The sequence below is a fragment of the Electrona antarctica genome (genome assembly GCF_951216825.1).
Source record: "Electrona antarctica genome assembly, chromosome: 20".
NCBI classification, from domain to species: domain Eukaryota; kingdom Metazoa; phylum Chordata; class Actinopteri; order Myctophiformes; family Myctophidae; genus Electrona; species Electrona antarctica.
The window spans coordinates 14204543-14319371 of NC_136801.1; the positions used below are offsets into that span (position 1 = coordinate 14204543).

Here is a 114829-nt window from a genome sequence, read left to right on the forward strand (position 1 = left end):
AAAGTCAATAGCTATTCACTATTGACCAAGTGAAGTAACAATGAGATGACATTCCATTTTTTCTCATGAAAGTGCTTGGCTACAGTAGCCTTGCATGGATTAAGACTATCATAGATGAATTTGATCAAGTCTGACTTTTAATTTCATATTTCAGAATCGATATAGTCTTGATCCAAGTCTATATGGCTACCGGAATCTACTGTACTTTAACAAAATTGTTATATAATTGAATCTACTCTCCAAAATGTACTCCATGCAGAGAAATAACTAGTATCAAAATGTTTTAAAAGCATAAAATGACAAAAAAATATAATAATCCAGTTGTTTTAAGGAAAATAATCTATTAAATATTGAGAGGAAACCAACAAGGGACAACAAGCAGATTTGAGACTGAACAAACATCATCAAGAATACATCATCATAAATCATAGCCTTGGATCAAGACTATCATATATGTATTTTATCAAGTCTTGTAAGCCATACTGCCTCGATAACATACATCTATGATAGTCTTGATGATCATCCAAGGATACATAACCATTACACATGGGTGCCTGAATTCTTATCAATCAGAATTCATAGACTATAGAGGCTATACATTTTATCGAGTCTGACTTTTTTTTTTTAAAGGCAGAGAAGATTACAAAAATGCATCTATGATAGTCTTAAAGGCTACATAAATCATTGAGTGCCTGAATTCGTATTAATAATCAGAATTGACTTTTTTTGACCACAGCAGCAGCGCATGGATGAGGGAGGACTGTAGTCAGTGTCATCACCAACACTAAGGCGCACGGCGACACAGCAGCAACTTTAGCGCGTTGTTGTGTATCACCTCACCGGTGTATGATCACACACTAGACACTATGAAGGTCTAACGAAAACAGGATTTCCACTAGACATGAATCATGTTCACCAAACTAGATTCCTAAAAGTATTCGGTACCGCCGGCCGGCGGCCGGACGGGCCCTCTCTCTGGAGTGTGTGAAAGCAGTTGAATGTAGACTATTTAAAACTAGACACACCCTCTATGTAAACCAACTATGAGATCAACGATCTAAACACCAACAGTCGGCTGGAACAAGACATTTAATCCACCACAACTGCAGTGAAGAATTGAAGATTAAATCGGTGTGTTATCTTTCTTGATCTATGGGAGAAGAAAGAGGACAACAATGTCCCAGTGTCTTCTTTATATCCAACATTTCCTGTCTCTCTCAACATTCCCCCCTTGCCTTCCCTTTTCCAGTTTTACGACAAAGGGTTCATTCCGAGATCAAGAGGGGTTGTATATTTATTATCTTATCTTTACCTGGACATAGTTGTTCTCGCAGTAGTCCGCTACTCTGGTGAGGTTCTGATAACTCTCCACAAGCGCTTGTTTCCCGGCAGGAATCTCTTCCTCTAGCAGCATTTGTAGCTCTGCCATCTTTACATGTCTCTCTCTTTCCCTTTGATTGGAAGTGGAACCACCAGCTCTGCTCTCGCCTCTCACACACAGAGGCTGGCTCTCTGACTGCTATTGTGGGATCCCTCCCTGCTCTCCTCGCTTCTGCGTAAACCTCCTGCTATCACCACCTCCCCCAGTGGAAGAAGAAAAAACACAAACAAAACGCTGGGATCGAGAGCAAAGGATGCCGGGATATGTAGTTTAATACTGCTATATGTCGTTGAAAAGATACAACAAGCCAGGTAGTTATTATTTAAAGGTTTCATGACATTAATTTTCATTTATTTTTACTTTTCGTTTTTCTTTTAGTTTTTAGGACCTCAATTACACCCAACAAACCTGAACTTTGAACATTCTGTGAATTGTCTGTCATTCTGTGCAGGTCTATGCCACACAAATGTGGAACGCCCTACCAACTGTCATTAGTTTCGTTTATTTCATTAAGACATGTGAATCCCTTGACTCCTTCAAAACCGCTGTCAAAGGGCACCCGGACGACTACAATTCGAAACTGGCCCCTGTAAAATATGAATCCCCACCCACCCCTTTTCCCCTCACTGTATGTTTTCCCCCTTTTTTACCTCCTTTATGATGATTTCCTGTTTTTGGCTATATATAGTGTATATTTGTACGTCTCTAAATGTTATTGAAAACGGTGGACCCTCTTATAAACAAGTGTAATGCTTTATGGTTTCGTCCACTCACAGTTAACAGTTTTTGTATTGAGTTGTGCTTGAAATGTAGCCTACTGTAATTCTGCAAACTGTAATAAATACTTCAATCAATTAAATCAATCAAGTCTTGGATTTTCTGTCTGTGAAGCCTTTTGAGCTGCAATGAAAACAGGCAAAACAGTGAAAACAGTGACATCTGCTTCATCTGGATTCAGATGTTACGGGGGCCAGTTTCGAATTGCAGCCGTCCGTAGGTGCCCTTTGAGAGCGGTTTTGAAGGAGTCTTAAGGACTAGGGCGTTCCACATTTTGATGGCATAGGAGCGAAATTAATTTAGTCCCTTGTTTGTGCCGAATCTGGGTTGCACATGGTTTGTTGAACTCCCACTGGTGTTGTGGGTGTGGACTCTTGGGGACCAGACCCATTGCAAGATGCTGTACTCTGTCGTCAATCCTAAACCATTCCAGCCTGTAGTAGTCTGACCAGTTTATTTTGGGAAGTCGAGCCTTTTTTTAAGGGCCTTTGAGGTGCTGTGGTACCAATGGTGCATGCATAGTCGAAGAAACCTTGTACGAGGGCTCCTGTTAGGGTCTTCAAGGTGTTTTTGTCGACAAGTGAGGAGATCCTGTATAGGAATCTTGTTCTTTGGTTGACTTTTTTGATTAGCCTACGTTGATGGGCATTTTATCACCGGGAAGATTTGCCTCCATGGAACCTTTAAGTAATTTCATATTTCTGTGTGATAATATTGTCACAAACTCTAACCAAGAAGCCATCTGCCTTGCTGAGATTACTATTATTTTGATCCAAAAAGAATGGATTCAGTTTTTTCCCAGGTGTAAATATAGTTTGTTATCTGCGAGCCAGGTGCAGATATTACCTAGTTCAGAGCTGAACTAGGTAATTATGTTTTTTATTTTGGTCATTGTGTACAAGCATACATCATGTGGTCTAGACTAGTGCATTAGATTACATTTAGATTACTTTCCAGCAAATGTGGAGTTTACCAGAAACATGACATGTTATGTTTGCTCCTGTTCATGTGCTCATTTCTTACAGGTGCATTTCCCAAGTTCTCAATAGTGACCAAAGTTACATCTTTTCCAAAATAAATGAGAAAAACAAAAGACAAACATCTGGGCAGCTCTTAAGGAGAAGGGGGGAAGGAGACGCCTTCACATACTTACAGTACACTTATTTGAAAACAAATACAGGGTCAACATTCAGCAAGATACAAATAAAAGAAAGGAAAGGAGAATAAAATAATAAAAATAAAAATAGTGAGAAGCATAGAATGGGCGATAGAAACACAATACTTTGACTTGTTTTTTCTTATTCAGCAAAAGCCTGATCAGACAGGTTTGATACATTCAGTCCATTTAGTCCAAATCCAGAAGATCTTTTCTTCCTGAGTTCTTGAGTGAGTATGTCAGTTTTTCCATTTTGAATATATCATGAGTTATCTTGGTCGTATCCGTTCTTCAACTGTAGGTGGTTGTGGTTGCAGCCACTTTCTCGTGATAGCCTTCTTGCTATAGCCACCAGGAGGGTCAGAATATTTTTTTTATCATTACTATCCAATAAGTCATATGGGAGGTTTGAGGGCCTTTTCAACCTGCATTGTTCCTGTCCGAGACCAGCAGTGCAGAGTCATCTGCGAACAGGAACAATTTGCAGTCACAAGCTGATCGTTTACTATCGTTTACATACAGTATATTAGGAACAGTAAAGTCCCTAGTATGCTTCCTTGTGGAACACCACAGCTCCCTGGGAGGGGGGGCAGTGTTCCGTTCACCTCCACCATCTGTTCTCTCCCCTCCAGGAAGGATTGCATCCAGCTTACTGATGTGCTATCAAAAGCAATTGTTTTGATAGCTCTGTGTGTGGGTGGCTGGCTGGCTGGCTGGCTGGCTGGGTGGGTGCGTCTGAGCACGAAAACAGCACGGTTGTTTTTCACCACCTGTGCGCAACCTAACACACACACAAACACACACGCACATATTAACTGTATATATGGTGATTTCGGGTGTGCCAGTACAGTACAGTGGAGGGTACAGTAGAGGGACCCCCATGCGGTAACTCTGTCATTTCTCAACCGCTTCGGACGCGGGGTGGCTCGCCGGAATCGGGCCGGCACCCTGGGTGCGTTCCTGTGGGTCAGTAGTACAGTGACAGTACAGTACAGTAGAGGGTACAGTAGAGGGACCCCCACATGGTAACTCTGTCATTTCTCAACCGTTTCGGACGCAGAGTGGCTCGCCGGGATCGGGCCCAAAAAATGTCACAAATGTGATGAGGTCAGCATATTTTTGTGTGCAAGTGTCTATGGCCATATATAGCCCAAGGAGTGAACATTTTACCTTGGTTGTTAATGGTATGGTCACATCAGAGCCTTAAATATACACAGAGTTACGCAAACTGCGTTCACTTCATGGGGCCAGTCCAATATGGCGGCTTTCCTAGATAGACTTCTATTGAGAATGGGGACAACCAAGTCCTGGACCGGAAGTAGGCAGAAATGCATTGGACTCAGGCAACAGCCCAGCTTTAATGATCTTAATTTTAGATTTTAGATTGTTTTGTAGTAATAGTACAAGTGTACAACATAAACATTAAAGAGACTTTAGTTGTTACAATACTTTAAAACAGTTGTCATGTTGCACACATGCTTAAAATAGCTCGTCTCAGTTCAGGCTGCATGTACAGCGCTCGAGCGCTCGGTTTCCGCCCCCTCAACATCACAACTCTTCTATTAGATGGCTCTGGGTCACATATACTGACAGCCGGTAAGTGGATTCATGAATGTATGTAGACTATAGACAATATTTTAGGCCAATAAAAAAACTATATTCCAAATGTCCCACTTTAGACAAAAGAAGCCTGTTGGCTGCCAGACTAATAGTAGGCCTACATTTCTCCAAGTTACGAAAATGTCACAGGGACTACATTTCCCACAGAGCACCATTACTTCCACTTCCAGGTGGTGGTGCATTGTGGACCTTGTAGGCCCAGTGTGGGTCACACAGATTATAAAACTACAATTCCCCCAGCCGTAGCCTACAGACGTACTGTTTGTCATTATATTGTGCTGTTCATGGCGTCCGTCCGAGAGCAAAACAGAGGACTCTTCTCTTTCTGATCAGATCAGATAGGCCCACCGGCCCAGCCGATCCATGGTGAGTCTGCGTATTTTCAATGTATTGATTTTTAGCACGGAGATATAGCACACGGCTAGCTTCGTATTCATGATCAAACATTAATTATTGAGTGATCTGTGTCGCACACTAGACTAGTGTTGTTAACCGATCCTCAAGTGGTGATTTCCTCATAGGGTGAAAACATAACAAACAAAACACAACGTCATAGCATTTATTATAACGTGTAATACAATAACCTTATAACATCACATTTCCCCTTATTTACTGATGTTGACAAGCATGCACTATGTCATTGTTTGTATTACATGCAGCCCACCCATGTCGGTTTAGCGTTTTACTTTAGGCTCATTGTAATATTGTATTTAATCCACAGGTCAACGTCCACGGCCCTCTAAATTAATATTCTGGCCTGTGGCATAATGGAGGTCGTCAGCATGGAGGATGGTGAGAACCGTTTGACACAGCAGAGGTTTGAAGCGGCTGTCAAAGTCATCAAAAGTTTACCCCCAGACGGTGAGTTGTCTGCAGCCATTAATCCAGCTTCCACCAGTCAATGAACTGTAGTGGACAATGAGGCTTGGTTTATGGAGGTGGGTTAAGGGTTGTATAGCTATAGCCTCACACCACCTTATTTAACTCATTGGACCATAATGGAAACTAGCATTATTGTATAACTGTACCTCTGTACTTTTTTTGCAAACTGTTAATTAAGTATTCAATCAATCAGTCAAAAACAGCTTGTGGGAAACAAGGGGAAAGCTGAGCAGCTTGTGTGATTAAGGCTTAACCCACATACCGCACAAGCAGTATAGCTGTTGGGTTGCAGTTAATATGATGAGAATTAAGGAATATATAATAACCTGTTCACAATACTACAATTTACAACTCCTATACTTCACTGCTAATGGCAACTGAAAGGCCAATGACAGTAATTTCTAATTAAAGAAATGCATGATGCAAAAAATAATAAAATGGTCTTGTTTGCCATTTAACCTTCTCCCCTACAGGTTCTTTTCAACCTTCCAATGACATGATGCTCAAATTCTACAGCTACTACAAGCAAGCCACATTAGGTCCGTGTAATATACCACGGCCTGGGTTCTGGGACGCTGTGGGCAAAGCTAAATGGTAAGAATACTAACCGATTGACAAGTCTATCATTGTTGTCCTCATGTCAACTTGCTTCACCAGAGGCGGGTGATTCTGACCATTGATTCTGATTCTGTCATGGCTGTTGGTGGAGCAGAGATTAGCTGCTAGTCTGGCTGGATTTTTTAGGAACATTTGTTCAAATAAAAAACCAAAATGCTTATATAAAAATATTCATTATACCAGTGATAGACACAGACATAATACCAGACATGTTGCAATGGGTCGATTCACAGTGCCTAAGCCAAGAACTGATGCAATGAAGAATACAGTCATGGGGCAATGACTTTCTAGGAACTCTCTACCAGTATGCATCACAGAAATTAAGGGTAAAGGCACTTTAAGAAAAGACTGAAGGATTTTCTTATATATATGGCGAAATTGTAATTCTGTTTATGTCAATATACCAGTTCATGTAATCTAGAGTGAATGCACTAACCGTAGTTATGCTTTAATGTATTTGTTTTTTTGTTTTCTTTCTTTTCTTTTGTGATATCTGTAATGTTGTAATGTTTTTTTTGTATGTATATTATTCTGTGAGGACCCCAGGAAGAATAGCTGTTGCCAGGTGCAACAGCTAATGGGGATCCTAAATAAACTAAACTAAACTAAAAACCAGTGACGTAGAGTCTGTGGGGGCCGGGGGGCCATTGGACCAGGGATCTCGGCCCCCATGAGGAATTGGACCTGAATATATATATATATATATATACATATATTCGCCTCGGTTCGTCCCGTTTTTACCGCACCAGGTGGGAGGGTCTGGGGGTGCGGCCATTCGGGCCCCCATGACGATTATAAAAACATTTCGTCTCTGATTCTGACGTGTTTCACCGCCTTACCGGTTTGTCAGCAGACATTGTTTCAATATTTTGTTTGTTTAGTCTTTCTTTCGACAATACTATATAGTCTTCTCTCAGTTTTGCCCTGCCGCTTAGTTCCCCGGCCCCTGCAAGTTTGGGGCCCAGTGTGATGCAGCACTTAATGTCCAGCAGCACAGCAGCACTGATAACAAAATCTTACCCCCAATGTGTCCCTACCAAAGAGGGTTGATTTAAGGCCATCCCAGTTCGAGTCACTAGAGGCAAAATGGTACACAAATCCTACAAATGGTCTGTCTGACGGCAAATGTTGCGAAAGTCCTATGTTTACTGATGCCTGTGAGAGTGTGTTGCTGGGAGTCTGGGACAGGGAAAGGTTGACAATAAAGTTGATGTTCTCCTGATGTGTCTCTCTGAAGAAAAGCCATTTTAGCATGAAAATCTTGGGAAGTTCAGTGATCATGGGGCTAAAGAATGCTTCAGAAGCTGTGTTCACTGTCATTCTTCCATTGGAAATAATAGACACCGACCTGTTTTTGGTCACGTCCTACTTCATGCAGCTACGGGAAGATGGCATGTATTCTTTTTTTTTCTTGGCCTATACCTATACAATCTGATCACCCTTGTACCTGGTCAGTGGTCATGTGACCTGACTAACCAATACATGACATCTGGATTTGCCATTTTAAATCCTCAAGTTATGATAAGTGTTCTCTGGACTTCACATGGCTGAGATATTGACAAGGAATGTCACCTATTACCCACTTGACTGGGTGCTTTTTGAGTGGTGTAAACCACTCCTACGACTGGCTTTGTTAGTTTACGTGTCTGTCTGTCTGTGCATGCAAAATGAGCATGGTTGCTAGTTGCTACGGTCACCCAGTTCACCCGGGTGTGATTTCATTACGTCAGACATTACGTCAGACCACAGCTGATCAGGCTATATAAGACCTTACACCACTCAGTTCACACGGGTGTGCTTTTTCTTGTATTTCTAGAATATTTAGGAAATAAGTGGCCTTTTGACAAACTTGTTTTAAGTTCAGTTAAACTGCCACAGCATTGTTGTTCAAACCAGTTTTGACTTTGTTATCATGCATTCAATCTCTGTGCAGGGATGCTTGGAATTCTCTTGGAGAGATGCCAAAGGAAGAAGCAATGGTGGCCTATGTAGATGAAATGAAGCTGGTAGGTAATCTTTGCCAGTCACTAGTTTACCTCATTAGTAACATCCTACACCAGTGGTTCTCAAAGTGAGGTCCCGGGACTGGGGTTCCACAGGGGCCTCCAGCCAAATGATGGGAACCAAATGGACTTTTTATGGGTCTGCAACTCTCAGGCCTCTTTTCCACCAAAATAACTTTGGTTCTAGAACTGGTTCCATTCTATATTCTTGGAACCATGGTAATTCCACAGAAACGGCGGCCATCTTTTTGTTTCAGTTCCGAACCAACTTTTAGGGTTCTGAACTTCTGAACCAATTCATTTTCAGTGGAAACACTGAACTGGCTCAATATTAGGCGGGAAAAAAATAACCGAACTGGTTCAACCTTGGTGGAAAGGGGCCAGAGTGTGTACGAATGGAATATTTGTACACTCAGAGTGGTCTTTGAAATAAAGAAGGTTATGAATCAGGGCTATAGAGCCATGCAATAACAATCTTCTCTTACGTCCGGGACCCCTGGCATATCTTTCCAAACAGGGATACATGGACTAATGTGTAACAATTTGGAGGTCAATATTGGGGGGGCCCTGACCCTCAAATTGGTCAGGGACCTTATTGTAAGTTTGAGAACCACTGCCCTACACAATTCATCATGTTGTTTACCTCTTCAGACTCCACCTTAGCCAGGGCCGTAGAACTTGCCCTCGCCTTTGACTTTGTACTGGGGCTAGTTTCGAATTGCAGCCAACCAATTGTTGGCTGCTCTCAAAGTGCTCTTTTCAGCTCAACAAAAAGAACTTTGATGTCTCCCCAGGACCCAAACTAGTGAAAATAACAGATCTACAAGCCCCTAACATGTCGCAATGTGACATGCTAGGAGCTTGTAGATCGGCTATTTTCACTATTTTATACCTTTTTTTTTTTTTTTTTTTTTTTTTTCCAATTCTTGGAATTTCTTTGAGAATGTTTAGAAAATTATTTGAAAATGTATAGGAAGCAAAACATAAATAAAGGGATACATATTTACTTGTGACCCATACAAATGTGTAGCCTGGTGGAACCACTCCCCCTGCTGGACAACATTTGCATTCTGCCATTAGGGAGAGCCTGGGAACTCTCGGGCAGAGACGATGTACTCCGGACCAATTCTGTCCGGAGCGATATGCGGCCGCTAGTGGCGGGATCAACGCGAGACTTTGACATATTGAAGCTGTGCCACAGCGCAATGTAAACACAACCTAACAAGACTACAACTCGAAATTATTATGGAGATATCTGTCCCGCTGCTTCCGGGTTCATCGTTTCTGCTTGAGAGAGCCCAGATGCAGGCAGGAGGAGGGAACTTGTGAACTCAATATTGACGCAATCTGGCAGAGTCAGGTTAACAAATGTGTCCGCGACCCACAAATGTGATTGATCCTCTCTGTGCTACTATATGTTGGGTATGTAGATCCTGGAGGGCATGCCTATCACGGAGGAGGTGGAGGGACTCCTGAGGATACTCGGCCCGTTTTACGAGCTCGTCGACGAGAAAAAAAAGATCACTCAGATATCAGACCTGAGTGCAGGTATAATTACATTACACATAAAGTTATATCTAATGCAAAATGTGCGCATTGTGTTTTGAAATGTCAAATCTAACCGTTTTCTTTTTAACTGCCCTATATGCTCAGCCCGTTTGACACAGTTTGCTAGGCAAATTGAAGGCAAGTACCTATAATGTGTAAAACTCTATTTGTTTGGTGCTGTAGTACAATTAGTATACTTTTGTCTGGTGTGGTAGTTTAGTGTATACTTTTGTATAGTGTTGCAGCAAACTGCTGTTTAGTAACTAGATTCAACTAGATTAATCATAATGTAGAGGTGGTGGAATATTGTCTGGTTCTCCTGCGTTTAATAGAGGGTATGCGCATGCATAAAGTGAATGGGACATAGAGTGGCAAAGTGACAGGCAAAGTGAGCTTAACATTGTTTAATGTTGTTTAATGCAATTAGAGAAGACTTCTCTGTTTGGATGACTGGGCTGTCATGTCCAGAAAGTAGTTTTTAGCCACTCAGTAGGCATTCCTGCATAACTTCCTGGTTTGATGATGATGTCACGCGCATACCCTCTATTATGTGTGAAACTGTTTAAATCAGGGGTTTTCAACAGGTGGTCCATGAAGGTATTGCATGTGGTCCCTGACCATGCATTTAGTACTGTAGCAAAGTTAAGATTTTGTATCTTCTTCCACGGAACAGTGCACTAAACGTTTGTGCACTTGTGTGCAGTTACTGGGAAGTCTGAGGTTAAGAAATTTCACAGAAAAGGGAGTTAGAATGTGATGCCAGCTTGCCTAACTGAGTCGTTATTATTAGCACATGTGCCCATATAATCATGTCATCATGTGCAGTCTGCTCTATCAGTACTGTATCCGTTAACCTGAGTTTAATCAGAGATTTATGATCATCATAATTATGAATTATGATTATCATAGAATAGAATATATATATATATATATATATATATATATATAAACATTATTTTACAATGTCATTTTCATGAGGATGTATAGTTTCTTGAATAGTTGGTCATCTTCTTGCAAGTCGCAACAAGTCCTGTTCTGTTGTTCAGGGATCGATACGATGATGACGGGAATGGCTACAAAGAGCATGGCAAAGAGCATCATCAGAACCATGGAGATGAACGGAACCCTGAAGACCAGGCCCAGCACGCTCCAACCACTGCTGGACGGCAGCGACGATGACGAGGAGGAGGAAGAGGAGGAGGAGGAGGAGGAGGAGGAAGATGAGGAAGATGATGATGAGGATGACGAGGAAGATGAAGAGGAAGTAGTGATAAAAGAGGTCAAAAAAGGTATAGTATTAATATAATAATAATAATTAGAAACAAATCGCTGCAAGCAGTGATAAGGCAGGACCAAGCAGGAAGGCAATAAGAATAATATGCACAAGAAACATGGAAGACTAAACTTGAGAAAAAGACCATGGAATTGTGACGGGGTCGGGTTTTTATAGTGGGGGGCAGGTACGGGTTCTTGAAGACTCATACACAGAGTTGGCGGTGCCCAGATTTGAACCCATGACCTTGTGTTGCAAAGGCAAGAGCTCTACCTACCGAGCTAACAAGCAAAATCATTCAGTGTTTTTGCAAGTTTTGCAAGTTGCGCAAGGATAACTAATGATAAGGTGGGTATAAAGATTTATGAATTGACTGCGTATAAACCAGACAATATACCAGATTCGGATGAGGAGCTCAATGAGTGAAAACCAATGAAATTAGTCTGAAACGGGGATTAAAGGTTAACTAAAAAAATATTATTAAACTTCAGAGAAAATAAACAGCTTTGAACATTCATTAAAAACAAACAAATGGGGCCCACTTTAAGTTGTTGACTTGAAAAGTCCCAGTTCAGTTCCTATTCAGTTCAGGGAAAGCAGTCTCTTTCTCCAATTTGGAGAACCAGATTACCACATTTGTGGGTGAAGGGTATTACACATATTACACATTTATTTAAAATCCTGCATTGCAAAACAGGGACTGATGGACAAGAATACTTACAACCAGCCCATCTGAAACTTAACTAATAACAGCAACAAAAAGGGAACACAACTGTTTGGGAGACAATGAGCTGCTGGCCACAAGTCCTCTTATATAGCATGCAACTAATCAAGAACAGCTGACACAGGGTGTGGCAGCCAGAACTCTCAGGTGATTGACAGGTGAGGCACTTTAGACCAACAGAGGTCAGCAAAGCCACAGGCACTACAACAGAACAAAGTAAAGACAAAATTTCACAAAACGGCAATTTTCATTGGCCCATAAAACCTTCATTCTTTCACTTAAAAAAACGTACTATACTTTCCCATGTCCGTATAGGTCCAAAGTTCATGTGTAGATGCTTTCGTGCATTTTGTTCAAAGATCCTGGGAGGAGATGTATTTTAATTGATTTTCATATAATTCAAAATGGCGGGTGATCTAGAGGTCGGAGGTCAAAAGTAAGAGCACCGTTCTTGTTCGGCATGAGGAGACGCATATGTGTGTCGAGGTTTCATTGCTGGCGGTCAAACGGTTCATGAGCTATGCGTGGTCAAAGTTTGCATTTTCAATATAGCGCCACCCTTTGGCCAATGGTTGTGGGCTTCGCATCCTCACCGTTTGGCATGGCCCTCTACCATATCTCCAAATTTCGCGAAAACCGACTGCACGGTTCAGCCAGAACTGCTATTTTTGGTGGAAGAAAAACAACTACAAATCCAATAAAGGACCAAGTCCTTTCAGGACTGCTTGGTCCTTTAATAACTAGAACTGCACTCTGGCGAGTGCCTACTTGCTTGTTGCACACAAGTAGGCCATAAATGGCCGCCTAGTGCGCAAGCAGAGCGTGCAAGTACTGGTGACGTATATGTCGATCAGTGTCGGGTGGATTAAAGGAAATGCATCTATGTATATGTAATTTGTAAATTGATTAGCGGTATACTGTGGTTACTTTGCGTATGCCCCGTTTGATGCATATGTATTGTAGTAGCATATGACGTCAGGGTATAACTGGTATAACTATCGCTCAATGATGACAATAAAGATCTGGATTAAAGGACCCAATGCCAGGGTGTACTTGGTTTTCGATGGTGACGTAATGATGATATGTTTTAGTGTCGGGAGGACTAAAGGTAATGCCCCTATGTATACATGTATGTAATCTGACACCACTGCCATATCAAGCACAAGTAGTCATTACGTCATACGCATGAGTGATGGCTTTCGATGGTGACGTATGTGCCTGGTGGATTAAAGGAAATGCCTCTATGTATATGAATTTGTAAATTGATTAGTGGTATACTGTGGTTACTTTGCGTATGCCCCGTTTGATGTGTATGTATCGTAGCAGCCTATGAGGTCAGGGTATAACTGGTATAACTAGCTCTCAATGATGACGTAATAAAGATGTGGATTAAAGGACCCAATGCCAGGGTGTAATTGGTTTTCGATGGTGACGTAAGGACGATATGTTTTAGTGTCGGGAGGATTAAAGGTAATGCCCCATGTATACATTTATGTAATCTGACACCACTGCCATATCAAGCACAAGTAGTCATTACTCATACGCATGAGTGATGGCTTTCGATGGTGACGTATACGTATGTCGATCAGTGTCAGGTGGATTAAAGGAAATGCCTCTATGTATATGTAATTTGTAAGTTGATTAGCGGTATACTGTGGTTACTTTGCGCCCCGTTTGATGTGTATGTATCGTGCCAGCATATGACGTCAGGGTATAACTGGTATAACTAGCTCTCAATGATGACGTAATAAAGATGTGGATTAAAGGACCCAATGCCAGGGTGTAATTGGTTTTCGATGGTGACGTAATGACGATATGTTTTAGTGTCGGGAGGATTAAAGGTAATGCCCCTATGTATACATGTATGTAATCTGACACCACTGCCATATCAAGCACAAGTAGTCATTACTCACAGCCTATTCGACCGTTATCATACCATCTTATGGGCCCAGTATGTCCCGTTATCATACCATCTTATGGGGCCAGTATGGCCATACTGGCATACTCACCATAGCCTGGTCAAGGTTTCCCCCTGGTGGACGTGTCATTTCCAACTATTGTCGGGGCATGGAAACTAGGGGCTACTAATATATACTATTTTCTGCCTATCGGGACGTAACTCGGACGGCGCTGAGTCGGGTCTGGTGGCCTTCGCAACGCTCGAAACGGCGACTCGCTCGGCTAGCGTCTTGCTCTGCGGTGCCTCACGTAGCTCAAGGCCACCAGACACGGCGCGCCTCCGCCAGGACATCAGTGATAATGACAATCGCTGATAATGACATACTGAAACAGTGAGTATGCCAGTATGGCCATACTGGGCCCATAAGATGGTATGATAACGGCCATACTGGCTCCATTCAATGGTATGATACCAGTCGAATGGGGTGCAGCTCATACGCATGAGTGACGGCTTTCGATGGTGACCTAAATGTCGATCAGTGTCGGGTAGATTAAAGGAAATTCCTCTATGTATAGTATTTGTAAGTTGATTAGCAGTATACCGTGGTTACTTTGCGCCCCGTTTGATGCGTATGTATCGTGCCAGCATATGACGTCAGGGTATAACTGGTATAACTAGCTCTCAATGATGACGTAATAAAGATGTGGATTAAAGGACCCAATGCCAGGGTGTAATTGGTTTTCGATGACGTAATGACGATATGTTTTAGTGTCGGGAGGATTAAAGGTAATGCCCCTATGTATACATGTATGTAATCTGGCACCACTGCCATATCAGGCACAAGTAGTCATTATGTCATACGCTGGCACGGCGCATACGCATCAAACATCGACCTGGACGAAAACTATTACTTGTGCGCTCTGCTTGCGCAAGTAATAAATAGAGAAGAGCTCTTCTCTGGCGTCAGTGCTCTGACTGCTCTCTGACTTTTTGATCACTACGTGTATATTAATCGCCTCAAAATGGCCGTTTTCTGAGCCTTGCAAAGTGTGTTCTTTTTTAGATGATTTAAACCCATTAAAACTGGGGAAAGCATCCGTGTCATTTTAGATTTTTGCGTTGGCTATTCAAAAGTAGCAGATATACAAGCCCAAAGTGGGTCATTTCATGCTATTTGTGAACATTTTAGAAGAAGAAAAAAGTGAGAACTACAGCTTTCCAAGGAATTGTAGAACTGGCCTCAGGTCTTATAATGAGTGAATTCAAGTCTGGAGGTGAAGTAGGTAGACGTCATAAAATATCAGCGGCTGAACAAAGGGATTTTCCTTTTTTTTTTACTCCAGAAAAAAAATTGTCGGCTCCGTTGCCAAAGAAGAAGGGCTCATCCACGAGATCCAAAGTGCCCCTGTCCAACGGGCAGTTGGCCCACATGACCAACGGCACGCACTCCAAGGCGGCGCTGAACGGCCATGACTACCAGGAGGACGCGAGGAGCGTCGACTCCACGGAGCCTCGACTCAACGGACACCACATTGGTAGGTAACAGGTTAGACCCTTTTGTACGGTCTATGGTTAGACCAGGGTTTCTCAAAGTGCGTGCCGTCAAATACTTATCACAGTTTAACCCACTTAGACCCTCTATACTTGACCTGAGTAGCTTTGTACTTGGTGCAATCATTTTCCATCTTCACCAAATCTCTTTGCCAAAATCTGCAGATCTACAAGATCAGATATTGTAGATCTGCTATTTTTGGCGAATAGGGATGCTGCGATTCAAGTGGTTAAATGTCAAGTATGGAGTTATTTTCAATCGGTCGTGATGAAAACTACTATTCTTTCAAGTTTTCCTCATGACACATACATGTATCTTAGGGGAGAAATAATTACATATTTTTACGTACCGTAATATGACACAAATGTAAGGTTCTATAAAGTAACAATGTAATTCAGGGGTGCCGTGAATGAAAACATTATTTACAGGGGTGATCTGAGACAATAAAGATTAAGAACCACACTCTATAAGTGGGGACTTTGACATTGAATTATTACATTGTCATCATCATATCCTGTAGTGCTCATGTATTACTCAATAAAGGGATCTTCATAGATGCACGCAAGTCGCACGCTGACACAAAGAAACAGCAATTTTGTGCCAAGGACCCCTAAATTGATATATATATTTGGCCGTGGGGTGACGGGGACCCTCCAGAAGAGAAGATTTGTGGGGAGTTCTTTCTCAATATTTTCAATAATCGCAGATGTACAAATATGTCAACTTGTAGATCTGCTATTTTTGAATAGCCAATGTATAAATGGATAATGTGGTTCAGTTCAGTTTTCAGCATTTTTGGACAAAAAAATACCAAAAAGGGGGCAGGGAAAAGAAGCATAATGCTTATCGAGCCCTACCCCTGGCTCAGTTTGCATAAATAAATTCAATTGTCATAGTTTAATTAATGTGTAATGTGTAAACGGCACACGTCAAGAATACGCAAATTAACATGGCGTTTTGCACACATTCATACAGCATACCCCAGCTCCCACAAATGGATAAAATGATTGTGATGCTGGGGCGATTGCTGATGCTGATGATTTTGGCTGGGGACCCTCTGGAGTAACCTGACTCCGCCAGATGGGGCAGCAGAGAGTACACTGGGTTCCCCCCTCCTGCTCCCATCTGGGAACTCTCAGGCAGACTTGATGCCCGGCCACAAAATGGCCTGGCCAATCAGCAGCAGCTTCTAGCAGCAGCTTCTAGCTTCTAGCTGCTGCTGACAAACTAAGTGTTGGATGGGACAACGGAAGGAAACTGAACATAAATGAGTTCAAGCCAGTGGTTCTCAAAGTGGGGCTCCAGAGGTAACAGATGGGAGCAGGAGGGGGGAACCCAGTGTACTCTCTGCTGCCCCATCTGGCGGAGTCAGGTTACCTCTGGAGCCCCACTTTGAGAACCACTGGCTTGAACTCATTTATGTTCAGTTTCCTTCCGTTGTCCCATCCAACACTTAGTTTGTTCATGGGGTCTGGGGACTCGGCCTGCGCTGGCTGCCTGCCCCTGGCTACATATCCCTGGGGACTCGGCCTGCGCTGGCTGCCTGCCCCTGGCTACATATCCCTGGACATGTGATCAGATAATCTGCTAAGCTTTATTCACCCAGAGCTGAGGCAACTCGCCGCTTTCACCAACACTAAGCTGGTCCAGTGTTGCGTTATTAATGGTGTAATACAAAAATCACACCCGTGTGAAGTGAGGGGCGCTAATATATTAAAGTCTAACCCATGTTGATTAGGTGATGTAATGGTGATATAAAACAAACGGTGCCAACACAAACATTAAATGCCATTAACAATAAAGAGACAACATGATGTAAACTTTCCCTTCATTGTCAATGGCGTTTTTAAAACCAACATTGAACTAAAACCAAACATTAAACCTGTATATAGGAAGGGCTAGCGCCCCTCAAAAATGAATTGTGTGTGTGTGTGTGTGTGTGTGTGTGTGTGTGTGTGTGTGTGTGTGTGTGTGTGTGTGTGTGTGTGTGTGTGTGTGTGTGTGTGTGTGTGTGTGTGTGTGTGTGTGTGTGTGTGTGTGTGTGTGTGTGTGTGTGTGTGTGTGTGTGTGTGTGGGGTGGGTCAAATATATATCATTTTGGGGGTCCTTGGCACGTAAAAGTTTGAGAACTACTGATTTACAAGGCATCTGTAGAATCGTCCTCAGGTCTTATTGGGTCAATCTGGTGTTGCTCTTCTATGTTCCCACCATATAGATTCTAATGGCGATGCATGTGGACCGCAGCACGTGACCAGTGACTCGGACAGTGAGGTGTACTGTGACTCCGTGGATCAGTTTGGTCAGGAAGAGGCAAGTCACAAACATTAACTGACATGACAGTGACACGCAAACAAAAGGGTTCCACCGCGCCTCCAGCCAAATTCAGGCTGGTCTGGTGCATCTCAGGAGCGGGACTGGTATACTGTAGAACAGCGGTTCCCAACCCTTTTTGGCCATGCACCCCCTGTTACCTCCTGGCATAAGCTATATAGAGACATAATTTCCTATACATCCACATATATGCACATATATGAACCTGCATATGGCATATATATGCAGCATAGGCTATATTCTGCATATACTTGCCATAATATCTTAATATATTTAAAATAAAACCATAGCACCACCATTAGCCTTTTCATGTCGCACACCCCCTAGAAGGCGCCCGCGCACCACAAGGGGTGCTCGCACCACAGTTTGGGAACCCCTGCTGTAGAAGAAGGAAGGCACTGGAGCAACTTTTAATTGCACTGTGCAACTGTGTCAAATAACGTGACAATGTTTCAGTGTCAATACATCTTCATCAGTTCTCTGAACTCGTTCAGTAGAGGGTATGCGCATGCATAAAGTGAGTGGCAAATCGAGTGGCAAAGTGAGTTTAATGTTGTTTAATGCAAATCAGAGGACTTTTCTGTTTGGGCTGTGAAGGCCAGAAAGTCGTTTTTTTTTTGCCACTCAGTAGGTGTTCCAGCAAAACTTCCGGGTATGATGATGATGTCACGTGCATGACCTCTATATTAGGCAGGGAAAAAAAGACCTGAACCAGTTCAACCCCAGTGGAAAAGGGCTAGAGAGTGTAAGAATGGAACCAAATGGACCCATAAAGGTTAATTTGGTTCCGGTCATGACTTGACGAAGATGTATTGACATCACATTATTTGCCTTCACGATGTAATTAAATAGGCTTTAATTGTCTGAGTTTGCTCCAGTGCCATCCTTCTTCCTCACATAACGCGGCTCTTGATATTATTTTGTGATGCACGTGGATATCACGAATCATAAGAGTAGTGCAGTTATGAGATAGAGTCTCAGGTCGGGAGTACAAAAACACTCAACATAAAGCTGCAGTGTGCATACAATGCGAAGGTTTCATTCATCTCAATCACATAAGAGCTGCTCCATAGGATTGAAATGCAGTGCATAAACACAATGAGCTTCAGTTGTCTCTTCTGGTACCATGTGGCATGATTTTCCAAACAGTTTCCACTAGCTGCCACTTGGGGTCGCAAGAGTACGTGAACTGTGAAAATCATCCACTGCACCATTAACCATGGCAGCTTGTGATGGACATTTTCATCAATATGTAATCTTTGACACAGACATGCAACATAATACTTTTAGCAAAAACACATTGCCCTAGACTTAAATGTATACTAATGGGCTACTGATGTGTCATAGGGTCTATTTCAATGTGCTACACATTTTAAAACAACGTGTCTGCATTAACTACTGAGCCACTTATAACCACCAAATGACGGGCATGCCCAGATTTTAATTGAATGCCGTGTCACAATAGTTTAATGCGAAGGCACCTAACTTTCATCAGAGGTGAGCTAACTTTTAGGTTGGAGGAGGTCCTACGCTGTGGATGTTCCTTGATTCAGTATTTAGATATTTGACATACATTTGATCAGACACGCCCCCTTCCCATACAAACCCATTAGAACTTCAAACTCCAAAACACCCGTCCTTGGTTGTGGTGACTGATATTGTCCTTCTAATATGCGAGGGGGCGTTCTTTTTTCCTTTCTCCATTTGTTCAAGTTACAATGGGTTTGTATAGGAAGGGGGCGTGTTTCATAAAAGCCTTGAGTAATCGTTAAAATGACTCCCTGTCGGGAGGAAACCTCATAACTTCAAAATGTTTTTTTTTTTCTTCAGGAAATGAAAAATATAAATTTTTCAGGAAATAAGGAAAACCTTATATTTTTAAAACAAAGCAATACAGCCTCATCAAAGTTGGTGTTATAACTTTATATATTGTCAATTACTTCCATGAGAGGGGGAGAGGTGGTGGAGCTTTAACAGACATTTTTAGGGTCTGATGGAGTTAAGAGGTTTTGTCCAAAGCACTTTTTACTACCTTCCATTGGTTCAATATTTTCGAAACAACACACAGACGTAAAGGGTGTTCAATAGCACTGATTTATGCCAAAAAAAAAGCAAAAACCTCAAAAATTGAGTTATGAGGTTTCCTCCTGACAGCAACGATATGAGCCTGTGTGTGCCCTCCCTCCCCAGAGCTCAGATCATCACCAGTCCATTGATGATGACCTGGATGAAGAGGAGAACCACGTGACGGAGGAGCCCCATGCACCACCCAGGGTCCCCGAAGGGGACTCCCCCAGTCCCCCAGAGGGCATCCAGTGTGGAGGAGAGGACGGAGGGGCCGGCGGGCTGATCTCCCAGAGGCAGAGTGCTCCCGACAGCTCCTTGGTCAGGAGAGGAAGGGGTGAGGCAGGCCACCTGTTGTTAATTACTGTAGCATCATAAAGTTATACTTTATTGACGACATTTCGAGCCAAGGCTCTTCCACCGGTTCAAACAGACATGTTAGCAACATGATTGTTTTTGTAATTTTTTTATATATTTTTTTAATAAACCCAAGTTTTTCAGAAAACTTTGGTCAGGATTTAGAAGGTGTTTATAGAATCGGCCTCTGTTCTAAATGGGATAAAAGTGAACAACATAATGTCTGTGGTGTGGTGAAGGTTCCAGATCTTCGGGCCCCGGTTCCGGAGCCCCGGGGGCCCACGTGCAAGGCAGCGGAGACGGAGACGGTGAGCACGGGGGAGGTTCGGGGGGCGTGCCAGGAGGGAATCTGAATGAGCAGATCGTGGTGGCACTGGGCAGGCTGCAGGAGGACATGCAGAGTGTCCTGGAGAGGCTGCACACGCTGGAGGCTCTCACCGCAAGCCAGGTCAGACAGTGGTACCTTCCTAGGTACCTAGCAGTGGTGGAAAAAGTACTTGCTTGTTTTGCTTAAGTAAAAGTATCAGTACTGCAATTTTAGAACTACTCTGTTACATGTAAAAGTCCGGTATTAAAAATAGATTTCAGTAAAAGTACAAAAGTATTGGTATCAAAATGTACTTAAAGTAGCGAAAGTACTCATTGTGCAGAAAAGCTCACGATGCGTCACATTGCGACGCATTGTGAGCTTGTAGATCAGCTATTTTCCACAAGCAAGCAACACACAAGCAACTCAGATCTGATGCTATAATGCTATCTGGCATCTAGAGTTGCAGTAAAGACATTGACAGCCCATTCATTGAAACCGAAAAGTCTGATTTGTATTAAACAACGTTAAACTCGCCAAGATTGCAGCTGTACGGAAAGCTTTTTGTCTGTTTGGATGAATGGGCCGTCGAGGGTTGGTATTGCAACTCTGGGTGCCAGGTCGCATTATAGCATCTGAGTTGCATGTCTTCCATCATAATTGTACAGGAAGAGTTTATTTGTCTTTGCTTTAGTGAATTACTTTGAATAGCATGCCTTATTGAATTAATTGTTGAATTCAACCAGTTTTGACTTATATCTTATTTAATTTCATACTTTTCTTTAGGCCAGATCAATGGCTCTATCTCCAACCTACTCTCCCCGTCCAGTAAATAAGAGCAGTAAGGTACAGTATGCAGATGTATGACACCATCTGGTTTATTATTTATTATTGGGGCAGGTTTACGGCTTCATGGACTGACACTGCCCTTTGTGTTTAACCAAACCAAACCCAGATGTGATAAAAGCGGCGCTATATAACCTTTCTTTTAATGAATAAAATGTAATTTTGTCCAATATGTGTGGTAGAGTATGTTAATAATAACGTTTATAATTGGCAAGGTTGTATTTTGTCTCCCTGCTCTTCTGTTGAGACATTTAGATTGTGTCAAACGTCATGTCTCACATAGATACAGGATCTGACATGAATTTTAACCCGAAGGTCCAGTTTAAATTTATCCCTTGAGCAAGCAGGCAGGCTCTATTAGCTCAGTGGTAATGGTTGTGCAGGAAACTGGGTTCAAATCCGGGGTAGAACAGTAAAGTTAGAGATGGGCATGTATTCTAAATACATACAATCAAAATACGTATTTTCTGTATTTTAAAATACAGAAAATACTAATATATTTCAAATACATGCCCATTAAGTTACATAGTGCAGCTTTAAATCAACCATGAGCAGGCACTGCACAGTGATTTAAATAATTTGACTTAATGCATCTACTGTAGATTGTTTTGTAGATTAAGGCATACATTGTCTTGTAATTTCCCCCACTATGATACTAATGCTACATTTAACTTTATTCTGTTACTTAGAAACCTGCCTGGTGGCCTTTCGATGTTTCTCCCAGCACTGTGGCCTTTGCTGTCATTTGGCCCTTTGTGGTGCAATGGCTACTCCGCCTGTTGCTTCAGAGGAGGAAAAGGTAATAATTAATTAATTACACATCCAAATAATAAGTCTCGGAAATATTCACGATTCCATAATTCACCATAGCCATCAGGCCATATTGCTGTACTACAACTCTAAATAAACGCATAACAATTAACAAGATATGAATTTCCTGTCAGGTGGAAACCTCCTATGTCTAAAACTGTTGAGGATTCAAATAAAAACAAAGCTGAACTACAACTCAAAACGCATCGCATTTTGAGCTTGTAGATCTGCAATTTTTGCTACGTTTGGGTGACACCGTAGTATGAAATAGGGCACAAATTTATGACAGCAACGATACATGAGGTACCGCATTTTTAGCATTGTATTAAATGTGTTCTTGCATCCTCTTTCTAGACAAATCAACTGAAGGACAGATGGCTCCTTGAACACCATGGCATAGAACCACCTCAAAGAAGAAATGTCTTTTTTCTGGTAGCTAACAGCTTTACCTTCTTATCCAATCTCCTCGTCCCAGGGTCCATTCGTACTCCACTGTTAAAGCCGAATGAAGTGCGTTCGGGATGGGTCCCTGAGTCGACCCAACTTAATTTCAGCTCTATAAAAGTCAATTCATACTCGCTCACAGTCCCGGCTAGCGCCGAAGTCACTTGTAAATATATTGGAGGTCCTTGACATGAATATGTTCGTGGGCTGGGAAATGAGCTTCGATACTTGTCTGACTGGACCTCGCTGGCCGGATGCGTCCTACAGGCAGCAGAAGTCCTTTACATGAAACTGTTTGTGCCGACAAATTTAACTCGAAGCTGGGCTGAATGAATGAGGAAATGCCGCTGGAATGCCGGAATTAGTTCGGGATGTCACAACTTTCAAATTTCGGTGGCACCGAGTCGCCAAATTTAGGACGGTACCCACCCTCCTGAACCTCTAAATGACGTCACTTTGTGGTCTGGATAGAGCCGAATCGATTTAAATTTGGCTTTAAAAGTGGAGTAAGAATCGACCCTAAGCCTAATGTATACAACTTCTAGCCGCAAGTGGCAGATTTTCAACTGAAAAACGACACATTTTCGGCAAGCTACAGGGTTGTATGACGTGCGGCAAACAGAAGTATAAATTAGGCTTTCATCCCCCACAACTCAATAACTAGCTTTTTGCACTATTAAAGATGGCACTAATGGAAGATGGCTCACAACAAGTCTGTGGAACTAGCTGTGGAATCAAAGACAAAATATGAATGTACTGCATTATAGCCTATACTAATACAGGCTTCTGAACATTATTATTCTACTGTATTAGCAGGTTCTAGTTAGAAAATTGCAAACATACTCATAGATTGATTTACTGAAGCTTCAAATGGTGTCATTTCTACTGCACAATACTGTAAAACAGGGCTAATTATCTATTAATTTGAAACACATTTGCTTGATGTGGTTATTATACATTTTTCTGCCACCTTTCACTTTCATTAGTTGCTTTTAGGCAATGCTGCTAAAATGTCATAACTGTAGTTTAGGTGGAATGAATGTAACAATGCATTGTTTGATCCTTTAAATTCCTTTAAGTTAATTTATTATTTATTGTTTTGTTTTTAGAAACTTTAGATTAAACATACTGCTTGTAAGGTTTTAACTGTATGAACAAAGGTTGATACATGTAGCAGGATTGAAGTTACTGCTAAATGTTTTGATTTAGATTGAACAAGGCCTTGTTTAGTAGTTTAATACAGTAACTGCCATATTGCATATCAATTTATTTAGGTTTTATTCAGGTTTTTGTGAATCAGTGGTAACCCAACGTCATCATTTTTATTGTTAAAAAAAGTGCCTCGTCATCATAAGGTACAGTCATGTGGGTCATTACTGTAGGCTCATGCACACTGCAGTTTAAAGCTGCACTATGTAACTTTTCTCTTCTACCCCGGATTTAAACCCAGTTCCCTGCTGACATGTTTACCATTGAGCTAATAGAGCCCTGCCTGCTTGCTCAGGGGATTTGTGTCAGATCCTGTGTCTAGGTGAGACATATGACCGTTGACACCTAAATGTTGCAATAGAAGAGCTGGGAGACAAAAATGCGACAATTGTATGAGTTACTGTATATTGTATAACAGTCTACCATACAGATTGGACAAAATATAATTGCATTCATAAAACAGTTACATAGTGAGGCTTTAACCTCATCCACACATAACCTGTTCAATATCGGACCAAATTACAATACAGATCATACTAACTAGTGAGCCATGAGATGAAACTTGTACTCCATAGTCATAATAACGGGCTGTATACAGTAGTTTTCTTTTACCAAGTGTAGCCTTGTACTCTACAGCCCAATTAAACAATAACACCTATCACTCTACATCACATTTTTCTCTGCATTTCAGATTTGTGTTGTATTTTATCAAATGTAAATGTTTAATGTATCAAATGTAAATGTTTAATGTAGCTACATAATTGTACATAAAGACATAAGTATATGGCAGACTTTTAAATGGATTTTGTGCGATGGATGAACAATGAACTAATGTATGACTTATACCATTATACGTTGTGTTAATATACTTAGAAGGCAGTGAGATCTTATACTTGTAGTGTAAACAAGTATAAGAAGTATTGTATACAATAGCTGTACAGTTGAGATAAATAAAGTGCAATATTTTAATTGCTTTCTCCTGTGTTGAGAATACAATGTATATCATATATATTAACATGTTTTAATTAAGAGTTTACCTTTCTACTAAAATGGACTAAGGCTTTTTTGGGGGGTGGAAACGTGGCGTACTCCGCATGTCAGTGATAATCTAAGCCTCAAATAAAGTTTTCATGAAGCCTTTTGAGTTGTCTGGAGATTAAATACTGCACCATGTACAGTACACACATGCACACATTAAATTATCCAGTGGTCGAAAGTAAGTACATTTACCTAAGTACTGTAGGTAAGTACAATTTTGAGGAATTTCTATTTCACTTGAGTATTTCCAATTTCCAACACTTTTACTTCTACTCCACTACATCTGATCCAAATATTGTACTTACTATGTTACTAGTTACTTTGTAGATTATGATAATTATTACAAAAAATACATTAACCAAATTTACATTTGTTCCAGACTTTTACTTTTTGTATTTTTATTGCAGTATTGATACTTTTACTAAAAGTAAAAATGTAATACTTTTTCCACCATTGAAATGATCACATTAAAGGAGAATTCCATGCTAGAAGGCTTTCTTTATTTCTTTATTTGTAGTTATGTCCCCACCAAAGGGGTCCAGGTGTTATTTTGTGCAAAACCTCCTTATTGGCTATTTCCCCTACCATAAGCCCTAAATTAATTGAATTGGGCAGGGCTATGGGGTGTTGTGCTAATTCGCTTATTTCCATCGCTCAAAATTGTTATTTTTTTTTATATAATTATCCTCTTCATAATGTAAATAATATCCCAAGCGGCACACTTTACTACTTATTTCGATGGAAATAAGCGAATTAGCATAGCACCCCATAGCTCCATTCAATTCCCATGCAATGCAATTCATTGAGGGCTTATGGTAGGGGAAATAGCCAATAAGGAGTTTTTGCACAAAAAAACACCTGGACCTCTTTGGTGGGGACGTAACAACTACAAATAAGGTAAGAAAGCATCCTAGCATGGAATTCTCCTTTAAGGCAATACTCTAATTGTTGCAAACACCAGCTTAGTCAAACTAAATGGAAGTAAATCCTAGGTCACATCTATAATGTAAATGCGTCGCAATAGCAGCCTTAACTGAACATTAATTTTATCTTAAAGCATGTAGTGTGAAGAACAGGATAAACATGACATCACAGCAATCTCCATCTATTCTAAACAATACTGTTGGAATACAAATCAAACAAAATACAAAGTAATGTTTTATGAATGGTATGTATTTAAGGCAAATGCTAATTCAACATGTATTTTTTGTAGACGTTAATCTCAGAACTTCAGAACAGTAGAAAACAAACACATGCACAGTCAGTCTGTATAATGCAGTTTGCCAGGTGCTGCACGATCGCTGCGATATTGTTAATCATTCATGCAATTTTCATATCATCCCATCCCCATTGTAAGAGCCATATGATGTCTATATTGTCTAGTAGTATTGTAGTACTCATTTGATGACGTCACCACAGGGCGTGGGCTAGACCCAGGTTGCTTGGGTATTTAATGGGCCCCAATCAAGCAGCAGGTGTTTCTGATTGGCAGAGGCACAATGTTTTTCAACTGTGCAACAGGAGCTGTGGTCTGTAATATTCTGGACGTTTGATTGTTTATTTAAGTATTTATTGTATGCTGAGGTGACAGATCAGCTAATAAATGTGAACACAACGAACAGTTTGGACTTCAGTTTATCAGCACACGTCTGAACACCTCTTTGCCGTCAGTATACCACACAGTGCCTTTAGTACAGGACTTTGGGCACTACACCCATCTTCAACCTCCCAAAATGTTCACGGGTCCTCCTCCACATCCACTCCACTGACTCCACTGACTGACTTATGCTGCTCACACACAGTTCCGGTGCACGTAAAAACAAAGTGTTATATCATAATACAACTGTAAGACTCTAGCTTTATTGCTGCATTTAAAATACAAAGTGTTTAAGAGTAAAATGCCATCTTTAAAAATCACAGACGCAGATCCTCAGGATTCTCAGGCTCGAAATGGCTGTAGTCCATGTTTGTTGTCAATATTTGCCAACTAATTGGTGGTGGATATTTTTGGTGAGCATTATTTATTAATAATAGTATTAACTGAAAATGTTTTCCCATAGTGATAAAATGTGTTTGTGTTCCACTATAGACTGAAGCGGGACATGGCGAGGTGTTGCGCTTCGTTTCTGGCATCAAAATATGACGTATCCGTTTCGTCCACTGGTTGGGGTATGAAGGGCATCGTCTGGTTCTGAAGGTTGTCCCAGTCGAAGCCCTCTAACAGAGGGTGGCACTTCAGTTCTGGTGGACAGAAAACAAAAACAGAAATTAAGAGTGGCAGCACAACATTGACGTTCATTTTGCTTTCTCGTCCCTTTTGTTCTCTATGAATTCACTGCGATATTATGTAGGAAAATAAATTTGGATTTTTACTCGAGACGTGACTCAAAATGTGGTCTGTTGACCCACAAAGGGGTCCAGACCCATTGCTAGGGAAACGGTAACCTGTCCCAGCCTGTGTGATTTCTGGTCTAGAGGGGCGGGTGCCGGCGAGTACAACACGGTGGATCCTATTGGTTCACTGATCTGAGCCGAAAACAGTGCTTTAAACGACAGCAATTTTTATCATTTGAATGACAAAGAATTATGTTTCACTACTAGTCTGTGTCGTGGAATTCTGGATCAATCAATAATCAATGAGGCAATATAGGAGTCGAGACAATATTGTCAGGTGGTGATGTAGTTTATGTTCATGATATAATGAGGAGAATTACAACACACTCAGGTAGTGGTACGGTAGTTCTGCCAAGAGTGCAAGGCAGAAATCATAGTTATACTGTTATACCAATTATCACAATGTATTATACAAGCAAGATCAGTGATGGCAAAATACAAAAGTCAACCATATTTCTTCCTCTTCTGTCTTCAATTAAACAACAGCACATACTTAGTGTTCGTTTTTAGAACTAAGACATGTTCGGTGCTGACAGATGAACAATACATTTAAATCCAAATAATTTACGAATGTGGTTCTCACCCTTGAGACCAGCCCGTTTGGTCATGTCCATTGTCAGCAGCATATCAATGGTATGCCTGCAATCATCCGATAGTGTCTCCTCTCCCTCAGGCCAGGGGATATCTAAAATGGTTTAAAGCGATGCAGGTTTAAGAAACACTCAAATCTTTGTCATTCTGCTCAGGAAAGGTTATTTTCCAGACAGGCCGAACAAAACCATAATAAACTACAACAAGAATAAACAACGTAACTTATATCTTTGGAATAAAAACACAAAACGAATACAAAAGCCTCACCTCTTTTGAGGATATTCTGAAAGACCAGCTGAGGAGTCTCGTCGTTGAATGGAGGCACACCAGTAAGGAACTCAAATAGACACACACCCAGAGCCCACCAGTCAACCATGAAATCTACATGAATAAAAGGGAAGGGTCACATTTCAGTCGACATCAATATTCACTCTATTTTATTCATTCCCATTAAGTGTGTGCATTAAAACTACTGCAGTGGCAGAAGCAGGAACCAAGTTAGAAGGATTTCACACCAGAAACATAGACCAGACACAAGGATTACATTTCTGGAACCATGGAAGATGATTAAAGATTCATTCAATTTAAATGCCTAAGAGTAAAATGTAATGCTAAATGATTGTATTTGTAGCTAAACTGTGCACTCCAGTAGTGACCAAATTTGACTGAGGGACTGCCATTGATTTTTTTTTAATTTTCGTTTTTTCATGTCTAAAAAATAACTGTCCGTTGATGGATTTTTTTTCTTCCTTATTTGTAACTGTAAACAAACTATATACTTAAATGTACTGTATAAAATACAAATATAATGTTACCACAGAGACCCAGGCTGCAAAGTGAAATGGCTCTACCAAGGTTGATATTTGAACTTTTCATTAAATAACCTTCTGAACGTGATAAATCAATTTAGAAAAAAATCCCAGGGTTACCACATACCACTGAATATAAGGACATCTACAATGTATCCTTTTGTTAGTTCAAGCCTTCTGACATTCATGGCCACTTTTATGACATGAATAAAAATAACTTCCTTTCTCTTTTTCCTCCAATCAGGCTCAGTAAAGTTGCACACCAAACCAATCAAAAGGGGGCAGAACTAGGCCTGTCACAATCATTTTTGCATAATCGTCAAAAATAAAAAAGCAGAAATAGCAGATCTACTACTAGATCAGCTATTTCGGCTCCCGGTATTTACTTATTTTGTCAGTAAATGTCAGTCATTTCTTTGTATATTTAAGTTACTTGTCATATCTTATCTTCCCTGTGCAATCTTTTATTACGAAACTTCATTTTGATTCATATCAAAGTTCCAATGTTCAATGCCAAAAACACAATAAAATCGTTAATCGCTCGGTAATAATCGCAATTATTTGCGTGACAATTAATCGCCAACTTAAATTTGTAATCGTGACAGCCCTTGGCAGAATAGCAGAAGCTGTGGGGAAGGGGACATTTGTAAAGCCAAGCAGCCAATATTCCTCTGGCATATTAGCAAGGCTGGTTGAACATGCATGTAGAAACTTACCACACCGACCATTCCCTGAAACTCAAAGAGAATGTCCGTCACAAAGGCTACAGTGTTCATTAATGGTCCAACACTACCCACTTAAAGCCCTATATACTTAGTTCAGTGGTTTTCAACCCTTTTCATAGCAAGATCCACTATTCATATGGCATTTGAGCCACGGACCACCATTTGATGAGATTTAGCCTCTCAGACCCAAAAACGTAGAGAGATAACAGGCAAATGTTGATCAAAATACATACATTCTTTAATTGTGTAGAGTTCTTGTAAATTAAGTAATGCAGATCTTTAACTAAATGTAACTCCCGAGAGTGTAAAATGAAACCAATTTGGTTTCACGTTATGCTCTCAAGAGTTAAAGATCTACTGTGTTTTAAGGGTCCATTTTGTTACCAACTCTCCATCATTTACCTGGGGACCACCTGGAACCCCCTGAAGGACCACTGGTTGACAACCACTGACTTAAAACCCAATATACTTAGTTGACCAGAGTTATTCAGGGCTCTATACTAGGCCCCCTCTTCTTTTCGCTATATTTATTTAAAAATTAAAACATTATTATTACTAAATGGTAAATGGTAAATGGTGCATTTATATAGCGCCTTTATCCAAGGCACTTTACAGAGATTGTGCATTACATTCACCCATTCACACACACATACATACACCGATGGCAGCGGAAACCATGCAAGGCACCAACTAGCACATCGGGAGCAATTAGGGGTTCAGTGTCTTGCTCAAGGACACTTCGACAGTAGCTCTGCGGGAGCCCGGGTTCGAACTGGCAACCTTACGGTTACCATCCAGGCACTCTACCCCTGAGCCACCGCCGCCCCTACTACAGTGCATGGTGTATTTTTGCATGGTGTTTGTTTTGTTTGAATACCGTGAGGTTTCCCTAAGAGAAGCTCCGGGGCCAAGTAGTCAGGGGTTCCAAGAATGGGTGCACCTTCCACAGGCAGGGCACCCCTTCTGACACTCTTTGGGGTCCTGAAGGGAGTATGGGAGGTCGTCATAGGCTGGGGAGTCTGAGGTAAGGACAAATATCAACCACAAATGTAAGAGAGGGTTAATAATAGTCAAGAACTACATGAAATGTACAGACTTGACACATATCTATCATGCCATGACCAAAAATAGATGCTTGTAAACTTTTAAACATTTAAACTAGTGTGTACAGTATCACTACAAGGTTGATTTTCACATTCTCCTGCAAACTGTTAAAGGTTTCCTGGAGGAAAAATAATAATGATTTGTAAGCCTATGACTTAAAGCAAAATCAAATCTCACAACTGAGATGTTCAAGTGCTAATGTGTGATTTGTGAACTCTCCCCACACACTAGCACGAGTCCTAAACAATTAATACAAAATGTATTATGATTGATGTTCCAGTAATATTGTTCCTGCTGTTCTACATACTGCCAACCTGGTGAATAAATCACAGACTACGGCCCTCATTTATCAATTGAGTGTAAAATCTGCCCCAAATTCGAGTGTAGGATTCGTAGTACACCCACGTCGGGTCGGCATTTACAAAGTGATCGCAGACAGCTGTTCCTTCCTAATTTCATTCCTAGCAGTGATAAATGTGACGGCTGAAATCAATCTGGCACGCCCTATGAAATCAAGCCTCGCCCTCGTTTTTGCGACATGAACAACTGCAATACGACCTGGAAACCATGGTTACAGGAAGAAAAAAAGTTTAACTTGCTTGCCTAAGTTTGCCTTGCTGCCCCTGCCCCCCTCCCATACACACACACAGACGCACGCACGCACACGCAACTTGTTGTATCTTAAATAAATAAACCTGCATGAATTAAATAAAGCTGTAGGACTACTGTCTGTTTCTCCTCTCGCTTCGCTTCCCTTGCTGCATGCCCGCCTCACCCCCCCGCACGCACGCACAAATTTGCAAGCAACTGTCACTGTGTTGTTAGTTGTAAACTTGTAGGCCTATATTCAATTATTAAAGTCTTTATTCATTTAATATACAACAAGATATATTAGTGAACGAAAACCTGAACCTGTGAACCATGAATTATATAACAAATAGGCGCGCACACACGCTGCTGTTTTGCAAGGTGCATCTCCTGTCCTGTCTGTCTCTCTCTATCACTGTGGTCCGTCCGTGACACCGTGACCAATTGACCATGCACGTTCGAGAGTCTATTTAAATTGCCTCGCTGTCAACTGTCAATTATATGAATATTGCAGCCCAAACCGTAGCCTCATGTGGCACTGGACAGTGGTGGTGATGGTGGGCTGCAGGCTGGCTTAGCCTATACTATCTCCGATGCGTTCCCACTTGCGCTGGCACGGCACATTTGGCATTCGAGCGACGCGTCAGGTTTATTAAACGAGGAGGAGATTGCACATACTGTAACTCCAGAAAGACATCGGCCTGCTGTAGATTAGGCTACAGTAGGCTACACATGTTGGGACTCTCCGCGCTGCAGCACTGCACAGTGCACTATACTCTAAACGTCCCGTCATGGAAATATTTCAGCACAGACAGCCCAAATCCTCGCATGTATGTGCTCATCATGCAAAACACTGTTTAAATGGCTTACGCAGACAACTTGCAACATTGTTTTTAAATGCGCGATTTTAATTGCTTGCTTGTAAAGTTGGAAATCTCCTACTAATTTCATATGACACAAAGACACATCGTTGATGTATTCCTTTACTTTTTTACATTTAGCCCATATACATACATACAGTTTTATATAAACATTTTAGGAGTGAATACATATGTTTCGATGCCTGTGACAGCCTCTCAGCTGGTCAAACAATGCTGCAGCTCCGCTGTTCTACGACAGAAAAACAGGTGAGGACAAAGCGTACGACAGCTCCCGACCAGACGTGAGTTTTGTCTTGGCACAAGATCATTTTCAATCTTTGGCGCAAATGGTAAATGCCGAAAATTGCGGTAATTTTGGCGTACACCCATATTTTGGCGTACGCACGGTTGATAAATGAGGGCCTGAGGCTTTAAACTTTGCTTTTATATGAAATATCCCAGACAATTAGGATTTTATGGAAGATGCTTCTGAACATATTGCTACTTTGACCACTTCAGATGCTCCGATCTTGAAATAATTACCAAACAAATATTGTCCCTGCGCAACATGCTTCCATAGACTGCTGGATGGTTTAGAATTCAAACTGAAATCAGTCATAGCGACTGAGAACTTCAATCCGTGCTTGTACCTAGGCCTGTCACAATTATGACATAATGGTCTAATCGCAATTATTTTGTTATAATAGTAACACGCCACAAAGTGAGGCATTTTTTGATTACTAGGCAAACCAAAATGTACTCTTTATTCATACGTGACATAATCGTGACAGCCCTGCTTCTTGTACCTGAAAGACACTGCTGCTGGTGGAGCAGGGTCTTCTTCTCTGGACTGGAGTTGTGGTGACCTCTGGTAGACTGTGGCTGGAACAAGCGGCCATGGACAGGTCCATGTGCTCCACAGAGGACAGGCTCATGTGGGAGGTGTTATAGGTGAGGTTGGAGCGGTTGATGGAGCTACAGTAGCTGCGGAACATCACCACGTTCTTCGGCTTGAGGAACGAGGGCGAGTCCATAACACCGCCGGGGGCGAGCTCTGGGACGTGGTCGCGGAAGGAACACTTGGGTTCGCCGTTGCCAAGTTTCGGCATTTCGACACTGGTGAAGGCGTTTGCTTGTGCCAGTGATTTTTTGGTGAGGGCCGCACACCTATTCTCCACTAGTTCCTCAAACGAAGTTGAGCCTTGTTTATCGGGACTATTGCTAAGCCTCCGCGAGCCCGGGCTGTCAGCGGTGACACACAGGTCGAGCACGGAACCATCGGACCCGTCGAGGCTCAAACTCCTGCACACGTCGCGGCCTTCACCAAACGGGAAACTTGAGTTTGCCGTTTCTTGTGCACTGTCGACAAAGACGTCTTCCGCCAGCTCTTCGAGATCACAAAAGAAGAGATTTTTGGCAATGGGACTGGAGTGCTTCAGTTTTGGTTTGTCGTGCAAACCATTTTCCCGATTAAAGTCATCAATGATGTCAACAGCAGAGAACATGCCTGTTATGCCAGTATGCCGCTTTGAATCATCCCCTGGGACTGGACAGGATCTCGTGTAGACTGCGTTGCATTTCTTGTTTTGGATCTCCAATGGCTCTGCACTCCTCTCCATGTCCGAGAAGGGCCTCTTAACACAAGAGGGCAGTGCAGTTTGACTCTCTTCTGTCATCGGTGGGGAAACGTCATCTTGGTTGATGGGAAAAGCCTTTCCTGTAGCAAGGGAGTCTGGATCGGACTTCTTAGACGGTTCCCCAGGAACCAAATCCAAATGTTCTCTAGTGGCCTTGGCAGGGAGCTCCATGTTCTCCAGTGAGGTCAGGGCATGGTTCCGTCCATTCGTGCTCGGCTCTGCTGTCACCGTCTCTCTCTTTGTGTCACAAAACATGGACTGCGTGCTCAATTTCCTCACACACGTGGTTTCTCCATTCTCTTTCTAAGGAAGAAAGCAAATAATAATCTGTCGCTATTAAAGAAAAAAACAAGTGACATTGTACTGTATAAAGACAAGTATTAAGTTCATAAAGTTAACTTAAGTATAATGCATTTGAAATTAAATAAAAATGTTACTTTTCACGATTCCAATTAAAAAACATTCAGGATTCCAATTCAAGATAGATCAGCTACTTTTGTGTGACATACTAGAATGGCGAAGTAGGGCATTCATTTACGAAAAAAGTTCAAATGGAGATAAGAGGTTTCTGCCCAACAGCAATGCAATGTGGCCCCCTGGAATGAGTTTAAATAGTAAAGTATAGTTAGTGGCTCTCTCCATCATCAAAGTTGCCCACCCCTGGTCTAGAATCAATTAAATTGATTCGTATGATTAACTGTTGCAGCTCATAATGACATCATGAACAAATGCAAAGGTGAACAGATACCTCGTCACACTCCCACAGTGGACTGATACCACCATCAGAGTCAGTAGCAGAGGCCATTGTGCTGGCTGCACTCAGTGTATCCACCCTTCTTCTGGACTTCTGCAGGATGGGGGCCAGATTCTTGGTGAAGGTGCGTGGGTTTAATGCTCTCTTGTTGGGTCCTGGAAGAGAAAAGAAAACAAGGCTAAAGTTAACACTTCCCTCTCACATGACAGAGCTTGTCTTGCACAGTTTGACCCATTCCCTCTCTCTTGATAAGCATTATTTTAGCAACAGACCAGGTCATATTTTGCTAGGTGGTTTAGCTAGCTGAACATTTGGGGTCTAGACTGGAGCTCAGATGGCAACAGTACTCAAAATTGTATTGTTATTTCATTATTGCTGTTTTATAGAGCATCGCAGTCCCGCCCCCTTTCAGAACGACAAGGCACCAGGAAATAATTCCCCATTCTTTTTTCCCATAGGCTTTTCAAAAAGGTTTTTTTTTGGGCCGAACAAATAATTAGAAAGAAAACTCAAAAACGTGTTGTTTATTGTCATGATTTGTCAACTCGGCTGTTGGCTTTGTCTGAGGGTTAAATCATAATGCCTTTAAATAAATATTTTTTGAAACGTCAATGGGGAAAAGAATTGTGGGAAATTATTTCCTGGTACCCTTGTCGTTCTGAAAGTGGGCGGGACTGCAACGCTCTATCACTGTTTTGTTCAAGAACTTGCTATACAAATAAAGTTGTATTGTTATTTGTTATTATTATTATTTTAGCTTGATGTGTAACATTAGGGGTGGGCGATGAAAGAAAAAAAATCATGATATTTTTTTTAAGCAGTATTACGATACACAATATTATCACAATATATTTTCTTACGTTTTTATGGTTATTATTCAAGTTATTTAACAGTACAACCACCTAAAGGTAACAGAAACTAAAAGAAAAAGTAGTAACAGACCATTTAGACCAAAATACATTTTGGCTAACTGCAAATCATAGAATGTGCATTCACTGTATCACAATATATACAATATCTCTGGCGGCATATCATGGAGACATTGTATCGTCTCGACGATATTTATCACCATATCGCCCACCCCTATGTAACATACCTAGTTTCCATGAGTACCCAACGGGGGAGTATGAGCACTCTTTTGTCCTCAGAATAGGTGAACAGTAAGTGTTTCTCCGTTGCTCTGCTTTGCCACAGGACATGGGACTGCATGCAGCCGATGCACTACAGTGGCGACTACCTTCAGGTGCAGGCGTGTTCTGTTTTGGATAAGCAAGGAGAGAGTTGACATACAATGTTTAACATTTTTACATATCGTTGCTGTCGGGCAAAATCTTATCTGCATATTCTAACCCCTTGTGTTTTTTGTAAATGAATGCCCTACTTGATCACACTTAACTACAGTCACACAAATTCGAAAGCATCAAAAGTAGCAGATCTGGCTCAGGCCGGCCTAGCGGTCCGGGCACCTAGGCAGCTAATTCGACTCCCGATCCCATCCCGACCACCTTTGCTGCTGAGAGTAACTCCCCATATCTCCTCCCCCATTTCCTGTCAGCTTACGTTGTCACTATCAAATAAAGGCAGAAAAGCCTCCCCCCCGCCCAATATATTTAAAAAAGTAGCAGATCCACAAGCTTGATAATTTGATATGTGGCGTGAAGCGATGCGTTTTTGAGCTTGTAGATCTGCTACTTTTGAATTTGAATCCTGAAAAGTAACAGTTTTGGACATACTGTAGGGTTTCCACCCGACAGAGACTATATACATATACATGCATTGCGCACGCGTCGCACATGCACACACACTTCCAAGTGCAACATAATATACATCACTCACTTTAAATCCCAGGGAGCTGATCAAGGACAGGACTTGACCTGGAGTACGGAAGTAATCTTGTTTAGGCTTTGCCAGTGAGGGTGTTGTCAAGATATCCGTCAGGTTCAGTTCTAACAACATAAACACAAAATCATTATATATTATTCATCTGGTAGGGTCCAGGACTAGTAAGGATGATATATTGAATTATGCCAAGTGATACATGATTTGTTTTCATACCTCTGTCAAGATTTACTTTGGAAAGGCCAAAGTCTGTTAGCTTGATGTGTCCAGTATTGGACACAAGCATGTTGTCTGGCTTCAAGTCCCTAAAGATTAAGGATTCCGAAAAATTACATGTTACACAGTCAGAGGCAAAAATAAACATCATTACGCATATTTTTATCAGACCTACCGGTGAATTATGCCATGACGGTGTAGATAGTCTAAAGCCAGTGAAATCTCCGAAATATATTTCACGGCCATATGCTGGTCAAAATATCCATAGATGTGAAGGAGCGATTTGACATCTCCACCAATGAGGTATTCCATTACCTGTGTGAGCAATGTGAAATATGAATAATGGGAGCATGGCGCATACTTGGTTAAGGATGGGACAGTAATTATCACGTATATCACAATATTATCGTGATTAAAAGACCACTCACAATAATCGTATTGTGTAATTTTAATATATCGTGATGCTGCAAAATTCAGTTCCACTGCCCTCTAAACTTGATCAAACACACCTGGACGTATTTGGTACGCTCTTATTTCACTCTACACAAATCGATTCACCAAAGATTGCCAAACAGATCTAGATTGTTTCTAGATCCCCCTGCATGGGGGTTTTATTCATTCCCTGTAATTCTATTTGGATTATAATTTAACTAAAATGTTAATATTACAGGTAATTACAGAGCCCCGATACCAATCTATGCTCAAATATTGCCCAATAAATATAAATTATAAATTCACTCTAAGAGTAGTCTGACTGAACTGGGTTTAATGCTGCAAAGGAGAAAATAAATTGTTCTTCAACTAAATGTCAATGTCACAAATTACCAGGATAATCTTGCTTTTAGTCTGAAGCAAGTAGTACAGATGTACCACAAAGGGGCTTTTACTCATCGCCAGTGCATCCCTCTCTGCCTTCAGTTGCTCGATCATGTTTTTGTTAACAATGTCGGCTTTTCTCATGACCTAGAACAAAGAAAGAAAAATAAGGCATTGGTGAAAGTTTCACAAATGTTTCAAAATTAGTACAAAGATTATTCAAAAATACCATATATACAAGCTCAAAATGTGTTGCATTTTTCAATATTTGTATTTAATAGGGCTTAAAGCGGCACTATTTAACTTTTTTAATAAATAAAATGCATATTTGTCCCATCTGGTTGACTCTACTAGATTTGCATTAACAATTAACAAAGTTAAATAGTGGATATAGATATAGAGGGTATGTGCATGGTGCATAAAGTGAGTGGCAAATCGAGTGGCAAAGTGAGTTTAACATTGTTAAATGCAATCAGATGGGACTTTTCTGTTTGGATGTATGTGTCAAGGGCCAAGGCCAGAAAGTTTTTTTTTACCACTCAGTAGGCGTTCCTGCATAACTTCTGGGTATGATGATGATGTCACACGCATACCCTCTCTATTTAACCAGGTAAAGTATTGTTAATATAATACCAGTAAGACGCCTGAGGGCGAGAAGGGCGTGCACGCGATCTGCCTGGGTGACAGCAGACTATGGGCGAGCGCTGGCGCTTTTGCATGGGGAGTCAGATCAACATATGGAATGAATTCTGTACTGGCCACATATGGACCATGTCTTGAGTGTACAGGATTTGATGAGGTCAGATCAACATTATGGAATGTCAGAACAGGACAGGTCCATATATGGAGATCTAAGGGTGACAGTGGGGGCAGTGTCTTGAGTGTAGTGTACAGGGTTTGATGAGGGCCCGGGTAGGGACGTTGAAATAACTTATACGCTTTATGTTCTGTGTGACCCCAGGAAGACTAGCTGTTATGTACCAGCTAATGGGGATCCTATTCTTAATAAACTCTATATAAAATTGGGGTGGCTGTATTTTTCTGTCTCCCCGAGACATTAGATTGTGTCAAAGGTCATGTCCCACCTAGACACAGGTTCTGACACAAATTTTTACCTGCTTACAGTCAAGATTCAAGTTATTCCTTGAGCAAGCAGGCAGGCTCAATGGTAAAAATGTCAGCACTTGCGCAGGAAACAAGGCTCAAATCCGGGGTAGAAGAGGTAAGTTACATAGTGCCCGCCTAAGCGCCGCTTTCCGGCTTTTTCAACCACACAAGCATTGGCTTGTGATTCATTGGCTTAGTTGTGATTCACCCCATAGCGATGATTTGATTGGCTGAGCAAAGTACATATTGAAGATAAAAGTGAGGGCAGAATAGTGAACACATAGATATATATAAAGTCTAGATGGCTTAAAGCGGAGTTTCTGACGTCGTTCACCCGGCAGCCATCTTACTTCGGGGCTACAGTACAGTATGTTCAATGGCAGCTCAAACAAAAACAGTCATAACTTTACAAACGGGTTGGTTTATTACAAACGTTGTCAACGTGGCTATGATTCAGCTTATCTGCTTGATTTTTTTTGTTTTATATATGAACGTCGTATAAAAGCATATAAGTATGCGGACGTCTCTGCCGTTTATAACAAACCTAACCGTTTGAAAATCGATAGACACAATGTTATGTGGCCCCGAGGTAAGATGGCCGCCACGTAGCAACGTCGCTCTCCATTGGCCAGAGCGCGGGTGAGCCATCTAGCTTTCTTATATATATCTATGAGTGAAGACACCAAAAGTGATTGGCCGGAATGATTTGTGATGATTACATTGGTTGAGCACGGAATGTGATTTATGATGATAAGAGCGCCCCTCACTTCACACGGATGTGATTCTTTTTACACAAATGTTCTCTTCTTGGGGTATCTGGCCCCTGCACAAACCCTTTTTCAGATGGTGGTCTGCATCATTTTGGGGGTACTTGGCAAGAAAAAGTTTGATAATTACTGATTTAGAGGACATTTTGTTAAATCGGCCGCAGGTTTGTTCCTCATGATTTTGCTTAGCTCCTTTCGGAACCCTACGTTAAAGTTTCTGAAAAAACCTTCTGACCCCCCCCGCAACGGCTCAGAAGCCGTTAAGTATTTTTAATGTTTGTACGACCGTTTTGGCAGCTCTGAAATTCTCTCTTGTTGACATCCCATTGTACCGCTTCCAGCATCTCGGTTGGCTAGCTGCGCCTCCCTACGCGCCTCGTAGGCGCAGCTAGCCAACCGAGATGTCAACAAGGAGGGACCGAAGAGAGAATTTCAGAGCTGCCAAAACGGTCATACAAACATTAAAAATACTTAACGGCTTCTGAGCCGTTCGCGGGGGGGGGGGGGGTCAGAAGGTTCGTTGTCTCCTATAGCGTTCATATGCTTCTTTTGGAATATGTCAGCGTGACACCCACACCGCAGCACAGGGGTAAATCAGGGTAAATCAGATTGCATCCCATGTCGGGACCCTACGGGTTAGGGGTCCAAAGGAGCTCAACCCGGGGGGTCCGGAGACGGGCTAGATTTTGCTGGGGTGTGGGACTTCCTGATAAGAACCCCACTTTGACAACAACCACTGTTTAACAGTAACACACACCACAACATTGGGGGCGAGCTATCCACGGCTTTGGGGCGACCGTTCGTTCTTCACTTTTCGAAATTCCGGGGCGACCGTTCGTTCTTCACTTTTCAAAATTCCGGGGCGACCCGTTCTTCACTTTTCGCGGGGGCGAGTTGGAAAAGGGCCTCAGTTCCCTCAGTCCTAATATACCCCCTGACTCACTCACCTTGGCTGCATATAATCGTGCGTTGCAGTTCTTCTTCTTCGCGAGGTAGACCTGTCCAAAGGCACCACGACTGATGGGCTTCAGAATGGCGAAGTCATCGATGGAGGGCGCCTTGGGGACGTTATACGTTCTACCGTTTTCTGGACCACCACCGTCTCCAACAGGAGGACCCTCCGTTGTGTTAGCGTCCATCATCATGATGATCGTTTCAAAAGGTTCAAGCCGTAATCAGGTTGTGTTTGTAACTTAAACTACCCGTTTAACTGAATTAAAAAAACATGTCGCTGAAAGGAGAGGAGCTGAGGAGGACAGGGTGAGGTTTGTTTGTTTTGAAATTTTGAATTCCGCTCCGCTCTGGGTCCTTTACCTACACGCGTCATCACGCACATAGGTAAAATAAATCGCCTGTGCAAAATTATTATTATTTTTTAACATAAAATCTATTCACCTAAAAAAACACACTAGACATGATCCACATGTTTTGGTTTTGTCCCATGAACGGGGATTGGTGTGTATATATGATTGATTACATATTTGATAAAGGCTTGGGGCTGTTCTAGATTTGTATATTTTATTTTCAATCGGGCAGCAAGGGAAACCTATTAGTGTTTACACGGGATTAAAAATAAAACCAGTGCATGAAATAATTATGTATGTCCAACATGTTTTTATGATTGGTATAGTTTGATCAATTAATCTACAATTATGTACATTATAATATTAAAATAGCTATCCAAAAATATTTTATGATGCAAGATCATGCAACTTTTGTTTTTTGTTTTTCTTATTGACAAAATATAAACATTACAAATCACAAAATAACAGTACAAACAGCAGTTACTAGAACAAAATATATAAAAATAAAAGAAAGAAAGAAAGAAAGAAAGAAAAAAAGAAAGAAAGGGCTCCGGGTTTATGATGCAACTTTGACCCGGTGGTAGTCATTCAAATGACGTAATTTTGTAGGCTAGTTGACCTTACTTCCAGGGAGTCCATTTGCATTCTGTCTGAAATAAGTTGTGTGACAACAAGAGGAAAATAAAACAAGGACGGAGCTCTGAGAGAGAGAGGACATTATTCTGAGGGTCTACTCCCACATAAACCAACCCTCAAAAGTTCATTTATCATATTTGTGGAATAATAATGTTTTCATTTTCAACCACGTTCCAACCACAGCAGGTAATAACAATGTGACGATGCTAATTAAACTGACTTGTTAATAGTGTTCATAACCTTACAGCTTCCTCGCGTTTTTGTTACAAATCTGAACTATTGTTTCGTTTTGTTGATAATAATGTCAAAACTATGTGCAACTATTATCAAATGGGTTGTATATTGTGTATTGTTTATTATTTGTAACGGAAGTTAGCGGCCAATGATACCCGCCGTCAGGGCTCAGGCCTCGTCACTGTAAATACAGTTGTTTAACGATGGCATCATTGTGCTATACCACAGCAATACATTCAATGTAAGTGAGAGGATTGTGTACGTATATCTAGTTGTACATGGTAACTTCAAGGGCGCATATCCAGTCATTATCATAGAGCTCAAGTTACATAACCTTATTGGAAGGACATACTGTTTGTCTGCATGTTAATGCAGAGCACAGAAACATTGTCATGACACTGTCATGTCTATGAGGCCCGCTCCTCCCCAATGCCTGGTTTTATTTTAATGGATACGTACAAAAAAATATTAACAGTGATGACACACACACACACAAAAAGAGAGATATTAGGCTGAAATGGTCCAAAACTGGAATGTGTTCTATTGTCAAGAACTTTATGAATCAAAATGCTATGCTCTATATCAGTTGTGATTAGTTGTAAGAACCTTTCGATGTCACTGACTTCAAATACTTTAATACAAAAATCAGCGCTTAGAAAACAAAATCATTGGAGTCTACAAAATAACCTTGAGTCTAAACAAATTCAGTGATTTCAACAATAAAACAATGAACCTAAAGATGGCGTGGTACATTTACAACACAAATGGAAGCGTGTAACCAATACATCCTTTTAGAGTTATGCATGCTGCAATGACGCCAAGACTTCCAGGAGCGAATGTCTTCGAAAGCATTGAAATACAATATATGGACAGACAATCTGTGTGGTTGGTTAGTTTCTTAAAGCTCAGATTTCAAATAGATGCAACTGTTTCAGACAGTCAGTGTTCCTGGAAAAACTACAAAAGATGGGAGATCAGTTTGTTATGTTTATCTAGTCTTTGACTAGTCTACTCTGAACATGAACAGTACTGTTTGGTCTGGAGTCACCTTTAAAGTGTTCAACACCTGTCCACAGGAGGCTTTTCTTAATAGAAACACTCATCTAAAACCCAATCAAACTACTACAAAATAAAATAACATCATTAAATTGATGAGCTGAGCTAAAGTAAACATAATCGTTCCAATTATCAGAAACTATCATGTAATCACAGTTGATTTGATTTCAATCATAGTTTGAGTCCTCTGTTAACCACATTACCATCTGTCTCTAGCTTTAGATCCATAGGAAAAGAGTTCCAACGTTTTGCCCCCTTCTTGCACATGAAGTTTGTATACAAATAATTCCACCCACATTTGTATACACATAAACCTGTGGTGTGACAAATATTGTTGAACTCATCTATCAACATTGTGTCCGTTTGCATTAATACTTCATATCTTTGTCCACCTGTGTGATGTTATGTTCCCAGATGACAGTGGCCCTCACCCAGCTCATCAATGCCCTCCATTCCTTGAAGAGTTCAGTCAACTCTGCGGCCTCTGCCTCAGTCCAGAGTCTGCAGAAGGACTTCACCGCTGAACACAATCCTCTGCTCAACGAGGTAGGGCGTGACAATTTGCTTTTTTCCCCCTTGCTAGTATTTATTTAATATATGATGAGCCAAAGATGAAGTCAACAAAGATGAATGAAGCTGGTTTATTTCTATAGCGCATTTCAACAACAAGGCAATTCAATGTGCTTTAAAGGTATATTCAGTGATTTCACTTGTTTTTTTTGTTTTGTTATGATAATCATCCCTACTATAGTGTGCTGACCATATAAGGAGTTCCTCCCTGTCCCCAGTTAACCCCTGGGGTCAAATAAACCTTAGGTTTCGTTTTTGGCTAGGTGGCCCAGCCTTCATCCAATCAGGATAGAGAGGGGCCTTCCACCAATCACGATCGAGCGGGGGCGGGCCTTGGTGTGTGTGCTGTTGGCCTGTCGCGTGTCCCTCCACTGCAGTGCGTGCATGTGCACATCTTGTTACCGGGGCGGACCAGGGGGTTTTCCAAATCACTGAATGCTCCTTTAATAATAATAATCATACTGGCTTACTTGACCTAATCGTCTTTACCCCGTTGAGGGGCATAGGGTGTTCACCAGGGCTCTCCATCTCCCTTTCTTCTGGGCCTGGGCCTTTGCTTCCTGCCAGCTCATTACAATGTTCTTTAGGATTGTCTCTCCTGAAGTCCCCAGGCAATCTTTTTGTTATTAGTTATTTTAAGATTAGTAGTATTATAAGTGGTCAAAACTCGCAATAAAATATGTGCTCACCCTAATGGAGTGCAGATCGACCAGGACCTGAGCTGGCACACGCATGTTACAAGTACAACTTGTAACATGTACAAGTAAAATCTATCGTGAGATATGGTACTGTATGTCCAGGTGGTTTCAAGGTCAAGGTAAACTTTATTGTCCACAAGGGAGATTTGTCTTGGGCTTTCACCCCAGCTACAGCCACACATAAAATATCAATGACAAACAAAATACATTACAGAGGAAGACACAACATTACACAATTGCACACATGATGTGGATAATCTAGCCTCACACAGTTACTGCTGTTTCAAAGCCTCGTGATGCTGGTACAAACGATTTTTTCAATCTGATGTACTTCCACTTTGGTTCTTTGTATCTTCTCCCAGAGGGCAGAAGTACAAACTCGCCATTTAAAACATGGGTAACATCACTGACGATCTTTTGAGCCTGTTTTAATGTAGCCTGCTCATAAATAGACTGCAGAGAGGGGAGTTGTCTTACCCCTATGATCTTCCCTGCAGTCTGCACCAATCTGAACAATTTGGACCTCAGTTGCACTGAGAGATTACCGAACCAAACTGTGATGCCAAACCTGACCAGGCTTTCCAAGACTGCTCGATAGAACACTAACATAAATCTTTGGTCAACACCATGAACTCTGAGCTGTTAAATACAAATTGCTAGGCTAGCAAATATGGCGTAGAAGATCATGAGGATGTCCACCCCCCCGATCACTCCACCACAGGCCATTTTTGAACAAGCAGTAATAACGAGCTCGGAATATCATATATCCGACCCCCTGCATGTATTGAACCGAAAGTACGAGCTACTGCCATCTGGTAGGAGATATAGGACTCCACGGTGTGAGTATAACCGTGGAGTCTGTTTTTTATGTTGGTGTGTTTCATGGTGTTTTTCTTTTCTTTCTGTGAAAGTGTATATGTTATACTACTGTATGTATGCATATGTGACTCTGTCTCCAAGACGAATTTCGAAGGGAGACAAATAATGACAACCATGAACCTTGATCTTGGAATGTTCAATTTCGTCAACTGGTTGTAGACCGGCAGGAACAATTTGACAAACTGCACCAAAAAAAATCATAATCCTAACTTTACATAGTTTAGGGAAACACGGTGCCAGTGTGTTCTGGAGGCTTTTTTTTAATGCTGTTTCACAAATCACATGCATCTTCTTTCAGCCCACTGTGAGCCTGAAGGAGCTGGGGTTGTCTGAGCTGAAAGTGGGTCAGCTTGATGAGCTGGTCAGCAGGTTGCTGCCCACACTGGGACCAGAGGAACCCTGTCCCGTCCCACCCTCACCGTGGAGGACCACCCATGTCTCAGCAGACACTTTCTTCCAGAACAAACATGGTGAGAGAAGAAGAACCTTTTTTGTTTCAACATTCCATTTGGAAAGCTGTGGTACCAACTGAGCTACAAGTGACCACACTGCCTGAAACTGGACATGGTTTTCTTCCTTAATTATTTTTTTTAGCTTTTTCTCCTCAATGTAGTCGTTATGCCAAATTATTCCTCCCCACACACTTCTTTGTTGTCACTGCTGTTGTAATATCCTACTGACTCACCTGCCAGTGAGGAGTCCCCACCGGGTGGATGTACCAACAGACTAGACTAGACCTTTTTAGTGTGACATATTAACCCAAGGCCGATTTTTACAAATGCCTTCTAAATCAGTAGTTCTCACACTTTTTCAATAAAAAAAAAATTATAAAAAAAAGCTTGTATCGCGACACGCTAAAGCTTCTACATCTGCTGTTATTGAATAGCCAACGTAAACATCTAAAATTACACTATGTTTTCCTGGTTAGTGACTTGATTTGTTTAACGTTTTCTTTTTGCATATGGGTAGCCTATAGAGATTGAACATTATTAAAATATAGTTGTTATTTATTTCAAAATGCATTTATTTCATAGGGTATTCACACAGAAGACTGGGTGTATTTGGCTCACCGATATTTCACAGACAACACCATAGTCCACTGAAAGCTGTCTGCTCAGAGCTACCGTACTTGCCTGGTAAGAGTTTGCACCAAGCACATGCATGTTACTCTACGTAGTATTGCATAGGCTTTTAGAGATGTTTTGTCCTTTTTCCTTCAGTATGGGTCCAGCATCGAGGATTCAAAACACTGAGAAAAAGCAGACGATTGGAGTCTGGTTATGACGGTCCAGCAGAGACAGAGGCCCACACACCAACTTTCCTGAAGGTCTGTGTTTGTTCGCTGCTCGCCTATGTGTGCTTCTCTCTCGCCTTGACTGTTCCTTCTAACAGTGTGGAAATGGTCCGGAATATTGTTGCTGTCGGGTGGAAATGTCCAAAACCGTTACTTTTCAGATCTACAAGCTTCCAATTTGAACTGCTAACTTTTGATGCTGTAGTATGATCAATTTATCAAAAAAAAAGAAAGTAGTTAGTTGTGTATCTATATCCTTATGTTTATTAAACACTGCTTGTTCTCTAGCAATTTTTATCGTAGGTGATGGAATTGTAGAAAAGTGGTTTCAACACATGGAAGCCATAAAAGTGATTTCTGTCATTTGGACTTGTCTGCATATTAGTATGTATGTCATGTATGTCATGCACCGAAATTAGGTTATCTACCATCTTACAACATGTCTGTGACCTGTTGTAAGGTTGTAGATAACCTATTTCCGGTTATTTATTTTAAGATGAAAGAGTATTTGAAGTGGTCAAACTAGACTAATGTTTAATCTTCCTGAAAACCCTGATGATCTTGGATATTTCTTTTGTGCAGTGTGTGGGGGCGCTCTTTTCACAAATCTCAGATTAGGACTTAGCCTGACAACATTTTTCATGGAATCTAGATAACTCCTTTCAGTCATGTTCTGACATGGTGGTAGACTGTAAGCCTACACTTGGTGAGGACTCCTGCTGAATGCGCTGATGCCCTATTGAGATCCAATCATTCTTCTTTCTGTCTCTTTTGCACAGAGACATCTGTTTCTTTTTTATGATCTGTTCCCATGATTTCATATTTCCTCTGCCTCTCAGGGATTGCTCATGAGGGAAAAGGTACCAGAGGCACAGACACTGGACCAGGTGGTGAAACAGAAGAACCTTCCAGACAACCAGCAGGACGCTTTCAAGAGCGGTTTCACCGAGGGCTTCATGAGGTCTCAGGCCGTCACCCAAAGAACCCAAGGTATGTGCTTGCTGCCCTGCCACTTCCATTCGCCCTGTCACAAGGCAGTGCACTTTGTGTGCACTGCCCTTGACATCGGCTTGATTAGCCAGAAGTGTAGGCCACAATTTCGTAACTTATATCATTAGCAGTTGCAGCATTTTGTCACTGGGTGGCAGCACTGCATTGAAGCTGGTATGTGTGTTCTCTCTGTAGTGCTAGAAGTCATATCTCCTATAAAATATACCCATGTAATAAAAAAAAACACACTGCTCACCTTGACAATTGTTCAATATTTATATATTGTATAACGTTTATCAAGACACATGTGATACAAAATGTCAGTGCCTACGGTCATGGAATTCTGGATCAATCAGCAATCGATGAGGCAAATAGGAGTCAAGACAATATTGTAGGTGTTGATGGTTATGTTTTATGTACATGCATGATATCATGGGCCATGGGGAGAAGTACAAAAAACACTCATGGCAGTGGTAGTTCTGCCAAGAGCACAGGGCAGAAATCATAGTTATAGTGTGGCTGCTCCAAAGGCTACTGAATCATAACAAGATAGGCTCGCCTGTAACATAAACTAATGGCTATTAGGCCTAGTGGAGACATCTATTGTAAGTATCATAAGTGATTGTAAAATATGAAGGTTAGATATAAGCAACCATGTAATTTCTTCCAATATATGTTTGCGTGTGATTTTGTGGCAGATGCCAGGGTCCACGTGACCTCAGGCCCAAGTACATTTCCAGCTTTCAAAAAGGACTCGTAACCATAGCACTTGCGATATTCAATATTATCAAATATTGTGCCAAGTCTATTTGCACTAACCTTGGTTTGTACCCTGTGTCAACAGACTCCCAGAGAAGAACCAGACTGGTGCTGTTAACCCTCCTCCTCATCGGCATGTATGGCCTGTACAAAACCCCGTTCCTCTCGGGTAAAGGCTCCTTTTCTGATGCTGGTTTGTGTCCGTTTTCATTTGTTCTTTTAGCACGCTAGTCACTTCCATCACCCTGCTAGCACACCTTGATGAGATGAGACCCCCCCCCCCCCCCCCCCAGCTGTTCTTGTATTCTTGTTTGTTTTACTGAGATTAAGGTTAGGTTTAAGTATAGTTTTACTGAGGTTATGTTTAGGAATAAGGGTAGGTTTAGGCATACCGTAGTTTTACTTTAAGAATAATGCTAGGTTTAAGGTAGGCATAGTTTTACTAATACGAGACGGTTTGGTGACTTTTTAGGACAATATAGACTCATTGTGCATTCTTTTATTTTTTTCCATTGAGATAGTTAGCGTTACCAACGTCTTGTTGTGTTTTGTGCATTTAGGTGTTGATTATGCTGCAGCTAAGTAATTATATCAACATTCTATTTAAACACTTAAGTGATATTTTTGAGGTGCACTTTGCATCTCCATATTCACATGACCAGGCCAAGCTTGTGCTAATCAAACAGTTGTATCCCCTGTGTTTAAAAAACATATAGAAATGAATGGGTTGTGTTTCTGTTGGATCTCTGCAGTAAGGTTCCGCACCACGTCCGGGTTGGACTCTGCGATGGACCCCGTCCAGTTGAAGAATGTGACATTCGATCATGTCAAAGGAGTGGATGAAGCAAAGAACGAACTTCAAGATGTCGTGGAGTTTCTCAGGAATCCCCAGAAATTCACTGTGTTGGGTGGAAAGTTACCTAAAGGTAGGTAGTGTGGCTTTACCAAAATCTTTCTTTAACCCATTTTAACCTCAGGCTGATTCCTTCTAAATCATTAGATCTCAAACCTTTTTTGTGCGAAGGACCCCCAAAATCACATGTATTTGGCCGTGGACCAATCATCTTTACTATACCTACACCACAATCATTTCAACCACTTAATCCAGTAGATCTGCTATTGTTTTTAAATCGTGTAAATGTATGCAAATCTTTAAATATATATAGATCTATGTATATTTTTTAAAGCAAACATTATTGAGACAGCTATGTGTGTCCCTGGGTCTGTCCCTGGCTGGTGGCTGGGTCTGTCCGATCACGAAAATAGCATTTGTTCACCACCAAGTGTCACTATTGCACAGCCTAACACACACACACACACACACACACAGGCCAGGGATGAGGGCTTGTACAGCACAAGTACAGTACTCAATCTTTGCTTCTGGGGGTCCCTGGCAATAACTATTTTTGAGATGGGTACCACTGCCCCTCCATACTAGTTATTTTTCCAACCCATTTTAGGCCTTTAAAAACACCTTCTAAATCCTAAGTTTTCAGAAAACCTTTTTTTTATTTTTTATTCCAAAACTAAAAAGAAGAAGATTCCTGCTAATTGTGTCATCCATTGTTGTTCTTCAGGGATCCTGCTGATCGGCCCACCAGGCACAGGGAAGACCCTCCTGGCGAGAGCGGTGGCCGGGGAGGCCGACGTGCCTTTCTACTACGCCTCTGGGTCCGAGTTTGACGAGATGTTCGTGGGCGTCGGCGCTAGCCGTATCAGGAACCTCTTCAGTGAGTTTGTCTTGCTCTGTTGTTGGAGTGGAGGGGCATTATTGGGGTTGACTTGAATTACCGTTCATTTCAACATTTATTTTGTATTTATTTGTTTCACTTACTACTTGCATGCTTGAAACTCACATCAAAGGTATCACGCATTCCACATTAGAATGAAGCAACAAATGAATATTAAATCCAATAGATATCGAATCCAATCGATAACTTGAATGATAACGGAATGAGTGCAACTGCCCCACTCAAACACACTTGCCGGTCGTGCAAACTGAAAGCAAACTCCACTTCTTGCCCGAATGCTTTATATACTTGCCACGGGCAGTCGGGCAACCGTTTGCGTCAACGCCTGATCATTATGAATATCGTTTTACAAATTATTCGATTGAAAGGCCTGGGAATAGATTGAAAACGCCAAAACTCATCTGTTGATGGCTTTAAAAGAACAGCAATGCACATGGCATTGTGTCAAACAAGGACTAATATTGTGATCCTTCACCGCAATAAACATTTTGTTTGAACAGTGTCCAATATTAAAGCATATCAAAATGGTGGATGATATCACACTATCACGCCTATTCTTTTTGTGGTTTACAGAAGAGGCAAAAGCTAATGCTCCCTGTGTGATATTCATTGATGAACTGGACAGTGTTGGAGGCAAGAGGATTGAGTCCCCAATGCACCCGTACTCCAGGCAAACCATCAACCAGCTGTTGGCAGAGATGGACGGGTTAGTTGGCGGCTATTCACTCTAACATCTATAGAGCAGTGGTTCTCAGAGGACCCTTTTTCACCAGGGTTGAACCGGTTCGGTTCCTTTTTCCTGCCTAATTTTGAACCAGTGTTCCTACTGAAAATGAACTGGTTCAGAACCTGTTAAGTTATTTTGGTGGAAAAGGGACCAGAGTGGGGTCCTTGAGTGGGTTCCAGGGGGTCCCCAGCAAAATCATTGATAGTTAACCAAATGGACCCTTGTGGGTGTGTTGGAGGGAGGGAGGGAGGGACCATGGTCTAATGCATGTCAAACTGCAGGTCCTTAGAAATTAAAAGCGTTGAGAACCACTGGTCTAGAGCCACACATGGGGGTCTCTGACATATTTTCAAATTGTGGGGTCTGCAAGTTAATTTGTATCAATTTGGGGGTCCTTGGCACAAAATATGTTGAGAACCACTGCTATAGAGGATGGGGAACATTATGATTTGTAACTCAGACAGTGTGGATATGATGAAATACTGATGAAAGGACAATACTCGATGCTTTGTCTTTTACAGGTTCAAACCTAATGAAGGTGTCATCGTTATTGGTGCTACAAACTTCGCAGAGGCTTTGGATAGGTATGTTTACTTTCTTTGAACATGATGCAAGATGTGATGTTGATAATGGATTGAAATTTGACATTTATTTAAAATTGTCATCTCACACTGTACCTGAATGGAACTGAATATAAACTCTAGTTTAGAGTTGACAGTAGGGTAGGGTTGACAGTTTTCTTCGGATAAACTAGGAGCCTTTTGCTGTGATGGATGACCAAGAATTACATTTGACTTAAAATAGAGTCAAATAGAGATGCTCTAAAGTACCAGTGTGATTACCATTCCCATGTCACAAATGTCATGACACACGTGTCTGAACATCTACATCTGCTTTACGTTGCAGCGCTCTGATAAGGCCTGGGAGGTTTGACATGCAGGTGACAGTCCCCAGGCCCGATGTGAAAGGCCGCACGGAAATTCTCAAATGGTACCTGTCCAAGATCATAGTAGACCCTGGTAGGTTACAATGGAAAAGTACACTTGAGAATATGATTATAAGCGTGTAAGATTTGAACTACCGGTAAATGTATCGTGGTCAAATTAAATTGTCGAATGATGACGATGACAATCATTACTGTAACCCATAGTCACTAATTTTCATGAATTCATTTAATTAATAAAAAAATAGCATAAAATCCTAAAGTGCAGTAAATCTAAGATGAAGCAGCGTATAGAAACAAAAGTACCATCCAGCATTTATCAAAACAAGATAATATGGCAGCATATTCTGTATAACAGCACCTCATCCTAACCTCACAAATACTATGCCTAACCTCACAGAATAATAACCTCAAAACCACACACACCCAACTGGCATTCTCATAACAGCACAGCAAGGCAGAACAGCCAAAGTAAGTGCATGTATTGGGGCATAGCGTTCATCAGTCTTAACTTCTGTGCAGAAGCTGCATTTGAGCCTTTCAGTTCTGGCTTTGATGCACCGCAGCCTCTTAACCGAAGGGAGCGGGTCGAACAGTTTATGCGCCGGGTGAGTGGGGTCCTCCTTAATGCGGGACGCATGCACTGCTCTTGCACCTGCTGACGTAGATATCCTCAAAAGAAGGAAGACTGCTGTGGGTGATGTTCTGGGCGTTTGTTTTCCACCACCCTCTGCAGCACCTAAGCATCAGTTAGTCAGACAAGTGCCTTCTAAGCTAACATAATTGCAAAACTATATTCACACACAGCGGACAGAACCTTATTGTTCCCGTCACGTGAAAGCCCTCACTGTTTCAAACCCCTGGTAACATCTTAAATCAACTGTCTCCCCCCCCCCCTCTTTCCCAAGCCGTGGAGGCTGGGATCATCGCCCGGGGCACAGTGGGATTCACTGGGGCGGAGCTGGAGAACCTGGTCAACCAGGCAGCCCTGAAGGCGGCTGTGGACGAGAAGGAGATGGTCACAATGTTGGACCTGGAGTTTGCCAAGGACAAGATCCTCATGGGTGAATAGAGACAGGGCCGTACACACACACACACACACACACACACACACTCTCTACTACTACTTTAAATCACATGAGCATGGATGGATTAAAGTTCCCATAACTGATTTCGATTATTTGGATTCCATAGAAGGAAGCCAACATGTCTTGTCTTCTATGGAAGCATGTTGCACAGTGTTGCACTATTCTATCTACAAGATCGCAATGCGTTGCAAGCTTGTAGACCCCATGGCAAGGTATATAAGTAGGAAAATTAGCCTGTATGTTATTTTAGTCTGGAGTTGTCCTTTAAGATTAGAGCATTTGAAGTGGTCGGTTAGACTAGCAATGTTCAGAAGCATCTTCCATAAACCCTAATGGTCTCGGATATTTCATAAAAGCAGAGGTTAAAGCCTCAATCGGTAATTTCTGCACCTCGTTGGCAGTATGTAGAACAGCAGGAACAATATAACTAAAACATCATATTTTGACATCGTTTAAATTGTTTAGGCACAACATTAGTGTGGGGGGGGCTCCTTTTACACTGTCACAAATCGCACATTAAGACATGGTGAATACAATGTTTTCAGTTGTGAGATTTAATTTAGCTTTAATCCATGCACGAGACAGATTAACTATGGAATGAACTCTCTAGCCCATTCTGGGCGGGAACCCCTTTTGGTGTTTATAGCATTATGTTATACTTTAGCTATTGAAAAAGAGCAGATCTACAAGCTCATAGCATGGCACCAAGTGCCGCGCTATGAACTTGTAGGTCTGCTATTTTTGAAAAATCGTGAAAATGTGGCGCAAATCTTTGAATATATATTATTTCAGAGCGGAACGTTTTCAACACAAATCTTTGCTTCTGGGGGGGTCCCTGGACCAACATATTTTCAGATGGGTGTCGGTGGCCAAGGCCAATACAGATAATTCTGGGGGTCCTTGACATGAAAGAAGCTGTTGAGAACCACTGATATAGAAACAGGGTTTTCAGAAAACTCATAATTTAGAAGACATTTGTAGAATCGAGCTCGGGTCAAAATGGGCTAGATGAGACTGTGTAGGCAGGGAGAATGTCAGGTCAATGGATTTGTGGTGTCACTCGAATTCCTGTGACCAGGAGAGTTCTCACGGTTGGGTGGTCCAAGCCAACCAAGTTTCAGCTAGATTAACGCCTCTGGTCGAATGTGTCTTCTTTTTTTCTGTTCTTGGCATTGATTATTAGTAAGACCTGGAAAGCGTCCATGTCACTTTAGCTTTTAACCAACCATTATTTGAAACTTTGTCTGTAAAAGAATATAGCACATAATTCAAGCTCATAGCATAGATGTAGCTATTTTTGAAAAATCTGGAAAATTTGAGCAAATCTCTGAATATATATATATATATATATATATTTTTTTAATGCGAACATTTGTAACTCAAATCCGTGCTTCTGGGGGTCCCTGGAACAACATATTTTGAGATGGGGTCGGTGGCCAAAATATATATAATTGTGGGACTCCTTGAAATGAAAAGGTTTGAGAGCCACTAACAGAATTAGGATTTTAGAAGCCTTTTTATTTTTATTTTTTTATTTTAAGAATCAGCCTCCAGTCTAAATGGGTTAATTATTCCTAATGCTCCCCTTATCCTTTGTGTCCTTGTCTCTAGGCCCTGAGAGGAGGAGTGTGGAGATTGACAAGAAGAATAAGACCATCACAGCCTACCATGAGTCTGGCCATGCCATCGTTGCCATCTACACCAAAGATGCAATGCCAATCAATAAAGCCACTATCATGCCTAGAGGTCCCACTCTCGGCCACGTGAGTATTTTTTACCCATCTTTTAATTATTATTATCATTATTTAAAAGGCTCACTTTAGAAGAAAACTGTCTAATTGGCCTCTGTAGGTCTGTCACAATAATGAAATTGTAATTGACGATTAATTGTCATATGTCAAATAATTGCGATTAATGATTTAGTTGTGTAGCTTTTAGGCTTTGTAAACAAAAGTTGAACGGGGTAGATATGACAAGAACTTAAATACAGTGCCGTCGCTACGTACAGTTGGAGGCCATCGATATTGTCCTTTTCTTTTTGCTGAGGTTTGCGTGATCTGCGCAAAAGGACAGTTAACCCATTTTGGGCGGGAACCCCTTTTGGTGTTTTAAACATTATGTTATAATTTAGCTATTGAAAAATAGCAGATCAACAAGCTCATAGCGCGCCACCGAGTGGCGCGCTACGAGCTTGTAGGTCTGCTATTTTTGAAAAATCGTGAAAATATTTATTTCAGAAAACTGGAGGATTTAGAAGGATTTTTTAAAATTTTGAGGTCAGGCCTAAATGGGTCAAATAATAAGGGACAATATCGGTGGCACCCAACTGTATACGCACTGCGAGTAGGGCAACATGCCGAGGGGGCAACAAAATGATGGTGCCAAGCCGACCATCATAATAACAATTTTGTCCGCGGCTACGCCGCGTAATCAGGAGCAGCCGCGTGTGCGTCCTCGCAAGCGGCAAAAATAGCCGATCTGAATGAGGAAATGCAGCGCTCTCGTCGGGGGAGGGGGGGCAGCACAAATATCCTACGAGTAGGGCAACCAAATGGTCAGCTACGTCCCTGCTTAAATACACAAAGAAACTGAAAGACAATGACTGACACAATAATACAAAATAAAAAAATGCATTATGGGCGTGGGCGGCTGGCGTAGCCGCCTGGGCATCTTGGCTGGTAATCTAGTCTGGCAGTGTGCCGCGAGTTCGACTCCCGATCCCGACGGCCTTTACTGCATGTCACCCCCCCCATCTCTCTCCCCATTTCCTGTCAGCATACTGTCACCCTATCCCTCTATAAAATAAAAATCACACCTGTGTGAACTGAGTGGTGTAAGGTCTTATATAGACTGATCAGCTGTGGTCTGACGTAATGTCTGACGTAATGAAATCACAGACAGACACGTAAACTAACAAAGCCAGTTGTAGGAGTGGTTTACACCACTCAAAAATAAAGGCAAAAGCCACAAAAACACATCTTTAAAAAAAATGTATTATGGCCTAAATAGTCTATATTTCATATTTTATACTCAAAATATGTTACAAAATAGTGGAAATAGCTAGCTGGTCCACAAGCTCACAAAGCACATGTTGTAAGCTTTTACATCGGCTATTTGCACTTTTTTGTTTCAAAATGTATGAACCTTTCTATTATGACCATTATGGCAGGCATACCGTCCATCATGTACCCAATTCCCAAAGCTAATGTGTGTTTCTCCATGATCTCCCCTGCAGGTGTCAATGCTCCCAGAGAATGACCGCTGGAGTGAGACACGAGCCCAGCTCTTGGCTCAAATGGACGTCAGCATGGGCGGCCGTGTAGCAGAAGAGCTCATTTTTGGAGACGACCAAATCACCACCGGTAAGCAGTGGTGGAAAAAGTATCTTGAAAATAGCAGATGTACAAGCTCACAGTGCATCACATTGTGACACATTTTGAGCTTGTGGATTGGCTATTTTCAAATGGCCGAAATGTATATAATGTTTTGAAAATTATAATCAAAATCTACAATGTAATTTTAGTGTAGTAAAACTACAATATTTATCTCTGAGATGTAGTGGAGTAGCTGGTAAAAGTGTTGAAAATTGGTAATACTCTAAAAATAGCTCAAAATTGTATTTAAGTACAGTGTAACTGTACAACAAATTTGCAACTTATGTTCCCAGGAGCATCCAGCGACTTTGACGGAGCAACAAAAATAGCTAAGATGATGGTGACCAGGTTTGGAATGAGTGACAAGGTATGCAACTTGGATTTGTTTTAGAGATGTACATACCATGTTTTTCTTCACAATACCGATTCTATAACTTGCATATCGGTCAATACTGAGTACCGAACCGATACCAGTGTGTAATGAAAAAATCACACCCGTGTGAAGTGAGGGGCGGTAATATATTAAAGTCTAACTCATGTTGATAAGGTGATGTAAAACAAACGGTGCCAACACGCAAACATTAAACGCCATTAACAATAAAGAGACAATATGAAGTAATGAGGCGCATTATGGCGTAAATTGTCTATAGGAGAGAGGGGCTGGTGCCCCTCAAAAATGTAAAATAAACATCTACGACAGTGGCTCTCAATGTGGGTTCCTTGAGGGTCTTTTGGTTCCATTTGAACTTAAAAGTTGAGAACCACTGATCTAGGAATAAACAAACATTCAATTAATAATGGTTAAAGTGTGCAGCTACAAGTTAGTAAAATTAAAAATGTATAAATGGTACAGTAAGAGTCAACTGAAGCATTCAAATGCAAAATAATTGATCTGCAAATAACGTATCATGCGATGAATTGCACGGTATCAGAATGGCATAGACTGACATACTCCCCCAATACAGATCATTCAGCATTTTAGGCAGTATCGGGCATAGTGAAAATGAGGCTGAGACTAGAGCTCCCTGCCAAATTACTGCTGAATACTGTGTCGGGGATCTCATGGTCTCTATGAGCGGGCCACACATTCCAGACTTTGCTCCCACCTCCCTATAATCCCTTTCTCACTCATGTGTTCTGAAGAGATTTTCACTACTACAACTAGACATACTGTACACCAATTCTCTTGGGTTGACAATAAGGTCTCAGAGACACTTACTTACCTGTTGTGCAAGTATAGGTCATGTTCTTCTTGCCCAAAGGTGATGACCATCTCCTCCATTATAAAATGATGATAGGTGAAACTTACACATGTAGAACAAATGTATGTCAACTGCCGAGTGGCGACAGTCACCGTGAAATACAGAATGTGTGCAACTGATGGTTGCATAAAAGGTAGCATTGTGCTTCATGAATAGTCAATCATATTTAACGAAGATGGAATGCACTTGCCCGTCGGGCAACCTGAAAGCATTCTTGCCACGGGCAGTCGGGCAACCGTTAGTGTCAACCCAGTGGATCTACCTTTATGTTTCTTTTCTATTTATTTGAAGATGGTACGTAGTATCCTATAACATCAACCCCTGTTCCCTCTACTTAACCTGTAATGTCGAGCCCATCGTCAGCACGACATGTAATTATGCCTTGAGAGGTTGGAACACTGTAGCTATTAGTCTCTCAAATAGCTCCCTGGAAGCTGTCTTTGTTCTCTTGTGCTCAGTAACCATTTGTGGCAGTTGCATAAGACTCGAGGTCTAACTCTTCCCTTTGATGGGACTCTCACCCTCATTGAGGGTGGCTCGGGGCTAGAGTGGCCGCTTAACCGAAAGGTTCCCAGTTCGATCCCGGGCTCCCCCAGAGTAATGTTGTCGTGTACTTGAGCAAGACGTTATATCGGTATACAAATGTGTGTGTGTCTTGGGATGAAGGCGCTATGTAAAGTAAATGCACCATTTTCATTGTGTCTGGTTGCAGCTTGATGGGACTCTAACCCTCATTTGCGTTTGGTTGCAGCTTGGTGTCATGACCTACTCTGACCTGTCCAAGCAGAGCCCAGAGACTCAAGCAGCCATCGAGCAGGAAGTCAGGGTTCTGCTGAAGGTGAGCTTTCCCCAAGATGAGACGAAAATAAAAGAATGAAAGACAGCCATGTCGGGGTTCAGGTTTACTTCCCGTATGTGTGAAGTAGGTGGCCGCCTTTTTATGAGACCAGAAGCAGGTTGGAGTCTATTATTTCCAATGGAAGAGTGAACGTGAACACAGCTTCTGAACCATTCTTTAGCTCAATGGTCACTGAAACCATACAAGCCAATATTCCCTAGATTTGCATAAAATGGCTTTATTTCAGAGAGGAGAAAACCAATGTTGGTTTTGCATATCCTTTACTTTTAGTCTCACATTACAAACATAACATTAACTGCATACAATAAAAAATAAAACATCCAATTAGTCAACAACTACACACACACACACACTACCATCTACATGATTATATTACTACCATCTACATGATCATTATATTACTGTCTTATCAGTACCCTGCAGCTAGCCTGACACTCAGTCTGAATTTTCATTTCGTTCAGGACATGTTTTATTAATGGTAGCGATTCAGGGCTGGAGCCAGCCTACCCTGCAACCTACTTGACAGTCCAATAGTTTAATAGAAAGCATTAACAATAATACTCTACGGTACCATTGTTTTGACATCCTCAGACCTAGAGCAGGGTCACCTACCCAAGACTCAATAATGAAAATGTTTCCATTCCGATTAATCCCGGGTGATTAATGGACGCTAATGGATGTTTTTTCTTCCACGCAGGCCTCGTATGAGCGCGCTAAACACCTCTTGAAGACCTACAGTAAGGAGCACAAGACGCTGGCTGATGCCCTGCTCACCTACGAGACTCTAGACGCCAAAGAGATCAAGTTGGTTCTGGAGGGCAAGTCGCTGCAGGCTTCCACCTAGACTCCTCAGTCAGCAGACGAGACAATGTAGACTCTTTGTTTGTATAATCAAGCTGTGCGATGGATTGGAGGGCCTTGTAGTTTCTCCTTTCTGTTTCCCTGTATCCTCTTATATTCATAACCGAAATGGAGCACAGAAAATAGAGGGTATGCGCATGCATGAAGTGAGTGGCAAAGTGAGAACGTTGTTTAATTATTAAACAACGTTCTCACTTTGCCACGGTTTGATTGTATTAAACTTTAATACAATCAGATAGGACTGTTTGGATGTATGGGCCGTCCAGAAAGTAGTTTTTTGCCCCCAGTAGGCGTTCCTGCATAACTTCTGGGTGTGATGTCATGCACATACCCTCTATATATGTGCGGCCATTTGTTTTCAACCAATTTCCTCATTTTAAATTTTATTTGGGTACATTTAGTGCAGACGTGCCGTTTATTTATTTATATTCAATAAATGGATATGACACAAGGGAGTTTAGTTTACCCCCTCTGTGAACATAGTTCAGTTTTCAGTGAACAGCTGTCTGTAGAACATTTTGTATGTTAACAAAATCTCAGATTTGGTATGTTATCAAATTTATGAGGCACAATAATCTTTTTTTTCTTCGGGTCATTGGATTTATTTAATTTACGCCAAGCATTCATTGTAGATGTGTGTACATAGACTTGAATGGGGCATAGCAGCGGTGGCCATTTTGTGGTGCCACAGATAGAAACCCCCTTTTTTTCTCATAGAGATTTCTGTAAATATTCATATTAATTATTTTATGCATGGAACCAAGCTACCCAGGATCCTGGTGAAACATGACCATGTGTCAAAAAATATTTGAATATTTAATTATATTATTATATAATATAATATTGAATAAATTACCCTTGTTTTCAAAATAAAATCATTTAGATAAATATGTTCAGAAATCTCTGTGGGGAAAATGAATCGTTTTTCTATCCGTGGCACCACAAAATGGCTGCCACTGCTATGCCCTATGGTAGAACCATAGAGAGTTACATGTAGAATGTACCATAGATAGGACTCTTATTAAAAGCTTAGTGAAATTCATGATTGTTGTTGAACACTTATGGATTGTTCCGTTTCTTTTAATTTAGTGGTTTTCAACCCTTTTTGTATCAATGCCCATTATTTATTTAGCATTTGAGCCATGGACATTGATGAGATTTAGCCTCTCAGACCCAAAACTACAGAATATTTGGTTATCTTTATAGAAGAGTTTGTACACAATTCTATGCTGTATTGATGTGGTACCATTAGGAGAGATAACAGGCAAACGGTGTGTGTAGACTTCTTGTAAATGAAGTAATGCATATGTCTAACATAATGGAGAGAGCAAAAAAATGAAACCAAAGGGTTTATTTGGGTTATTTTCTTTACCAACTCCATCATTTAGCTGGGGACCACCTGGAGCACCCTCAAAGACCACTGGTTGAAAACTACTGTTTTCCTTACATCATTAATTTCCATCCACCATAATGCTTGAGTACTCATTGTCTGTGCCAGAGGCCGGAGGGAGTCCTGTCCGTCCGTCCATCTATCCGTGAGTCAGTCGGTGTGTCTGTCGGTCAGTCAGTGTGTCTGTGGCTGGCTAATCTCCGGCACTGTTGGACCGAGCTGTGTGAAACATTTAAGTTGACGATTAATTGTCACACAAATAATTACGATTTAATTGTGTTTTTTGCATTGAACATTGAAATGTTTTTCTGTTTGCCTTTTAGCCTTAGTAATCTCAAATTGCACAGGGCAGATATGACAAACGACTTGTTTTCCCCCCAAAAAATTTACAAAATAGCGGAAATAGTTGATCTACAAGCTTGCAGATCTGCCATTTCGGCTATTTTCGAAAAGATATTTGAAAACTTATGGACATTTCTCAACATGGAAACGATTGACGATTATGCAAAATTATCTGATATCTGATTATCTCAAACAATTGTAGTTAGACCATTATGTAATAATTGTGACAGGCCTAGCTCAGAGAAGCACACTTTACTAGAGTTTCTATTTATTCATGTGCTGTTTTTTTCCCTCCAAATTTGTGGTAAGCCCACGTATATCACTTTCAAAATTCAACCCAGAACTTAGAGGTTTGATTCTCTGCCTGGACCAAAGACCGGCCGGGCCTGGCCTGTGGTTTCAGGTTGAGTCAGGTAAGATTCTCCCTCCCTTTCCTCGGGCTCCAACACGGATATCATATAACATACAAATGTATTACCACACAAAATAAACAATCAAGACTTTACAAACTGAAAAAACGAAACAATAAAAAACACCAACTTTCTAAGAGCATTGCTGTTTTAAAACGGGGCTCAGGCTCATCATGCCTGACTCGGGTTGATTGAGTTAGGCTTGTTTTTCTGCACGATCACTGCTGTAACTTGTATATGAGTGCAAATGTAAATACTCTTAAGTGTGTATGATTTGGTTCATGCTTCTGTTTTCACAGCATTGTAAATGGACCCGGTTGAACCTTAAATAAAAGTTGATCTATGATTATGCTTTATTTTAGTTTATTTCTTTTTACATGACTTGATATACAAAAAAAGCTGCATTTCCTGTGCATTTATCTAGCATTGACAAAATCACTAAGAGTTGAGTAAGTTAAAAAAAGAAGAAAAAAATATAAAACTGGGTCAGGACCATGGATGTTTTTTTTGTTCCATGGATGTTTTTTGTTTAGTTTTTTTAAGTAGTGAAAATTGATCTATTTTCACGCTATGAGTTTGTATATCTTGTAGATCTATCTACTGTACAAGATCTACAAACTCATAGCATGTTGCATCCCAATGTGCTGTTGTATTTTGGGAGACATCTAATTTCTCTTGTAAGTCGTCTTGAGATAAGTTTGGGAACCCTTGCTTTAGAATCTAAAGCAAGGGTTCCCAAACTTTATCAAGACGACATATATATATATATATCAATAAAGGGTAGCCTTTTTAAGGGCCATGCAGTCAACTGTCTTCCGTGAGAACGTTAGCCCCCCAACCCCCCTCCTCTTGCCGGTCCGTGAACATTTTATGAACTGTCAGCCGGTCCGTGACAATATAAAGGTTGGGAACCCCTGCTTTAGATCACCATCTTAACCTGTAATTAGTATTTGGTTACAAATGAAGCCGTCGTTGGTCTGTAACAGACAGTCAACGGGTGTCTATTGTCCCCACGGTCCCCTTTGCTTTGATTCAAGACACTGTTTATAAAAGGCAATGGAGATGGAACATCTTCAGTTGAGAGCAAACTCAGCAGCAAGTTGAGCATCTTTGTGAAATGGCTTATAGCCTCTGTCTTTTAGGGGAATTCTGGTATGTTTGAAAATGACTGCGAGACAACAGAATATGTCGGTCAACTCTGCTAACTGAACATGACCATGGCGCTCACAGAAGAAGAAGACATAGCCATTATTGGGATCGGATGCAATTTCCCAGGAGGTAAGAATAAAGTTTTTTTTAGTTTTTTTATAGTGTTTTCTTTTCTTTTTAGGTATTCTAAAACATAAGGCTGTGTTTTGCTGATAGGCAGTGGTGTAAACTAAAGTACATTTACTCGATTAAATGTAATTTTTTAGGTTTTATTTATTTATGTATTTATGTTTTACTTTACTGCATTATTTCCAATTTTCTCCTTTTACTTCTATTCCATCACATCTCAGAGGCAAATATTGTACTTTTTACTCCGCTACAATTATTTGAAAACTTTAGGTACTAGTTACTTTGTGGATTTTGGTTGTTCTTACAAAACATACATTACCCACTTCAGTCAGGCTATTTTCAAACGACTTTTATACATTTGAAAATGTGTGAAATGGGACATTCTGCATAACATAGTACTTTCTACTTTTTGTACTTTTAAGTACAACTTGATGTCAATACTTATGTACTTTCACTCAAGTACATTTTTAATTCCAAACTTTTACTTGTAACAGTCTATTTCTACAATACTTTTATACTCTAATATTTTTTTTAAGTACGTAACTGAGTACTTCTTCCACCACTGTCTGCTATGGCTGTGTTTGGTAATAGGCGAGGGGCAGGAGAATTTCTGGAAGGTGCTGTCGGAGGGGAGGAACTGTGTTACCGACATCCCAGAAGAAAGGTTTGACAGTGCATACTGGTATGATCCTGATGATAGCAAACCTGGAAAGACTCAGACAACCAAAGCTGCCCTCATACATGGGTAAGCTCCAGACATAGGGTATTGAAAGTGAAAGTGACAGCAATACCTTTTCTTAAACCTGCACATTTTGATTTGATTTGATTTGATTTGATTTGATTTGATTTAGCACAGTATAGAACAATACAATAAAGCATACAAAAGTAAAAAAGGGAAAGATAAGATACAATGTAACTTCCTCTTCTACCCCGGATTTGAACCTGGTTTCCTGGTTCCTGCTTATGTGTTGCATTTTTTACCATCCTGCCACCCTAATAGACAGCGCAACACCCCATCCTTTGTCCGCCTTCTCCTACCAAACCACACCGTTTGCACACATCTCACCATGCACAACACCAACAGCATGCCTGTCCACACATCAACCACTACTTTGCATCCATGCAACTGTCATATTTACAGTACAATACCCATTTTTATGAAATAACACATTCTTGCGCAAGACCACCAGCCTACGTCAAAATCGTCACCACTTTGCCGAGTTACGCCAACTCCGTTCACTTCATGGGGCCAGTCTACGGCCTTCACAGTGACACACGCGTTATTTCCGACCCCTCAATGTCGCACGCGTTATTTCCGACCCCTCAATGTCGCTCCACACCGCTGCGGAGGAGAAAAACGGGGAAACAACTTATGTTTAAAGTCTGATCACCATTTCTACACAATACTGGGTATAAACACACAGCTGAAACATGAAGTGGAGTCTGTCAACTCCCGCAATTTCCTAGCGCTGCTACGTAACTCGGCGAAATTCTAGTTGATCTAATTGAGCCTGACTGCTTGCTTAGGGTATAAATTGAATCTTGACCATCATGTCAAGCTTTGTGTCCGATCCTGTGTCTACTGTACTGTCTAGGTGAGACATGACCTTTGACATGATCTCTAGATGAGCAGGGAGACAAACCACAATTGTATGTTATGTATGTTATATTGTAGGCTATTAGCATAGGGGGGGGGGATACATAGTCATATCATTATTCTTTCAAAAACCATGTACATAAAAGTAGCCTACTGTAAAAAGAGAAAATGCTTAATGAAGGATATATATCCATCTACTCCTCAGATTCAATGAGTTTGATCACAGATTCTTCGGCATCTCTGAAGCTGAGGCTGATGTTATGGATCCCCAGCAGAAACTCCTGCTACAGTGCACATACAGAGCCTTGGAAGACGCTGGCATGGCTATGGAGGCAGTCAGTGGGACCAGGACCGGGGTTTACATAGGTAACCTACCGTAACCAATCTCTGTCATTCTAGGTAGAGTTCCGACCAGCAGGGACGGCTCCATGGAGGGCAAGGGTAGCCTGGTTAATAAACCAGACCGAATCAGCCGTTGGCAAAAAAAAGTTGCCTACCAGCGGATTACGGTCTGGCGAGGCTCAGTAGCACGCCTCTTTCCTACAGCAGAGAACAGGTCGGACCAATCGGGACACGGTATGCAATATAGGCGGGCTTTGGTACAGTGACGTTCAATGCTTGAGACTTTTGACTGACAGTAGCTCTGACCAATTGCGTCAAAGAGAAAATGTTCCCCGGGAAATGAAATCCAAGTGGAGCCAGCCCAGACTGATATACCGCGACAGTGTTGTGTGATATTAGTCTGGTTTATTAGCCAGGCTAGGGCAAGGGGGGCCTCTGGTGCCCCCCCCCCCCCCCCCCCCCCCTGAGCCCCCCTCCACACAAGCCCACTTGACTGACTTCTATGTAAACCGAGATGAATTAGCCCCTCTAAATAGCCAGCACCCCCATAGCACCCCCAGTCACAATTTTCTGGAGCTGTCGCTGAATACCAGTATCGTAAAAAGCTGCCAATACTGCCTAAAATGCTGGTATCAGTCTATGCCATCCCGTTACCTCGTCAATTGTCACATTACATGATGATATTTATTTTACAGTCATATTTTGATTGCTTCAGTTGCACTACTGTTTTATTCTCTCAACTATTTACATTATAATTTTACTAACTTGTTGCTGCACTTAAACAATTATTAATGGGATTTTTATTTATTCCTAGATCAGTGGTTCTCAAACCGTTTAATTTCAGGAACACCCATAACTGAGAGTATACAAATGGTCCACCTGTAAGGGTCCATTTGGTTCCATTTGTACACTGAGGGCTCCATTTTCGTCACCGTTAAAACCCTTATCCCTAAACTTCTTTGCCTTTTTTTTACTATTTTGTAAAACATATTTGAATAGTTCAACTAGCCAATCTACATTGACACTTTGTGAGCTTGTAGACTGGCCATTTTAACTATTCAAAAATGTTTTGCAAAATAGTAAAAACTAGAAAAAGTGCCCCTCGGGGCACAGGTCTCCACCAGGGCAGGTCAGGTTGTGGCCTCCTGGTGGCGCTATAATAGGCCAATGTGAAAAGGGTGACATTTCTTCATACGCCTTTGATGGCAATTGGATGATTTGAGGCATTTTGTTCCAAAAATGTGTTTAGCAAAAATCAACCTGTTGGTGGCGCTATAACAGGCCAATGTGAAAAGGGTGGGATATATTCCTCAGCCTAGTAAGAAAATGTGTGAAAGATTTCACGTAAATTGCATGCTGCGTTCATGATTTGAGGCTTTTGTTCAAAACGGGGCAATCTTGCAAACTGTGAAAGCTAGCCAATTAGGATGGAATATGAAATATCGGACAGATCCGACTTGAGCACATGACCATAGAGATACTGTGTAACGATTTGTGAGATTTTTGGACAGAATATGGAGGAGTAATATCCAAAAATGTGTTTTACAAAAGTCGGCCTCCTGGTGGCGCTATAAAAGGCAGATGCGGAAAATGCAGGTCAAAGGTTTGTCCTTGGCCTCTAGGGAGTGTGCATGCAACGTTTCACGCAGATTCACGGTGCAGTTTTAGGTAAAAAATGTGAAAAGCTGCCTCATGGTGGCGCTATAACAGGCCGTTCTGGAAAATGTGGGGCAGAGGTTCATCGTTGGCATCCAGGGAGTGTGTGTGCAAAGTTTGGCATCGACCGGGTTAACGGTGCTGGAGATTAGCTGGTAACAGACGGACGGAAGGACACACACACACACGGACGGAGTGCAAAACATACTCTCTCCCCATGCCTTCGGCCTGGTGGAGACAAAAAGGCAAAGAAGTTTAGGGATAAGGGGTGGAGCCCTGAGAGTTACAGTCCTGTTAGGGTCTATTTGGAACCCCCTCAAGGAACCCAGAGTCCCTGGACTCCACTTTGAGAACCACTGTCCTAGACCTATATTATTTTTAATTACACACTGGTATCGGATCGGTACTCGGTATCAACCAATACGCAAGTTATTGGTATTGGTATCGATAAGGAAGAAATGGTATCGTACATCTCTAACTTTAGCTGCGAGCAGAGTGCATGAAACATTTTACATTTGAATTTTCTTTGTGGCTAATAAAACATTGCCTGGGTAGATAACAGTTTTACTCGGAACAATAGAGTGCGAGTCCTTACAGCTTACAATTTTACTGTAAATCCTGGTTTTGAACTTAGCAATTTTTTGTGGTTGAGTTTATTGCAAACGCACCGAGCCATTACTATGGAAGCCAGGCAGAACATGTCTGTCTGTCTGTATGTCACAGATAAACACACGCGCGCGTGCGTGCGCGCACACACACACACACACACACACACACACACACACACACACACACACGGTAGCGGTGCTGAGCCTTCTCGTGGCGGCCCTGTTTTCACTAATTTTACAGTACCACACACTTCGTAATAATTCGTAATTTATTCTAATTGTTATTGCAATTTACGAGCTGCGTTCGCTTCCCGCGTTTGCGCTTCTTACTTGTACTTGAACTAAAACTGTTGCTATCTACAAGCTTGTGGATCTGTTACTTTTGATACTTTTGTGTGACGCTGTAGTATGATCAATTAGTACTAATTCATTTACGGGGAAAAAACACAAAAGGTATATAGAAATTTGAACTTTATTGTTGCAGGTCTGATGAACAGGGACTATGAGAGCATCCTCAGCCACAGTCCCAGCAGGATAAGCCACTACCACGGCACAGGCACGGCTATGAGTGTGGCCGCCAACAGAATATCCTTCACCTTCAACCTCACCGGCCCTTCCTTCGCCATCGACTGTGCCTGTTCCTCGTCTCTAGTGGCACTGCATTCGGCCTGCCAGGCTATGAAGCAAAGTAAGAGTTATGTGCTTGCAGTGGCGTGCACAGACATTTAGAGGGGCAGGTGCTCAAGTGAAAAAAGGGCACCTTGTGCAGCGCGTGGAACCGGCCGATTGCCTCAATAGTGTGAGATTTATAGATTTTGGGGCCTAAATAATATATTAGAAGCTATTTTATCAAGAATTGATCAATGTCACCATGGTCCACAATCCACATACTGTACAGTGTACACTGGGAAAAAAAAAAGGGAAAAAAAAAAAGGTTGTTCTTTTCAAAAGGGCACATTGCCAAAAGGGCAGGGGGTGCTAGGATATGTGCACGCCACTGTGTGCTTGTGCAAGTTCCCTTTCCCTGCATAAATGTCTCGCCTATATCCAGTGAGAAATTCAGACCACTAGGTTTCTGGCGTCACATGTTTGAGTGTCTGTTTCTTTCTGTGTTAATTGTGACGGCAAATGTTGCCGTCTTTTTAGACATAGTCTTTTGAATACAATTTAATTTAGTTTTAGTCATATTATTTTAGTTTTCTGAAAGGTTTTTATTTGACTAATTATCAGAAGTTGACAGTTGATTTTGACGTCGTTATTTTGGCCATAATACTTGGTTGAATGCCAAAAATAGCCGCTCTACAAGCTCACAATGTGCCATGCTGCGACACATTGTGAACTTGTAGATCAGCTATTTTCAGAGTGCAACACCCGAGTGCAACCAAACTCCACTAGTTCCTCCCTAACATCATAGTCTAGTTTTATTTGTAGACAAAATTGTCAGTATATTTAGTTTTATTCGCCATAGTTTAGTTTTTATTTAGTTTTTGTCAGTGAGAAAAGGTAGTAGATGAAATTAACAGTTTTCTTTTATTTTATAACACAGGAGACTGTGAGATGGCTCTGTGCGGGGGGGTCAGCTGTATCATGGAGCCACGATTGTTTGTTGCTCTTAGCAAGGCCAAGATGATCTCACCTGATGGAACCAGTAAACCTTTCTCCAGCACAGCTGATGGCTACGGCAGAGGAGAGGGCTGTGGGGTGGTGCTGCTCAAACCACTGAAACATGTATGCTACTTATTCCCTCTGTTTATTCCCTCTATGTCACAAAATCATATCTTGTCTGTGACAAATCGCAAAAGTTGCTGCAATGAAATTTAATTCTGAAATGAGTCAATTATGTCTTTCTTTATTAGTTGGAAAGTCAGTTCTATATCGGGATATCGTCTCGGTCATTATGTCCTAAACTGTTACCTTGTTTTTAGGATTCAAATCGTTTATAGCTTGCAGATCTACTTCTTCTGTATAGTATATGACCAAGTAGGGCGTTAATTTACGGAAAACCACAAAAAGTTAAAATCTGGTGAGGTTTAAGCCCGACAGCAACAATATTTTCTTTTCATTTTTGAATATTTTTTGAATATTTTCATTCATTTTGTTTTTCATTTACTTTTGATTGAATTGTCCTTGTGTAACCATGAAAAAGAAAAGTCTAGGACAATATACAAACCAAACATATACAATATACATACAAATACATGTATATAATTATATATAAGGGGAGATATCTGCCTCTCTACTCACTCTCTTATTGATCACTATGCATAAGTACCTCAAGCAGGTGCATCCACTTCAAACAGGTGAAGTCCATTAATGGAACAGATTCAGATATTTTGTGTCATTCATACCGTATAATAACAATTGGAATTCCACAGATGTACAGTATAGTAGCTGGCCGAATAATAACAACAATGCAATGGTGTTCTTTTTTATCAAGGCTGTGAGAGACCACAACAAAATCTGGGGGGTTGTCAGCAAAACGGCAGTCAACCAAGACGGCCGCTCAGTCTCTCCCATCACCAAACCCTCCATGGTTCAACAAGAGGAGCTGCTGCGCCGCGTCTACTCCGAGTTTGACATGCGGAATGTCCAGTACATCGAGGCACATGGGACCGGAACCCCAGTCGGAGACCCAACAGAGGCTGGCAGCATCTCAAACGTCATCGCCAAAGCCAGGCCTCCAGGTTCAGAGACACTCCGCATCGGCTCTGTGAAGAGCAACATTGGACACACAGAGTCTGCAGCTGGGGTGGCAGGGCTCATTAAGGTACTGTTAATGATGAAGCATGAAACCATTGTTCCAACTGTGTTCTACTCTGAACACAGTTCCAGTATAGACGCCAAAGCCCTGAACATACGTATTCCCACCACATGTGAGAAATGGGAGACCAGTGGGTCGCTGGAGAAGGTAGCGGGGATTAATAGCTTTGGGTTTGGTGGCACAAATGCACATGCAATAGTAAAAGAATACAGGCAAAATGCTGTTCGCAAAAAGATCGCCCAAGGCTGTCCAAAGGTCTTTGTCATTTCTGCAGCATCAGAGAAGTCCTTGTCCTTGTCCATAACAGACACTCACCAGAAGGTAAGCGGAGATAAAGACGCTGACGTTCAAGCTATAGCATACACCTCGGCATGCATGAGGACCCATTACAAACACAAGTATAGAAAAGCTTTCTTAACGTCTTCCATCTCGGACTTAGAAAGGCAGCTGACAACTTCGCTGAACAAAAAGGCTGAGCCGATCAGGTCGGACATCCGAATAGCTCTAGTGTTTTGTGGCAACGGGGTTACCTACAGGGGCATGTGCAAGCAGCTTCTGCGAGACGCACCTGTATTCAGAGAAAAAGTCAGAGAGGTTGAGAACCTCTTCCAGAGTTACAAAAGCATCAGCATCGTGCAAATAATTGCAGACGGCTACGATAATGATGATCACACTAAACCTGATGTCGTCCAGCCTCTTATCTTTGCGATACAGGTCGGCATTGCCAGTCTTCTGAAGCACTGGGGTGTCAAACCTGATGCCATTCTTGGGCACTCTGTTGGTGAGGTGGCTGCTGCTCACTGTGCCGGCCTCTTGTCTCTTGCGGATGCAGTGAAGGTGATCTATCACCGCAGTGCCCTCCAGAGCAAGGTCACAGGAGGCAAGATGCTTGTAGTCGGTCATGTGGCTGTGGCAAAGGTCTTGCAAATACTTCCTGTTTTCTCTGGGAAAGTTTGCTTGGCAGCTTTCAACAGCCCTCAGTCCTGCACTCTGTCAGGTGACGCAGACGCAATAGACACGCTCCATCGTAAGCTGAGCAGCGAGTTTACAGATAAAAACCTGTTTCTCCGTATCTTGGATGTCCCAGCCGCTTACCACAGCCACATGATGGATCCCATAGTTGGCGAAATTGCGGAAAGCATTGGCCCACTGACCATCAATGACGTGGAGTGTGAGCTTTATTCAACGGTGACCGGAGATAAATATTCAATCGGTGACTTCAGCACAGGCAGGTATTGGGCGAAGAATATCAGAGAGACGGTTTTATTTGAGAAAACACTAAGAGCTGCCGCCGGAGATGAACAGACGCGGAGGAACCTGGTCTTCGTGGAGATTGGTCCTCGTAGGGCCCTGCAAAGGAACATCCTCGAGACTTTGGGAAATGACACCGTCGTTCTCACTTCAGTGCAGCCAGAGAATGATTATGATGCGATGTTGTCCACGGTTGCGAAACTCTTTGAACTAGGCGTCCAGGTGGATTGGCATCGCGTCTATAGCGGCTGCGAGACACTTCCATCTGCGTTTCCAGTCTATCAGTTTGATAACCAGAGGAAAGTGGTGAACTTTAAAGCTGAGGCAAAAGGAAACAAACCAAGTGTTTCCACTTACCATCCACTGATGATTTCCCAAACAAAACATGACCATAAAGAACACAAATGCATTCTCTCATTAGAGACTACTCCCTATCTCTGGGACCACAAGATCAATGGTGTTGCCATTGCCCCAGGGGCGCTGTACGTTGAACTGGCTTATGCTGCGATGATGTCAAGTTTAACACCAAAGGTGCCCGTTTCCTCGCTCCAACTCAGTGTAACTTTTCACAGTCTGTTTACACTGAGTTCAAACTTTCATCAGATGAAAGTCATCCTGGAGCATGCAGAAAACGAGACCGCATTCAAGGTACAGTCTTCCGCAGCAACACACGCATTTGGTACGTGCAGGTACACAAATTCCCAACCGTCTGTAGAAGAACACACCATTTCCCTTGACGTCATCGCACAGAGGTGCAAATTGGTCATCGACAAGAATGAGGTTTATGCGATACTTTCTCAAGGAGGATTTGAATACGGCCCTGTCTTTAGACAGCTCAGCGATGTGCAATTTGGCCATGAATTCAAGGAAGCTATAACGGTGATTAAAGTTCCCGGTGAGATTCTGTGCCAGCTTCACAAGTACTTCCTCCATCCTGTGGTTTTGGACTATTTCCTGCAGATGACGGCCGTGGTAGCTAGCAGACAGCTAACAGCCAGGCCAGGATTCCCCTCGGCGATAGGTTGCATAGCCGTGACGAGAGCGCTACAGGCGGAAATGGTCATATACATTAGAGCTACTCAGGAGACTGCAGACTTCCTTGACGTGTGCGGATGCTTTTCCTCCAAAGATGGGCATGTGCTCGTGGAGCTAAGGCAAGTGAGAATCACTTTCTTGAGCTGTCGCTCAAATGCTTCCGAGTCACCTTTCTTTCACAGTGAAAGCGTCACAATCAACCATACTGCGTCTGACGTGATTTCCCAGATAAAGGCTGTCGTTTTTGAGGACGATTTTGGAATTGCTAAGGCGCTTAGATCGCATGTACACCTAGAATCGGCTGTTATTTTAAACAAAGAGAGCTGGCTGTCCGGTGAACTTCAAGTAATACTAAATGAAACACTTCGCGTTAACCCCAATTTAGAAGAGATGCTGTTCATTTGGGGTGTTCAGGATCTGAGTCATCTATCATCTGAGGGGACACTGGAAGCGTTGGTTACTTGCTGTGAGCTGTTTCGCCAAGTGGTTCTAGCCTTGAAACAGTGCGAGCGCTCCTGCACTCTCCGAGTCATAACGTACAGATCCACAGATGAGCTTGTGGACCACGTCAGTCCTGGCTTTGTGTTGTCCGGTATGACGAGAGCTTGTGCAGCAGAGGTGGAAGGTCTCTCTTTTCAGTTGATTGACCTCGCCTCTGTGACCAGTGAAGACATTCAAACGCTGGTGTCGGTGATAAACGGCTGCAAGCACCAACAGGTCTCGATTAGCAAGGGCCAGGCCTGGTCAACAACCATAGCTCATACCCCCTTAAATGACTCTACTTATGAGGGGGATAGGCTTGCTGTTTATACGGAGGACTTTCTCCTACAAACTGCTGATCCGTATAGAGTGTCCAATGTGTCTGCCGTGCCCTGTGAAGCAGAAGGAGATCTAGTCCATGGTGAGTCTGTTGAGATTCGACTAATGAATATATGCGTGCATTCGTGTGATTACTTTCCAGTCAGTGTTTCACACCTGAACTTTGGCAAGACGTTTTACTGGAACGAGCACTCTTCACACAATCACAAGCTTCTGGCCTTGGATTTTAGTGGCGTTGTCACAGCTGTTGGTGAAGATGTCCACAAACTGAAGGTAGGAGACCATGTTGTTTGTTGTTACCCTGTAGCTGCCGCTTCAAGGGTTACAGTTCCTGAAGCAGCATGCTACGACACAAAGAGTCTCCCAATACTGAGAGAGATTTCGTGTATGTCGTACTTTGTATTGGCATGGGAGATCTTGCAGAGGACATTACCTCAGCTAAAACAGCACAGGAGGTTGGCTATTATCTCGTCATCTCCTGCCTCTGGTCTACTTAAAGTCATAGCTCTGACAGCAAACCGGTCAGGGTGGAATGTTATCTCTCGGCAATGTTTCCAAAAGGAACTCTTGAACGTTGAGCAGTGTTCTACATTTGTTTTCTTGCCACCATTTCACCTATCCTGGCAGGGGATAATGGAGCATGGCAGTCCGGAGAGGCATGTCATATTCGTATGCAACAATCAAATATCAACCTCGGTCGCAGTGAACATATTTGAAAATGACAGTGAACATATACACATCTACCAAATTAACGTGGCTGCTGTTTTTCAGAGAGTCAGTCTAAAGGCACAGAGTGCAAAGATTTCCTGTTGGCTGAAGTCGTTGAGTTTGGACACAATGTCACTGCCTCTGAAAGGGCATTTATTTAAGTCACAAGTCACAGAAGAGTCTCAGACCAATGTGAAAACGGAGTCCTACTTCACAGCAAAGACTCTGGAACAAGTAGTCTTAGACCACGAAGGATCTGATTGCAACAGGTCTCATATACCTTTGCTCGCGAGGCCAAGACAACTCTTTAAGCAGAGATGTGTCTACATCGTGACCGGAGGGCTCTCCGGTTTGGGGCTTGAGACTGTTAAGTTTATCGCTTATCGCGGTGGAGGTTGCATCGCAACACTGTCCAGAAGTGCTCTGTCGGCACAGACGCAAACTGAGATGGAAGCGCTCCACAGGCGATGTGGGGTGGCAATCCTAAATCTACAGTGTGATGTTTCTGTGTCGGGGCAAGTGGTCGAGGCAATCACCAAGATCAGACAAAGGTTCCCCTCTTGTCCGATCAAAGGAGTGTTTCACAGTGCAGCGGTACTACAGGACGCATTGATTGACATGCTTGACCGATCACTCTTCCAAATGGTGTTGCGACCGAAAGTGAGCGGGGTACTAAATCTTCATTTTGCAACGTTGCACAACAAACTTGACTTCTTTGTTTGCTACTCGTCCATTTCTTCTGTCATCGGCAATGTGTCACAGTGTAACTATGCAGCGGCTAACTCCTTCCTCGACACATTCTGTCATTACCGGAGAAACCTTGGCCTTGCCGGGCAGGCCATAAACTGGGGCCCTCTGAACCTGGGTCTCCTACTGAATAAAGGTAATTTCCAGAGGTTCCTTGAGAGGAGGGGGATGATGACCATGGACGTGTGCGAGGTTCACGAGACTCTGGAAAGGTGTCTGCTGATAAACAACCCGCAGCAGGTCATATGCAAATTCAACTTCAGAAATCTGCATAAGCACGTGCTCTCACAGAACACTGCTCTCAGGGAACGACTGTCGGCTTTGATGGAAGTGGAGCTGAAAGAGAATACGGTGACTGAACCCAGGCTTCAGCGGCAGGAATCGGTACGTGACAGTGTAAGAAAGATGGTCAGTGACGTGAGCAACGTCGCCGTCGATGAGATGGGCGACGACGACACAGCTCTCTATGCCCTGGGTATTGACTCCATGCTGGCCATGACTTTACAGAACCAGATATTTCAAGAGACAGGTGTGAATGTGCCTCTGGTTAGGATCATGGACCCCAGCAGCACATTAAACACATTGGTGAGCATGCTAGAGGAGGGTAGAGATGGAAGATAAGAAGGGTTCTGATATATTTGTAGCATTGCATGATGTTTAAAACAGTGTTTCTCAAACGTTTTCATGCCAATGACTCCACACATTGATATATATTTGGCCACAGACTATATATTTGGCCATCTGTAAAGGTTTTGTGCCAGGGACCTCCAGGAGAGAAGATTTGTGTTAAGAAAATGCAAAAGTTCTCAAAGACTTTCAAGATATTTCAAAAAAGGGTAAAATATCAGATGTACAGCTCGCAGTGAGCTTGTATAGCTCAGCATAAGCATAAGCCATTTTTCAATAGCCAATGTATGTATTGACAGAGGTTTAAAATGCATGCATTCCACAAGAAGACTTTTCTGTTCTTTTGGATTACTGACTCTAGATACACTTGCATATCGTCGCTAACTTTCTTCTTTTTCATAAATCAATGCTATTGAACACGCTTTACATCTGTTTTTGGTTAATAATATTGAACCAATGAAAAGTATTAAAACGCTCTTCTGGCAAAACTGTCTGCTAAAGCAGCTAACTCCACTCCTTCTCCCCCTCTCATGGAAGTATCTGACAATATATAAATTCACAATAACAACTTTGACGAGGCAGCGTTGCGTTGTTTAAAAATATATGGTTTTCTTCATTTCCTGATTTTATTTTTTATTTTTCCTGCAAAATTAACATTTTGGAGTTAGCTGGTTTCTGCCTGACAGAGATATGGACTACTAGGATGTACACTACAAACTAGCCTGTTAAGGATAACTGTTGACATGACATGACATATAAAACACACTACCACTGTTTGCCCTTCTGGAATAGCATTATTTCTATTGCCCATACTCCTTTGATGTCTGTAATAATAAAATAATAAATACAATAATAGAATGTTTTCTACTTTTTCTTAGTGCTTTTTGTTTTCTACTTTTTCTTAGTGCTTTTCTTTTTGGCCACTACAAAGAACTTCCACAAAATCCCTCTAACGCAGTGGTTTTCAACCGGTGTGTGTCCACATGATTTTGGGGCATCCCCAGATGACAGTGAAGTGACAATTTAAGGACTTTTAAGACCTTTTAATACCGGAAAATAAAAAGACAGTTACTGCATCCAAAGTAATCAACAAACTATTCTATAAAAAACTGGTCAAACATTGGCCAAATTGTCAAATAAGAAAGAGGCAAAACATTTGAAAATAGCAGATCTACAAGCTCAAGTGAGATTGTAGATCTGCTATTTTCACAACCGAGTCAAACGAAATGTAATACCTCAACTCCTACAATTCCAAGTTCTTGTCAGGGTTAAGTTTCAGTGAAAAGGTATTATGCAAAATAATCCATTGAAGATGTTTTTGTTTTAAAATGAGGGAATTTTATACATTTCAAAACAAACAAATCTAAGAAATTCCACAAATAAAAAACAACACAATGTCATTCAGGGGTGCCCTGAGAATCACTGTTTTATGGAACCCAAATTAAACCATGGGGTTTTATTTGATCACGGTTAGACTATTGTAATTCCCTATACACTGGGATCAGGGGGAAAAAAGAAAAAAAGCTACGGTACTGTGTATATCCCGTCTCTGATCGGTACAGAATTCAGCTGCTTAACTGCTAAGTATTTCTAAAGAATACCCAACCAGAACACACCCATCAAGTCCTTTAGTTAGGCCTATTTTGGCTCTTAAGTTGTTGTTTTTAATCATGTAATTTTATCTTCTGAGTTTACTTTGCTGTTTACTTTGCTTAATCATTATCCTGTTGCCTTTCTTTTTGACATTGGTCTGTGAAGCACTTTGTAACTTTTTATGGAAAAGCGGAAAGCGCTCTATACAAGTCAAGTTCAATATCATTATTATTTAAAATAATGATGAATCTTAATTCAGAGAATTTAGTTTTAATGTTTGGACTATGTTAATAACTATATTAATAATTTAACAATATACAATGGAGGAACATGAAATGGAATGCCCATAGATAGACCATTTACTTGGTATGTTGCCACAGTACCACCCAGTGGTGCATTGTGGTAATACAACAAACACTTGGTAATGTATTCAGTTACCACTCATACTATTTCTATTACCGGTAATATTATCCGTTCATAATATCCATTATTATTCATTACAACATCACTGATGAAAATGTGCTTGTACCCAATAAGAGCACACTAGTTTCCATGAATGAATCTCCTATCAATAAAAGGATTATTCTCTTGATGAAGGAAAATAATTAATTTGATCTTGTACAGATTCATCATTACATAGCTGATTAACAAACTGTAGAGGTTCTAATATCAGTAATGCTTTAGATTTTTTTTTTTTTTTTAAATAAAACATGAACATCAAGTACACCTGTTGTCTATGAAAATATAAACTAATAAAAGTTAAACTGTGGTAAACATCAAATTACTTGAATAGACAAGTATGGTAAATTAAAGCAATAAGCCACAAGAAGGTTACCTTGTATTTTATAATGGCTGAGAGGCAGGGCTGGACTGGGTCAAAAATTTGGCCCTGACATTTGGCCCGCCACACCACAACAACCGGCAAGCAGCTAGCAGACCACTCTAGCGCCTGCTCTGTCGAGGCACAGACAAACAAACAAGCCCTAATACCATTTTTATACTGAAAAACATCCCTCCATGAAAAAAATCTTAAAGCAAGGGGGGGCACCGGGCAATTCCAGTGAGACGCCTGAGGGCGAGAAGCGTGCACGCATCTGCCTCGTTGACGGCAGACTGCTGGGCGAGTGCTGGCACTTCATGGGGGGTCAGATCAACATGGAATGAATTATGTACTGGCCATATAAGGAGCATGTCTTGAGTGTACAGGGTTTGATGAGGTCAGATCAACATATGGAATGTCAGAACAGGTCAGCACCATACAGTATATGGAGATCTAAGGGTGGTAGCGGGGACATTCTCTTGAGTGTACAGGGTTTGATGAGGGCCCAGGTAGGGCGGGGCCTTAAATTTCAGGCCTGTTGAGAACTCTAGTTTTCGCCGACTGCCGGGCACTGCTGCACTAATAACTTTGGGGCAGGCCCGTCTAGAGTTTGAATGGATAGGTGGGCCTGTTGAGAACTCTAGTTCTCGCCGGCTGCCGGGCGTCATCGCTGCACTAATAACTTTGGGGCAGGTCTGTCTAGAGTTGGAAATTTGAATGGACAGGTATAAGTCAAAAGTCGAAGGATGGATGGGGAAGGATCAACATGGAATTCTTACCAAGAAATTTTCCAATGTGTGTGTAAGGGTGTCTACTAACATATCCTACATTGGTACATCTATTCAACCACCCTAGGGGGATTTTTGACATCTGCTGAAAGTTGGGGTACCATCAACAACCAATATAAGGCTAAATGTTCTAAATTTCATTATGCTTTAAGTAGCATGTGACATGTCAAACTAGGGGGGTTTCATGATTCTGAATCCATTCCATTAGTTTTGCACGAAAAACACTCATTGGGCTAAAAACGTCCATAGCCATCGTCACAAATGTGATGAGGTCAGCACATTTGGGCAAGTGGCTATAGCCGAATTTAGCAAAACTAATGCTTGGAATGGGTTCAGAATCATGAAAAACCCCTAGTTTGGCCATAGCCACTTTGCCACTGTGCTGACCTTATCACATTTGTGATGACGTCTATGGCCGTTTTTAGCCCAAGCCCTTGGAATGGATTCAGAATCATGAAAACCCCCTAGTTTTTTGTAGTTTGACATGTCACATGCTCCTTAAAGCATAATGAAATTTAGAACATTTTGCCTTATATTGGTTGTTGATGGTACCCCAACTCAGCAGCTGTCAAAAATTCTTAGGGTGGTTGAATAGAAACCAATGTGGATTATGTTAGTAGACACCTTTACAAACACATTGGTGAAGAAAATATCCAGATTTGACATTATTCTGATAATATTCCCTGACTATAAGGTGTAAATTATCGTGAGGTTTTATACGTGGTCTAATCAGAAACCAGCCAATCAGAATCAAGCATTGGGACTAACCGTTTTAGAAGTATGTTTTTCAATAGGGTACCATAGGTTCATATTTGAATTAGTACTATCTATTGAATGCCAGAAATATCTGTGATTGTTTGATTCCATAAAACACTATGAAACCACATATACACAATGGGATATACAACATGACATGGACATGTATCACAAAGATTCAACATTTGAGCAGTTGACAACAGGGATATTATTCTCCTGACTCATTGGTTGGCTGTTAACCATCACACCATTTTCACCTGATTCCAGAATTTGGTTTGCAACAACCGTTGACTGGCTATTTGTACTGGGGGGCGTGAACATATGAACTTCGTAGGTTTGACCATCGACCCTGAACATGGGTACGGTACTGGCCATGCACACGGTCTGGGTGTGACTGGTGATACCAGAGTTGGCGGTTAGAGTCCAGACCGACGCACCGGTCTGGCTTTGGTGGTTGGGATGATTATCGGACAGAAACGTGTGATTGTCGTAGATCTGTTTGTCCTGGTCGTCGCCTTTGTCGTGCCGGATCTTTGGTTGGCAGTTGCCCATAGCTTGATCTTCGGGCTTTGTTTTCTCACTGCTGCTCGAGTTTCCGCTGCAAAAGTCAAAGAAGGTGAGGAAGACAGGGATAAAGGTGATACCGTGGAACAGTCCGAAGAAGATGACCAGGAACATGATTTTGAAAAAGGTTCTGAAGATGTAGTTCTTGGACGCAGAGAGCACGACCACCCCCAATATAGTTGACAGAGCTCCTTGGACTATGGGATAACCCAAACGGTACAGTGCTTCCACAGCCTTCTCGTTGGCCGTCGGCTTTTTGCTCGAAACAAAGGCGTACGAAATGTGCGCAGAGAAATCCACAGAGAATCCGATGCAAACGACGAGAATGATCATGGATATGGTGTCGAGATTGACATTCCACAGAGCCATGAAACCAGTGACTCCGGTTATGACGGAAACTATGGAGAAGACTACCCACAGTGAGCAGAGGGGGTTGGGAATCAACAGGAGGGAAATGAATAACATGACGGCAGAGGTGATTCCAATGTTCTGAATGGTATTGCTCACTATCACGGCATACTGGTCGTGGAAAATGAAGGACCAATGGTAGACCATTAAGGGTACGGGGCATCTCTTGGCAGTATCCCGAAGTTTATTCAACATGTTCATTTCGTCAAGAGCGGTGGTAATATTGACCGTTTGAATGAAGAAGCGAGACGCGTGGATCGAGTCGTTGGTGAAGTTCACGTCTTGCCTGAAGTCTGAGTAGAACCTTAGAAAAGAATCCAGGTTTGTCTTGAAGACGTTTTCGATGCTCAAATTGAGATTTGTGTGATGTCCGTAGTATTTGTATGATTTAAGCCAGGAAGTAAATATGTCCTTCTCAATGAAGGGCAAGCTTTTGAAGTCCTCCACGCAAGATTCCAGATCGGATATGTTCTTCTCGTCCCAGTACGGGAATTTGCCCCTCACGACGACCATAATATTTGGGCCATATTCGTAGAAGTACGCCTTCTCGTCATTATAGTAGTCCACTACGTACGAATCGTCTGCCGCCAAGTTGCGAAGATCTATCCCCTCCTGGAGTTGGAAGCAGCCGTAAACACTGATGATCATATACATGGCATACAGCAGGATAACACACACTTTAGTCCAGGGCTTGGTAAGAAAAGGTCCATAGTACTTTTTAAAGAAATGGTTCATAGGCTGTACTTCCTCGGCCCCTGACTGGCGGTCGTACGCCCCTCCCACGCAGCAATGGTCGTACCACTTGGAGCGACCGACCGGACAGTCGCTGGGCACCTCCTTGCAGGTCAGCCAGTGTCTATTGGAGTTCTCCCGCCTGCCGTTCAAGACTAGGAACGCCCCGAAGAAGGTGATGCTGTAGAGGTAGCAGAACAAGATGGCCGTGCTGGAGTACAAGCAAAAGGACTGGACGGAGCGGAACGGCGTCATCAGTCCGATGTAGAATGCCAGCACGTCTGTCAGCGTGGTGATGGTGATGGAGATGGCCGCCTCTTTGTAGGTGTTGGCCAGTCTGTCCTCCACCTTGTCATGGACGTTGGTATGCTGCCAGCATGATATCAGTATGAACATGTCGTCCACCCCGATACCTGGGGGTGACACAAAAGAGCAGCAGCGTATCAGCTCGTGCAGTGGTTTTGTTCTGTTTTGTTTTGTTTTGTTTTGAAAGCTATAGGATAATTTCTCAAATGTGTGGTGTGAAAATGTTAAAGCTATACTGTAGTGACTTGTATATTTATTTTGGGCTGTAGCCTACTTCTTTCATGACAGTAATAACTTTGCAAGAGTTGATACCCCTTCTCAGGGTATCTTTAATTCAGTGACAGCTAATTCTATCCTTACCCAATATCAAGAATGGTGAGTTAGCCACGGTCATGACAAACGGCACCCCGATGTAGAGCATCATGCCAAAGGATGACAACACGGCCAGTCCAGCAGACAATACGCCAAACATAGCCACCCATACCTTATTTCTAACACAATCAAATCTGTGAATGGAAATTAAATAGGTGATGCTACTAGAGATGGGACAATATGAACATTACATGACACGATTATTGTGACAAAAATAATTGTGACTGACGATATTATCCCGATAATCAAAATATCAAAACTTAAAATGCCACTGTTTTTAACCGCTTGAACCCCCAGCATCCCTATTCCAGGGGTTGGGGGGGGGGGGGGGGGGGGGGGGAGTGAAATAAGTGTGAAATAAGTGTACCATGTGTGCTCTTTACAGGTCCATTCTATCAAGTATAGAGGGTTTAACTGAATTTGCTGCACATTAAAATGACAGAAGACAATTTCACGATAAACTTTAATATTTTATCAACGATAATCAGCTATATTATCGTCCCATCCATAGATGCTATATTTGATTAGCCAAATTAAACTTTATAAGACATGCAGGGATTATAAATTGAATGAGCTAAATTATAGTGGATTAAAAGCTTATTTGGGTAACAAGATCATACATACCTTAAAGCAGACAGAATGGAAAATGCTACGGCAATGACATAAGTAAGTAAAAACAGGGGAAGGACATCCCATTGATTGGCCTCAAATTCCACCTGTCTGGAAAGCGATGTAGCGTGAGTAACCTGTCAAAGGAAAGGCACAAAGTGATGTAGCATGAGTAACCTGTCAAAGGTAAAGGCACAAAACCAGAGCATCATTTATAGATTTTAACCATTTTCAATTAGAGATGTAGACCTACTGTTTTTCTTTCCCGATAATGAGTCAGATACCCATAACTTGCGTATTGGTCGATACCGAGTACCGATCCGATACCAGTGTGTAATTGTTTTTTTAAGATATATTTTTTGGGCTTTTTCTGCTTTTATTGATAGGTTGAAAGTAGATTGACAGGAAATGGGGAGAGAGATGGGGGGGTGACAACATGCGGCAAAGGCCGTTGGGATCGGGAGTCGAACCCACGGCACGCCGTCAGGCTGGCTCAGCAGCCTAGGTGCCCAGACGGTTGAGCTAACCGTCCGGGCCAACCAGTGTGTAATTTAAAGAATATATAGGACAGTGGTTCTCAAAGTGGCGTCCAGGGACACTCTGGGTTATTTTTGGGGGTTCCAAATGGACCGTTACAGGGTCTGTAACTCAGAGTTATGGGGGTCCTTGAAATCTAAATTCCATGAACAATAAGCTACAAGTTAGTAAACTAATCAGCGCCGTCGCTAGGCATACGCACAACAAACACTGTGCGTAGGGCAACACGCCGAGAGGGGTAACAAAATGTGCCAAAAAGTGCCAAGTCGATCCTCATAATAATAATTTCACCCGTGTGCGTCCTCGCAAGCGGCGAAAGTAGCCGATCTGCATGAGGTAACAGCGCTTTCACCCTATGCATAAACATATGCGTATATTGCAACCAAATGGTCAGCAACGTCTCTGAAACTAATGAAGTAAATGGTACAGTATTAAGGTACACACATGCTCTGTTCTGTTTCATGGCCGCCTCAATGCTTTTCCAATGGAAGTCACGTGGTTTGACCAAACATTTGTGTTTGATTGCCCCCCTCCCCCCAAACCACGTGACTTCCATTGAAAAAGCATTGAGACACGGACGGAACAGAGCATGTTCGTCTGATATGTGTGTACAAGGTATAAAACAGTAGTGAAACATCAACTGAAACATTAAAAGTATGACTGTAAATGAAATATCATGTGATAAATTACGTGGTATCAGATATAGACTGGAATAGTATACTAGCCGAAATCGATACCAGCATTTGTCATTATAGATTTATTTTTCATGAGTAGCAGGTCTACAAGCTTGTTTGAGAACCTTTGTTCTAGAAATCACAGGCTTGAGGCTTCTTCATTTTTTAAGGGGCAAAGCCCGAAGGGACTTTGGTCCCTTATTGCAGCCACACCAATGCCCAGCAATGTCTGTCCATATGTCTGTCTGTATGTATGTATGTCCCTATGTTTAGGGTACCAACAGGTGACAAAGTGATGCTGTTGAGCTTCACACTGTGCACAGCTGCATGATGGGAAGCTGAGTTTTTGAGTGGTGCAACCACTCCAAGGAACAGCTTTGTCCCTATGTCCCAACCTATGTCCTAACGACCTAACCTATGTGACTATGTCCGTTTAGAGTACCAATAGGGGGTGCTGTTGCACCCCTCGCTTCAGACTGGTCTGATTTTTAGTGTTTGGGAAGCTGAGAGTGGGAAGCTGAGAGCTGACAACCAATAGTCAGACAAGCAACAGTACAGTGACAGTACAGTATAGTAGAGGGACCCCCTGGGGACCCCCACACAGTAACTCTGTAATTTCTCAATCGTTTCGGACGCAAGGCGGCTCGCCAGAACCGGGCCGCCACCCTGGGCGCGTTCCTGTGGGTCTGGATGTTCCGGGGACCACCCGGGGACCCCCACACGGTAACTCTGTAATTTCTCGACCGTTTCGGACGCAGGGCGGGTCGACAGAACCGGCACGTCCCCCTGGGCGGGATCCGATGGTAATTCCGACAGAGCATGCGGGAACAACGGTCGGACTACCGGTCGGACTACCGCTCGAACGTGCGCTGCTCCCGTGCTTGCGGTTATGTTATGTTAGGTTAGGGTTTGAGGTAGGTTGTCGGTCATGACTGTCGGACCAATAATAGTGTCGGAACTAAAGCCTGTACCCCCCTGGGCGCGTTCCTGGGGGTCTAGATGTCCCGGGGACCCCCGAGGACCCCCACACACCAAAAAGTATAGTTGCACCACTCAGTTCACACAGGTGTGATTTTTTTCTTCTCCTTCCGCCAAAAATAGTAGTCGTTTTTTGCAAAACTTGGCAATATGGTTACCAAGTTATGCCCACAACCAATGGCCAAAGGTTGGCGCTATAGCACTCAATTGAAATTGCTAACTTTGAACAGGCATAGCTCATGAATCGTTTGACTGTCAGCAATAAAAGTTTGATACACATGCCGAACAGCTTTGGTGTTCTGACTTTAGATCACCCACCCTTTTTAATTATATGAAAAACAGTTAAAATCTATCTCCTCCCGGGATCTTTGATCAAAATGCACGAAAATGTGAACTTTGCACCTATATTGACAAAAATTGGGAGTACTTTTTTGTTAAAGATGTAGTGAAATGAAAAATGTTTTTCATACTTTTAGACCATTTTTGTGTATTTTTATATCAAAAGTCCATAAATCTAATTTTAATTACTTCCTTTGAACGAAAACATGATGCGTGATGACGTGCCGAGTCCTGAATGAATACAAATTCATCTTGATTTAATTCACCTGTTTGATTCCCATTGCTGCGCATTCCTCCAAATACAGCTGATGTTAATTACAGAACTACTCGTTTTTAATTGCATTCAAGATGACATCCAGACAGTGGATGTAGCATGCTAAAATATGTATCTGAAAACATTATAGCAATTGTCTGAAAATGAAACCTTTGAACAGGCATAACGCATAACTCATGCTTCGTTTGGCCAAAAGCCATGGCACTTGTTTCCACATGTGCCCTGACTCATGGGGAACACATCTGTCACTTTGACCAGTAAACTCCGCCCTCAGATTTTGATTTTGCCATTTTGAGCAGTTTGAAAAATGCTTAAAGGAGCATTCAGTGATTTGGAAAAAAACCCGGTCCACCCGGTAACAAGATGTGCACATGCACACACTACAGTGGGGGGAGTACAACAGACCAACAGCACGTGCACCAAGGCCCGCCCCACTCGATCATGATTGGAGGAAGGCCCCTCTCATCCTGATTGGATGAAGGCTTTGCCACCCAAAGCCCAAACCGAAACAAGGGTTTCTTTTTTACCCCAGGGGCTCACTGGGGACAGGGAGGAACTCCTTATATGGTCAGCACACTCTATAGTAGGGAGGATTATCCAAAAAATAAGAAAGAATAAGTGATATTTGAATTAAGTGAAATCACTGAATATACCTTTAAACCTGATTTATTTTGCCTGGATTTTTGAGCAGTTTGCATGAAACGTTACACACAATCTATAGACCATTATCTGAAATCCCATGTTGCAGAGAAGTTTGTACGTGAAAAATTGTGAAATAAATATAGCTACAAGCAGCGATAACGAGCACTTTCAACAGGCATAACCCAGGCCTTGTTTGGCCAAAAGCCATGGAACTTGTTTACACATGTGCCTTGACTCACACATCTGTCACTTTGTACATAAAGAAATGTGTCAATATAGCTGCAAGCAGCGATAGGAGGGCCAAAGAATGCAGCAATAAGAAAAAGACTAAGCCTATATGCAATACGCACAATAAGCGGGTCTGTTTGGGGTAAGAACAGCTGCAATACCGCTGGGTGACCTAAAGTGGCACTGTTGAATAGCCTAGCCATTCACACTGAGCACTATAACTGTAGCCAGCCAGCCGTGTTGTTGAGCAGCCTGCACCTGCTCAGTTCGCATGGGTGTGATTTTTGTTATTGCTTGGCCCCGTTTTATCGCTGCTTGCAGCTATATATTATATATTTATTTTGTATTTCTTTTGTGGACTATACATTCAGTAAGGTGATAGATAGGCTATAGTCTAGTAGCCAGAATGTGAACCCGGACATGTTGAGTACACTAATGTTTTATGTTAGAAATGTTTAGGCATATTTTTGCGGTAATCAGTCTTAGAAGCACCAAATTTGGCACAGATGTAGGGCTAGGGTGGAGCCGGCAACCTAAGGTCTCGGAGTCGGACTATCATCTGAAATAGTGTCCATATATGTGATTATAGTCATTAAAGCTAATTATGCCGATTACGAAAATTGCTCAACATAATGCAAGTTAGCATCCGGCAGTTTCTACATGCTTCTACATTTCTAACATAAAACGTTGGTGTACTCAACATGTCCGGGTTCACAATGGGGCTCTAATGAAATGAAATGAAATGATTACTATATTTACCCAGGGTATCTGGGCTAAGCTCAAGAACTTGTTTCCAGCCAGGCCCTGCTCATAGAACACATTTCATCGTAGTGGTTCAATGCCTTGTTCAATGCCTTGTTCAAGGGCACTTCATGGGCTGGCTACTAGACTACTATGGCAGAAACCCTATATGGCTGACAGCCAGAATGGACAATGGCCCAATGTATTATAAGGCTTTACAAGAATGAGCCATGTGCATCACGTGCTGCAGAATATTTGATTAGCTTGCAAAAGTATAATGAATAATGATAATTACTAGGCCTAGTAGCCTGCAGGGGAATAGAGTTGATGCTCTCTCTCTCTCTCTCTCGCTCTCTCTGAAACATGTAGGCCTACTCTCTCTTTCTGAAATTCTGACACTTGCGCTCTTTCTGAAATTCTGACACACACTCTCTCTTTCTGACTGAAACATGTATAGGCTTCGCCGCCGCCGCCCCTCCCCCCTCTCTCTCTCTCCGTTTTTTAATAGGTTATTGTTGCCTCTATAGGCTTCAACGAGCATGAGGAGTTAGAGGACAGTTGATAGGCCACCAACACAACATGAATGCATGGTATCAAATCAAATGTATTTCTCTTGGAAATTATTTGATCATACATTTAACATAACCTATACATTTTAATCAAAGATGATGTATTTGCCTTTCTTTCCTTTGTTCCGTAAAAGAAAAAATGCAGGCTCTTAATACCTCTATGAATTGCGTGGTCTGAATCTCGGGAAAAACCCTGAGGAATTCGTTGAGCCATAAGTCCGTCACGGAGCGGTTGAACTCCTTCAGAAAGTAAAAGAGCCGCACTGCCTTGGCACTCTTCACGACCGTTGCGCTCATGTTCACCCCGCCGACAGAGTAGCCCAGAAAAATGTGCGAGAACCCAAAGCGAAAAAACGGAAAGGTCAACAGATCTGTGCCCTCGATCCCACCGGGGCCATAGCGATTGATCACGTCCAGGATCTCATTGGGGATGCACTTGTTGTTCTTCCTCGCGCACAGCGCGTCAAACGCGAGCCTCTCGTGTCCGAGAGTGACGTTGATCCGACGGATCCTCTCGTCCAAACGTAATATCTCCCGCAGAGCCGCGTCGCTAAAGATGTTGTCCGACTTTGACACGGCGATGAAGGACGCGTACACGCCGTCCGTGTAGAGCCTCTGGCTGGAGAACACCGAGTTGTTCAGAGGGAAGTTCTCCCGCACGAACAACCTCTCCAGCTTGGCCGGCCCGTTGGTCGGCGTGAACTGCTCCTCGATGTCGTTGGCCTCCCGGTCCCAGAGGAAGGCGAAGCCCCCGCCGAGGCAGGTGGAGATGACTATGGGCGAAATGAAGAACCACCACGGGTGCCTGCCCACGAAGCGGCCGAACTTCTGGTATCCGATAGAGAACGGCTTCTCGACGCAGTCTGTCCGGCACCCAGTCATGTTCAGCGGCATTTTGCAGAGGAGAAAAAGATCCCAAACTTATTATAAGTTATTAAGCCTATTTTGTCCCACATCAATTAAGGCAATATATACTTCGAGGTTGATATTCTAAGCCTAGAATACTCTATAGTGATATAGATATCAATATAGATATAACTATAGGCCTATAGCCTAGTCAAAACATCTCTTCAGATGGAAACTTAATTTTCTAAGAGGCTTGAATAGGCCACATAAATGCATACGGGTATTAACATTTTCTGACGCACTTAGCCTGTAAAGTCCTAGTGTTAAAACTCTCCTAGAGCGACCACCCTAGGGCACTAAGTGAAAGTGCCCACCTGGGCAGTGGTGGCAAAAGTAGGCTATACTGTAGTTACCTACTACATTTCTTACCCTAAAATATAAATACTGCAATACTATGGTAGATGTAGAAACACTGTTAGTCTGAAGTAAAAGTCCGGTAATCGAGACATTTACTTGAGTAAAAACTAAAAAGTATAAAAGTATTGGCATCAAAATACTTAAAGTACCAAAAGTAGGCCTATGCATGTCCAATTTCACATAGGCCTATGTCTACAACATAATCTACAAGGTAAATGTTTTCAAATAATTGTAGTAAGTAAAAGTAGGCCTACTATATTTGGAAATACCATTTTAGCATACTCACGGTTAGAGCGCATCTTCATTGTGTTGGCCAGCTTGGCCTGCCTGACTGAGCAATGGTTGCTATGGAAAGATGCACAAATGTAGCCTGCCTATCCACAACAAAGAGTGTGTTAATGAGAAAGACCACATTCATAGCAACAAAGTAGACCTACATGATTCAATTATGATGGTCAGTTGGAGTTGAAGGACTAATTATGGTCTTTTAGCAACGTTTCCTAGCTCATTCATTGCAACCTTGTCCTTGTGCAAAACAAAATCCCAATATACAGAACAGGCTGAGCATCAATAATTTCCCACGACACATAGTTACATTATTTGTTAATATAATAATAGTCTTGTTATTCTAGTCTTGGTATATTCTCCTGGTAGTAGGCTATTAATCAAACCAAGTTTGAATTGAAATTCCAAGCATGTGCAAAATAATCATATTTGAACTGGTGACCCCCCCCCCACCCTGACAAGCGAATTGTAGGAGTTGAGACATTTTTGCCCCTTTCTTATTATTATTTGAAAATGTGGCCATTGTTTGACTAGTTTTTATAGTTTGTTGATTACTTTTGATTTAATAATCTATTTTATTTCATTTCATTTAGTCTTTCTTTTTCTTTTCTTTTTTTTACACTTTACTGTCATCTGGGGACCCCCCAGAATCATGGGAACCCTACAGGTTGAGAACCACTGATCTAATGTACCCTATGTAATGAAATGAGTTGACATTGTAAAAGTATTCATTATGCAGAATGTCCCATTAACTTTCACAAGTTATCTAAAATGTATAAAAAAATATATATTTTGAAAATAGCAGATCTACAAGCTTAGAACAGTTGTAAGCTTGTAGATAATCTATTTTCAAGTTTAAATGCATGGGGCTGATTTTTTATGTTTTGTAATAATAATCAAAACCGACAAAGTAGCCTAACTATAGTAACTAAAAGTTTTCAAATAATAGTAATCAGTACAATATTTGCCTCCGAGATGTAGTGGAGTAGAGTACTGTAAAGGTACGCTATAGAAAATCAGAAATAATCCAGTAAAGTAAAAGTACCTACATTAGTTTTACTCAAGTACAGCACTTGGTTACTTTCCACCACTGCATAAAGGTGGGCATTGAAGTCCCTTCATCTCCATGGTCACGTTAGTCAATCATTAATGTTTTATATTATAAAAGAAAAGAAAGTGGGCTATAAGAATCACCAACCAGGTACATAGCCTACTTACTGTACATACAATACCAGCCAGGTGTGTGAGAGCAAACAGAGAGGCATACTGTACTTCACTGACTGTACTGTACTGTAAATCGTCTCAAATATATGTATCAAAATTGTTGCTAATCGAGTGTGATGAAGTGAAAACTACATTTATTTCAGTTTCATTGGATTATCAGATTGGCTGATGTTGTTCACAGCGATGTGAAGCCATGGAAGAAGTTGAAGATGGAATTGCTGTTGTGGGCATAGGATGCAATTTCCCAGGGGGTAAGAATGAATTTTCTTGAATAAATAATGGTTTAGATTGCACCGGCAGATTTATGCACGTTAATATACAATAAACAGCAAATACATTAATATTTCACAATGCCAACAACAATCAATTTCACACCATCATTACGATAATAAATGGTAGGCTAAATCATATTGTACACAGGAGAGGGGCTTGATAATTTCTGGGAAGTTCTTGTGAATGGGAAGAACTGCTCTATGGCAATTCCCAAGGAGAGATTTGACCTGGCGAGCTGGTTTGACCCTGATGACAGCAAAGCGGGCAAGTCTCGCACAGCGAAGGCTGCTCTCATTGATGGGTACGGTTATTCTTAATGAATATGAAACACAACTTCAAAATATTAATATGAAACACAAGTAATTAAAATTAAAAATTAAAAAACAACTTTAAATGGCTGTGAATGTCCCCTGTAGGTTCAATGCATTTGACCACAGGTTCTTCGGTATCAGTGACACTGAAGTGGAGCGCATGGACCCCCAGCAGAAGATGGTTCTTCAGTGTGTGTACAGGGCTTTAGAGGATGCTGGACTGCCAATGGAAAAGGCCAGTGGCACAAAAACAGGAGTGTTTCTGGGTAAGGTTCTCAAAATAAGTGCTACTGTAACTCTGAGTGTAACAATGGATCTATCATTACGGATTTGTCTGTGTAGAAGAAAGAAATACTTTGTTGTGTATTTTGAACTACCAGCATGTATTCAGAAAATAATTACATAAAGTGCACAAAGACCCGCACACCGTCTGCACTTGCAATACGAACACTTTATTTAGGCAACGTTTCAGTCAAAGACATTCTTCAAGCATCTGCTGAACTACCAGCATGCACATTATTACAGATATTTCTTACATGCTTTTAGATTTAAATGAACTCACAATGTAAACATTTACTATAATGGTAACATTTTAAACACTTTGGATGCTGTGTATAGGAAAAAAATGTTTAGATTTACAAATGTCTTAACTTTTAGATACAGAAATACTATAATGCAAAATGACTGTCTGTGTGGCATTACAAAATATCACCATATCAATTCTGTTCCTTATAGGTTTGATGAACAGAGATTATGAACAAACTGCTGCACACGTGCATCCCAGCGTGATCAACCACTGGACGGGCTCTGGGCTAGCTATGAGCATCGCTGCTAACCGAGTGTCCTACGTCTTCAACCTCACTGGACCTTCAATGGCTATAGACAGCGCTTGTTCATCATCGCTCGTGGCTCTTCATCTGGCCTGTCAAGCCATTAAACAAGGTTGGCAGTATATCTTAAATGTATAGAAACATGTTGTGTAAAAAAGTATAGCAGTTACTGTATCTCTCGCCTTTATTGATTGCACAAAAGTTCAGATTGTTGCCAAGAAACCTGTTAATATTTGATCCTGTTGGTCACTAAGAGTATTGCGGCTCTCAGTGACTCAGTATTAATATTTACCCATCCTGCAGCGATTGGGGAGCAATTAGGTGTTAAAGGAGCATTCAGTGATTTGGGTGATTTGGAAAACCACCCAGTCCGCCCCGGTAACAAAATGTGCACATGCACGCTCTACAGTGGGGGGAAGTGCAACAGGCCAACAGCATGTGCACCAAGGCCCGCCCCCACTCGATCATGATTGGAGGAAGGCCCCTCTCATCCTGATTGGATGAAGGCTTTGCCACCCGCCACCAAAACTGAAACTAGGGTTTTTTTAACCCAGGGGCTCACTGGGGACAGGGAGGAACTCCTTATATGGTCAGCACACTCTATAGTAGGGAGGATTATCCAGAAAAAAAGAAAAAACAAGTGATATTTGAATTAAGTCAAATCACTGAATATACCTTTAAAGGAGCATTCAGTGATTTGGGTAATTTGGAAAACCACCCAGTCCGCCCCGTTAACAAAATGTGCACGTGCACACGCTCTACGGTGGGGGAAGTGCAACAGGCCAACAGCATGTGCACCAAGGCCCGCCCCCACTTGATCATGATTGGAGGAAGGCCCCTCTCATCCTGATTGGATGAAGGCTTTGCCACCCGCCACCAAAACGGAAACTAGGGTTTTTTGACCCCAGGGGTTCACTGCAGGGGACAGGGAGGAACTCCTTATATGGTCAGCACACTCTATAGTAGGGAGGATTATAAAAATAAAATAAAAAATAAGTGATATTTGAATGAAGTGAAATCACTGAATATACCTTTAAGAGTCTTGCTCAGGGACACACATCAACACGTTGCCTGGCCTGGAATCAAACCTGGGACAGGGCCTCTGGCTTGAGAGCTTCCCAGGCTGGCTCACTAACCACTCAGCTACGGCCGCCCCAAATAGGCTAAAGTCAACTTAATAATAATAATCATAATAACTTGAATTTATTTACCCAAGGACTCTTTACAATACAAAAAAATAACAATAAACAAACAATTTGCCAAAAGCCTGAGTAAACAACTGTCTCTTCAGTGCGGACTTGAAAGAGGGAGAGAGTTCCAGAGGGCAGGGGCTGCCACACTGAAAGTTCTATCACAGAGGGTCTGCTTATTGCCGTGGCAGATGGTGAGGAGCCCCAAGTCAGAAAACCTCTGATTCCGCTCTGGGGTGTAAGTCCTTGAGGAGGTCTGACAGGTATACCGTGTGGCTATATAGAGGGCATGGAGAGCTTTATAGATGAGGAGGAGCAGTTTAACCGGAAGCCAGTTGAGGTGTTTGAGGGTGGGGGTGATGTGCTGCCAGGGTTTGGTATGGGTGAGCACTCTGGCAGCTGAGTATTGCACATACTGCAGTCTGTCCAGGGCTTTGCTGGGGAGCTTGAACAAGACACCATTACAGTAAACCAGGTGCGGGCGGAGATGAAAGTGTGGATGAGGGTCTTACTACCTCCTCCTGCACAGTATAGGCATCGCCATGCATAGGGGATTATAGATCATGCGTAATATGGCCTGAAATATGATTCATATTTGTGAAGTTTGTAAATATTATTAAGTTTCATTGCTTATTCTCTGTTATCAGGAGACTGTGAGATGGCTCTGTGCGGGGGGGTCAGCTGTATCATGGAGCCACGAGTGTTTGTTGCTCTCAGCAAGGCCAAGATGATCTCACCTGATGGAACCAGTAAACCTTTCTCCAGCACAGCTGATGGCTACGGCAGAGGAGAGGGCTGTGGGGTGGTTCTGCTAAAACCACTAAGAAAGGTACGCTTTGACAAAAAATAATATAGCAAGAAAAACGTAAACACCCAGAATTTTGCTGTGCATGTTCACTTTTAGCTTAAGTCATGAGGCACGTTTTAAGTCATAGCGTAAATAGCAGAGCCACACACACAATGCAACAACAATGATGAGCAGCTGTGAGCTTGTAGATCAACTATTTTTGTGACACTGTCATACAGCCAAGTATTAAATAGGACATGATATTAGACAAAAAGAAGGGAACACGGAGATACACGCTTCTGCTGAACAGCGAAGATATACTGTTAAGATAGTGTAGGACTCTAGGTCTAGAAAGATCTATCTCTATAAATATCTGGGCATATGGATAGACGACAAACTATCATTTAAAACCCACATTTCACAACTCATCACTAAACTTAAACCAAAACTAGCATTCCTCTATCGAAATAAAGCCTGCTTTAATTCAAACAATAGGAAGCAGTTGATTCAAAGCACAATTTTATCAGTTATCGACTATGGCGATGTTATCTACATGCATGCAGCTCTGTCGTCATTAAAACCACTCGACACAATCAACCACTCCCCTCCGGTTTATAATTGGAGATGGGTTCCTCACCCAGGCTGTATGAAAAGGTTGGTTGGCCTTCATTGGCTACAAAGCCTTACTTACTAGCCTACATATCTGAGCAGCCTATATTACATCCCAAAACTGACCAACATCATACCCGCTCCCAAAACTACATTGTGAATTCCGAATTTGGGTAAAACAGCCTTTCATTACTATGCACCTCGCATCTGGACCTGTCTACAATCAATCTTAAAACTGAATAACTTGATTTCACTTGAACGTTTTAAAGACTTGTAAGGATCCATTTGAGATCTATCTGTACTTGTTCACTCTGAATTGTTTCTTATCCTGTAATGTATTTGTGTTTATATTGTATGTTATTGTGTACTGTAATTATTGGAAAAGAGAGCTTGCTCTCAACTCACTTCCCTGAATAAATAAAGGTTAAAGAAAGAAGAAAGAGGTCTAGGACAGGCCCCATCTCAGTTCTGGGAATAAAATGCTTTATGTGATGCCTCTCTGAACTATGACTGGTGGCCTATTCTAGAGGAAAAAATATGAGTAGTATTGTCAGTGTTTTGTGTGATCTGTCCATGTATTGCATATATGTGCTGTGATTTTGTGATTATTTTGAGTGTCCTGGTGGCTGCTTGGCACAAAATGAATTTCCACGAGGACAAATAAAGCATCTACCTGTCTGTCTTGCTTATTACACAGGCTTTACAAGAATGTGACCATATATGGGGTGTCATTACCAAAACGGCAGTCAACCAAGATGGTCATACAGTCTCTCCCATCACCAAACCCTCCATGGTTCAACAAGAGGAGCTGCTGCGCACAATCTACTCAGAGTCTGACCTGCAGAATGTCCAGTACATCGAGGCACATGGGACTGGAACCCCAGTCGGAGACGCAACAGAGGCTGGCAGCATCTCAAACGTCATCGCCAAAGCCAGGCCTCCAGGTTCAGAGACACTCCGCATCGGCTCTGTGAAGAGCAACATTGGACACACAGAGTCTGCAGCTGGGGTGGCAGGGCTCATTAAGGTACTGTTAATGATGAAGCATGAAACCATTGTTCCAACTGTGTTCTACTCTGAAGACGGTGCCAGTATAGATGCCAAAGCCCTAAATGTAAAGATTCCTACTGAAGTAGAGATGTGGAATTTCTCTGGTGACAGAATTGCAGGGGTAAACAATTTTGGTTTTGGAGGAACAAATGCACATGCTATTGTCAAACAATACAAACAGTCGGTATTTCCTCCAAAGAGTACATGGATACAAAATAAGTGTTTTGTCATGTCAGCACATTCACCTAAATCACTAATTTCCACAATGGAAGACACCATTAAACATGTAGATGAAGACAGCGCTGTTGACCTAGACTCGCTGGTGTACACATCAGCTTGTCGTAGAAGCCATCGAAAACACAAATACAGAAAGGCCATCATGACTTCTTCTCTGGCCGAGCTTAAGGGGCAACTACAATCTATCCTGAGCAAAGATATTGCCCCATCCTTCTCAGATGTGAACCTGGTGTTTGTCTTCTGTGGGAATGGTGTGACCTACCATGGCATGTGTAAGCAACTATTGAAACGGGAGACTGTATTCAGAGAAAAGATCAAAGAGGTTGAGAAACTCTTCCAAAGATTCAATAGACTGAGCATTTTGGACAGACTTGAGAGTGAGTTTGAGAGTAGTGACTTCTCAAGCCCAGGTGTTATCCAACCACTCCTATTTGCTATCCAGGTTGGCATTGCCACCCTCCTCAAGTTCTGGGGGGTCAAACCTGATGTAATTCTTGGGCACTCTGTTGGTGAGGTTGCTGCTGCTCACTGTTCTGGCCTCTTGTCTCTTGAGGATGCAGTGAAGGTGATCTACTACCGCAGTACCCTCCAGAGCAAGGTCACAGGAGGCAAGATGCTGGTGATCAGCAACATGGCTGTGTCAGAGGTTCTAAATGTCATCCCTCGTTATTCTAACAAGGTTTGCCTCGCTGCCGTCAACAGTCCCCAGTCCTGCACTCTCTCTGGTGATGCAGATGCTATAGAAAGCCTCTACAGTGAGTTGCATGCATCAGGCGGTAGTCAGAATCTGTTCCTCCATGTTCTGAATGTTCCTGCCGCTTACCACAGCCACATGATGGATACAATTCTATCTGACATTACAGACAGCATCGGCTCCTTACAGGTGAAGGATCTAGAGTCAGAGTTGATCTCGACAGTGACAGGCAAGGAGGTAGCGCAGCATGATTTTAGCACAGGTATGTACTGGGCCAGGAATGTCCGGGACCCAGTATTATTTGAGCAGGCAGTGAGAGCAGCATCTAAAGGAAATAATGCAAATAATGCAGTGTTTGTAGAAATTGGCCCAAGGAGAGCTCTCCAAAGGAACATCATAGAAACTCTAGGAAACAACACCCCTGTTCTTGGATCAGTTCTGCCAGAGAAAGATCATGAAACAATGCTGAGCCTTGTGTCTAAGCTTTTTGAGCTGGGGGTTCAGGTAGACTGGAGTCAGTTCTACAGAGGATGTGAGAGATCCCCATTTCCTTTCCCAAGATACCAGTTTGATTTATCTCAACGGGATATAATCATTGAAGCAGCTTGTAGAAACACAGCAACTAACCACCCTGTGCTGCGTCAGATTAGCAACGGCAGCAACACTTTCAGCTGTGATGTGTTGTCTGACTCATCATCCTACCTGCAAGAGCATAAATTCAACGGCACACCCATCATCCCTGGTGCCTTCTATGTCGAGTTGGGTTTGGCTGCTTTCATGGCAAATGCCAAACCAAAGATACCACTCCGCTCTCTTCAACTGAGTGTAGATTTTCATAGTCCATTCGAATTAATGCAGAATAGACCAGAAATGAAAGTGCAACTAGCGCCAGCAGAGAACGAGTCTACTTTCAAGGTGTTCTCTTCATCTGCCATTTATGCATCAGGTACAATCACTTGCAAGCAAGAAAGGGTCATCGAGGAACAGAGTATTTCTTTAAATACCATCTACAAAAGATGCACATCTGTGGTCAGATCTGAACAGTTCTATGGGTATCTTTCTCAGGGGGGCTTTCAGCACGGGACTGTTTTCCAGAATAAGGGAGATGTGTATTATGGGGAGGAATTGATGGAGGCATATTCAGTTGCAACAGTTAAAGAGGACTTATGGCCTCAGTTATACGACTACTGCATCCATCCTGTTGTACTTGACTTCCTGATGCAACTTCTCCCCGTTACAGTGGCACATGCCTTTGTGGGAAGACCAGGTTTCCCAGCAAAAATTGGAAGTTTGACAGTGTTGGAACCACTTCAACGTGAAATGATTATCTACCTTAGAGCAATTGATTTGGGTGTTGATCACTTTGAAGTCTGTGGCTTCTTCACAGATAAAGAAGGAAGAGTGCTGGTGGAGGTAAAACATGTGTTGGTCAAGTACCTTGGAAGTCTCACTCATTTGGTTGAGGAAAACTTCTACCACAATGAATACAATAAAGTTGCTTCTGAAAACATCACATCACCTGATCTTCCTAAGGCCTTGGTCTTCTGTGACCGGTTAGGCATAGCTAACGCAATGCAACAACACCTGGACTCAAGATCTCAATTCATTTCCTTCTCACATGCAAAGGAAATCTTGAGTCATGGATTCCATACTCTTTTGATAAATCTCAACATCACAGAAATAGGTAAACATTTTCATGAGGTCTTGTTTTTGTGGGGTGAAGAAGATCTCACTTCAATGGCAGCCGATATTGTCCTGCAGAATTTGGTGAGCTGCTGTGAGCTATTCCGCCAAATAGTCTTTGAACTGAAGCTAACAAAGTTCACTAACTCTATCAGAGCAATAACCTACCGTGCTTCTGAAATCTCAGTAGACCACGTAAACCCAGGCTTTGCTCTGCTTGGCATGACAAGATCATTTGCTGCAGAGTTACCAGAGCTTTCTTTTCAACTGATTGACATAAGTTCCACCTCTGATCAGGACATCGCTGCACTGTCTCAGATCCTGAGATCATACCCTTGCAGTAAGTACCCAGAATTGGTAGTAAGAGATGGTTCAGTTTTGAAACCTTCCATTGTCCGTACCCATGTTCAAAGTGATATTAACAGCTTTGATGTTAACTTCTGCTCCATGCTGTCTGACCCCTGCATCCTTCAGACAGCTGATGCATATACAATGACCAAGCTGTCTGCCATTCCTTTCAATCATAATGACCACCGGCCTATTGCTGAGTCATCAGTTGAAATTCAGATCACTACTTTGTGTGCTCATACGTCTGACTATTATCCTGTCAGTGTTTCACAATTGAGATATGGCCAGACTATCTATTTCAACAAACAAGCATCCCAGAATCATAATGTACTCGCTCTTGATTTCTGTGGCACAATTACAGCACTGGGAAAGGATGTTAGAAAGTTTAAAGTTGGAGATCATGTTTCTGCTTGTTACCCCGTTCAGGCAGCAACCACAGTCTCAGTGCCAGTAGATGCATGCTACGGTAGCAAACGATTCCCATTCCTGAGGAGAACCCCTTGTGTTTCATACTTTGTCCTTGCATGGGAGATCCTGTGCAGAGCTTTGGCCGGAAACAAACAAAATCTGGGAATTATATCTTCAGTCCCAGACTCTGTGCTGATGAAAGTTTTGACTCTCACAGCTCACAAATCAGGATGGAATGTCATCGGTAGTACACAGTGCAATGGGTCTTTTGTAGATGGAAAGCAAGTAGAGGCCTTTGTCCTTCTTCCCCAGTTTGATGAGGCTATGATTGCTAACCTTTGCAACGTTCCTGGCGTACGCAATGTTATCGTAGTCTGTGAATCTCAATCCCAGTGTTTGATGGTTCAGGACACATTTCAAAATGTGAGGGAAGGTGTTTGTCTGCAGACCATTCAAATGCTAGTGGTTTTACAGAAGGGCTCCCTGACTGCACAGAGGTCCCGTATTTACCACTGGCTTAAGTCCATGAATTTGGACAGGAAATCATTTTCCCTTGAGAATGTTGCCTTGCAGAGTGTAACATCCGAAAATATTGACATGCTCCCACTGGAAAGGTCAAAGTCATACTTCAACTTAAAGACCCTGCATGTGGTGGCACTGGCAAAAGATGTAATAGGTGCTCTATCTGTTATTCCATTGCTGCCTACAAAGAAACAGCTTTTCAGTAAGTGGGCTGTGTACATTGTGACAGGCGGGTTGTCAGGGTTGGGATTTGAAACTGTCAAGTTCATTTGTCAGAGAGGTGGAGGACATGTTGTCATACTCTCCAGAAGCAGTCCGACAAAAGAGATGCAAGAAGAGATACAAAATGTAGAGAACCAGTGTGGGGCATCCATCATTGCCATGGAATGTGATGTATCTGTATTTGGTTGTTTGTGTAAAACTATCAACGCAATCAGGCAGAAACTCCCCACTTGTCCAATCAGAGGAGTGTTCCACAGTGCCGTTGTCTTGCATGACGGGTTGATTGAAACACTTAACGAATCTCTCTACGAGAAGGTCCTCAGGCCCAAAGTGAACGGTGTTCTGAATCTGCATCATGCCACACAACATTGCGAGTTAGATTACTTTGTGTGTTACTCCTCCATCTCTGCCTTCCTGGGAAATGCATCACAAACAAACTATGCGGCAGCCAATTCGTTTCTCGACACGTTCTGCCATTATAGACGCAAGCTTGGGCTCCCAGGCCAGTCTATCAACTGGGGAGCTTTGAACCTGGGTCTTCTTTTAAACAAGGATCACTTCCATAGGTTTCTGAAGGCTAAGGGAATCATGGTGCTGGATGTCGCAGAGATTCATGCAAGCTTGGAACAATGCCTTGTGATCAACAGACCCCAACAAGCCATATGCAGGTTTCACTTCAAAAACATCAGGTACAACATCCTCTCCCAAAATACCGCCTTGTCAATGCGCTTGTCTGCCGTGGTAGAAGAGGCCTTCCAAAAACCCAAACAGTCGGATTCACAGACAAAACAAACAGACACAGTCACACCGAGTGACTATGTCAAATCTCTACTTAGTGAGACCATTGGCATTGATAAGAGTGAGTTGAGTGAAGAATTGTTGCTCTCCTCTTTAGGCATTGACTCAATGCAGGCGATGACTCTGCAGAACCTCATCTTTCAGGAGAGAGGTGTGAATGTGCCCCTGGTCAAACTGCTGAACCCAAATGCCACACTGTCAACAGTGGTAACCATCTTAACTGAAGGAACTAGCAGTGAACATGTTATGAACGATGACCAAGGGTCCACCTTGATTCAAGAGACAGATGCTATTTCCACAAGGCTTTAGAACAGTACATAGACAAAGCATTGCATGTTTAGCTATCATTTATGATTGTAAAAACATTTAAGCAAATGCTTTAAGCTAATACACAGATTAGAGGTTTATATGTCAGAACGGTATTACTGTTTTTTTGTGTCTTGATGTTGATATTAGGTATTCAGTTAGTGCAAGGACTGCTCTTTTCACCCTACCACGAACCGCACGTTGAAGCCACATTGTCGGAATGGTCGTGCGTCAGAATGCCACTCTCTCCCCTCGTGACGCCATGTGTGGCAGTGCTAGTCTATGGACTTTTAATGTTTGCTTAAGCAGTGACATCATGTAGCAGCCACAGTGGGTGCCCCTCACTTCACACGAGAGTGAGTTTTTTAAGTAGTGTGTATTACTTGTGTCTTAGTTGCAGTTTAGTTTTACTTTATTTTACTTGGTACCTTTATTTTGTAGTATGTTAGTGGTCTCCTGGTTTCCTATGTTGTTCCTGTTTACTTGTCTTGTCTCTCCAGTCTTGTGATTAGCCTACGTCTTGCACCTGTGTCCTTTTAGTTGTAGCCGCCTATCCCAGTGTTGATTGTCTGTTGACTTCACCTGTGACCTGTTAGTGCTTGTGCCTATTTAAACCTCCATGCTGTTAGTTCTGGTGCTTTGTTATAAGTTGAAGTCATAGCAGTGCTGCCAGGTGTGTGATAATTATCATTTTATCCTCTGCACAATATGTGATCAATAATGCTAAAAATGCTAGCAAAAGGGCATTTCTGTGTAGAGTTTGCATGTTCTCCCTGTGTCCCCTTTCTAATCTAATTTTAGGCTTTTATTTGTGGAAAGTCAGGAACTCATATTGTTGTCTCAAACAAGGTTGTTTCCTACAATAAGTATGCTATTTATTGTGGAATTACATATTTAAACCTGTGATTTATCTTTTCTGTGGTTGTGTACGATAGTTTCCCTTTAAATATAATTTTAAGCCTTGGGTATAACAATTTAAAAATTCTCATTTGGCAACACTGGTTCTTTGCCAGATTAGTCTGTTTTCCTAGTGCTCCCAGTGTTCCTATACCAGTCGTTTCTAGTGCTCCTCATGTTTCCTGTTTTCATGAGAATAAATGCTCTGAAATCTACATGTGCCTCTCGTCCTGTAATTGAGTTCTACCTATCTCTCTGACTTGCACCGTGAGTCTGTGACTGGACGAACTTCAACTGTGGGTCAAACTGACAACCTTCTGACCCCCAGGCGGCCTTTCTACCCACTCAGCTAAGACCACCAATATGTTAGACTAGATCGCTCGACCGGCCTTGGTGACGTTGTAGATCTGCTATTTTTTGCTTTTGAAGACCTCTGATCTAGAGACTAATAAAGTTTGAGGATGCAAAACAAATGAAAATGGAGAAGTATTAACATATGCCTGTAGATGCAGTACACTTAATTTTGAGCACTTGAACGGTGGATTTTTATGGTTTTCATACAAACTTTTGATTTATGGTGAAATGGGAGAACAATGCTCAATAATCAATAATTTGGCATGACTGAAAACAGATGTTTCAGCTGATTTTTATTTTATTTTTAACACAAATTAAGCAATTCACCAGTGCATAGAAATAGAATTTCAAAATACTATATGCTTGGCTAGGAGTTGGCTATCCTGTACATATGGCTTAGCCTACAGCCCCACCTAGGGACAGGTTCAGATATTTCTATTTGTTAAAGGTTCCCTTCAATTATTTTATGTGCCAGTGGTGGTAATACTGGACTCCACCATTATACTGTACAGTGTACACCATTATACTTTTGTATATAAACGATATATATAAAGTATCAAAACAATTTAAATTTGTCATTTTTGCAGATGACACCAACATCCTTTGTTCTGGAGTAAATTTACAGCGGCTCTTAGAGATGATTAAAATAGAAATAAATAAATTAAAATAATAAAACCAAATTAATGATTTTTGGAAATCGAAAAATAGATGCAAGAGTGCAACTGGTAGTGGACCAGGTTGATATTGAGCAGGTATATGAAATAAAATTTCTAGGGGTATTTCTAGACTGCAAGCTTTCTTGGAAGCCGCAGATAAAATATGTAAGATCCAAAATATCAAGGAGCATTGCTGTATTGGGGAAAGCCAAACATTTACTAGAACAGAGGGTGTTGTATATTTTATATTGTTCACTTGTAGTGCCGTATCTGACTTACTGTGTGGAGGTTTGGGGTAATGCCTATAAAACAACTTTACAACCATTATGTATACTACAAAAAAGAGCATTGAGAATTGTACACCATGTTGGGTACAGGGATCATACAAATATACTGTTTTTGAATTCCAAGGGCCCTATTATGCATGTCTTAAGTACCAGGTCTTATTACTTAACTTAAGACCTGGAGGCGTGATCAATGCCATTTGGCTATTCTGAGTGGCCAAACAGCATTGACCACGCCTCCAGGTCTTAAGTTAAGTCATAAGACCTGGTTTTGATTGATTGATTGAAGAATTTATTAACAGTTTGCAGAATTACAGTACATTTCAAGCACAAACTCAATACAAAGGCTGTTAACTGTGAGTGGACGACCCAATTAAGCATTACACTTGTTTCCAATAGGGTCCACCATGTTCAAATCATCAAAACATTTAGAGACGTACAAATAGACACTTCTATAGACAGAACAGGAATTCATCAAAAAGGAGGTAAAAAGGGAAAAGAAATATATACAGTGAGGGGAAAAAAGGGGGGGCGGGGGGGGGGGATTCAGATTTTACGGGGGCCAGTTTCGAATTGCAGCCATCCGTAGGTGCCCTTTGAGAGCGGTTTTGAAGGAGTCAAGGGATTCGCATGTCTTAATGACAGTTGGTAGGGCGTTCCACATTTTGGTGGCATAGGAGCGAAAATAATTTAGTCCCTTGTTTGTGCCGAATCTGGGTTGTACATGGTTCGTTGCACTCCCTCTGGTGTTGTGGGTGTGGACTTCGTTAACATTAAGGAAGTATCTAGACAGGTACATGGGTATCTTGGTGGTGTATCGAATCTTGTGGACCAGACCCATTGCAAGATGCTGTACTCTGTCGTCGACCCTAAGCCATTCCAGCCTGTCGAAGTGGGCAGGGGTGAGGTGGGTTCGGGGGGCTAGATCAAGTAGGAGCCTGACCAGTTTGTTTTGGGAAGTCTGGAGCCTGGTTTTAAGGGCCTTTGAGGTGCTGTGGTACCAGGAGGTGCATGTATAGTCAAAGAAACCCTGTACAAGGGCTCCTGTTAAGGTCTTCAAGGTGTTTTTGTTGACCAGTGAGGAGATCCTGTAGAGGAATCTTGTTCTATGGTTGACTTTTTTGATTACGTTGGTGGCCATTTTATCACCGGAAAGATTAGCCTCCAGGATGGAACCTAGGTAGGTAATTTCATCTTTACGTGTGATAACATTGTCACCCACTCTAACCAAGAAGCCATTTGCCTTGCTGAGATTACTAATAGAGCCAAAGAGAATGGATTCAGTTTTTCCCAGGTGTAAAGATAGTTTGTTATCAGCGAGCCAGGTGCAGATTCTACCGAGTTCAGAGCTGAGGGCATTTTCAACCTGCAGTTTGTCCCTGTCCGAGACCAGCAGTGCTGAGTCATCTGCGAACAGGAACAAGTTGCAGTCACAGGCTGAAGTCATGTCGTTTACATATATTAGGAACAGTAGAGGCCCTAGTATGCTTCCTTGTGGAACGCCACAGCTCACTGGGAGGGGGGGGGACAGTGTTCCGTTCACTTCCACCATCTGTTCTCTCCCCTCCAGGTAGGATTGCATCCAGCTCACTGATGTGCTATCGAAACCAATTGCTTTTAGCTTGTTAACCAGTATGGAGTGGTTCACGGTGTCAAAAGCCTTTTGGAGGTCCAGCATGACCATGCCGCAGTATTTGCCAGCGTCCACCTCTTGTTTGATGTGGTCGCTCAAATAGAGAAGGCATGTGTCAGTGGAGTGGGATGTTCTGAAGCCAGATTGGAACTCGTACAATAATTTATTAGTGGCAAGATACTTTTCAACCTGTTCATAGACTATTTTTTCCATCACTTTCGAGATGGAACTAAGAATAGAAATAGGGCGGTAGTTGCCGGGGTCTAATTTACTCCCTTTCTTGTGCAAGGGGGTTACTTTGGCCAGTTTGAAATCTTGGGGGACCTGTCCCTGTTTGATGGAGAGGTTTACTATGTGGGTGATGATTGGAGCTATAGAGATGGCTGAGTCTCTGAGAAATTTGGAGGGAATGTTGTCATGGCCTGTGGCCTTGTGGGGTTGGAGGGCACTCAGTTTCTTAATTACCTCATCAGTTGTTACCATAACTAGTTTAAAATCGTCTTTACAAACACCTAGGTTTTTGTAGAAGGTTGTAATGTGCTCTACACCAAAGAGCCCAGAGTGGGAGGGCAGTTTGTTAACCAGAGTTGTTGCTATGTTTGTAAAGAAGATATTCAAGTAGTTGGCCACATCAAGGTTGTCAGTGATGAGAGTGTTGTCAGATTTGATGTTTATGTTCGAAAATCTGGTTTTTAGTTTCTGACCATAGCTTAGTTGATTGTTTAGTAGCTTCCAGAGCTCATGAGGATTGTTTTTGTTTTCCTGAGCTTTATCATTAATGAAGTTACTTTTAGCTGATTTGGTCATGGCAGTTACACTGTTTCGTAGTTTGATTCGTTGTGTATTTAGGTTGTTCAAACGAGCTTGGCGAACACTGTCGAAGCGCTTGGCTAGCTTTGACTTGCATTTTAGAACTTCAGAGCATTTTTTGTCTCTGGCTTTCATTGCAGCCAGTATGTCCGAATTCATCCATGGTTCCGAGCGGGTTTTGCCCCTGGTGGTTCTCAAAGGAGCCATGTTGTTCAGTACTGATGTAAATTTGGTTTTGAAGCCAAGCCAAGCTTCTTCGACAAGTGTGCTTTTAAGCTCATCGGACCAATCCAGACTCTCCAATACTTGGTTAAAGACCTCACTAGAGTAGGTTTTGAGGTCCCTTGATATGACTGTTTTGTGGCAGCCGGTCTTAAGTTTTTGTATTTTGCGGGTACAGAATATCATAAAATGATCACTAAGCCCACATACAATAACCCCTTTCTTGGAGATTCTGGATTTGTCCGAGGACAGAATGAGATCAATGACAGTTTGAGTAGAATCACACACTCTAGTGGGTTGGGTAATTAGCTGACTGACACTATGTAGATCACAGAACTTACTGAATGACTTAAACACAGGTGCTTCCTTACGTTGCATGTCTGTATTGTAGTCGCCAATCAGGATTTTCTCTACACATTCCTCCTCAGCTAAGCACCCCTCAAGTATATCATAGAACCCATGTTGGTCAGGCGGTCTGTAGACGGTGCCCACTAATACTGATTTAGCCTTTTTGAAAATTAATTCAACCCACACAGTTTCAATTTCATCATGCTGTAAGTCAGTACGAGTAACATATTCAGTGTCTTTGTGAATATACATACACACGCCACCACCATAATGGTACTTAAGACACGCATAATAGGGCCCCAAGTGTCTTAAGTTTATGGATCTGGTCAAGTTCAAAACTGCTCAAATAATGTACAAAGCAAAGAATCAGTTACTTCCTAGGAACATTCAATATTAAATGTATTTAAGGACAGAGAATGTGTTTATAATTTAAGAGGAAAAAATAATTTTGAGAAACGTTTTGGGCGTACAAATTTGAAGAACATGAGCATTTCACATGGTGGAGTGACTCTGTGGAACGGTCTGGAGGATGAAATTAAAAATAGTGGAACTATTGCACTGTTCAAGAAGAGGTTTAAATATACTTTGCTTATGAGCTACAGAGAAGAAGCATGAGGGGGGAGGGGGGGTTGAGGGTACATTATGGTTCCACTTAGTGCTAAAATAAATAGACAAATCATAATATAATATAAAGGGAACCTTGACACATTTGTTTAATTTTTAAAGTGTATAATTAGGGGTAGGACCAGATAAGCTCAGGCTTCATTCCTGCTCCTTTTCGAACTGTACTATATTTTGTTTTGCTTTTGTTTTAACTTTTCTTTTCTTTTAATGCATTATTGTATATTTTGTATTTTTATTGTCATTTTTATTTAAAAGAGTTCGAAATAAACATTCATTCATTCATACTGTAAACATACATATTGTTGTCATTATGGGAAGATAAAGTGTCTAAAAGTCCATCGATTCACCGCCCAGTGTAATTTCATGCCAACATTTACCTTATAACATGTATATTATGTATATTATACATGCCCCATGTCCCATGCACCTGCTCATCCAATTGAAATTACAACAAAATCTTAAATTATTATATATTAATTGTTGCTAACTTTGAAAGTAAATCACATTTTATATTTGTGTGGGTACATGCAGAACTCTTTGTTCTCAACCTTCTTCTGTTCAGGTTTAACCACTTTCACCCTGGCGTCGTTAAGCAGGTAGAACAAGGGTTCCTAAGCTTTTCAGGCACCCTTCAAAAATAATCACGAGCTTGTTCAGGGTGAGTTGAGAAACAATGCAGTAAATGATCTGGTGACAAATGATGACGCGTCGATGTTGTCAGTTACTGGGAAGTCGGATGTCAAGAACTTCCACAAAAAAGTGAGATAGAATCTCAAGGGAAACCGCACCGGTTTGCCTGGTTGAGTCACCATTATAAGGAAATGTGCCCATAATCTATCGCAAGTGTTTGCTTACTCATAGAGTAAGTTACAATGAACAGCAACATGAGTTTAATATGGAAGGTTAATTTCTTTCCCCCACACCACGACCATATCCCCCCTCCCAACACAACAATGGTCCCCAGGTTAATTCTCAGTCAGGGTGGTGGTCCCCAGGTTGATTCTCAGTCAGGGTGGTGGTCCCCAGGGTGATTCTCAGTCAGTGTGGTGGTCCCCAGGTTGATTCTCAGTCAGGGTGGTGGTCCCCAGGTTGATTCTCAGTCAGGGTGGTGGTCCCCAGGTTGATTCTCAGTCAGGGTGGTGGTCCCTGGTTCATAATCAGTTGAAAACCCTTGCTATAGGCTAGTTTGTTGGTTACTTTTGACATAATAATGATCTTATTAGTTCTTTATCACCCAAGTATCACTGCTCACATTCATTCCCATACCCATCATATTATACTACTGCACATTATTTATTGTGCCTTGGTGTTCTTAGTCACCCATGCTTATGTGGCATGTTGTTAATTTGACAACCACAGTACTCACATTGCTGAATATGCCTGTGTAAAGGATAACAGTTCATAGACTCATATAGGCTACAATTATATTCATTAATTAACTCGTATATTATTCAGATATCAGTGCCTCAAGCTGAAATCAGGCTGATCCGGTGCGTCTCAGGAGCAGACACATACAATTCATTGGAGCAACTCTTATGGTGATTTGAGCCTATTACTTTAATAACAGGGTGCAAAGCAAGAAAATGACATTTCCATGTCAGGTCATAAGACAATGCATTTCATTCATCCCTGCAATAACTATTTTTTGCGACCGAAGGTTGCAGTTAACTATGAAACCTTGTGTTTTTGTCACGTCATGTCACACTCAATTTGTCACGTGACGTCATATATTGTGCCCAGGTCGTAACATCACTATGACCTGTTCTGACATTCCATATGTTGATCCTTCCCCATCCATCCTTCCTCTTCGATGTCTCCCTTTTGACCGATACCTGTCCATTTAAACTCTGGACGGGCCTGCCCCAAAGTTATTTGTGCAGCCGCACTTGGCAGCCGGCGAAAACTTGAGTTCTCAACAGGCCCGAAAATGAAGGCCCGGCCCTACCTGTGCCCTCATCAAACCCTGTACACTCAAGACACTGCCACCGCTGCCACCCTTAGATCTCCACATATGGAGCTGACCTGTTCTGACATTCCATGTTGATCTGACCTCATCAAACCCTGTACACTCAAGAGTGTACAAGCAGGAGGAATATGTTTAAAGAGGCAGTGTCTATTCACCCTGTTTAAATATGAGTCAGTAAGTATATTATGAAGGGGAAAAAAAGATATATTGTGCTTCTATGAATTAGGCCTATTTAACAGAGTAAAACATTACTTTTTTACACATTCAGAAAATAATCTGGCGACCCCCCAGATAATTTGGCGACCCCAGGCCTATTTAACCGAGTGAATACTTTTTTATATTCTTTTTTACACATTCAGAAAATAATCTAGCGACCCCCCCAAATAATCTGGCGACCCCCAGAGGGATCGTGGCCAACAGATTGAGAACCTCTGTCTGCCCTAATACTCCAGAAGGAGGACCACAGATCTACATAATGAGAACAACACAAAGAGGACCACAGATCTACATAATGAGAACAATACAACTCAGACGGCCTGGCTGTCTCCGCCCAGTTTAGCTCTCTCTTCCAAGGCCAGCGGGGTGACGGGGTCCCATGACAAACAATAGAGGGCATGGGCGTGACATCATACCCAGAAGTTATGCGGGAATGCTGAGTGGCAAAAAAACTACTTTCTGGCCTTGACAGCCCATACATCCAAACAGAAAAGTCCTATTTGATTGCATAAATGGCTTTAAACAACATTACATTCACTTTGTCACTCACTTTGCCACTCGATCTGACATTCACTTTATGCATGCTCATACCCTAGTCTATAGTGTGTGACATGGACTTGTACATAAAAGCTTGATCAAAAGGTTGATTGAATCAAGACAGGCCTTCAGGCCAGGGTGCTATTTCTTACACCTCAGCCACATGCCACCAGAGAGAACAGCATGGAACAATAGGCTACAAGCAATAGGTCTATAGCCCTATAGCCTACTATACAGATGAACGACTTCACACCTCCCTCCACTAGCCTACACACCCAGCCCCTATATGCTGGATTTGGGTTTTGGTTTGATGATGAAGACAGTGCTGAATTGTGTCACCTCTCAAGTAGATAAATACTTTGGTGTTGTCATAATTGTTTGTCATGACTCCAGAACAATATTCATTTTCTCTCAATCTCTCTCTGAAGGTCACCATTCTGATTTAGTCAAATATCTCCACTCTTCACTCCGAGTGGGGCCCTCTGATCACCCCAAACATCATCACAAATTGACCACTGAGCTAAATTCGGCCATAGCCACTTGCTCAAATGGGATGGCGGGAGCTCTGCCTCCGTCCTCACATCTGCGATCCCCTCCTCCTCGCTGGGGGCGGGGCTAAGGTGCAAGTGGAGGTCTAGAGGACACCAGGTGAGTGAGCAGCAGTAGCAGACGCAGTTGTGTTCAACAGTCTAGAGGAGGTTGTGTCACTGTCTGTTGTTGAGCTGCTCTCCTGAAGACTTGAACTTGTTGGATAGTTTTTTACACTTTTTACAAGGACCAAGAAAACAACCTTTCACCATTCACCAGAAAAAATCTGAGTTAATACTTTACCGGAAAACACAAAACCAAGGACTGCTTGAGTAACAGAACAGATACTCAAACCAACAAAGACCTGAGTGAGTAGCCTACCACATGCAGGTCTGAGGGACCAAACCACTCCAGTTTTAAAGGAACCACAACAACTGTTTTTGAGACATTCAGCTAAAATGGCACAGCAAGAAGTTCAACTTGACGAGGACAAGTTCTGCTGTTCTATCTGTCTGGATCTACCGAAGGATCCAGTGAGTGTTCCATGTGGACACAGCTATTGCAGTAGGTGTATTGACAAATACTGGAATCGGGATAAAAGGGGGAGATTCAGCTGTCCACAGTGCCGACAGACGTTCAACCCAAGACCAGATCTAAAGAAAAACATAATGTTGGCTGACATGATGGATTTACTGAAGAAGACAGAACTCCAAGCTGTTCCTCTGGGCCACTGCTATGCTGGACCTGGAGATGTGGCCTGTGATTTCTGCACTGGGAGAAAACTGAAAGCTGTGAAGACTTGTCTTCAGTGTCTGGTCTCTTACTGTGACACTCACCTCCAGCCTCACTATCAATCTCCTGCCTTTAAGAAACACAAGCTGGTCAACACATCCACCAGGCTTAAGGAGAGCATCTGCTCTCGCCACGACGAGATGAAGAAGCTTTTCTGTTGTACCGATCAGCAGTGTATCTGTTATCTGTGCTCTGTGGAAGAACACAAAGGTCACAATATAATCTCAGCTGCAGCAAAAAGGATTGAGAGACAGAAAGAGCTTGATACAAGTCAGCAGAACATCCAGCAGACAATCCAGGAGAGAGAGAAAGAGGTGAAGGTGATTCACCAGGAGTTAAAGTCCATCAATCACTCTGCTGATAGAGCAGTGGAGGACAGTGACACCATCATTACTGAGCTTACCACATGGACTTTGGTTTTGAGGTCTGGGCGACACTGGAGTTTTGTGTGACCTCATGTGGGTCGCACTTTGACACGGTCCCTGATCATGTGTCATGAATGACTCCACATTCCACAATAGTTCATTCATAATTGTTTTGGTTTTCTTTTCTCTCAAGATCAACATTCTCAGAATCCAAAAAACGAATTGTTCTGTAAACAATGTAAATAAATTTGTTTTGCCTCAGAAACCACTGCCCAGTAATGTTCCTGATTTTAGTTGCCTATTGAGAAGGTATACTGTAGGCTACGTTAATCTGCTGTCTTACTTTCAGATAATTTCTTAATTAGCTGTTTTTACTATTTATATATCTCGGAATTAGGGCTTTCACTGTATTTTTCTGCACCATTTTAATTGTGTCTTGTATGAAACTAGAACTTTCTAGAAAAACAAAACAAAATTAAATAAAGGGTCATTCCTACTATTCTGTGCTATTGCATTCTAGTACCTTTTTCAAAACAAAATGTTATTTTTACAGGTTTTTTCTTTTCTTTTTCTGAAAGAGGGCATGTTCAGCTGTCAGAAAAACATGTGTCCATTATTATTTCCATATCCATTGTTTACACTGTAACAGGGGGGACACATTTTCGACATTTTATGCTAAATATGGCCATTACTCCTCATGTAATGAAGAATATGGTAACACATTGTGAACACAGATTAATAATTTTAATATCATTTATCAACCATATTTTCAGAATGATGAAAATGTACCAATTGCCTCGATATTTAAGCATAACATAATAATAACATAAAGTTATGCTTTACCATATCAGTAATGCAACCTAATACATTGATAAAAAGGCAAATTAACGGTGATAAGTTATACTTCTTCTTGTATAGGGTCTCACATAAAAATATATATGCTACTTTCTGAAGTCATGTGGCTAGAGAAATTGTCGGGGGACATTTACAGGTGCATCAGCATAACTGGGGTGACAGTAGGCCTAAAGATATATAGGGACAAACATTGATTTCAAGATTTTAAGCATTACAAATACATTTAGCACAATTCATTTAACATTTGGTGAGAAGAATTAGAACTACTATAACTCTGCCCCTCTACCAACACGTTATTCCCAGTGTAGAAGCCATCCTCACTGTTTTGTATGTCTATTTATTATTATTATTATTATCACAATTGTTGTAGCTATTTGGCATTATTGGGCATTGATTTGATGGGTTATAATTGAATTATTGTTTGGACAACAGGGGCACGCCTCCCCGGCCTAATTGCTTGACAGAGGGTATAAGTAGGCCTGGGTGATTGGGGAGCGGCATGCACCTGGTGGACAAACAGTTTTTACCAGATAGACAACACAGAAGAGACAATGCCAGAATGAGCTATTTGTAATGTACTATCACTGCACTTTAATGGAAGTAAATGCAACAAAAATGACATTGAACCTGTGGACATTCTGATTCCTTTATTCTGCGTACATCTCTGGGTGCATCAGTGGGTTTGTTGCCGGCAATGTGGAAATGTTTGGAACCAACAAAAGAGCCACAACACCCAGTATACCAACAACCCAGTAGTCTTCATTGAAAATTTTGAATCAGTTTAGACAACATTTTGAGTTAAAATCCCCATCTGTCCTTATGCCTGTATTTGCAATAACCATTTGTTTTTATCCTCTGCTTTGGATTCAACCTACAATAAGTGGAACGTGAAGGGCCAGCTTGTCTCTTTTAGGGATCTATACAGTGACAGGCTATTTCGTTTTCTCTGAGGTCTCACCACCAAACTGAATAATCAAAACATTAGTTTCTTCAGATTTTTTCAAATATGCAATTTTGCAAGCACCCATTTCAAACCCATCCCCAGTCTACCTGGGAAAAACCTATTGGAGACCATAATGTCCGCAGCAGATTCCATGTTTAAAATCTATAGCCTAATGAAGAACAACTTCTCTCCTCGGGTTGAGGGTCACATCATTGGGAGGAACTTGAGACTGAGCTGAGTGAGGAATATTGGACTGATGTGCTGTCTAGGATCAAAGTCTACTCTTGTGCCTGTGCTCGTGCCTTATTCAAATGAAAGTGGTTCATAGCATTCATTACAATAAACGACTAAAGCCAAGGTCAGAAGATTATTTCCAGAAACAAACGACTCATGTAACAGGTGCCTCCAATCCCCAAAACCATGCACGCATGCATGCACGCACGCACGCGCACACGCGCACGCACACACACTTTCTACTCCTGTTCATAGCTTTTGGAAATATTTTTTCGACACAATCAGGTTTGGTTCTGGCAAGAGCTGTGCCTGTGACAGGAGACACACCTGCTCCGGTTTTGGAGAAATATTAAGTAGTTCCGGTCACTGGGGTGGGGGGCACTGGGGTCACTTATACTGTACGTGAATTAATACACAAAACGTTACGACCCTGCTTTTTTGTTAACTTTTGCACAGTAGAAAAGTGAAGCTTTTGGTCATGCTTCACACTGTTGTCATGCTTCACATGGCATCACAATAATATATGAATGGTAACACAGAATTCAGTTCCCAGTGGATTCCTCGCGACTCGTGTCAGTGCACCCACACTTGAATATTATTTCACATGAATTACAAAACACACCCAAAATTATTGCTTCATAACAGCAACACGCATATTATTGGCAGCCTACAGATAAATACTCTGAACATCCAAATTTCCCCATGACATGAATTATGAATACTAGAGGTTCAAGGTTCAAGATTGTACTTTATTACATCTTGTGTACATGTACATGAGAGTAAAACTTGGCCTGGGCTGGCTTAGCGGTCCAGGCACCTATCCAGCCTGACAGCGATTTGCGGGTTCGAGTCCCGATCGCGACGACATTTGCTGCATGTCTTCCCCCTCCTCTCTCTCTCCCCGTTTCCTGTTAATCTATACCATCATCAGTAAAGGCAAAAAGCCCCCAATTAAAAATAATAATAAGAGTAAAACTTATTTTGTAGAATAGATAATAACAACAACAAAAATATGATAAAGAGAACAAATTGGTGTTTTTTAGGGCAAATGTGGTCTGAACTCAAGGGGCCAGTGAGGCTTTCCAACGTTGAAGCACTGGGCTCTAGCGGTAAGAGGAGCGACTGCAGGCGGACCCGTGGAAGTATGACGAGGAAACCGTGCAGCTGGGCTTTAACGTTGAGCGCGTTTGCACTTCCGCATTTTGGGCACCAAATTTTGGTGCCCAAATCGAAAAAAGGCGGAAGTAGACGGTCCTTCCGGGTGCTTCAAAACATAGATATAAACTCTAGATAGCTCACCCGCGCTGTTGTCTCTATCCTTTTATATACTCTATGTCTGAACTGTGTGGAGGAGAGTCATGGTGTCACAGAGTAAGACACAGTAGAGGGACAGAGTACGTATGCACTGTGATCCAGGTACACTCCTACCCTGGAGGACACATGACCTGTGTAAACCATACATACTTTTGTCTTCGTAGGTGTTATTGAAAGCACATAAGTCATGCTTACACAACACGACAAGCCTATAAGATTTATATTCATCATGAATTATATTGTCATCTTTATATGCGACTATTATACCAACACTGTGTCCACTCCACTCTACCTCCTTATTTACAGCGTCCAGTCAGACCCTCTCTACTCAGAACCTGAATGCTTCTCTCTGGATTAAAAGGAATAGGATTTTGGTTCAGTCAATGTTGCTTTTCTGTTCCCTTCAGACAGAGACAGGCATTGGTATGCTGTGTTTGGATCCAGTGTGATTGGACATGAATACTGTAAGAATTCAGTTCTGGTCTTGGGTTCTGGTGGTTCTGACCACCAGGACCCAAGCCAACCAGGATTGGTTTTCTGGTGTCCCTGAAAAAGACAACGAACCCATAACGGCTCACAGGGTGTCCACTGTGGCTTAACACTGCTTCTACTAATGTGTCAACATAATTACAAAGAAAGGGATCACTACAAATAACTTCTTCATTTTTATTTTATTTAAACAAATATCCTCTAGTTTGATTGTTTCTATGCAACAAGGTCTTCAAACCATGTGACTCCCATTGGAACTGCATTGAGGCGGCCACGACACACAGGACACAAGTGTGTCTTGCGTGTGTCTCAGGTGCTTGTGTGTCGAGTGTTGTATAGGTGTAATCGAGGCCTAAAACATCCAGCAAGACACGCTCCATATACAGCCGATTCGACCATTATCACACCTTTCAATAGGGCCCTATTGAAAGGTGTGATAACGGTCGCATGGGGTGCCATATATGGCCAGTGCACAGCCAGGTCACTTTTCGCCCCCAGGTGTCTTACTGGTATTATATCGTCTATACTGGTATTCATCCTATTCAGTTTGCATGTCATGCTATATAGATTGATAGCATGTATTATAGTAATAATACATACAATTTATATAGCGCTTTTCAAGATACTCAAAGTCGCTTTACATAACAGAAAAAACTAGAAAAAGTGCCCTTCTGGGCACAGGTCTCCACCAGGTGTGTGATGTTTGGCAAAATGTTTAGTAATATAATCATGTTTTGTGTTTGTGTGTGTGTGAGACACGGCTTGGCCTGTTGTAGTGCCACCATGAGGCTGATTTGAAAACTGTTTCTTCCTCAGCCTAGTGGGAATATGCATGCACAGTTTCATCGCAATCGGAGGAGTTGTGGCAATTTGTACAAAACGGGTACAAAGCGGGCTACTCCTGAAAGGTTTAGAAGCCAATCGTAGGCAATGAAGGTGGATTATGAGAAATCAAACAAACGCGTCTTGATCACATGACTATGGAGAGCATGTGTACCGATTTGCTTGAAATTTGGATAAAATCTGAAGGAGTAATATTAGAAAATGTGTTTTACATGTCGGCCTCCTTGGCCTCTAGGGACTTGGCATACAAAGTTATCCACAAATCCGTGCAGTTGTTCACAGACGGAAGGACAGACGAACGGACACACACGGACGGACGGACGGACGGAGTGCAAAACATACCGGTACTCTCTCCCCATGCCTTCGGCCTGGTGGAGACAATAAAAACTATTTTATTAGAAGAAAAAAAAACTAGTTAAAAAGGTTTAAAAAACTAGAAACCAAAAGGTAGAGAAACAAAGTGTGTGTGGCGGGTAAATTATGTAGGAAAAGTCTGAAAAGGTGGGTTTTGAGTGTGCTTTTGAACGTTTCGAAAGTGGGGGCAGCTCTGATGTGAGTTGGGGGTGAGTTCCACAGTGAATCTGTGTAGAAAGTTGCAACTCCCATTATTGTTGGCCTTTGGTCTGGACATTGACTAATCGAATGGCCTCTCACCTATTTATAAATCACTCATAGCCTGTATTTGTTTATGACCCGGCGAAGATGTAACAAGACATCGAAACGTTGTCATTTTCTATACAGCCTCTGACGAGAGAAATTGAGCTTGTTGTGCGGAAAGTTGGTCTTGACGACCAGCCTTTCGTCTTTGGCCTGAACATTCGAGGGCGTGAACTGGTTTTCGATGCCTGTAGCCTGGCTCACCATCTCACCGAGTATGTAAAACTCCTTACCGAGCACCACGGATAAAACCAAAGGAATGATTAAAAAGCACCATGGATGCCTCGCAACGCATTTTCTGAAATTTCCGAAAGCCCTGGTTATCGTTTTTTCCAACGCAAATCAGTGCGACAGTAACATCCTGTCATTTTCTATCCAACTATTTCCGC

At 41.9% G+C, this 114829-nt stretch overlaps 8 protein-coding genes across 13 annotated transcripts in view; 5 read left to right on the forward strand and 3 right to left on the reverse strand.

Moving 5' to 3' along the window:
• abi1a (abl-interactor 1a) overlaps positions 1 to 1583 on the reverse strand; it is a 71878-nt gene extending 70295 nt beyond the window's left edge. For 2 of the 3 annotated variants that reach the window (XM_079489702.1, XM_079489700.1), the window contains exon 1: positions 1313 to 1583. In XM_079489702.1, the coding sequence (XP_079345828.1) occupies positions 1313 to 1429 (117 nt within the window). In that variant the 5' untranslated portion in view covers positions 1430 to 1583. The remainder of the gene's footprint in view (positions 1 to 1312) is intronic. The other variant, XM_079489701.1, reaches the window with a different exon arrangement.
• Positions 1584 to 5141: 3558 nt separating this feature from the next.
• On the forward strand, positions 5142 to 24942 carry acbd5a (acyl-CoA binding domain containing 5a). 3 transcript variants are annotated; one of them, XM_079489066.1, is made up of 14 exons: positions 5142 to 5300; positions 5656 to 5795; positions 6290 to 6410; positions 8368 to 8440; positions 9868 to 9985; positions 10091 to 10123; positions 11032 to 11274; positions 15226 to 15417; positions 17650 to 17744; positions 19956 to 20166; positions 20426 to 20634; positions 21280 to 21339; positions 22029 to 22138; positions 22504 to 24942. In XM_079489066.1, the coding sequence occupies exons 2-14, from the start codon at positions 5702 to 5704 to the stop codon at positions 22514 to 22516; spliced, it is 1572 nt and encodes a 523-aa protein (XP_079345192.1). In that variant the 5' UTR covers positions 5142 to 5300; positions 5656 to 5701; the 3' UTR covers positions 22517 to 24942. The 3 variants fall into 3 exon arrangements, with proteins under 3 accessions (XP_079345192.1, XP_079345193.1, XP_079345194.1); XM_079489067.1 differs by having other exon boundaries at positions 15229 to 15417; XM_079489068.1 differs by lacking the exon at positions 10091 to 10123.
• A 936-nt stretch (positions 24943 to 25878) lies between these two features.
• On the reverse strand, positions 25879 to 40364 carry mastl (microtubule associated serine/threonine kinase-like). The gene is made up of 12 exons (XM_079490219.1): positions 39995 to 40364; positions 37183 to 37320; positions 36533 to 36672; positions 36358 to 36446; positions 36139 to 36248; positions 35399 to 35558; positions 34297 to 34457; positions 32718 to 33851; positions 30237 to 30378; positions 28093 to 28206; positions 27818 to 27919; positions 25879 to 27081 (listed from the first exon to the last, which is right to left on the reverse strand). The coding sequence occupies exons 1-12, from the start codon at positions 40190 to 40192 to the stop codon at positions 26924 to 26926; spliced, it is 2646 nt and encodes an 881-aa protein (XP_079346345.1). The 5' UTR covers positions 40193 to 40364; the 3' UTR covers positions 25879 to 26923.
• A 593-nt stretch (positions 40365 to 40957) lies between these two features.
• On the forward strand, positions 40958 to 60820 carry yme1l1a (YME1-like 1a). Of its 2 annotated transcripts, none has more exons than XM_079490335.1 (18): positions 40958 to 41173; positions 42692 to 42823; positions 44723 to 44894; positions 45459 to 45560; positions 45645 to 45751; positions 46558 to 46708; positions 47553 to 47660; positions 48220 to 48393; positions 49045 to 49197; positions 49792 to 49924; positions 50467 to 50529; positions 50852 to 50964; positions 51797 to 51952; positions 53588 to 53739; positions 55212 to 55338; positions 55644 to 55717; positions 57364 to 57450; positions 58169 to 60820. In XM_079490335.1, exons 1-18 carry the CDS (start codon positions 41138 to 41140, stop codon positions 58313 to 58315), a joined length of 2187 nt encoding a protein of 728 aa, XP_079346461.1. In that variant the 5' UTR covers positions 40958 to 41137; the 3' UTR covers positions 58316 to 60820. The 2 variants fall into 2 exon arrangements, with proteins under 2 accessions (XP_079346461.1, XP_079346462.1); XM_079490336.1 differs by having other exon boundaries at positions 47553 to 47636.
• Positions 60821 to 61691: 871 nt separating this feature from the next.
• pks1 (polyketide synthase 1) lies at positions 61692 to 74042 on the forward strand (the record flags this gene model as incomplete). The annotated part of the gene is made up of 6 exons (XM_079489327.1): positions 61692 to 61752; positions 62344 to 62497; positions 63555 to 63715; positions 66440 to 66643; positions 67502 to 67683; positions 68393 to 74042. The coding sequence occupies 6 exons, from the start codon at positions 61692 to 61694 to the stop codon at positions 73895 to 73897; spliced, it is 6267 nt and encodes a 2088-aa protein (XP_079345453.1). The 3' UTR covers positions 73898 to 74042.
• A 3986-nt stretch (positions 74043 to 78028) lies between these two features.
• Positions 78029 to 86727, reverse strand: ptchd3a (patched domain containing 3a; the record flags this gene model as incomplete). The annotated part of the gene is made up of 4 exons (XM_079489328.1): positions 78029 to 79977; positions 80231 to 80376; positions 80867 to 80988; positions 85990 to 86727. 4 exons carry the CDS (start codon positions 86725 to 86727, stop codon positions 78029 to 78031), a joined length of 2955 nt encoding a protein of 984 aa, XP_079345454.1.
• A 2071-nt stretch (positions 86728 to 88798) lies between these two features.
• On the forward strand, positions 88799 to 98876 carry LOC306912874 (phthioceranic/hydroxyphthioceranic acid synthase-like; the record flags this gene model as incomplete). The annotated part of the gene is made up of 6 exons (XM_079489329.1): positions 88799 to 88856; positions 89026 to 89179; positions 89295 to 89455; positions 89925 to 90131; positions 91857 to 92038; positions 93303 to 98876. 6 exons carry the CDS (start codon positions 88799 to 88801, stop codon positions 98874 to 98876), a joined length of 6336 nt encoding a protein of 2111 aa, XP_079345455.1.
• A 9203-nt stretch (positions 98877 to 108079) lies between these two features.
• LOC306912786 (E3 ubiquitin/ISG15 ligase TRIM25-like) lies at positions 108080 to 109515 on the forward strand. The gene has a single exon (XM_079489245.1). It carries the CDS (start codon positions 108407 to 108409, stop codon positions 109190 to 109192), a length of 786 nt encoding a protein of 261 aa, XP_079345371.1. The 5' UTR covers positions 108080 to 108406; the 3' UTR covers positions 109193 to 109515.
• The last annotated feature ends 5314 nt before the right edge of the window (positions 109516 to 114829 follow it).

Coding starts and splice junctions, on each gene's coding strand:
- acbd5a (XM_079489066.1), top strand. CDS start 5,702: ATGGAGGTCGTCAGCATGGAGGATGGTGAGAACCGTTTGACACAGCAG. Junction 5,796..6,289: donor CAAAAGTTTACCCCCAGACG/GTGAGTTGTCTG, acceptor TCTCCCCTACAG/GTTCTTTTCAACCTTCCAAT. Junction 6,411..8,367: donor GCTGTGGGCAAAGCTAAATG/GTAAGAATACTA, acceptor ATCTCTGTGCAG/GGATGCTTGGAATTCTCTTG.
- mastl (XM_079490219.1), bottom strand. CDS start 40,192: ATGATGATGGACGCTAACACAACGGAGGGTCCTCCTGTTGGAGACGGT. Junction 34,458..35,398: donor TGGGTACTCATGGAAACTAG/GTATGTTACATA, acceptor TTTCTCTTCCAG/GACCCAACAAGAGAGCATTA. Junction 27,082..27,817: donor CAAACGGGCTGGTCTCAAGG/GTGAGAACCACA, acceptor TCTGTCCACCAG/AACTGAAGTGCCACCCTCTG.
- yme1l1a (XM_079490335.1), top strand. CDS start 41,138: ATGTTTTCATTTTCAACCACGTTCCAACCACAGCAG. Junction 48,394..49,044: donor GGGTGGAAAGTTACCTAAAG/GTAGGTAGTGTG, acceptor GTTGTTCTTCAG/GGATCCTGCTGATCGGCCCA. Junction 57,451..58,168: donor AAGTCAGGGTTCTGCTGAAG/GTGAGCTTTCCC, acceptor TCTTCCACGCAG/GCCTCGTATGAGCGCGCTAA.
- LOC306912786 (XM_079489245.1), top strand. CDS start 108,407: ATGGCACAGCAAGAAGTTCAACTTGACGAGGACAAGTTCTGCTGTTCT.